At 49.8% G+C, this 125078-nt stretch overlaps 3 protein-coding genes and 1 long non-coding RNA gene across 9 annotated transcripts; 1 reads left to right on the top strand and 3 right to left on the bottom strand.

Moving 5' to 3' along the window:
• Positions 1–9223: 9223 nt before the first annotated feature.
• Positions 9224–20425, bottom strand: ZNF436 (zinc finger protein 436). Of its 4 annotated transcripts, none has more exons than XM_045585034.1 (4): positions 19641–20425; positions 18242–18339; positions 17164–17290; positions 9224–12924 (listed from the first exon to the last, which is right to left on the bottom strand). In XM_045585034.1, the coding sequence occupies exons 2-4, from the start codon at positions 18272–18274 to the stop codon at positions 11672–11674; spliced, it is 1413 nt and encodes a 470-aa protein (XP_045440990.1). In that variant the 5' UTR covers positions 18275–18339; positions 19641–20425; the 3' UTR covers positions 9224–11671. The 4 variants fall into 4 exon arrangements, with proteins under 4 accessions (XP_045440990.1, XP_036299586.1, XP_036299587.1 ...); XM_036443693.2 differs by having other exon boundaries at positions 18242–18334; XM_036443694.2 differs by lacking the exon at positions 18242–18339.
• LOC123652751 lies at positions 19661–21989 on the top strand. Its single transcript, XR_006742239.1, has 2 exons — positions 19661–19799; positions 21254–21989. It is a non-coding gene; the product is annotated as an uncharacterized LOC123652751 (long non-coding RNA).
• Positions 21990–25705: 3716 nt separating this feature from the next.
• Positions 25706–64180, bottom strand: TCEA3 (transcription elongation factor A3). 3 transcript variants are annotated; one of them, XM_036443697.2, is made up of 11 exons: positions 64017–64179; positions 57487–57549; positions 56635–56740; positions 56069–56210; positions 47867–47932; positions 39558–39724; positions 39331–39387; positions 36537–36691; positions 30370–30516; positions 28144–28215; positions 25706–25795 (listed from the first exon to the last, which is right to left on the bottom strand). In XM_036443697.2, the coding sequence occupies exons 1-11, from the start codon at positions 64083–64085 to the stop codon at positions 25787–25789; spliced, it is 1053 nt and encodes a 350-aa protein (XP_036299590.1). In that variant the 5' UTR covers positions 64086–64179; the 3' UTR covers positions 25706–25786. The 3 variants fall into 3 exon arrangements, with proteins under 3 accessions (XP_036299590.1, XP_045440988.1, XP_036299591.1); XM_045585032.1 differs by lacking the exon at positions 47867–47932 and having other exon boundaries at positions 64017–64180; XM_036443698.2 differs by lacking the exon at positions 57487–57549 and having other exon boundaries at positions 64017–64180.
• Positions 64181–68855: 4675 nt separating this feature from the next.
• On the bottom strand, positions 68856–114240 carry ASAP3 (ArfGAP with SH3 domain, ankyrin repeat and PH domain 3). Its single transcript, XM_036443692.2, is given in 26 exon segments — positions 68856–69759; positions 71117–71173; positions 71175–71208; positions 71695–71905; positions 72737–72932; positions 73050–73157; positions 73244–73311; positions 74090–74205; positions 74362–74447; positions 75539–75716; positions 75941–76035; positions 76192–76325; positions 76411–76601; positions 76692–76740; positions 77794–77881; positions 78201–78270; positions 79579–79688; positions 79856–79942; positions 80111–80186; positions 80563–80648; positions 80880–80991; positions 86801–86850; positions 87992–88066; positions 90307–90452; positions 90548–90620; positions 113990–114240. Coding segments are annotated over 26 exon segments (2700 nt in total). The 5' UTR covers positions 114119–114240; the 3' UTR covers positions 68856–69684.
• Positions 114241–125078: the final 10838 nt, after the last annotated feature.

Raw genomic sequence — 125078 nt, 5'->3', positions numbered from 1 at the left:
GGCTCGGGAGCCAATCGATAAAGCCCTCGGCTGAGCCAATGAGGTAACTCAGCGCCGCCGGCCGTGGCGCCTCCGGGGCGGGGGTAGAAACACAAAGGGGTCTGTGGCGGAGGCCGGGGTACAGCCGCGTCTGCGGGGCACCAGGCCTGGCGGACCAAGGCTGCCCCCTGCTCGCCCGCCGCCGACGGGCGGTCCAAAGCCTAGGCCTCGCGCCTCGTGGCCGTCTCCGGAACCCTGCCTCCGCCGGCCCCGCCGGCCCGCTCCGTCGCGGCCCTCCCGCCCCTTCGCCCGGTTGCAGCGTCCCGACTCCCCGCTAGCGGCGCCGCCGCCGCCGCCGCCGCCGCCGCTGCTCGCACCAGACACGCCCACCGCCACGCGGTCGGGCCTCCCTTTCGGTCATCTTTAGACTCTGGTTAGACCCCCATTGGGGGAATGATTGTGGCTGGACGTTTGGGGGATTTAGTGTAGAAAATCCTGTCTCACTGACCCCCTTCCACACATGGCTGGGAGCCGCTCAGGATGTGAGAGATCCTGTGGGCGCGCGCGCGCGCGCACACACACACACACACACACACACACACACACACACGATAGAGCAGGGACTTTTTTTTCCACAGGGTTTGGAGTCCATTAGTATTTATAAAGTAGGACAGATGTGTGCATCCGTGAAGCCTCTTCCTTGATGGGAAAAGGGCTTATTCCCAAAGGAGGCTAATTCCCGTTATCTCTAAGCCTGTTTCTCACCATCCACCCCTCCTAGCTTGGTTCCCTAGCTTCGCCTTAGGCCAAAACTGTCTCATCCCACAGACCTCCAAGCTCACTTAGGGTAGAGCCAGTCCTTTCCCTATCCTGAACCCAACCTCCAAGGACCCACCCTTCTTAGGAAGTGGAGAAGGTTAAGCGATGGTCTGCAGCATTTCCAGATACTCATCTAGTATCGTTTAAATGTCTCAGACCCGCCCTAGCTAGTTTGGCTCAGTGGATGGAGCGCGGGCCTGCTGACTCTGACTGCAGCGTCTCGGGTTCCATTCTGGTCAAGGGCACATCACATGGCTGGGTTTGTGGACTTGTTCCCCAGCAGGGGGGCATGCAAGGGCAGATGATCCATGATTCTCACCATTGATGTTTCTATCTATTCCCCTCTCCCTTCCTCTCTGAAATCAATAAAAATATATTTAAAAAATAATTAGTATTAATTAAAAATAAGTAATAATAAAATGTTCAGACCCTACCAACCAAAACTTATTGAAAAAAAGAGGAACAATTGTAATAATCTGAAAATAAAGATGTATTTAAAAAAGAAGAAAATCTGGGGGGAGGGCATGTGAGTGGGGGAGGCAATGGATAGATATGTACACATATAATACCTTAATAAAAAAAGAAAAAAAAAAAGAAAATCTATGTGCCCAGTACCAAGCTGTTTCAGTGAATCCATTTTTTTGTATTCTGAGATGTGAAATTTTGACAAATGCTGGGATCTTTAAGAAAAATTATATAAAATGACGAATACAAATTTAGAGTTTAGGAAGAACATGGTAAAAGGAAAAGTCCTTGAAGCTTGAAATTTATTAGCCTCTAGCTCAAGGATTCTTAATCTATTTCGTGCCATTTGACCAATCTGGTAAACGCTATGGGTCTCGCCCAGCCAGTGTGGCTCAGTGGTTGAGTATCAACTTATGAACCAGGAGGTTGTGGTTTGATTCCTGGAAAGGGCATATGCCTGTGTTGCAGGCTCAATCCCTAGTGCGGGGCATACAGCAGATTGGTGATTCTCCCTCATCATTGATGTTTCTACCTCTCTCTCCCTCTCATCCTCTGTAAAATCAATAAAAAATATATATTTTTAAAAAAGCTATGGCCCTAGCCAGTTTGACTCAATGGATAGAGTGTTAGCCTGCGGACTTAAGGGTTCTGGCTTCAATTCCTGGTCAGAGCACATGCTTGGGTTTTGGACTTGATCCAGTGGGAGGTGTGCAGGAGGCAGCAGATCAATGGTTCTCTCATTATTGATATTTCTATCTCTCCCTTTCCCTCCCTCTCTGAAATCAATAAAAATATATTTTTTAAAAACTTGTGATATGTTAATGTTTTTCTTTATTAACACATGAAATGTCAAGATCTTGCAGTGGGTCAAATAACTACTGAAATTCTAAAGCAACTAGAAGATATTTCAAGAAATCCATAATAATTAAAATGTGATATGAAAATATCTGGGGTTTCACCCTAGCTGGTTTCTCAGTGGTTAGAGCATCTGCTCAGGACTGAAGAGTCTCAGGTTCAATTCTGCTGATTGGCACATACCTCAGTTGCAGGCTCGATCCCTAGACCTATGAGCAATCAATCGATGTGTCTCTCTCACATTGATGTTTCTTTCTTAATGTCTCTCCCCCTCCCTTCCACTCTTTCTAAAGTCAATGAAAAAAATCCTCCGGTGGGGGTTAACAAAAAAAAAAAAAAAAAGAAAGAAAGAAAGAAAATGCCTGGGATTTCTATTGACAGTGAAAGGTCCTGTTAATTTTTTAAAAAACATATTAATTTTTTACAGAGAGGAAGGGAGAAGGATAGAGTTAGAAACACCAATCAGCTGCCTCCTGCATAGCCCCTACTGGGGATGTGCCCTCAACCAAGCTACATGCCCTTGACTGGAATCGAATCTGGGACCCTTCAGTCCGCAGGCTGATGCTCTATCCACTGAGACAAACCGGTTTTGGCAGGTCCTGCTAATTTTATTGTGGTTTGTCTGCATTCACAATGGAGGAAAATGCTGATTTTCAGTTAGACGCTAGTGAAAATAAAGATGTTATTTTTTCCCCCCATCTCAGTCAAAAGATTGTTGAATTTCATTCAAAGACACTTTTAAGGTGACAGTGGCCACAAGATAAGAACTCTTTGGTAATCAAAGCAATTCTATCATCCAACAGTTTCTGGTGTAATATTTTGAGTATGCAGCCATACAGTCCTTATAACTATACTCCGCCATTTTAAACCATATATCTTGATAACTTTATTGGGAAAATATGGTCATCTGAGCTTTGCATTTCCAAAGGAAAATTGTGTGTTTGTGTGTGTTCGCGAATTCAATAGTCCACACATATTTTCGTATGCCCTCTACATACAAAGTACTGTGTTAAAAATAGGAACTATATAAAGTGAATAAAAATCTCTGCTCTCAAAGAGCAGACAAGGCAGGCAAAGTATACAAATAAATATAATAAATATGAGCCCTTGCCAGTTTGGCTCAGTGGATAGAGAGCATCAGCCTGTGGACTGACAAGTCCTAGGTTCAATTCTGGTCAAGGGCACATGCCCGGGTTGTAGGCTCTATCGTCAGTAAGGGGGTGTGCATGAGGCAGCCAATCGTGGATTCTCTCTTATCACTGATGTTCTATATATCTCTCTCATTTCCTCTCTGAAATCAATAAAAAAATACATTTAAAAATATATATATATAATAAAAATTAGTTGTTAACAAGAGCTCCAGCTATATCCCTAATCTTGTGAGATTAGATGATAAATCAGTGCACCAGGTCACTCCACAACCCTTCCCTGTTAGACACAAAATTTGTGGTCTGATTTTGTGGTACGTCAATGAACATGTTTGTGCTTCTTGAAACAATGACAAAGCACCAGGATATTCAAATTGAAGCTTTGACTTACAACCTGAAGTTAACAGAGGATGTTTTAAATTATCATCAAACCTTCTTACTGGATCCTTAGATGAATCTTCATCATGCTTGTTTCGTAACATTTAGCCTTTTCCTCAGACTCCAAACATGATTACATCTATTGAACCTCTCCAAAATGCTGTCACTTGCCACTCACAAGAATTAGCCACCCAGGCATAGTTCAAAGGCACAGACAGGAAAAAAGGAAAATAAAGAAACAATGTAGAAAAGAACCCACATGAAGAAATGGAAAATGGAGAAACACCATGTGTAGATTATTAGTGGAAAGTGCATTAAAAATCAACTCTTGCTGACATTTAGGCGCCAAGAGTTTTCTACTCAGCTTTAATTGAAAACCTCAGTTCTGCCTTGAATTGTTTCTTTGTCAAATAGAACTATATATTTCCTTCATCAAATGTTAATAAATTGTATTATTTTAAGGTACTTTCCAAAATGATGGTGCTCCCATTGAAGTTGACCAGAACTGAGGGCCGTTTTTCATTTTTAAAAAGATGCCATATGGCTGGCTTGCAATAGCTTGTAGTCAACCTACCCTAAGGTCTTATTGAATGACCGCTTTATTGTAATTTTGGGGGGAAGGAGGGCCTTTTTAAAAAGATTATACTTGGGCTAGCTTATTAAATTTCCTTCTAATCCTCAAATTCATCAAAGCTGTTTTAATGGGAAGAAAATATATTTTCATCTTAATGGCACAACATTTTAAACAATAATCAGTACCATTTATTGTGCTTCTATTCTCTGTCAATTATATTATATATACTATTGCTGATCCTTATACGAATCTTAAAGATTAATATTATTATACTATTTTATTGAGAAAACAGGGGTCAAGCCCTAGCCGGTTTGGCTCGGTGGTTGAAGCATAGGTCTGCAGACTGAAGGGTTCCAGGTTCGATTCCGATCAAGGGCACATGCCTGGTTGTGGGCTCAATCCCTAGTGGGGTGCATGCAGGAGGCAGCCAATCAATGATTCTCTCTCATCATTGATGTTTCTATTTCTCCCTTTTCCTTCCTCTAAGAAATCAATAAAAATATATTTTTTTAAAAAGAGATAAAACAGGGCTCAGATAGGTTAAAACATTTGCTCAAAACCACATAGCTGAACTAAGACTCAAATCCAGTTCTGTGTAACTTCAAAGCTACTTCACTAAGCTATTTTTCAACTTAAAGCTCAGCATGGGCAAATTCTTCATTTGTAAAGGTACATATTTTTACTAGTCAAATAATAATCAGTCATCTGATTAATAAGTTGGAAAATACTATTAAGGGACCAAAGCAAATTGTGTTATAAGGTAATGAGAATAGGCATGGCTGGGTAGCTCAGTTGGTTAGTGTGTTGTCCTGATATATCTCCAGTCAGGGCAGATACAAGAATCAACCAGTGAATACATAAATAAGTGGAACAACAAATCAATCTCTCTCTCAAAACACACACACACACACACACACACACACACACACACAATAATACATGAGAACATTTCCTCATATGGTTTGCAAATTAGTTTCTCAATGCAATTTGAATTTATCCTGAGATATGACAGTATCTACAAACAAAATTGTGGCCTCACAAGATCTGGGGTTCAATTCCTAGTCAACAGCACATACCTGGGTTATGGTTTTAACCCCAGACCCATTCAGGGCACATTCTAGAAGCAACCAATTGATATGTCTCTTTAACATCAATGTTTCCCTCTTTTTTCTCTCTCCCTCCCTTCCACTCTTCCTAAAAATCAATGGAAACAAATATCCTCAGATGAGGATTAACAAAAAAAGGTTTACCTATATGATCTTCATACTACTACTTAACCCTTGTTAAGAATTTACCATGTTATCTTACTTAATGCTCACAACAATATATGAATATGAGGCAAAGTATCACAGGGTATCACCTCCCTTTCACAAATGAAGAAACTAAGGCTCAAGTCAGAGCTGAGACTCAAACCCTAGTAACTCCTAGAACAAGTTAGGTATGAGATCTGAAAGTTGAAGAGCGTTTGGCCAGAAAGAAAGAGATGCTGCTTGGATAGTGTTGCAAGTGCAGGGTAAGTACAGAGAACAGAAGCTGAGAGCAGCAGAGGCCAGATCATAGATGGCCTCCTCCTAAGTACCCTGATGGAGTTTCACTGTGTGCTGCTGGTGATGGAAAGCACGAGAAGGTTTTCTATAGAACAGTGGCAAGAAGGGATTTGCCCTTCAGAAAGCTCATACTAGCTGCAGCAAGTGAGAGTAGACTGAAGGGGGTGGAAACAGAAGACTCATCATGGGGTAATATAAGGAAAATGTGACCTGGTAGTGGTTTGAATAATAGCAGTTAATATTTTGAGCCCTGTCATTTCATTTTAATCATTGCAACTCTATTATGTAGATATAATTACCCCCCCCACTTAGCCGAAACTGGTTTGGCTCAGTAGATAGAGCATCAATCTGCGGACTCAAGGGTCCCAGGTTGATTCAGGTCAAGGGCATGTATCGGGTCTAGTAATAATTAATGTCGTTTTTAAACATTCGTTTAAAATCTTGCTTGGCGTTGACTTGTATTGACATAACCTTCAAACACGTGGTATCTACAGAACGTGTGAAATGCAATTAACAAGTTTTGCTTGAAAAAGTTTGTGTTTGGTTTGGTTTTTGTTGCAAAACTAGGGCGAAGAAGATGGCGGATGAAGAGCATATTCGGCACTGCATGCTTTACGAGTTCCAATTAGGAAGAAAAGCAAGTGAGGCTGCAAAAAACATCTGTAGCGCTCTTAGTCAAGATGCAGTTAGCACCAGAAAATGCCAGCGTTGGTTTGAGAAATTTCGCGAGGGAAATTTTTCGTTAGATGACAAGAGTGGTCGAGGCTGTGTGTCCAATTTTGATCAAGAAGCTCTTCAAGCTCTTTTGGTGCAAAATCCTCAAATTACCCAACAAGAGCTTGTGACAACTTTCAATTGTTCACAAAAAACAATTTCCAATCAATTGCGTGCACTTGGCAAAGTCCAAAAGTTTGGAAAATGGGTTCCTCATGAGTTGACCAACAACAACCGTAATCAAAGAGTCACAATTTGCAGTTCGCTCCTCTCTCGTCAAAACCGTTTGCCATTTTTAGAGCAAATTGTTACCTGAGATGAACAATGGGTGCTGTATGTTAATTTGAAAAGGCGGCCTCAATGGTTGGACAAAAATGAGGCTCCGCAGCCCACGCCAAAACCTGACTTGCATGCGAAAAAAGTGATGTGTGTTTGGTGGAATTTTAAAGGAATTCTTCATTATGAACTTTTACCATCTAACCAAACCATTACAAGTCCAGTGTATAGTGCCCAATTGGAAAGGTTAGCCCAAGCTTTAAGAGAAAAAGAACCCGCGCTGATTAATCGGAAGGGCGTAATTCTTCACCACGATAACGCACGACCGCATACTGTAAGAATCACTGCTGAAAAACTGCGCCAGTTGGAATGGGAAGTTCTCCCTCAACCTGCATATTCTCCTGATATTGCCCCTTCCGATTACCATTTGTTTCGTTCTTTGCAAAACTTTCTTCTTGGAAAAAAATTTAATAATGAAGAATGCCTCAAAAATCCATTGACCGAATTTTTTGCATCAAAATCACAAGAATTTTACAACAGAGGGATTAAAATGCTTCCTGAGCGTTGGGCACAAGTAGTAGAAAACAATGGCAACTATATTGTTGATTAAATTTTGTTGTATTGTTTAAATAAATTCGATTTTTAAAAAAGTATTAGAAAACGACATTTTTAAAAAAGTATTAGAAAACAACCTAATACCTTGGTTGTGGGCACATCCCCAGTAGGGGGTGTGCAAGAGGCAGCTGATCAATGATTCTCTCTCAGCGATGTTTCTAACTCTCTCCCTTCCTCTCTGTAAAAAAGTCAATAAAACATATTTTTAAAAATAAAAAATAATTATCTCCCCCCCCCTCTATTTAATGGATGGGAAGCCTAAAGAACAGAAAAGCTAAATAATTTGTCCAAGGTCACATGGTAAGTAGTGGCAGTAGAGCAAGGTAGGAACATTGGAGAAGAATTTAAGCAGTGGTTTGGTCTAGGTGACTATTCAACTCATATTATTGATTTTGGGAGGATGGCTAAAGGAGCAGGAATTATCAAGTATGATATACAAGTTTCTAGCTTGGAAAACCAGGTAATGAATGAGTCAAGTTAGGAAATGCAGAAGCAAGGGGTGGTAGTGGAAAGAAGTGGTAGGTTCAGTTTGAGTTTTGATTTTCATGTCCCTGTGTAGTTTCCAAGTGGCGATATCTACAATGCAGCTAGCTGCAGGGGCTGGTGTGACCCTCCAAGTAAGACTTTGATGTCATCAGCCTCAACCTCTCCCAGAAGCAAAATCAAAACCACCTTTGGAGAAGCTGAAAACCATACAAACTTTGAACATGAAGCATTTAGAAAAACTCCAATGGCTTTAACTACAAAACAGTATTAGATCACCACAGGATAGTTTTCCCCTATTAATTTTATTATTTTTTATTAATGGCCCTTTATCTTGAAGTCTACAGAGAAGCAGGGCCCAAATTGTCTACACCAGTCTTTTTCTCCCAAGGCATAGGAACTCTTCTTTGTACAACACTAACTTTCGAAGCACTAGGGAACCATTTAACAAATGATCATTTCAGTGCACTCAGTGGGGTCCTAATCTGGAAGCATGCCCTAACCAATCTCTAACCTCCTAGAGAACAAAGAGGAAATCTGCTTTGTTAGAATAATAGAGAAATACTAACACATCAAATTGCTTTAGAGGGAAGGCTCCAAGTGAATTTCTCCTAATGAAATGGCATTTTCCTTCCCAGAAATTAAAAATGCAGAGCTCATAGATGAAGAAATATTTTTTAAAAATGCTTTGATAACATTTCTTTTCCAAGTCTTGGCTATGAGATTATTTCAGTTTTTCTTCCATGTTTGTATCTTTGCCCAATTTAAAGCACTTCCACTCCTTACCTTTGCCTAGACTAGCTCCTCATTTAAGAAAAGGTTTCATAAGAGAAAAATTACTGGTAAGTCATTTGAAAACTGTGGCCACACCCTGGTAACACATAATCACTGCCTTAGGCAGATGGTGCAACTGTGTCATGAATAGAGAGCCTTTGACTGTTTCTAAGAGGTATTTGTTCTGGAATCCCAGCACAGGTTCAGTAGAAACTGTTGAATAGATACTCAAAAATGTCTCCTTAAAGCCACAAGGACTCCTTTCATTTTTCCTTTGATGTGTGTGTTTGTTGTTTGTTTGTTTTTTTCTTTTCTCTTCTCCAACAAAGCTAATGAGTCAATCATTCATACCAAATATGTCCATGTTGCCTTGCCACCAGCCTAATCTTCGTGGGAAATTGTTCAAGTTTTTGCATCTTCCCAAACATGGCAATATCCAAAGGGTTCACCAATGCGTGAACACAATGTATTCCCAAATTACGATAAGAACATCTGTACAAAGGAATGAATGTAAAGAATGACTGCATCCAATTTTAGTGAATCTGATGAAACCCATTTTATGAATCCAGGCTGGATTACTAAAATAATTCTCAGGGTTTTTTTTTATTTTAAAAATTATACTTTTAATTATAGAATATTGTTAGAATAATACAGATATAGACACTAGGATAACTGACCGATACCATAAGGAAAACTGTTCTACATACTTACTTGTTCATTCACTCTCCACAACCATAGAAAACAGGCACAACGTGTTCAGGGGATGTGCAGAAGCAGCCAAAGTCTTGGGGAGCAGAAGGCATGCAAAGAGAGTCTGATGCATAACTTCTACACAAAGTTCAACATATGGGCAGCACTTGGTAGAAAAAGAGGAGAAAGAGCTGGTCTGGCCGTTGCCCTGGAGTATATATGTTTAGTGAGATGGCTGGGGTACTTAGAAGCCAAAAGCAGCAGCAGGCGCAGTTTGGGGTTGGGGCAGGAGAGAAGGGAAGAAAAAGGGAGTGAAATATAATTAAGTCATGAAGATGCTGTCTTCTGTGGCCAAAACAGATGCCCTAGTGGCTCACAGAAACAGGAGAGCTTTGATGTTCATTAAAAGCATCAGCAACACTGATATGGTAAAGACATATTTGAGTTTAGTCATTCAGAACATGTAAGTCATCCAACAATTAAAATATGAATACCCACAGTCGGCTAGATTTTGTATCTAACGAAAAACATGCTTCTTGCCTGAGTTTATATTAAATAGGAGTGGCAACAGAAAGAAAGCTCCTTGGTGGAGTGTTTTTTCATTTTGTTACTTTCGAGATCGTGTCACTTGTAAGCAATGCAGTCCCACCCAGCTCTGGGTCATAATTCATTACAGTACTTGACCCTAGAGACTATGAACTCTTTAACACCAAGTCCCAAAGAGCTATGGCAAAAGTAGTTTTCAAATGTTACAACTTTCATCATAAAGCACAGTAGAAATAACTTGAGACACACTAAAAAAAAAAATTTCCATGAGTCCATATCCTGGGCATCAATTTTCTTCCACTCACACCCCTAAGTACTGGGATAAGCACCAACATTTGGGATATTTCTTAATTCTTATTTAGGCTGAGATAAGGAAAACTGACTCTACTGGGCTTACATTGGGTCAACTCTTATTTTAACCATTTATGTCTGTAGGCTGACAGGATGAAAATACATTCCTATAGGCTTATTAATTCCTTGTCACTAGCCCAAAGAGATGCTCAGTCTGAGAACAGGACAATCAGTTATCTCCCACAATTGACTGATAGATATAAACAAATGTGTAGTTCTGTACATAGACAGATTTTACAACAGTGCACATCAAAGCATTAGTGTTTAAATTTTTCATTATAAAGAATGAAAAAAAAAAAAAAGGACATTTCTCAATTGGAGTGTGTCTGGAGTTTTGTCGCACAATCAACATCACCCAAGAACATGCTAATTCTGTGTGAATTCAATTTCTGCTATTGGAAAAACCACAGGAATACACATTTTCTGTACATACACATGCTCTTATGCAAGCTAAGAGAAACACTGGGATGTGGCCCTTATCAAATCCTAGAGTTAGCAGTATAGAGGGAATTGATCTTAAAGGGTAGAGGGGAAAGTACACAGAAATGACCTGTGTTCTTTGGGAAGGGACACTGTGTTTCCTTCCCTGAAATTGTCAATTCCACTTGCTCCTTACACTCCACCAACACTTATGGTCCTATCTTTCCTTGAAGACATTTTCCCTACAATGTTCCCTAGAATGATCCCCAAAGAAAATTAATAAATTCTGACTGGCAATAACAACAGTGGGCATCACTTCCTAAAGTCACCACCATTGATGAGTCCTTGTCTCCAAACCTGTGTTTCATTTATGTTTCATTTATCCTGGCAATCTGTATCTTCAGTTAGCTTTCACAAAGATGCAAGCTTTTAAAAAGTTAATTAGAAACAATGAGAAGGAAAAATGTTATGATCATTGCCTTCATCATCCAGATTCCAGCTCTCAGGAAGTCAGAAAGGTACAGGTGCATGAGCAACTCAAGGACAAAGCCTTTGGACTTGCAAGAGGTGTGTGCCCAAATACTATGGTAAGTGAATAAGTGTGGCAATTCAGGCAGTCTCTTATCTTTCTCCAAAGCAGCTGTGATCACCCTATTACAGTCCAACACTTCCCCTAGCACAGTTTTTCAAGCTAAGGAGAAATAACTTTTAAAAATTTACTCTATTTCCAGTCCTGAGCATTTACCAGCATTTATGATCTAGACTTCAGAGTTCCAGTTACTCGTGGGGCTGATTTCAATAAGGTACTTCATTAATGTTAAGTGAATAAAAATCAGTTTTAGAGAGGGAATAACATCCCTAAAGCCGTGGGTCAGAATTTCAAATGGCTTGTCTTCTTTGATGTTTTAAACTGTGGCCTACAACAAGAAAATTCAGTATAGTATAAGAAACTCAGTCTTAAAAGAGCTCTTTGATAGCAAATAAAATTGTACCTTCAAATGAATTGTTTCTCAGACATAATTCAGGACTTACAGGGCTTAGTCAGTATGAACTCTCTTATGTTTAATAAGAGCTGAGCTCCGGCTGAAACTCTTCTCGCATTCAGTACATTCGTAAGGTTTCTCTCCCGTGTGCACTCTCTGATGTGTGATGAGGTTTGAGCTCTGGGTGAAACCTTTTCCACATTGCACACATTCATAAGGTTTCTCTCCTGTGTGGGTTCTCTGGTGTTTAATTAGATCTGACCTTTCACCAAAGCTTCGCCAACACTCATTGCACTCATAGGGCTTCTCTCCAGTGTGAATTTTCTGGTGTGTGATGAGATGAGAACTCCGGCTGAAGCTTTTCCCACAAGCATTACATTCATATGGCTTTTCCCCGGTGTGGGTTCTCTGGTGCTGAACCAAGTGTGAGATGCGGCTGAAATTCTCTCCACATTCATTACAGTGATACGGCTTTTCTCCTGTGTGGGCTCTGCGATGGCGCACAAGGTCAGAGTTCTGACTGAAGTTCTTCCCACATTCATCACACTTGTAGGGCCTCTCTCCTGTGTGGACTCGATAGTGTTTGATGAGATCAGATCTCTCACTGAAGCCTCGCCCACATTCATTACACTCATAAGGCTTCTCACCTGTGTGGGTCCTCTGGTGTTGAGCTAGGTGAGAGCTCCGGCTGAAGCTTTTCCCACACTCCTCACACTCATAGGGTTTCTCCCCACTGTGGGTCCTTTGATGTTGGATTAGGTGAGAGAGCCGGCAGAAACTTTTCCCACATTCGTTACATTTGTGGGGCTTTTCTCCAGTATGGATTGTTTGATGCTGGATAAGATGAGAGCTTCTTCCAAAACTTTTCCCACACTCATTACAGTCATAAGGTCTCTCTCCAGTGTGTGTCCTTTGATGCTGAATAAGGTGTGAGCTCCGACTAAAGCCTTTTCCACATTCATAACACTTAAAGGGTCTGTCTCCAGTGTGGGTTTTCTGATGTCGATTAAGGTCTGAGATCTGACTGAAGGCCTTTCCACAATGAGAACATATATGGTACTGAATACCTGTGTGAATTTCTTTGTGGACAAGGAGATCCGTGACTTGTTGAAGAGGATAGCTTGCCCACTCTTCTGCTGTTAAATCTCCCCACTCTCCTTCTGACCTATCCCTGCTTTCAAAGGCCTCTTCACTTTCAGGATTTTCCTCAGTATTCCCAACAGGTCTTTCAGATGCAGTCCCAAGTTCCACATCTTCACCAATCTCTTGCTTTGGATTCACCTCGTTCTCACTCCTGATCTCAAAATCTGCAATGAAGAGTAAATAATAATAATAATAACAATAATAATAATAATAATTAATCATAATAATAATAATACTGGTAAACACACAAAGAATTACCTACTATGTGCCAAGCATTATGTTAAGTTCTTTACATGAATTATTACCTCAACTGCCCTGAATCAGGAATTATGATTTCTATTTTATACATAATAAACCTAAGGCTAAGAGAAATTACTTCCAAAAGGTCATGCTCTTTAAAAAAATTTTTTTTTAAATAAATAAAAACTAAAAGCAAAAGGTCATACTCATAGATACAGAGAACTGACTGACAGCTGTCAGAGGGGAGAGAGGTTGGGGGACTAGGTGAGGAGGGGCCCTAGCCAGTTTGGGTCAGTGGATGGAGTGTTGGCCTGCAGACTGAGGAGTTGCAGGTTTGATTCTGGTCAAGGACACATGCCTGGGTTGCAGACTCAATTCCCCTGTGGGGGTGTGCAGGAGGCAGTCAATCAATGATTCTCTCACATCATTGATGTTTCTATCTCTCTTCCTCTACCTTCCTCTCTGAAATCAATAAAAATATATTAAAAAGAAAAAGGTGAGGAGGGGATTAAGTAGTACAAACTGGTACTTGCAGAATCACCATAGAGATCTGAATTGCTGCATGGGGAATATAGTCAATAATGTCAAGATAACTGGGTAGGCAGCCAGGTGGGTGCTTGGGTCAGTGAAAGGACCACTCTGTAGAGTGCATGGTTTTCCAGCTACTGTGCTGTACATCTGAAACTGCTGTGGAATGGTATTAAATGTAAACTGTAGTTGGAAAAAAACACACAAACGGCCATAAATGGTGGAGCCAGGATTCAAATTCAGGTCTGTATAAAAGTTCATGCTCTTGCATATAAGTACAACCAATGGACATAAAGCTCTGGGGAGGGAGGGGATGGGTGGGAGGGAGGGAGGGGGGAAAATAAAATAAAATTAAAATTAAAAAAAAAAAAAAAAGTTCATGCTCTATATCAATAGAGTTAATGGTTCTTTATAAAAATTGTATATAGTCCTGGTTTCTCAAAAGGAGAAAACCAGCCCGGCCAGTGGGCTCAGTGATTGAGCATCTACCTATGAACAAGGAGGTCACCATTCGATTCCCAGTCAGAGCACTGGCCCAGATTGTAGGCTCAATCCCCAGTAGGAGGCATGCAAGAGGAGCCAATCAGTGATTCTCTCTCATCATTGATGTTCCTATCTATCCCTCTCCCTTCCTCTCTAAAATCAATATGTATTTTTTTTAAAAAAAGGAGAATACCAGAAACAGAGAATATGAGAGACTCCAAATTAGAATCTCTAACAGCCAAGAACCTAGATATTTTATATGTGAATGCATGTATGTATGTATATGTGTTTTTTTTCTTAACTAATCAAGCCTTCATCATAATCATTATATAAATTTACTGAGAACCTACTGGGATAGCATGGATAAAAATGAATTTTTATCTATTTCTATCAAATCTTAGTTGACAGAAAAAAATGACTTCCAAATGCTACTTTTTGGGGCCTTTTAATGAAAACAGGGTGGGAAGACTGGAGAACACAAAAAAAGATGCCTAGCTTAGAAATTTTTGGCATTGTCCTCAAATGAGAATCAAAATATATAACCACAGTGTACAAAAAACAACAACTTTCTACCAGACACTGCATTTTCCAAGTTGCATTTCTTAGTACTCTCTTCAGAAAGAGGTAGGTATGCTGGGAGAAAAGGGTCCCAAGGATAAATTACTTTGGTAAGTGATGCATGCAACATCTTCTTAGAAATTCACATTTCCTGATAACATAATAAAGGCTTTAAGAGTCTTGAGGTAAAGAGGCCTTGTTAACATTATTTAACTCATTTATTTGGGCAAATAATTTCTTTGGGGGGTGCTTCCATGTTTCCATCCCCAAGTGTTCCTTGGACTCAACCTTAAATATGTAGATTCATATTTCTTTGAGATTCTCATTTCTTATTTTTGTTGCATTAAGTGGAATATCTGGATAACAGACTGCAATAGATCTGGGTAGATAACTTAATTTCTAGTTGTTTCCTAAAGGAAGGATTCAAGAAACTTGGGATATCAGAGAAAGGCCAATTAAAAAGAAAACATCTCACCCTGGCCAGTGTGATCAGTGGTTAGAACACTGTCCCATGCACTGAAGGATCCTAGCTTTGATTCCTGGTCAGGACACATACCTAGGTTTTGAGCTCAATCCTTGGTCCTGATGGCAACCAATCAATTTCTTTCTCTCTCTTTCTCTCTCTCTCTCTCTCTCTCTCTCTCTCTCTCTCCCTCCCTCCCCCCCCCCCAATGAAAAAAGCATATCCTTGGGTAATGATTAAAAAAAAAAAAAGAAAACCCCTTCTATTTGCCTTTTGCTCTGGAAAAGACTATAGGAATAAAGGATTAGTCCTCAATGAATGGCAGATTACCTAGTGAAGCATACAAGGTAGCTAACTTCTGTTGAGTCTCAACAGGAGACAAAATGAATCTAAAGGCTGTTCAGCTCAAGAATACACTGTTTGTTCAGGTTACAACACTCAGGACAAAGGAGAGCTAAGAGAACAGATAGGATTTGGCCAGTGTGGCTCAGTAGTTGAGCACTGATCCATGAACCAAAAGGTCCCCAATTGATTCCCCATCAGAACAAATGCCAGGGTTGTGGGCTCGATCCCCAGTAGGGGGCATGTGGGAAGCAGCTGATCAATATTTTTCTCTCATCGATGTTTCTAGCTCTCTATCCCTCTTCCTTCCTCTCCCTCTTAAAAAAAAAAAATCAATAAAAACATATATATTTTTTTAAAAAGACATGTTTGCAGACCATCAAAAAAAAAAAAAAAAAATAGCTTTCCTTCTGAAACCAGTTTGGCTCAGTGGATAAAGCGTCAGCCTGTGGCCTAAAGGGTCCCAGGTTCGATTCCGATCAGGGGCATGTACCTTGGTTGCAGGCACATCCCCAGTAGGGAGTGTGCAAGAGGCAGCTGATCGATGACTCTCTCTCATCCATGTTTCTAACTTTCTATCCCCCTCTCTTCCTCTTTGTGAAAAATCAATAAAATATATATATATTTTTTTAAAAATTAGTTTTCTTGCCCACCCGCATGGCCCAGTGATTGAGCATCAACCTATGAACCAGGAGGTCATGATTCGATTCCCAATTCAGGGCACATGCCCAGGTTGTGGTCTCGATCCACAGCATGGGACTTGCAGGAGGCAACTGATCAATGATTCCCTTTCATCACTGATATTTCTATCTATCACTCCTTCTCCCTTCCTCTCTGAAATCAATAAAAATATATTAAAGAAAAATTAGCTTTCCTCAATAATATAATTTGTGATCTAATTTACTTCAGGATTTTCCTGGAACATTTGACATACTCAAAATCTAAGGTCAACTCTAGACAAGCACCTACTCCAGATGAAGGACCTACGGCAAAGCTAAGGCTCCGAAGCCAAAACAAACACAGAAAGGTGGCTTTTGCCCTCCAATGAATCCAGGCCAGAACCCCCTCATCTTCTGATATGCCAAGGTGGCAGGTTTGATATCTGGTCAGGGTACATACAAGAATCAGCCAATGAATGCACAAATAAATGGAACAACAAATGAATTGTCTCTCTCTTCCCCTCCCCTCCCCCAAATCAATAAATAAAAATTTAAAAATAGACAATATAACTCTGATGTTCCCACTCACACATTTGTTTGAGGACACAAGTCAATATCCAATTAAATGCTTTAAAAGGGTTTACCAGAGCTTTCCACCTTGACCTGGAGGGAACCCCTCTGCTGGAAGTGACAGCAACCCTTTGACATCGTCACGGCTGTTCCATGTCCCAAGATGAAGACACCAAGCACAGAGATACAACAACATGGATGGCCTCAACAGAGTCACAAGGCACGAGGACAGTCTACCAAGAAGAACCTGACATCTGGTTTAAAAATCAAACTACTTGCCCAACTTGTCTGGCTCAGTGGATAGACTGAAGGGTCCCAGATTCGATTCCAGTCAAGGGCACATGCCCTGGGTTGTGATCTCAGTCCCCAGTAGGGGGCACGCAGGAGGCAGCCAACCAATGATTCTCTCTCTCATCATTGATGTTTCTATCTTCTCCCTCTCCCTTCCTCTCTGAAATCCATAACAAAAATATATTTTTTTAAAATCAAACAACTAGGTTGTGTAGAAAGAGCTAGTCTCAAAAACATGGGGTGAAGAATGGTAGAGGATCCTTACTTACCTAATGAGACAACATTTCCATAATTCTCCTGCATGACATCCCTGTAAAGGTCCCTTTGTGCAGGGTCCAGAGGTCTCCATTCTTCCCGAGTGAGGTACATGGCCATATCTTCAAATGTCACTGGTGCCTGAAATCACACAATGCTTCCTCATTATTTGATATCTCATAGATGGGTAACAGTTTTTCTCCTTGAAATTACACACATGGCTAGAATTATTGAGGAGGCAAAGGGAATTAAATCTGTCATAGAGAGTCCAAAGAAGAAATAAACAAGCTAAAGAGAGATATAATGAAGAAGAGAGCAATTTACAAGCTAATTGCTCTGGTGCAACGGCCAGACAACCTTGCCCCACACTGAAACCTTATTCGCTAGCTGTACTTTGCTCAGAACACATCTAGCACCCTACATGGCACCATAACTTTACTCACAATATCCCTCTTGTCCTGGAATATCTTTCTCAAACCAGAAAAATCCTATTATTCTTTTTCATTCCAGGTGAGGAAAACCACTGACAAATATTGAAGTGACAACGGATTTTAAGAAATAAAAACAATTTTTATTTTGTAAGGAGCAAAATAAGTTATGACTGGAAGCGCTGGTCCTCCTCCTCCAGATATCCCACTTATTCTTTTAGGTCCTGTTCCAGTGCCCCCGCCCCCCCCCCCCCCCCATCCCTCTGCTTGGCTCCACTCCTCCCTCGGACCCCCTCAGACAGAATTAATCACTCCCACTCCTTCCTTCTCACACCACAGCATTTTGTTCCTACAGCAAATGGAGTTCTTATCACGTTGTATCACGGTTAACCGGATGCATCTGTCTCCTAGACTGTGAGCAGGCGAGAGAGCCCGTTTCATCCACCTTTTGTCTCCCCGCATTTAAAGGCATACAGCAGGTGTTCAATAAATGCTTGTTTGTGGTGGCTAAACCGGTCTGGTACTGGGTTCCTTGGAGGCATAATACCGAAGCGAGCTAATTACTATTTCCAGGGAATTCCCCACAGGGATTTGCAGAGCAAAGAAAACGCCGGGACCAGGTGGATAAGCAGAGGCAGGGTCCGCGAAGCCACCCACGGCTTACCTGGGACCCAGCCATGAGCAGGGTGGCTGCCATCTCGGGCTCAAGGATTCGCCTCCCGGGAGAAAGCGCAGGAAAAGCAGCTAGCAGACAGCACAGCACTAAAGGAGGCGAAAAGCAGGGCGTGAGGCACAGAAAACAGGCCCTGCCCACTCCCCAGGGCTGGAGTTCTGGCCGCCAGGCGGCTGGGGAGGGCCCTGGACCCGGGGAGGATCACTCTCCTCCTAGACCCTCGAGCGCGACCCGCCCTCTGCGTCTCCGCCACCAAGAGGTGGAGGCAATGCCGGAATTGAGTAGGACGGGACAGCCCCCTGGCTCGGTCCCTCCCGCCCGGGCTCCAGCCGCTGCAGTCTCAGGGAGGCGGCTCTCAGCCCAGCCCACAGAACGCCTGGGCTCTTCCATCTCCAGCAAGAACCCTTTCCGGCAGCTGCCTTAGCCAATCAGCGAGCGCAGCTCGAAAAACGCTCCACCAATTACGAGCCGAACACTAGGCCCGCCTCTCGTAAAAAGGCTGGATATCTCTACCGCGCCTGCGCCTGCCCCTGTGGCCTGCCGGGAGTTTGAGTTCCATGCTGGCGTACAAAGGCCAGTCTGGGGCCAAAAGCCAAGGAGGAAAAAAGAACAAAAGGGTGAAGAAAGGACCGCGTTCTCCTACTCAGGACAGAGCATCTTCTGCTTTCTTCTGATGGAGACAACAGCCCGAGTAAGCAAGGGAAGTTGCCCTGCTTCTCCTCACGTCCCTAGAAGCTTATCTTGAAGCTGGACCTGAGTTGCGACGTCTGGCCTAATTTCGTGCTGGCCTGGGTTGGGTTCCGCTCGGATTAACACTGCTTTGACAGCCGGGCCTGAGACGAAAGAGGCAGCCCCCCACTCCCCGGGGAAGATTCGGCGGCCTCGCTGGAACTTTGAGCTCCGCCCACGCACTACATCTCCCAGCAGCGCCTGCGGCGTCCGCACCCTGCTGCACAGACTACAACTCCCAAGAGGTCCCGCGCCGCCGGAGAGCTGGCGAGTGTGGCCGATGGTTGGGACGGGCGGTGTTCAAGCTCCATCGCTATTAACCCTATAGGGGAGTCTGCCTGCGTCCTTCCAAAGAGGGCGCTCCTTGAGGGGCGGGCAGAGCTGTGCCTGGCAGAGCGGGAAGCCAAAACCCTGAGCGAATGTGGGGGACCAGGGCGTGTAAACAAAGGGAGCGAGCCAGGTCCCAGCGCTGGGCAGAACCGACCTTCTCATACCGAGGGCTTCTCTGCGCAAAGGTTTCCTGGCCGCCTTTGACACTGACGGGCCTCTGAGGGCCTGAGCCGGGCTGGCCCTCCACAGGTTAGCAGTCTCTGATCGCTGAAGATAGGAAATCGGGAAAAACAAAACAAAACAAACCCGAGCTGAGAACGAACAGACTTACCTCCTGGCCCGCAGAAGATCCACTAGACCGCCGGCTCCAAGATCCCCGAGGCCCCAGACAGATTCCAAATCCGCAGGCAGAGTTCTTTTGAGACTTCAGGAGTTCGGCAAGGTTTCTAGAAATCACTACTGGCAGATTCCGGATATCTCAGACCTGCAGGTAGATCTCGAATCCGCAGACTTGCAGGCAAAGCCCAGAGATCCCAAAGATTCACACAGAATCCCGAGACTCAGACTCTCAGGCAGCCCAGAAACCACAGGCTCAGAGGCAGGTCCCCCAGAGACCACAGCAGCTAGCCAAGGAACACCACCAGCAGCTACGCTGCATGCAGCTGGATTTCTTCCGAACGGAAGGACTTGCCCCCTTCCCCTTCCCCAGCCAGGATGAGAAAATGAGACAATGGAAGCCCAGCACTGGGAAAAGCAGGCATTCTGCGTGGAGAAGCGCTCTGAGCCCGCTGTAGCCTTGGAGAGGGAAGTGATGGAAAAAGAATATAGCAGCTTATTAGGGACTCCCACCCTCTTCAAGTTATAAATATCCCCAGAACCTTGGCTATGTGCCCAGAAGCCTGTTGTCTCTAACTGTACCGGAGACTTCTCTGCCTGCGCTGGGAAAGGGGCTTTTCTTTTGTTTTGCAGATACACTGGGTGACTTGAATTTTTTTTCTCTCGAATATGACTCCAGGCTGTGCTTTTATTAGTGGGTGTCCTGTTCCCAGTGCCCAGTTATTTATGGTTAAATTACTCAAGTGTCTGAAAAGAACTAGAGCTCTAGCCAGCCATGAGGCAGACTCTCCCATTCCACACCCCCAACTGTGAGGCTAGACATTCTTTAGCTCCCACAAAATTGTACCATCTTACCCCACCTAACATCGATATGGGTACACGACACAAAAAAGGTTAAAAAAAAAATGGAATCACAGAGGGTTCCTGAAGGCAGCCAAGGTCAGACAGACCTGGGTTGAAATCCAGGCTGTATATCCTTTGAAAAGTCATTTAACCTTCCCAGGCCCATTTCTCTTTCTGTAAAATGGGATAATCACACCTAAGGTGATGATGGTGAGGACCGAGATGACTTAAAGAGCGCACCCAGATAATAGTTGTTATTAATCCTGCCGAGGGTGCAGGGAAGACGTCCAGAACGTGAGCACTTTCTGTGGATATTTTCATCGGCTCAGAAAATCTGGGAAGTCCAAGTGGCTCCATCGCTGTGAGGATTGGCTGGTGACCTTATTCTCACATCATGTTTCTGCTGGAAATCCAGAGGGAACTCGAAGTTGGACCAGTTTGGTGGGTTCAGACAAATTAGTGGATTGAGCCCAGCAGAGCAGAGAGATTTGGAGCTGCCAAGATCCCAGCAAGTTAGGGCCTCACCCTTAGAAAAACCTCTGGGTCAAGGGAGGTCAGGTCATACTTTGGCTGATAGTGTAATTACAGGTTTCTAACTGGGCCTGAGGTGAGGTGAGCTGAGTGCCCCAGCCCCTGAGTCCAGCAAGGCTCCCTTTTCACCCCTTCTCGGACAGATTGCTCTGTAAACTTTCTTAGGCCTTTTCCTCTCCCTTGCTCCAGTGCTTTAAACCCTTCTTTGTCCTCAGCTGTTTCTTTTATTCCTAGGCCTGGCCGGGGGCAGGGCAACTCTCTCAACCCGGCTTGGCTTCTTGCCTTCTCCTATGAGTAAGTGCTTTCCTCTTTCTTCACCTGGGTCCCTCCAGAGGGTGGAGGAGAGAGGCTGAGAGAGACGGAAGGCTGACTTCTTTTGGCGGCCCTGGGGTAGGGGCGGTAGTGGGGGAGAAGAGGGGGAGGAGAGAAAGTGGGTGAGGGGCTTCCTGTCGCAGCCTTCGGCGGGACTCTGAGGGTTGGGTCACTGGAGAAGGAAGTGACTTCCTGCTCATTGTTCAGGACTTCGTTGTTTCTCAGGAATATTGTATGTGGGTTTTCAATAACCAATTTGGAAAACTATTTGTCCCATCACTTAGCAAACGACGAGCACCTACTGTGTGCAGAGGTAGCAGCACAGCCTATCACTGGGGAAAGGGGCCAGGAGGACCATTTGTGCAGGATCTCCAGGTGGAGTTATAGGTTATGTCAGAGCCACTACCAATTTAATCAAAGTTGCTCTTAGTATATCTTTAAGCTTGTTTCTTAATAGACCACAGTGCCTATGGAGCACTGTAAATTGTTATGTTTTAATAAATCTATAATTATCTTGTGAGCCGCACAATTATGTTGTAATTTTTTTGTATTAGAAGCATTAATTTGTTAAACATTGGAAAATATGCCTTAATATTTGTGATCTTGTTTTGTCATTTCTTCATTTTCAAATATACCAGTAACATATATATATTTTTTATTTTTTTTTTTTTTTAAATAATAAAGTAACCTGGGCTTCTCTCTTGATGCTGCTAAGAGCAGAGATGAAGTCTCTACACAGCAGGAGTTGGGAACATGGGGACACACTGACTTGCAGCCCACCTGCTATAGTATACGAATGATGAGCTGGCTAGTCTGCATCAAGAAGAGGGCTGCACTCATTGCTGGGGGTTTGGGAGGAGGCTGCACAGAGGAGATGACATCAGAGCTGGCTAGCAGACTGTAGGCCTCTTAGAGGTAGCGGACGAGGGGAGGGACAGCGCTTTCCTGTCTTCAAGCTCAGCATGTGCGAAGTCATGGAGGCATGAAAGGACAGAGGATGTTCCAGAATGGTCGGGATTGGGTATGGCTAGAAGGAAGAGTGTGGGGGTAGAGTGGCAGGGGAAGGGAACACAGCAGGGACAGTCTCTTATGTCCCCTTGCCTGCTGCCTGTTTGTCTCTGCCTTTGGCTGTGGGTCAGCAAAAGCCGGTGGTGTGTGTGTGTGTGTGTGTGTGTGTGTGTGTGTGGTGGGGGAGGGCAGCTGGGGCTGGCCTGGGGCAAGAAGAGCAGGTTGACCCTGCAGGAAGAGGGGGAGTGCAGAGGATTGGGAAGCTCTTTATGATCTTCGTGCATGTCAACATTTTTAAAAAATGTCAACAATTGCATTAAAAATGTACAACAAACTTACTTAGTTTGTTTAGATTACTCAAAGGCATCAAATAGGCCCATACTCACCAAGCATGTTTACTGGGTCTGTTTTGTACCAGACACTGTGCTAGGAGATAGGACACTCGCTCACACAGTGACTGCAGGGCTGTGTGATGAAGTTTGAGAGGGCCCGACAGGTAGCTCAGTTGGTTAAAACAGATTTGATCTGTCTTCAGGACACATACAAAAAGCAACCAATGAAAGCATAAAAAAGTGGAATAGCCCTAGCCAGTTTGGCTCAGTGGTTAGAGTGTTGGCCTGAGGACTGAAGGGTCCCAGGTTCCATTCTGGTCAAGGGCTTCATCCCCGGCCCAGTTGGGATGCATGCAGGAAGCAACCCATCAATGTGTCTCTCTCACATCATGTTTTTCTCTGTCTCCCTCCCTTCCACTCTCTCTAAAAGTCAATGGAAAAAATAGTCTCAGGTGTGGATTAATAAAACAAAAACAAAGCAAATAAAAGTGGAACAAGTCAATGTCTCTCCTTTCCCCTCTCTCTAAAACAAAAAAGACTCAATTTGAGAATGGCTACAAAAAACAGGAGCACAGTGGAGTGCCTGGGTTCCCAGTGGCCATCATTGCTTTGGGGAAAACAAAATGCATCACGTGCTGTGAGGTGAAGCCAGCGTTCAGATTGGTTCAGGATGTGAATAGGGGCCTGGGTTCAAGTTCAGATTGAACTTGAAGCAAATTACTCTCTGAACCTTGGTTTTCTCAGTCTGTGGAAAGTGTATAACAATACAATTCCTAGAGACAGAAAGTACAACAGTGCTTGCCAGAGGCGGGGGGGAAGGGGAAATGGGGAATTGTTTAAGACATATAGAGGTTCAGTTTTGCAGGATGAAGAGAGTTCTGGAGACCGGCTGGACAACAATGTGAATGCATTTTACTGAACTGTATGTACCCTTAAAAACGGGTCAGATGGCAAATTGTATGTTATGTATACTTTACAATTGAACAAAGAGTATAATAACCCTGGCCACTGTGGCTCAGTTGGTTGGACGTCATCCTCTGCACCAAAAGGTTGCTGGTTCAGTTCTCTGTCGTGGTACCTGCCCAGGTTCCATCCCAGGTAACTGATCAATGACATTATTAAGTTGAAAGTATTTGTTCCGCTTTTGTCTTCTAGACATTTAGATGGAGGATTAGATAATGCAGAGAAAAATCTGGATATCTCAACCCTTATTACTCAGTGGGGACCAGCGGTGTGGGCATCACCTGAGAGCCTGTTGGAAATGAAAAATCTCAGGCCCCACCCCAGACACGATCCCGGGGGGTGGGGGAGTGGTGGTCCCACCATGGTAAAGGGTAAAGAGCCCTGGGTATCTAAGCAACATCCCTCCACACTGTATAGGGAGTATTCATACCTCAGGCATGTAACACATCCCATCTGCTGTGGAGGTCCGTGCCTATGACTTCTCCCCAGGCTGGGAACTCCTGGGAGGTCTCTGCCAAGCATTGTGCATGGCCCTGGAGCTCTCATTGCATCGAGCACAATGACAGAAAGCAGGAGACCTGGGTTTCGGTCCTGATCCTGCCACTTATGAGCTGTGTATGTTGTGTCTTCTGTGAGCAGATTCTTAAGCCTTCCAAAGGACCCGCCCCGAATCTGACAGCTGAAGAACTGAAGATGGTGGTAGATTTCTAGTTTATTCACAGGCTTCATCCAGGAGGAGGCACTTGGTGGATGGAAGGAAGAAGGTGATAACCAGTTCAGAGTGGCTGATGCCCAGGGCTTATAAAGAACTTGGGCTTGCCGAAACTGGTTTGGCTCAGTGGATAGAGCATCGGCCTGTGGACTGGGAGGTCCCAGGTTCGATTCCGGTCAAGAGCATGTACCTTGGTTGCAGGCATATCCCCAGTAAGGGGTGTGCAGGAGGCAGCTGATGGATGTTTCTCTCTCGATGTTTCTAACTCTCTATTCCTCTCCCTTCCTCTCTGTGAAAAAAATCAATAAAACATATTAAAAACTTGGGCTGAAGTTACTCAGAACAGTTGCCCTAAGTTGCCCTAAGGGTGTACCAAGGCAGATGGAGACCCAGCGGCCTCTGCCTAGTCACTCTATGAGGGAGGCACTAGTACCCCTCCTGTCTTTATAGGCAAGGAAACAGCCCAAACAGGGTAAGTGACTTGCCTAGGCTCCCAAGAGTTCCCAGGCTCCTGCATGTCAGTCATTTTAGGAAACAGAGCCCAGGAGGCTCAGGCTGGGTCTGCTGGAAGCCAGGGACAGAGACTTAGACTCAGGACAGGCCTACCTGACCTGCTCCCAAGGCTTTTCCAGAAGATTCCAGCTTTGCCTAAAGTTCCTATCAGCGTAAAAAGCAAGCCGATGTGATCGTGGGAGAAGCATGATCAGGACCCTCCCTGCAGACTTCCTCTGAAGCGGAGGCCATAGATGGAGCTGTGGAGAACGCACTGCCAGGGCCTAGGCATCTTCTGAGGCTTGGCACCTCCCTGGGGCCATGGAACTGGCAGAGGTGGTGGTGGTGGGGGGGCAGGTTTAGGGCCTGTACTCTTCAGACAGAAAGACTCGGTTCAGGACGATCTGTTCCCTGGTTCAAAGGCCCCCAAAGCCAGCTTTGAACAGGGAATAGAATTTGGGGAAAGATGCAGAGCAGGGAGGAAATCTTCCACATGATGTGATAGACATATCTGCCTGAGCCAAATGGTGTGCCAAGTGTTCTCGTGCGTGACTCTGGGGTGGGGTGGGGTAAGACCTGCATCAGTCTGTTATTTTTCAACTCAGAAAAGGCTGGGAGGTTTGGATGTGAGGGAAGGGACGAAAAGCAAAGGTGTGCCAAGCCCATCAAAGATGTGACACCCAAGTCTCTGATTTCTACAAGACGTTTGCCAGCACAGACTCTTTGGGTGGTATCCCAGTCAGGCTCCTTCTATTCGCCATTCATTATTCATAACTAGGGATTTACCTGTGAAAGGATTCTCCCTCTGATCCCTAATACCCCATCCAGAGTTCAGCGTTTTTCTTCATTTTATATTTTATTTATTTATTTTTCTCCAGTTACGATGGCTTAGCGCTTTCTCTTTGTTCTTCCTCAACTTGTTCACTGAAATCCTGGCTGGCAATGCTATCAGCAGAACTACAAAACCAAAAAGGCAACAGAATTTTAGAGCTTTTCCTGCGCCACCCAAGGAGGCTGGGGGAGGGGAAGGGGACATGAAAAAGAAGGTAGGGCCTGGAGCCACACAGACCACAGGCTGAGTCCCAGCTCTGTCATCGTTAGTTGTGTGGCTCCGAACAAATCACTCATCTGTAAAACGGGATCATCATGCCGGCCAAGGTGAGGAGGGTACTGGGTAATAAACAAATGGAAATGTGATGTCAAACACGTGGTGTGTTCTCAATTCATCATCAAAATATCACTGAGGCCCTGGTTGGTTTGGCTCAGTGGGTGGAGCATCAGCCTGCGGACTGAAGAGTCCTGTGTTTGGTTCCGGCCAAAGGCACATGCCTGGGTTGCGGGCTTGATCCCCAGTAGAGGGTGTGCAGGAGCAGCCAGTGGTGATTCTCTCTCATCGTTGATGTTTCTGTCTCTTTCTCCCTCTCCCTTCCTCTCTGAAATCAATAAAATATATTTTAAAAAAAATATCACTGTGATGGTCGCGAATCACTTGATTAGACTTTAGGCCTTCCTCGTGGCAGTGGACACCACTTGAAAATGGGGTCAGAAGCCAGGTCGCTGCCACCTCTCGTAAGCCCGGCCTCTCTGACTAATGGGGAGGGAGGAGGAGCTGGGTTGCAGCGAGCAGAATGTCTGCTCCTCAGCAGTAACAATGACAAGAGCTATCGTGTACTGGGCACTCACTAATTCTGGGACAGGCAATGTTCACAGCTATTAACTCATTTCATCCTCACAGTCACCCTAGGAGGTAGGCGCTACGTCACTCCCATTCTCACAGGTACAGAGGCAACTCAGAGAGGTTAAGTCATTCGCCTAAGCCCCCATAGTACTAGGGATTGCCAAACTCGGGATAACAAGGACGGCGGTTGCTATGTACCAGGGACATGCGTGCTCAGGGCTTTTTCGTGTGGTTGTGCCGGTTGTTCACTGCACCGGAGAGCGTGGCAAAAGGGGCGAGTTGAGCCACCAGAGGCCCTAGTAATGCCTCACGTGTATTACCGTCCCTAATCCCCAAACAGGTCTGTGGGCTGGATATTAACATTCCCATTTTATAGAGCAGGAAGTCCAGGCCTAGAAAGTTCAGGTCACTTAGCTCAGTCACTTTGTAAAAAAGTGATAAAACGCGGATTTGAACCCGATGCCACGGCTCATGCTCTAAACCACGAGGCCGCTGAACTGGCCATATCCCCAAGCGCTCAACAGATGAACGAAGGAAAAATACACAACGGTCTGACTTTCACTTTAAAAACACATGGCAGATCCGCCGAGTCCCCAGGGCTACGGAGGCCTTCAGTCAAGTTGTAGAAACACAATCCACCGGGAATTTGCTCCACACGGGGTGGCCTCATGGGTGTGAAACATTTCGGGAGCTCCGTTTCCTCTTTCAAAAGTGAAAGTCGTCTTAGAAAGGAACATTCCTCCTAGCTGTTTGCAAAGTGTGCATGCGGATGTGATCACCTTCGCATCCGTCATTGGAGAAGGGCACGGCTCTCCTTTGCTCAGGGAGAGAGTAAGATGCTCAGGCTCACACAGTGCCCAGGGCAGAGCAGGGCTCCGACTCCCAGTCCGACGCTCGGTCTGGGGCTCCTTGCTAAGGGCCTGAGAGCCCACAGCCTGCCTGGTGGCCCAGACATCACACAGTGCACGTGGGGGTCAGGTGGTACCGGAGACTGACACGAATCACATGACCACACAGTTCTTTCGGAAGACGTGGCAGAGAGGAGCACTCTGGAGGGGTCTTTGCCTGGCGCTCATGTCTGAAAACAAAACCTCTGCCTTCGTGGGAGCTGGGCAGCCCAGGTGACAGCCTCGGTAACGTAAGCTTTTCCAGAGCCGCCTTGGGGAGGGAGGATGACCTGGGAGCCCCGGGGGAGAGGCCCCTCTGGCAGCACTCAGCCTTCCTCATTCCTGGCCACGGCCAGGTTCAAAGGAAACAACATCTGTTAAAGTGCTCTGCAAAGAAGTGCGCCCAAGTGCAGAGTGCTGTTGTTTTTCCTCTCTGGGTCCGGGGGTGGGGGTGGAGCAACTGACTCCCTCTGTGCTCAGATGAGGGACTTGCCCATCCTCTGACCAAATGTGGCTGCTGCCCCCATCCCAGCCGGTACCTTCCAAAAGGAACACACCCCTGCCTCACCAATAACAGCCCACCACGGTCTCCAGCACTGCAGATCCACCCTGCACAGGCTGGTAAGCTCCCGTGCACAAGGCCCCTTCTCGGCTGAGGGTATACTACTCCTTGGGGTGGGTGGGTGGGGAGGTAGCATCTGTGGATGTGGGGGAGAGGGGGGAGGGAGAAAGATACAGACCTTCCAGCGATTGCCGCACTCATTGCACAGGACAAAGGTGGTCATGGGCTCATCTGCACTGCGCGTCTGCACCTGAGACAGAGAGAGGCCCACGCGTGAAATCACCCCCCTGCTCCAGAGCCGGCCTGAGCTCCCACTGTCCACAGAAGCAGGCCCAAGACCCAGCGCTTAGCACTGCCGTTCCCTCCCCACACTGGCAATTCCTTATCGCTGGAACTCCAGAATGTGCGTTTTCTTCTTTTGCAGGCCCATCAGCTCACTTTCGGGATCTCACCGGCTCAGCCTGACCTTTGCACTTTCACTCTTTTTGATCCTTCTGAACTGCTCTCTCTTCTCTTGCCTCAAGACTCATCTCCTACAGAAAGTGTTCCCTGACTCACCTCTGAACATGCCTCGTAGGTGAGCTGGGAGCACCCCTACACTTAATTCATTCCTTATTTTAGACCTTATTTTAGAGGTTGTAGAACTGAGGCCAGAAAGGAAAAGAGATTTGAAGATCATGAGGACTAGTTAACCTGTTAACCGGGGAGTTCCCTTTTTAATTACGCAACCTGTAATGGGCGCATACTCTTTCACTAGGACGTGTCAGTACGTCATGCCCGGAGGATGTAATTTCATATTATTTTTATTTATTTATACTTAATTAAAATAAATGATATATATATATATATATAATTTATTTATTTATATATAAAGCACAAAGAAAAATACAAAATTAAAAAAAAGAGAAAAGAATACCAACAAAAAAATGGAAACATCGAATTAAAAAATTATAAATTTTACAAACAATTATAAAGATTACAAAAAATATATACCGTCCCTCTCAGGGCGCAACATATATTTCCAGGACGTATTCATACGCCCTACCCGTTCCCGATATTGTTTACGTTTGACATATCAATATTTATATGTCCCGCTTGGTTAACAGGTTTAATGTAATTTTTTTTTTTTTTTTAGTTTCTTATTCCCTTACCCAAACCAGTCAGGTACAGGAACTGGGTTTCCCACAGCAAATCCCTGGCGTTCCCACATTTAAAGATTGCTGTTCTGATTTTCCATAAATGGCATGGCATATAGCACGTTGTTAGTTCGCTGACACTCAGCTGTGAATGATGTCAGCTGGGAGCCCATGGGGTGGGATTCCTGAGTGGCAAGGCTGACTGTATTTCTGCTGTAGCTACAGATCGCCACAGGCAAGGTGCTCCTGATACACTTGCTTGCTGAGCAGATGGAGGAGTGAATGGAGTTCCAGAATGACTGGGTCTCAGTTAGAATCCAAGAACATTGGTGCCCTAAGGGCATAACAGGTGCTGCCCAGAAGCAGCAGGTGGTTCTCTGGTTTAAAGTCTCCCAGAGAAGGGGCCTCCATAGCTTTATGTGGCTCCCGTACAGGGGCAACGGGCTTCATCCTCAGGTCTCAGGGCTAAACCCTTAGGCTTTGCACACGAAGTTGGCTGTGAGCCGGCAGAAAGGTCTAGGTCTAGGCTTATTACTCTCTCTGTCACTGACCATGTTTGTCATCTTGGACAAAGCTGCAAAGCCTGTCCAGCCTGTCCCCTGCCTGGGCCTCAGTCTCTCTGTGTGCAAAGCGAGAGAGCTGAGTTTTATATTGCCACGTTCCCTTCCAATCATCTGGGGCGCTACAGTTCTGTGCCCGGTAAGTCTGGTTCCTCTTAGTCTTGCTGCAGGTACAGCCAGAACATGCTGGCCGAGCCTCACAGACACAAATCTGGGTGATTGTATATGCAAAATGTTATTTTCTAGCAGCCACAGGACCCTAGCCGACGTTGCTCCGTGGTTAGAGTGTTGACCTGCGCACCAAAGGGTGTGGGTTCGATTCCTGGACAAGAGCATGTGCCTGGGTTGCAGGCTCAATTCCTCATGTGGGAAGCAACCATTCAATGTGTCTTTCTCATATCGATGTTTCCCTCTCTCTCTCTCCCTCTCTCTCTCTCTCTCTCTCTCTCTCTCTCTCTCTCTCTCTCTCTCTCTCTTCTGTCTCTCCCTTCCTCCTTTCCACTATCTCTGAAAAAGCAATGGAAAAAATATCCTTGGGTGAGGATTAACAAAAACAAAACAAAACAGAAGCCATGGATACATATTGGTATCCTTTTCTCTGCAGCCTGGAGTTTTAACTCTTTTCCCCTCTGGCTCTTCCCTGAGCTCTCTCTGGTTCTCCATCTCTGTGCCCCTGTAGCTTCCCCTCCCCTCCCCTCTTCTCCTTACCTGGTTATAGGTACAATTCTTCTTCTTGCATTTCTTGCACTGGAAGAGGCCAGTGGTGGTGCCGCCCGTTTTGGCCATCTGGTGCTCACGGATAGCCTCCTGGGTCATGGCGTTCCTCAACTCCCGCAGCTCATCACTGGCCATTTCCTGGAGAGAAACAAGTTTGTCCTTCAGGGCCGGGAGTCCCAGGGGCCCTGCCCCATTCCTGTGTCTAGAGAGCCCGGACAGAGGAGGGGGAACATGCTGGACTGAGAACAAGGAGCTGAGGGGAGGCCTGGACTCCTGGCCCTGCCTCAGCAGCGAAAAGGCCATCCGTTGGGTGGAAGGGGACTCTGGGGGGCCAGGTGCAGAAGGCAAACAGCTTCTGCCCCCGGATCAACACTCGAGGGTACATTTCCTCAGATCTTGTGCTCACCCTGCCTGCCCGGACCTTGGGCACCTGCCTGAACCTTCCTGAACCTTCCTGCTTGAGCTGACTTGATCAGTGACCACCTGGTCTATGATGTTCTCCTTATCCTTTCAGTCCAGATGTGACCCAGGCCTGCCCAAGCTGTGATCACTGCCCAGCCCATTTCGCCTGTGGGAACCTGGTCTCACCAGGACTTGCTGTTGCTGTCACACACCCCCCCCCCCCCAACCCCATCCCCATGCAGGAGCTGAAGCACCTGGGCTCATACCATAACTGCTCACCTGTGAGCGCACCAGAACATCGCTATGTTCCTAGACTCTCCTGTCTTGTGTGTCAACTCACTGCAGACACTCAAGTGTCTGCATTGTCAGGGTCCTTCCTTTCTTTTTTTTCTTTTTCTTTTTTAAAAAAATATATTTTATTGATTTTTCACAGAGAGGAAGAGAGAGGGATAGAGAGTTAGAAACATCAATGAGAGAGAGAATCATCAATCAACTGCCTCCTGCACAACCCCCTCCGGGGATGTGCCCGCAACCAAGGTACATGCCCTTGACAGGAATCGAACCTGGGACCCCTCAATCTGCAGGCCGACGCTCTATCCACTGAGCCAAACCAGTCCTGGTGGTCCTTCCTTTCTTTATCCTTCTCCCTGGCCAGTTGACTGCCCTTAAACCTCTGCCAGATGAGAACAGAGAGGGGGGCACTCAAACCAGAGAGAGTTCTTTCTAGTGAAGGCTGGTGTTGGGGGAGGAGGGCAGCAGAGGCTGATGCTAAAATGAGTGAGGATTCGGGAATGGCTCAACATTTCCACTGTTGCTTTCCAACTGGACTCCTTACACATGGAGGGCAGAGCGGGCACACAGGTCCTATGGTTTTAGTGACCACTAAATCTAACGCGGACACTCAAGTGTCCGCATTGTCAGGGTCCTTCCTTGACAATAACCACTGTGTTATAACCACTTGGGCTTCTTGTCAAAATGCAGATTCCTATGAACCCAACACTCGAAGGGCAGGCCAAGGAATATGCATTTCTGCTAGTGTCCCCAAGCTACTCTGGTGCACGCAATTGTTTAAATGCTACTGCGTTAAATTCAAGGAATAGGTTCTAACCAGCAATAGGGTAAAGCACGTCGGTCAAGGCCACATAAGCAAAAAGCAGCTGATTTTAATTTGGGGGCGATTTCTCAGAACATAAGGCATTCGTCCATTCAAAACCTATGGGATGCTAATTTATTGAATGTCTTTCAGTGCACTGGTGTGCTGGTAAACTGGGTTTGACCATAGGGGTGGCTGATTTGTAGCATTTATCAGTTTCCATAGTTAAATATTTCCACCAGGGCCAATTTCAAGCAACTAATGTGGACACCACTGAATGCAGAGCTGGGAGTAGCTACACATAATCATGTCTCTTGAGCTGGTTGGAGCTGGTTTCAGAACACCACTGCCTCTGAGCCCTCAGGACTCAGATAAGGTTTGGTTCCTATCCCCAGGCAATGCTAATCTGGTACAGTAGCCTAGCATTTACACAAGATAGCAGATAGCCTATGAAGTATTAAAACAAAGGTATGGCCGAAACCGGTTTGGCTCAGTTGAAAGAGTGTCAGCCTGCAGACTGAAGGGTCCTGGTTTGATTCCGGTCAAGAGCATGTACATTGGTTGCGGCAGCTGATCGATGACTCTCTCTCATTGATGTTTCTAACTCTCTCCCTCCTCTCTGTAAAAAATCAATAAAATATATTGGGAAACAAAACACAAAAAAACAAAGGTATGCATAATGCAGGGAAAGTCCTCCCCACCCCCAGTGTGGGGTTAACTGCTTGGGGGCAGAAAAGACACATTAAAGAAACTGACACCTTAACTCAGTGGTCCGGCAAACTGCGGCTCTTGAGCTGTGTTTTGCTGCTCTGTTGACTAATGAGTTTGCCAACCACTGCCTTAACTAATCTTGAAAGAATAGACATAGCGAATAGTCCATGCAAAAATTCAGAGGACACCCTGGCCAGTGTTGCTCAGTGGTTGAGCATTTAACCTATGTCCAGGAGGTCCAGGTTCGATGCCTGGTCAGGACACATGCCTGACTTGTGGGTTTGGTCTCCAGAGTGTGGCATGCAGAAGGCAGCCAATGATGCTCTCTCATCATTGATGTTTCTCCGCCCCGCGCCCCCCCCCCCCCCCCCCGCTCTCTCCTTCTCCCGTCCTCTCTTAAATCAATAAAAATATATATATATATTTTTAAAAGAAATGAGCTGAAACCAGTTTGGCTCAGTGGACAGGGCATGTACCTTGGTTGTGAGCCCATTCCCAGTGCGGGGGTGGGGGGTACAGGAAACAGCTGATTTGTGTTTCTTTCTCATCGATGTTTCTAACTATCCCTCTCCCTTCCTCTCTGTAAAAAATCAATAAAATATATATTTTTTTAAAAAGGAAAAAAGAAATGAAACATAAAAAAAGATCAATAACTTGTTTGGGGAAGGGTACACAGAGCGGGGCTCAGAGCGAGGAGTGTGGGAGACATGGCTGGGGGTCAGATTGTAGAACGACAGTCTCGTGTGCCACCTAAGGAATAAAAACAGAAAAACATTCTATCCACTCCCCCACCAATCCATTCACCTCGCTCTGCCCTGACTCAGTGAGCAGACAAAAATCCCTGTCCTTGCGGGAATGACAGCATGTCCCTCCACGGTTCTAATGGGTACCTATCTCAGACTCTACTCGATTCTTTGACATGTCTGGTTAGAGAGGAAAAGAGAGGAAGAAAGAGGGAATCAGCTGGACAAGGAAAGAGACACAAAAAGGGAGTTAGGGAGACAGGATGCGGAGAGGGACATGGGTCCACATGGGCCTCCCCTGTCCTGGACCTTCCCTGACAGCACCTCCCCGTCCTCTGAGCCCAGCCCTGCACGCAGCTCACACTCAGCCGTCACTTTTCTTATTGGAGCGAAAACGGTCCCATCGTTCTTAGAGAAACCTCCTGCCTGGAGCAAAAGGTGACCTAGGAAGATCTCCTTGGCATCCATATTGGCTGGGCTGCTGGCAGGGGTTCCCTGGCAGTGGGCCCTGGCAGTTCCTTGTGGAGGGCCTGCTGGATTCCCGGCCTGCTCCCCTGGTCTGCTCAGCCTCCTTTTGGGCCCGGGTTGATCACCCGGTTCTCTTGGCCTATTCTGGTGAACAGCCCTTGGCCTGAACCCGGTTTCATCCACGTGTCTGGCGTGGCCAGTTGCTTTGCTGGGACTTCTGGGGCTTGTCTCTGGCCTAATCCGGACGCTCAGCTCTGTTCTGACCTCCAGCTTCTGGGAACTTGCTGGGTTTGGCTCAAACTCGCGCCAAGCCTTGCTCCTGGTCCCCCTGGGCTTGGTTTCCCAACATGCTCTGGAATGGCCTGTCAGACACTCTCGATAGCATTCCCGCAGCGCACACACAAAGAGAAGCAGCGTGACCCCAGGGTCACGGATGAGAGACGAAGGAATAAACCCAAGGCTGGGTTTCCAGAAAGGTCTCGGCTTTACCGTGCAGGGAAAGGGCATATGCCTAAAGCCAGGCAGGTTGCAATTGTAACTCTGGGCAATAGATTGCTAGCTGCCTAAAGAGATCAGATATTTTATTTATTTATTTATTTATTTATTTATGTAATATATATATATATATATATATATATATATATATATATTATTGATTTCAGAGAGGAAGGGAGGGAGAGAGAAACATCAATGAAGAGAAAGAACCATTGATTGGCTGCCTCCTGCATGCCCCCTTTTGGGGATTGAGCCTGCAATCCAGGCATGTGCCCTTGATGGGAATCGAACACAGGACTTTTCAGTCCTCAGGCTGACGCTCTATCCACTGAGCCAAACCAGCCAGGGCGAGATGAGATGTTTTAAATTAAGCAGAAAGACAATCCTGGTCCACCTGGCCTAGTTCCCATTGTGTCTGAAAGCCCAAAGGTACTATCTTTCTTCTGTTGGGTATTTGAGGAAGTCCCTTAGCTTCCCTCTGTTAGCTTCTCAGAAAAACATACATGCACACTATATAACACACACACAACTTACATATACCACACGTCATACCCTAACCACACACATACTAGTAGACTAAATACACACATACACACACACACACACACACACACACACACACACACGAAGGCCCACTCTTGCCAACAGTTTCAGAGGATTCCCAGAAACCCCCAGGCACACCCAGACTTCAGATGTCATGCATGTCCCCTCCCCTTCTTGGGGGCCACTCCCTTTCCTAGTGCTCAGTGTGCCATCCCTGGGTGCCGTGGGGAATCCCTCTGGGAGTTGTGGCAGGAAAGAGTGGCTCAGACCTGAGGATGTGTACAAGACTTCTCCAAGATGGACTTGGCTCTGGGTTTACACCCTCATCTGTCACTTATAAGTTGTTTGTGACTTCAGTTTTCTCATCCATAAAACGAGGTTACTAGCCTGGCCGGCGTGGCTCAGTGGTTGAGCACTGAACTATGAACCAGGAGGTCACAGGTTCGATTCCCAGTCAAGACACATGCACAGATTGGGGACCTGATCCCCGATAGGGAATTTGCAGGAGGCAGCCGATCAATAATTCTCCTCTCATCATTGATATTTTTCTTTCCCTTCCTCTCTGAAATCAATAAAAATATCTATTTAAAAAAACCTAGGATACCATTTCCTCTTTCATAGCATCGTGCCAAGGATTACAGAAAATGGTTGGTGAATGGGCCTATTGTATTCTAATTCTGAGGAGGGCTTTTCACATATTAATCTTCTAAATTCATTTAATGCTTATGAGATAGCTATCATTATTATTCCCATTTTACAAATGAGAAAACTGAGGCACAGAGAGGTTACGTGCCTTGCCTAAGATTACATAGCTAAGAGGCAGAAGCAGAATTCAAACCCAAACAGGCTTGTTCCTTTTTCCTTTCCTTACTGACTCTTTTAAGCTGGAGCAATCCTTCCTTCCTCTCAGTCCCCACAATGCCTCTGTCATGGCGCTCACCACCTGTTTTACACACACTTGTAAGTGTATCAGTCTCCCCACCTTGGACTGTGCTCCGTGTAGACAGAGACTCTTGTTCTGGCTTGGGCCCAGAGCTGGGTAATGGGCTTCAGGCAGAGGGGGAGGCAGATAACTGAACAGTGAAGAGTGGGCACTCTGAGACCCAACAGCTCGCCTCCTGGCTTGAATATTTTCTATTAGATGTGAGTATAGGCAAATCCGTTAACTCCTCTGAGCCTCAGCCTCCTCATCTGTAAACATTCCCACCTTAGGTGTGAAGATAGAATTGGCCAGTGTGTCTAAAGTGCTCGGTGCAATGCCTACTATGTATTAGCCATGTTCACCATCCTTATGGTCCAGAGGCCTTGAGAGACTGAGAGTCTGAGATGGTCTGACTGTAAGAGCTCCCTGGCTCATCTTTTTTTTTTTTTTTTTTTTTTAATGTTTTATTGATTTTTTTTTTACAGAGAGGAAGGGAGACGTATGGGGAGTTAGAAACATTGATGAGAGAGAAACATCGATCAGCTGCCTCCTGCACACTCCTTACTGGGGATGTGCCCGCAACCAAGGTACATGCCCTTGACTGGAATCGAACCTGGGACCTTTCAGTCTGCAGGCCGACACTCTATCCACTGAGCCAAACCCGTTAGGGCTCCCTGGCTCAGCTTTATGGAGTCACAAGCCACTGCCTCTCAAACTTGGACAAAGCTGGAGGGGCCTGGCCTCCCACCACACTCTGCAGAGGTCCCAGCCTGGCCCTCACCTCTGCTGTCATCTTGGCAATGAGGCCGGTGGAGATGGCCCCACTGAGCACGTTCCGCCGCAGGCCGGGGTTCCGGGGGTCCTTGAGGTTGCTGATGCGGCTGCGCACGCGGTTCCGGTACTTCATGTCTGTGCTCTTGAGCTCCTGGTAGATATGTGACATGGTCAAGGGCCTGCCAGCTACTCACAGAGGGGAGGATGGGGATCCTCTCCCGGAAGCCTGAGGAGAGCCAGGGCTATCTCCTCTCCTTGGACTTGTGCAGGGGTTGGCACTTCTGTGGCATTTGAGGGAATTTCAGTAGGCATTTGGGGTCACCATGTGTCGGGGACGGGAAACAGCCTCTAAGGTTATGGCAAGCACTGCGGTGTCCGGGATTCCAGGAATGGGCACCCCAGGTTTGTCTGAGCCTCTTGTATGACCTCAGGTGATTCACGTGACCTCTTTGTGCCTCAGTTTCCTCATTTATAACATACGGGGCTGTTATGAGGATTCAGCAATCAAAGCTACATGATTCACTAGCATGGTACTTGGAACATAGCAAGAATTCAACATTTAGGGGCTGTTCAGATGATGATGATGATGACCTGGGGGTTGTGAGTCCAGCTGGCAGAGAAAAACAAGATAGGAGGCACAGGTTGGAGGCTCTAAGAATACTGCGATAAATAAATAAATAGCTGAGCCTTGTGCAACCCAGTGCCCCCCATTCTCAGTTATCCCCTGGAACCTACTTTGGGAATTGCTGGTCCTCAGCAGATGAGGAAGCTGAGGCTGAGGAAGAATGCAGGCCCTCGCTCAAGGTCACAGGGCACATTCCCGGCAGAGCCGGGGCTGGATGCCAGAGCCCCTCCTCAAGGCCATGCTCTCGGCTCAGCCAGCAGGAAGCTGCCCGTGGCCACGGACCACAGTGACGGCTCTGTCCAGATGCTGCGTCCCCGACAGACCTTCCACTCCCTCCCCTGGAGCAGCTCAGGGAACGCAGCCCAGTGTGCTCCGTCTCCTAAGCCAAGGAGCCTCAGGGAGATGAGGCCTCTGCTGGGGAGAGCCAGAGACAGAGAGAGGCTGCGGGGAATGGAGGGAAATGAAGACCGCTGACTGCCTTGGGAAGGAAGGTGGTATTCTTTCTGTTTTTGTTTTAATGTTGTTTGTACAATAAACACGTAAAAAGCAAGAATGTGCCACAACGCTCTGGAAAGCCAACACATATGTTTAAAAATCTGCGTTTGGGATTCCTGGAGGCGTGGAAGGGCTCCTGGAGGCATGGAAGGGCTCCTGTGGGGACAGGAGCGCTGGCAGTATTTCCACCGGCTTCTTCCCGACTATCTCCCAGGATCACAGGGGAGGACAAGGGAGAGCAGAGCGGGACCTGGGGCCACCGACCCCTCCAAGGAGCACACGGGAGCCCCACAGCTCCCATTTCGTCCAGGGTCACTCTGGAGAGGACACGGGGTCGATGCAGCTCTGATTTCCTCTCCTTTAGTGACCGACACTCAGGAGGAAGAAAGCACAGGGGAAAGGCCAGCGGAACGAGCTACTAGGTCACCCACCCTTGTTTCAAACTGGGAAGGGACCTGCGTGGAGGGACGAGGGTTCCAGAGAAGACAAAGAGGAAGCCCATGCTCCGTGTTGTGAGTGAGTTAGAAATTATGAGCACGTACTTGGTGAGATGCTGGGTAGCACAAGGGTGGCTAATAACCAAGTGACGGTGGAGAGAAACTCCCAGAAGAGGTATGGGAGGATGTTAGGGTGGGCCTCAGGCAGGAAGGAGGTGGAAGCAGGCAAGTTTGTTGTCTGCAGGTTGGCCCCCACCCCTCCCTAACCCCAGCTGGCTCCCAAGGAAAGCCCAGGAGGCCTCAGAAGGGTCCCTCACACACAGTGTGACACACTCAGAGGCCCTTTCTCCTGGGGATTCTGTCCGCTTCCCTCCACACCTCCTTGACATGCAGAGCTTTGTCTCCAGTAAAACAAACCCCAGCATTCACTCAGTGGGGCACAGCGCTGAGGGATTTTTCCCTCCAAGAGAGAAATCTTTTGGAGCAATGGGCCCGTATCACACAGGTAGGAGGTCACCTCCTTATGGAAAGACCTCAGAAACCCAAAGACCAAGGTCCTCAGTCCAGCTCTGACATCAGTAGTTCCTGAGCCTCAGTTTCCTCATCTGAGAAATGGAAACAACAGCTCCTGCGTCACAGAGATTGTTGTGAAAAATTAATAGAGGTAGGAAGTGTCAGTTGCCCATCACAGTGCTTGGGACATATTAGGGAGTAAAAAACGGGAGCTGTTATCTTCAGTGGTTGGAAGAGGGGGTTGGGGGGAGGCTGAGTTTGAGAAATGCGGTCCTTCTCTGTCTACTCACCTACTTGAAGTCAAAACTAGGCATGTTATTTATGACATAGTCTGTCTGGCACAGACACTGAGCCTTCAGGTTCTGGAATCACACTTTCTTGGTTCCAATCTCAACTATGTCACTGCTATTTGCTGTGTGAGCTTTGGCAAGTGACTTAATCTCTCTGAGCCTCAGTTTCCTCACCTGTGAAACAGGATTAATGAGGAAACCTACCTCGTGGATTGTTGTCAACACTGAATGACGTACTGCTCATACACAGCTTAGCGTGAGGCTGGTAGGTGCAAGACTTACTACATGTTAGCTAGAATCCAGACCTCCAGGTCAGGGGCAGAGCAGCGGGCTGTCCCGGAGCCCTTTCCCTCCCTGCTCACTGTCGGGGGTCCTCTGTACTTGGGAGACCTGCTGCTGGACAGTCCAGGGACCCACAGCCTTGGCAAAGCTCAAGGATATGATCTTCAATTTCTGATGCCATCTTATCACAGTTGACTCCATAGTCCTTGTAATCATCTAAAAGAGAGTGGTGAACACAGGCATCAGCCAGACATGACCTTGGCAGTGAGACCTGCCTGTACCGAGGACTACCGCATCCTGGACCTCTCCCATGGCACCGAGAAAGGCCACGTCTCATCGGCCCGCGGGAAGCCCTTCCCTCCCCAGCCCTGGCCCAGGCCTCTCACCATCCGCCTTCAAGGCCGCCGAGAGCATCTCCACACACTTATCCCGGACAGAGTCGCCTGTGAGGTAGCAGGGTGCCAGGAGGCAGATGGAGGGGGCAAAGGTGGGGCTCGAGGGGCTGCTGGGCGTTTTGGGGGAGGTCTCTGCTTTCGACTTGCTGCTGTTTGATCTGAGGATGACAATCAGTAATCGACACTGTGATACTGAGCAAATAAAGCATTTATTGAGCAATGATCCCTTTACTATCATAACAAGCCTATGAGGTAGGTACTATTTTAGGTACTTGATTTGGATCATTTCATTTAATTCTCATAACCCCACGGGATTGATACTATTCTTTTCTTTTTTTCTTTTTTTTTTTTATACTCAACTGACCTCAAACAAACCATGACTAGCTACAGTACTAATACGAAGTTAACATGCAAACTGCTTTCTGTGGGTTTTTAAAAATATGTTTTTATTGATTTAAGAGAGAGGGAGAGAGAGAGAAACAACAATGAGAGAATTATCGATCGGCTGCCTCCTGCACGCCCCCACCTGGGGATCAAGCTCGAAACCTGGGATCAAACCAGTGGCCTCTTGGTTCATGGGTCAAGGTGCAACCACTGAGCCACACTGGCTGGGCTAAAGATGCATATTAAATAATGATACTCAGGTCACACATCTGGAAACCAGTAGAACCAGAATGAAAACCCAGGCAGTGAACTCTGGTACCCTGGCTCTTAACCTACCACTGTGCTCTATTGGCTACAGAACAGTGTAACAATGCCAAAAACTATACTGAGTGGCCAGATTATTATGATTTCTGAACGCATAATAATCTGGCATATATATATATATAATTATAGGCCCGGTGCACAGCCTGGCCAGGGGGAGGGGACACGGGCAGTTGGCTGGCCTGCCGGCTGGTCAAACTCCTGGATGAGGGGACAATTTGCATATTAGCCTTTTATTATATAAAATATACACTGAGTGGCCAGATTATTATGCATTCAGAAATCATAATAATCTGGCCACTCATTGTATATCCATTAGGAACTGGAAGAGCTTCTCTCTCTCTCTCTTTCTCTTTCTCTCTCTCTCTCTGCTCTCATTGAATAATTTTTTACTCATTCAATAAATATTTCAATAAATATTAATTAGGCACCTATTCTCAGGTACTGTGCTGAGAAGAAGGGATAAAGCAGACAAGGCAAGGCAGAAAAGCTCCCTCCCTCAGGGAGCTTATAGTCTACTGCATAGAGAGGGTACCGCCATTTAAGAGCGCTGGCTCTTACCATGTACCAGGAACAGTGCCAGGCACTGTAGGAGCGCTTTCTAATTTAATCCTCACAGCAGCCCTAGGAGGTAAATACTGTTACTGTCCCCATTCGCAGCCGAGGAAACAAACCTAGAGGTATATCACTTGAGATATGAACTCAGGCCTGTCTGATTCCAACCCTAACACTCTTTTTTTAAAAAGCATGTTTTTATTGATTTTGTAGAGAAAGAGAAGAAGGGCGAGGGAGGGAGAGAGGGAGAGGGAGAGGGAGAGGGAGAGGGAGAGGGAGAGGGAGAGGGAGAGGGAGAGGGAGAGGGAGAGGAGAGGGAGAGAGAGAGAGAGAGAGAGAGAGAGAGAGAGAGAGAGAGAGAGAGAGAGAGAGAGAGAGAGAGAGAAACACCAATCCGATGTTTCCTACATGCCCCCTACTGGGGGTTGAGCCCACAACCCAGGCATGTGCCCTGACTGGGAATCGAACTGGCAACCTCCTGGTTCATGGGACAATGCTCGACCAACGGAGCTGCACCTGCTGGGCTAATGGCTTCCAGTTATTTTCAGCATGAAGTCACACTCCTCATCCTGGCTGCCCAGTGCCCCCACATCTGGCCCCTGCCTGCCCTCAACAGGATCTCATGCTGAGCTCCCCTCATGTTCACTGAAGCCTCGACTGCCCTCCAGCTTTCTGTTCCCTAAACACACCTGTCCTCTCACCACAGGGCCTTTGCACAAATGGCCCCTCCTCCCAGGAGGTCCCTCCTCCAGCTTTTCGCTGGTTCTTTCCCACCAGTCAGGCCTCTGCTCAAATACCACATTCTCAGGGAGGCCTTCCTTCCCTGACCTCCCAGCCAAGTAGACTGTCTCTGCCCTATAACTCTCTAGCACATGACCCAATTTCTGGCATTCATGGCACATATCCAAGTCTATAATTAGCTTGTTTATGTGTTTATAAACATTGCCTGCTTTCATCTCCAGAATACAGGCTCCATCGTATAGGAGCCCCATTGGCTGGTTCACCGCTGTCTTCCAGCACCTTTAACGGTGCTCTAGGGAGGCAGTTGGTGAAGTTTGTTGATGAACAAATACAGAATGAGTTGAGGGAGCTGGCCACAGAGAGATGCAAGGTGCATTCAACAGGTTTAGGCAGAGATGAGCTGAGTGGGGGGACAGGTCCTCTTTGGAAGGCCAGTGACTTAAGAGAAGGGTCTCTCTCTGAGCCATTGTCTGTCAACAACCATGACCTGGATTCAACTGTGGTGGCGTTCCAGATTCTTCCTGGTGTTGCCCCTCATGGACCTACGTGCCCCATCACTACATCCTCAATGTCTAGGACTCAGCAATGGGGAACCTGGGGATGCTGCTCAGAAGAGGACATGACAGCAAGCAAGGACAATAACATTGCCATGTAGGGAATGCCTACACCGAGGTGGTGTATTTATTCAGGACCCAGGCTCCAAAGCCAAACTCCCAGGTTCAAGGCCTGACAGCACCACTTTGTAGCTATGTGGCTTCTCCTCTAGGTGGCTCAGTTTTCTCTCATGTAAAATGGGGATAACAATACTACCCATCTTATGGAGTTGTTAGGAGGATTAAAGCACCTAAGAGAATTCTAGTAACAAAGTATTAGGCAATTTACATAGGTAACCACATTAAGTGTGAGTTATGTTTAGTTAGTACTAAATGTTTAAAACTGGGAGTTTCATATGACAATCTAGATGTCCAGTTTCCCTTAGTTAATGTTTAGTTAATGTTTAGTTAGTACTAAACATTATGTATTGAGCACTTACATGGAGTAGGAACAGTGCTGAGCATTTCAGTACCTCCTTTGATTTTCACATAACCTTAAAAGGGTGTCATAGTTATCCCTATTTGACAGGTCAGTAGACTGAGGCTCAGAGATGAACTGACTTGTCCAAGGTCATCCAACTAGCAAATGGCAGAGTCACACTGCAAATCTAGGTCTGTCTGCCTTCCAAATGCTTTCAATATATCTCACTTTGTTTCTAAAAGGCAGAGTTTTCCAGAATCCCTTTACCTGGGCAAGGCCAGGCTGATTATTGACATTTTTCTCACCTTCCCAGCAGGGGATTCCCAGCCCCTGTGCCTCCTCTTGGCAAGGCGCTGGCTGGTTGGCTGGAATTTGTTGCTAGGTTGCATTTCGGGCAGCCATGCTCATTTTGCTTTCAATGCACAGAACTGGGATCTGAGTCCAATTGCAGAGAGGGTGGAGGTAGGGGTGGGATTAATCAGAGCGTCCTTCTGCTTCCCGAGTGTGTCAGTGTCTGCACCAGTCTGTGGTCTGATACCAACCATTAAGTGCTTAGAAAATCCATCCACTCCAGGTCAGAGCAGAGGCTCCAGGAGACCTGTCTCGCTGCTCTGGCACGCCACCTCGAGGGTGTTTCAGGTACTGCACCGCCAAGCGCCTGGGACTTTTAGGTGCAAACCAGCTGGGCCTGGCCCTAGCAGCGTTCTTCCCTGACACAGGGGTCTGCTCCCCGTTATTCCAGCTGCCGTCCCAGAGCATCATGCTCACTCATTCTGCCACAGCTTTGCATGTGCCATTTCCTCTCTCTGAGATGCCCTCTCTTTGCCTATCTACGAGGCAAACTCCTATTCATTCGTCTATCCATTTTCAGCCCAAATACTCTCTCTTCCATGAAGTCTTTTTGGACTTCCTTTAAAAAACATCTTCTATTTTAATATGTTTTTAAGATTTTAGAGAGAGAGGAAGTGAGAGGGAAGCAGAGAGAGAGGTGGGGGAGAGAGAAACTAAATCTGAAACCTGGGTATGTGTCCTGACTAGGAAATGAACCAGTGACCCTTCGGTGCACAGGGTGACTCTCAACCAACTGAGCCACGCCGGCCAGGGCACCTTTGACTTCTCAAATCATAACGGAACACTCTTCCCATGTTCCCATTGTGTGTTATATCTTCAAAAAACAGTTATTTTGGCGTCTGCCTCTACACTAGTAATTAAGCTGCAGGATGGCAGAGATCATGAGTTTAAATCTTTGTCTGGCCTTAGAGGTTCCAAACTGGAAGGCTACAAATACACTGTGTTTGCCCTATTGTGTCTTAGAAAAAGGTGAATATGCTGCCAATATTTAAAGCTGGGAGCCTCATATGACAACCTAGATGTCCAGTTTCCCTTAAAAAGCTGCAGGACATGGCACAGTGGGTCTGCATGTCCACAGAGCAACAACCAGCTGGAGTGGTGGGTGCCCCCTACAGATGGGCTGGCCCTCTCCATTTTGCCCTAGTCCCCAGGAGTCCCCAGGGTGTGTACATGCCCTTGACCCCTGAAGGATGTTGCTTGTAGAGTAAGAGCTCAGCAAATGTGTACGCTGGATGGATGCTTGTATGTATGCATGCATGGAAGAGAAAGAGAGTGCAGGAAACAGTCTGGGTAGGGGATAAAGTGAATTTACAAGACTTGCTCCTGGCCCTTTGGGTTGCCTGCCCCCAATACTGAACCAGCAGGAAATGACACAACGGCTGGAAGGACAAACACCTTCTATTTGACCTTCAGGAAAAGCGTTCATGATGGGAGGGAGCCAAGAGACTTCAGGGCTACAGGCAAGGTCAGGAGAGGAGAGGAGGCATAAATCCCTCCACAAATGTTGAATGTCATATTATAGCCTCACACCCAGAACTGGGTGAGTGGCCAGTGTTTCCTTCTGGGACAGGACAAGCCTTCAGGATGCCCTTCACGTTCCAAGATGTTAAGCATCTCTGACCCTAAACATCTAAATGCTGGGGTGTTCCTTCCCCATTCCCATTACGGACAGGATATGGGTGTGCCCACCTGCCCTTCTCTCCCCTCCCCCCTCCCCCCAGTCCATATATTGAAGTCCTACCCACCAATGTGGTTGTATTTGGAGGCAAGGCCTCTTAGAGATAAATAGGTTTAGATGAGGGTGGGGCCCCATGATGGGATTATAGTCCTTCTAGGAAGAGGGAGAGAGGCCTCTCCCCCAATCATGTGCAGACAGAGCAAGAAGCAAGAAGGTGGCTCTCTGCAAGCCAGGAAGAAGGCCTGCACCAGGGATTGAATCAGCTGCCACCTTGACCTTGGACGTCCCTGCCCCGGCACTGTGGTAAATACATGTCTTTTGTGTAAGCCCTGCAGTCCATGGTGTTTTTGACAGCAGCCCGAGCTGTCTAAGATCCCTCCCAAGTCACAGTGACGATCGAAAATGCTGCCATGAATTTCTAAACGAACCTCCGAGGAGGACCACAAGTTTAAGGTCAGGACGGCACTGGGGCCTCCTAGGCCTCCCTCCCTCATGGCAGGTATTGCGAATGGGCCACAGAACGCTCTTCTCCGAGGCAGGATGCAGCCTCAGACTCCGTCCCAGCAGCACTGAGAGCCTTCACTCACCAGCTGGAGCTGGCAGTTGGAACCTGCCGAGACAGCAGCCCCGTCTACCTTTCAGGCCTGTTTCATCCTCAAAAAGCCTTCAACAGGCCCTTGTGGCCATGCTTCTTTTCTCTCCAGCGGCAGTCTTACTGTACATTAGGCCTGAAACAGCTGTGGTCTCCCACTCATAATCACCTGGAAGCCAACTTCACTGTCCCATCTGCTTGTCCCAGCATCCAATCTGGCCCCTGGACCCTCATCATTTGCTTAAATCCACCTCCAAGTCACTTCCCTGCTTCTCCTGCTCTGACCTCTGACCTCCTCCTGGACCACAAGTCACTCCTTTACCCACACTCTCCCAGTAGTGATCTCAGCCAGCTCCAAATGCTAGCCACACACGGACTCTGAAATTTACATTTCCGGCCCAGACTTTCTTCCCAAATTCCCGCCTGGTATACCCTAACCGCTCATGCGCCTTCTCCACCTGGATGCCTGCTATACTCCTCAAACCCAGCAAACCCAAACCTGAACTCTGGACCTCCCACCACATCCTGGTTTACTCAGTCCTCCCCTGTCAACTACTGACAAGCCATCCTTACAGAAGATGCTCAGGTGAAAAGTCTTGGAGTCATCCTGACTTTTTCTCTTGTGCCCCACATCCAATCTGTCAGGGGCCCAACCAGCTCTGCCTTCAGAATGTATCTGGAGTGAAGTCGACCCCTTCTCCCCGCCTGCTGCCACCCTCAGCTACTGTCATATTGTGCCTGAATAATCAAAATTGTTTCCTGCCCTAACTGAACTCTGGCTCAGTGGATGTCGGCCTGTGGACTCAAGGGTCTCAGGTTCGATTCCATCAAGGGCATGTACCTTGGTTGCAGGCACATCCCCAGTAGGAAGTATGCGGGAGGCAGCTGATCGATGTTTCTAACTCTCTATCCCTCCCCCTTCCTCTCTGTAAAAAATCAATAAAAATTATATTTTTAAAAAAAGAGAGAGAAACGTTTCCTGATACTTCCGCCCTGACAATCCATTCTCGGCACCGCAGCCAGAGGGATCTGACACGTTTGATCACATAATTTACAAGCTTAATACCCTCCAGTGGCTCCTGTGTCGAGCCTCCCCCAACTCTCCTCTCGTTTACTGGCTTCAGCCCCACCCGCCACCTCACAGCTCCCTAGGTTTGGAACGACCCCCACATCTGTGCGGCCAATTCCCTCAGCTGCTTAAGGTTTTGCTCAAAGGTCATGTCCTTGGTGAGGGCTCTTCTGCCCACCCATGGCCGTTTCCCCCCAACCCCCTCACCCTGCTCTGTTTTCCACAGCACATGCCACCTTCTAAACTGTTGTATAACTTACTTGTTACATGTGTCTCTGTCTCCCCTCTTAGAATACAGGCCTTGAGGCTGCAGTAATTTTTGTTTCTTTTGTTCAGTGCTTTATCCTTGGCACCTGGAACCGTTCCTGGCACAGAGTAAGCCCTCCACAAATATTTGATGAATGAATGATTTGATGAGATATGCTACTCTGGGGGAGATATCCTATCCAGTTCAGCCCCAAACCAGAGTCCCCACCCCAGGTACAGGCTCTCAAGGCCTGTGTCCTCACTGGGTTCAGCGTCACCTTGAGAATGCGCCCCAGTGATGGGGCAACAGCCACCATGAAGGAGCCCCTTAGTCTTTAAAAAAATATTTATTTATTTAAAAATGTTCAATTAGAGCTTACATTTTAAATAAACCCACTGTTCTCTTTATTGCAAGCAGTCTTATAATCATCATTAGTCAGTACATGCTTTCTTTTTCTTTTTTAATCCTCACCCGAGAATATTTTTCCACTGATTTCTAGGGAGAGTGGAAGACAGAGGGAAAGACAGAGAGAAACAGTGATGTGAGAGAAACACATCGATTGGCTGCCTCCTTCCCGCACGCCCTGAACAGGGCCCAGACCGGGGAGAAACCTGCAAGCGAGGTACGTGCCCTTGACAGGAATCAAATCTGGGACCCTTTGGTCTGCAGGCCGATTCTCTATTCACCAAGCCAAACTGGCTAGAGCCAATTATAGCTTACCTTCAGTGCTCTTTTGTATTAGTTTCAGGTGAACAGCACATGACTAGACAATCATATACTTTACAAAGTGTCGCCCCTGTTATTTCCAGTAGCTCAACTGGCACCATACACCATTATTATAATATTACTGACTATATTTCCCATGCTGTGCTTCATAGTCCCATGACTATTTAATGACTGCCAATTGGTACTTCTCAATCCCTTCATCTTTTTTTTTTTTAAATATATATATTTTATTGATTTCTCACAGAGAAAAAGAGAGAGGGATAGCCAGAAACATCGATGAGAGAGAAACATCGACCAGCCGCCTCCTGCACACTTCCTACCAGGGATGTGCCCGCAACCAATGTACCTGCCCTTGACCGGAATTGAACCTGGGACCTTTCAGTCCGCAGGCCCACGCTCTATCCACTGAGCCAAACCGGTTTCGGCTCCCTTCATCTTTTTCATCCAGTTCCCCAACCTCCCTCCCCTCCCCCTTAGTCTTACTGTGTGGATCCTAGATTTCAGAGGCAACCTAACAGCTAAGGTTTCCTCTTCCCCAGCCTCAGGCTTCCTGCGTTACAGCAGAGAGAGGGACAGAAGCCGAACAGCATCTCTGGGGGGAGAAGTCCATGGCTTCCCTTACCTTTCCAGCGACGGTCTCTTTGGAGAGGAGGTGGCCGAAGACGACTTGGATTCCACAGAGTCTCTCCTGAAAGAAGAGACATCAGAGGTGAGACTCTCTGCCGGGCCAGCATCCGCACAGATCTAGAGAGATCAGAGCTGGGAGAAAGCATCCCGGAGCCATGCCTGCCGGGCGGAGGATGGCAGAGCCCAGCTGGACCGCCGCTCCCGGAGGGGGAGCTCCAGGTGACCGGGCTGCTCACCCTCCCCTCCCCTCCCCTCCATCAGGGCGGCCAGATATGTTACATGTGTTCTGTCATCTGTTACTCATTATGAATGGCTAATTCTCAGCAGGCCCCTCTCCTCCTTGCTGTCAGGCGGGCCTTGGCCAGCTGGAATCCATGGAGATTGGAATTCCTGGGATTGCTTATGCTCAGGAGGAGGGAGAGCAGCTACAGCCCCCGCTGCAGGCACCTTGGAGGGGAGGAGAGGAAGCACAGGGCCTTGGAGGTTGAAGAACCGAGTTAAAATGACAAGTGAGAAAGCAGGACACAAAACTGAATGTATGCTGTGCCTAAAGTCTTGGCAGGAAATGCCTACAGTCTTGGCAGGAAATGCCTACGGGGCAGGGGGGGGGGGGGGAAGAACTGAAAGACAATACATCCAAATGCTAACTATGGATATATTAGGACGATGGGATTAGAGGTGAAATTTCCCCCAGCTTTCCAAAACTGCATGCAGCTACATTCGTTTTGATATAGAATGCATTTTCCCTTTGAATTGGTTTTGTAAAATTAATCTGTTTGCAAATGGCAACACCCACTCCCTATCTCACTTAACACGCTCTCCTTTTAATTCCAGCAAAGGTGTCACCTCCTTACAGACTCTAATTTTCTTACTTATTCTATGGAGTGTCCACCTCCCCCTGCCCCACTCTCTAACTTCCACAAGAGCAGAGTTCTGAGGCTTTTGTTCGCTGTGGTGGATGCTGTCCTTGCTGAGCCCATATCCCCTCGGGCACTCATCCTCTCAGTGTCCGCTCCCCGGGTGCAGTCCGCCCGCGGGCGTTCTCTGCTCCAGTTAGAGCCAGCAGGCCAGCAGGCTGCGAGTGCTGGGTGGAGATACACCCCGCCTGGCTCGGCCCTCAAGTGGGCCAACCCGAGGTGTGTTTTCCACTGTCACACTGAGTGGCCAAACAGGATTTACGTCCTGGTCACCCAGCAGTGACCGGCTTACTAACACATTCCTCGCTGGCTTCCTTCCATTCCCTGTCTCACTTCCTCACTCCATCTGCATTTCCTGAAATAATTTCCCAAGTAAACCCGCTGCACCGGCATCCAAGTCTTAAGGTCTACCTCTGGGGGACACAGTCTAGTATGTTCACTGACTTACCCAAGCGTATACACTAGCGCCTGACACATAGTAGGCGCTCTATAAATATTTGTGGCTGGAAGTTGTGAAGTGAAACAGGACAGAAATAAACATAAAAACTAAAAAAGTGGAAAAACAAACTTCCCCAGAGGTAGCAACTATTAAGTTTAATGTCTTTCCTTCCAGGTCTTTTTCTATATGCATACAAACATACATAACGTGTGTCATTCTAAAAGGGAGTCGAGCCTGGGCTGCAATGCTCAAGGGGTTGAGCATCAACCTATAAACCAGGAGGTCACGGTTAAATTCCCATCAGGGTACATGCCCGGGTTGTGAGCTTGATCCCCAGTAGGGGGCATGCATGAGGCAGCCTGTCAGTGGGGTCCCTCAACCTGTCCTGTGCCCTCTTGAAATCCGGGACTCCTCGGGGGATGTCCAATAGCAGGTTTCAGCCTGATCCCCACAGGCCCGAACCAGACAGGAGGGAACCTGATCCATTGAGCGTCTGTCCCCTGGTGGTCAGTGTGCATCATAGCTACTGGTCGACCAGTCGTTCAGTTGCTTAGATATATAGATAGATAGATAGATAGATAGATAGATAGATAGACATTTTTTACCTCTCCCTCTCCCTTCCTCTCCGAAATCAATAAAAATATATTTAAATAGCTGAAACCGGTTTGGCTCAGTGGATGGAGCGTTGGCCTGCGGACTAAAGGGTCCCAGGTTCGATTCCGGTTGGGGGCATGTACCTTGCTTGTGGGCACATCTCCAGTGGGGGTTGTGAAGAAGGCAGCTGATCGATGTTTCTCTCTCATTGATGTTTCTGACTATCCTTCTCCCTTCCTCTGTAAAAAAATCAGTAAAATATATTTTTTAAAAATATATATTTAAATATATAAATAAAAGGGAGTTGATGACACGAGTTGCACTCCCAGCTCTAACCCCCAGGGCAGGTCTTTTTCTCCGAGCATCACGTTCCCTCACCTGTCAAATGGGAAGAAAGGAACCTATGTCTGGGGCTGTCTGGGAGGAAGACATGAGATCATGCAGTTCCCAGCACAAATGAGTCCTTATGCTCCATAATTACAGACATCTGATTTCTCGTTTTCCTAGAGTAGGGGTGTCGAACTCAATCAGAGAAGGGGCCAAAATCTAAAATCCAGCCTAAATCGCGGGCCGAATGGTTTACTGAACAGTCATAAACTGTCATTGTGATGGAAACGCAGCGGAGTGCAGTGATGACAGCGCGGTGCGGGCCACATTGCAAGGCCTGGCGGGACGGATTTGGCCCGTGGGCCTTGTGTTTGACACATGTGTCCTAGAGGCCCGGTGTGTGAAAATTTGTGCGCTGGGTGGGAGGAGGGGGGTCCCTCAGCCTGGCCTGCTCCCTCTTGCAGTCTGGGACCCCCTGGGGGATCAGGCCTAAGCTGGCAGTCAGACACTCTTTGGCAGCCTGGAGCCCTCAGGGAATGTCCGACGGAGGCTGAGGCCCGCTCCCCAGGCCTCAGTCGGGCATCCTTAGCCAAGGAGGCCGGAGAGGCTCCCTCCCCGCCGCTGCACTAGCAGCTGTCAGCCTGGCTTGTGGCTGAGCGGAGCTCCCCATGTGAGAGTGTACTGGCCGCCGGAGGCAGCTCCTGCATCAGAGCTACTGGTCATTCTGCCATTAGGGCCAATTTGCATATTATCCTTTTATTATATAGGATTATTATATAGGATTCCTGCATGTACAATATTTCCAGCTCCCATCTCATCCTGCAGGTGGTCTGGGAGACAGTGGGTGAGGCAGCTTTAGGGGCAAGCCTTGATGACCCTGTGGACCAGACCCATCCTTCTGGACCCTCAGTCCAGCTTGAACACCGGGGGTGGAGGGGTAGGGAGGTGGGGGAGGAGGGCAACAGCAAGGGAGAGAAGTGATCCCTCCCTCATATGCCCCTCCACGCCCACACCTGGCTCTGGGCTCCTGGGAGGGAGGGGAGGAGTTCCTTCCCAAGAACCCTCTGAGGATGGACAAGTGTAGACCAGAGCAGGAGCCAGGAATCTCGCATGTGGAGAAAGGAGAGAAGACATGAGGCTCTAGCCTTGAGCCTCACCATTTTTCTGGCCTGTCCTCATTGCTTTTTTTTTTTTTTTTTAACAAGTTAGAAATATGCTGCAGTTATTGTAAATGATCATTATGAAAACTATTTGGGAACATGAAGAAAATGCCTAGAATACAACAGGAAGATAAATTAACAAGAACATAGTAGTTTGAACACTCCACCTACAGGAATGGAAAAGTGACATATGCGAGTAGTTCAGGATTGGGAGAAAAGAGAAAAAAACAAAACCGGTTTTATTTGTCAGAGGTGGCACACTGTGGACAAATATTTTTAATTCTTATTTTACATTTCACTGATGTGGTTATAGTGTTTACATGATAAATAATGAGTTGTCATTAAGGAGACTAAAAAGAAAGGAAGCTTGAGTCACCCAGCAAGGCGGGAAACAGCCACCCCAGTCCCTGCTCAGCCGCAGTGACACTTCCTATGGCAGCGCCTCGCCGGTGAAAAGTGAGCATTTACAATCCCACCTCCCACGAATGTGCAAGACGTGAAATGTATGATGCTGGTTATGACACAGTATGTAGAGTGTGCTTCCAGTTTTATTAAGAAAATATAAGTGCTGAAACTGGTTTGGCTCAATGGATAGAGCGTCGGCTTGGGGACTGAAGGGACCTGGGCTAGATTCCGGTCAAGGGCATGTACCTTGGTTGCGGGCATATCCCCAGTGGGGGGTGTGCAAGAGGCAGCTGATTGATTACTCTCTCTCATCGATGTTTCTAACTCTCTATCTCTCTCCCTTCCTCTCTGTACAAAATCAATAAAATATATCTAAAAGAAAAGAAAATATAAGTGTACATGCATGCGTTCTTAAAAGATGAGCTACACAGTGGCTATTTCTATTATTCTGTCTTTGTGTTTGCTTTTCTAAAGTTTTTACACTAACCATGATTTACTATTTAAATAAATGTGGAAAGGTTACAAAATAATATAGAGTATAATTCCATTTTATTAATTTAAGGATGGTGATGATACATAGGTAAAAGTCTAGAAGGATATATATGTAATTTATAGATATGTGTTTATACACATGATTAGATATACATACTAGAGGCCCGGTGCACAAAATTCGTGCTCTGTGTGTGGGGGGTCCCTCAGCCTGGCCTGTGCCCTCTCACAGTCCGGGACCCCTCACTCCTTACTGTTCACCTGCCCGCTGCCCTTAGGGCTGCCGCAGAGGCTGAAGAGGCTCCTGCCACTGCCACTATGCTTGCCAGCTGTGAGTCTGACTTCTGGCTGAGAAGCACTCCCCCTGTGGGAGCACACTGACACCAGGGGACAGCTCCTGCGTTGAGTGTCTGCCCCCTGGTGGTCAGTACGCATAATAGTAACTGTCATTCTGCCATAACAGTTGCTTAGGCTTTTATTTATATAGATTATATAGATATGTGTACTCTAAAAAATGAATGATTTTTAATTTTCCTATTTATATATTTTAAACTTTCTACAATGAGCACATGACAACCTGTATAAAATAAACGTAGTCTGGCTGGCCCATGTGGTTCAGTTGATTAGATGTTAACTTGTGCACCAAAAGGTTGCCAGTCGATTCCTAGTCAGGGCACATGCTTGGTTTGCAGACTTGACCCCCAGTGAGGCCTGTGCAGGAGGCAGCCAATTGATGTTTTGCTCTCACATCAACGTTTCTCTCTCTCTCTCTCTCTCTCTCTCTCTCTCGCTCTCCTCACTTTCTCCTTCCCTTCCACTGTCTGAAAATCAGTGGATAAAATATCTATCCTAGGGTGAGAATATATATACAATATATATATATATAGTCATTGTGGATAAAAAGCCAACAATACAAATATACAATTTTTCTTGTATGATATATAGAATATGAAGCTCTTAATTATAATCACATGCATATGTTTAAAATAGTTTCATTATTTTTTTCTTATTTCAAAATTAATACATTACTTATTGGAAAAAATTAGGCAGAAATTTGCCAAAATAAGAAAACAAAACCTCCTCAATCCTCATCTATTAGAAATAATCACCATTTACCACCGTGGCACATTTCCTCCTCATCTTTTCTCCTGTGCATGTACATACATTCATTTACTTAATTTCTATAAAAATGGGATCATGCTCTATGTACTATACAGGGCACAGCTCCTCTCAGTACTCCGGGACATTCCCACGCCAGTCAATATTCTCCCTGCAGCGCTTTGCCGCGGGGGCCCACGGGCACTCTGAACGCGATGAAGGGTCCTGCAGCGCATGGGACACCCTTGTGCGCTGCAGGGATAGTAGCCTACAGCATCCCCTCAGCCCCAGTTACTTTCACAACCAAGAGCGGGAGGGATGTGGCAGAGGCTATCTCCCTCCTGGTCACGGAGCATTCCTCGTACAGCATCATTTCCTAACGTGTTTTGCATGAAAGGCTTATAGTAGTGGATTATAATAAACATTCATTTAAAAAGCGTTCAGAGGGCCCTGGCTAGTGTGGCTCAGTTGGTGAGAGCATGTGTCCCAGGGCACATCCCTAGGTTGTGGGTTTGATCCCCGGTTGGGACATGTGCAGAAAGCAACCAATTTCTCTCTCTCTTTAAAATCAATGAGAGCATGTCCTCAGGTGAGGATTTAAAAAAATTAAATGTCTGAAAAGTCTTTACCATCATAAAAAAAAAAAAAAAAGCCCTGGCTGGTTTGACTCAGTGAATAGAGCGTCGGCCTGCAGACTCAAAGGCAGGCTCGATTCCAGTTAAGGGCATGTACCTTGGTTGTGGGCACATCCCCAGTAGGAGGTGTGCAGGAGGCAGCTGATCGATGTTTCTCTCTATCCCTCTCCCTTTCTCTCTGTAAAAAAATCAATAAAATATGTTTAAAAATAAATAAATAAATTTTCAAAAGCGTTCAGAGGAAAGATGTTTCAGAAATGCCAGCTAAAAAAATGTTATACACAGACTGAACGGTGTGGCTCAGTGTCGACCTATGAACCTGGAGGTCACAAATCGATTCCCGGTCAGGGCACATGCCCAGACTGTGGGCTTGGTCCCCAGTGTGGGGTGTGCAGGAGGCAGCCAATCAATGATTTTCTCTCATCATTGATGTTCTATGTTTCTCCCCCTCCCTCTTCCTCTCTGAAGTCAATAAAAATATAATTTAAAATATTTTTTTAAAATTTTATGCACAGAACTTATCATCTTCATGTTTAATTTGATTAATTTCTTAATATGACTTCCTGATAGTGGATATATTGGGAGAAAGGTGTGTATTGTACATTAAAGATGTTGAGAAATCATGGATAGTATTGTCCGGATTATGTAGAATTATCTAGTGCCATTAGCTACTACTCAGTATTAGCTAGTACCACCCCTTATCTATTATAAACAACAGAGGACCTCCACACAACGGGATTAAGTAATCTGTGTTGTCACATATGAAAAAGGTAGGTCTTATTTATACATTAACGAAGGCTTTTATCTATTGTGTTGGATAGCTTTTGAGCCCTTTCTGGAAATCATACAATTTTGCGGACTGTACTATTCTTCTGGGGTTCTGACAGACGAGGATTGGAATCCCACTTTGTCACATAATGGCTGTGCGATCATCGGAAAGCCCTGCTTCCCAGCCTTCAGCCTCCTCATCACTAAATGGGAACTTTGAATAAAAGAGCGAACAAAATGCTTCTTTTCTAGGAGCAAGTCAGTTCCTAGTCCGTTTACCTGCAACCCTGACAAAGGTGGATCATCAGCTGCATTAGTAGGCAACATCGCTTCAGTGGTTGAGCATCAACCCATGAACCAGGAGATCATGGTTTGATTCCAAGTCAGGGCACATGCCCAGGTTTCAAGTTCAAACTCCAGTAGGGGTCGTGCAGGAGGCAACTGATCAATAATTCTCACTCATCCTTGATATTTCTCTCTCTCCCCGCCTCCCTTCTTCTCTCTGAAATTAATTTAAAAATATATATATATTTTAAATATATTTTATTGATTTTGTACAGAGAGGAAGGGAGAGAGATAGAGAGTTAGAAACATCGATGAGAGAGAGTCATCAATCAGCTGCCTCTTGCACACCCCCTACTGGGGATATGCCCGCAAGCAAGGTACATGCCCTTCACCGGAATCGAACCCAGGACCCTTCAATCCCCAAGCTGACGCTCTATCCATTGAGCCAAACCGGTCCCGGCATAATTTAAAAATATTTTTAAAGTAATAATTAAATGTAACATAAACCCACAAACCAATCTATAATAATAAAAGCATAATATGCTAATTAGATTGGACGTCCAGTCCCACTGAGCCCTGATTGGTAAAGGATGTCTACACAGGAAGGATGAACTATAAATAATTAGTGGAAAATCAGTTTCTTGGCTGTCCCAAGTGAGTGGATTTTGTAACTGGTCAGTGCCCTTGCTGTAATTCTCTGTTTGGTCTATAGGACTAATACCTGTTTGAGGTATAGGACATGGAGGTCAGGGAGTTCCCACCCATTGTGCTCTCATTTCCTTGCACCCGGGTGTTACCTGGGTGGAGAGCTGTGGACGCGGTACTGTCCCCTATGAGAATTCTTGCTGATGAGAAAAGGCCTGAGTGTGTCAACAACACTGCACTCCCTGCCCCTGCATCCTTCTAGACGAAGCCAGTGCCAGGGACGGCCTATCTGGGTCTTGGGAGGGGGGCCTGCAGGAGATAATAATAACAGCCATCTCTCGCGCTGGGGATTAAGTGAAGTTATATATAAATGGAGCTGCTGACAGAGGACGCGACAAGTGTCAGCCCCCTTCTCTCCGTCCCGGAAAGAAATACCTGGCTTTGGGCTCCTCTTGTTTTGTCCTTGGCGCAGAAAGGCCTGCCTCTGACTTCCAACTGGAGCAGTCAAGTTCTTTTTCTTTCTTCTTGGCTTTTTCTCTTTCCTCTCCTTTCCCCCCTTTCGGGGAGCTAGGGGAGTCTGAAAAAAAAAAAAAAAAAAGCATAGCTTTGGAGAGGAAGGAGCAAAGGGCAGGGTCAGGGACAACTGCACACTCCCCCAGCACACACACACGTTTATACACAGATGCACCTACAATATGCACATATGTGTGCAAATCACAAGATGGGGACAGAAAGACATCTGCACACACACACACACCGATGCACATGTTTATACAAATATCTCTCTATAGACATGTACATACACACAGGCAAATGAAATACACACATGTATGTGAAAACTTACATATCTATACATCTCACAGTTGGGTAGACAAACCCTGGCCCTCCCCATGAGAGACCGTCTGTCATTTACGAAGTCATTCAACCAACACACACTGAGTGCCTGCTCGGAGCCACGCTCAGCCCTGTCACAGGGGCTGGGAGGAAACAGTCCCTCTCACCCAGCAGCCGCTTCCATTTCTTGATGAGGACTTTGGCCATGGACACCGCCTCTTTGTCTGAGCAGTACTTCCGGACCCCATTGACGGCGACGCCAATCCTGGTTGTCTGAAAAGCGACAGAGTTAGGGACTGGTCTGGGAAGGGACACTCAGTGCCCTAACTGAAAAGACCTGCCCCCGTTCACACACCCTCTTCCCTCAACCTGACCTGTGCCTGAGATAACCCTGGTCCCATGACGGAGGCCCTGACCTGCCATCCTTAGTGAGGGCCAGTGCCCCAGGCTCAGCCCCCTGCACTAATGGATAACTTTGGTGAAAAGCTGAGGTGGTGATGGTGGTGGTGGTGGTGGTGGTGGTGGTGGTGGTGGTGGGTCTGGCTGGTGAGGACCCCTCCCCATTCCCAGTCTCCAGGTGTGGTGGAGGCATATCTTTGAGATCAAGTTTCACCTTAAGATTTAACCCTGGCTACTAACGCTTGTGCTGATTTTTTTTTTTTTTTTCAGGGTCAAGAGCATTGGGTAATGTTTGGGAGCTCTATGGGCCACAGGGAGGGTCAAAAAATGGGGGTCTCTTCACTGGATCATTAGCCTCTTGTATGCCACAAGCCCAGGGCCTTGGGAATTGGAGTATTCAAGGAAAATACACCAGTCTTTCTCCCAGACCCGGAGGGCCCTCTGTGCTTGGAAGGTCTCTGGTGCCCATCTAAATGTCCCAGTCCCCAACCTCAGAGCACCTCAAGATCCCCCAGCTCTCTACTCAGAAATTGTCCCCAGGCCCCACCCTTCGAGGTCTTCCCCCCAGATAGATAGCTCCCCCCCAGCACTGCCCCCAGAGCTGTCCACCCCCACCCCACCTGGAGTAGCTGGATGGACATCTGACAGCTGTTCAGCTTCTTCAGAAGGTCGAGGGCCCCTTCCTGTGGGAGGCCACAAGGTGAGGGCTGAGGCTGTGGGTTCTGCCCAGGCCCCTCTCTGACCATCTGGTCTTGGTAGGAAAGAGGAGGGGAGGTGGCGGGGAAGAGACTGTTCCAGTACAGGACACAGGCAGACAGGCAGTTGGAGGACAGGCAGGGGACAGAAAGAAGGAGAGAGAAGGAAAAGATTCTGCCCCCGTTCAGCTCTCTACGTCATCCTTACCATCCAGGCTGGGTTCAAGCCCTAACCACTTTCCCTGACCCTAAGCCACTGGTTCTCCTGCTCTTTCTACTGGGTATGCTCTCCCCTTCCCATCTCTTCCTTAATTACTTTGCAGCTTATTATTATTATTGCTTTAGTATCTTCCTTTCCTCACTTTCCTACTGTGAGCTTCTGCAGGGGGAGGTGGTTGTGTGTGTGTGTGTGTGTGATGTGTGTGTGTGTGTGTGTGTGTGTGTGTGTGTTTACAGCTCTATTAGGGTATAATGGATATACAATAAACTGGACATATTGCAGGCTACAACTTGATGAGTTTTGATCCATGAAACAATCGCCACAATCAAGATAAGAACACAGCCACCATTCCCCGAAGTTTCCTAGTTCCCCTTTGTAATCCATCCCTCCTTGCTCCCCCCAATCCCATAACCCAGGCCACCACTATTCTGCTTTCTCTCATGATAGATGGGCTTGTATTTTTTTAAAAAAGGAATAGTTTAGCTCAGCTGGCCTGGTTCAGTGGTTGAGCATTGACCTATGAACCTGGAGGTCACAGTTTGATTCTCGGTCAGGGCACCTTCCTGGATTGTGTGCTTGATCCTTCAGGGCGGATCATGCAGGAGGCAGCCAATCAATGATTCCCTCTCAGCTCTGGTGTTTCTCTCTCTCTTCCTCTCCCTTCCTCCATGAAATAATTTTTTAAAAATGATAGTTTATTGATTTTTAGAGAGAGAGGAAGGAAACATCGATTGACTGCCTCCCCTACACCCCTTACTGGGGATGGAAGCCATAACCAGGGCATGAGCCCTTGACCAGGAATCCAACCAGCAACTTCCTGGTGCACCAGATGGCATCCAAGAAACTGCACCACATCAGCAAGGCCTGGGCTTGCATTAAAAAAAAAAAAGTGTGTATATATATATATATATATATATATATATATATATATATACATACGCACACATACATACATACATATACATATATACTTAATTTTTTACAAAGAGAAAGGGAGAAGGATAGAGAGTTAGAAACATTGATGAGAGAGAAACATTGACCAGGTGTCTCCTGCATACTCCCCACTGGGTATGTGCCTACAACCAAGGCACATGCCCTTGACCAGAATTGAACCTGGGACCCCTGAGTCCGCAGGCCAACGCTCTATCCACTGAGCCAAACTGGTCAGGGCATGAGCTTGCACTTTTTTTTTTTTTTTTTTAAATATATTTTATTGATTTTTTACAGAGAGAAAGAGAGAGGGATAGAGAGTTAGAAACATCAATGAGAGAGAAACATCGATCAGCTGCCTCTTGCACACCCCCCACCGGGGACGTGCCCACAACGAAGGTACATGCCCTTGACCGGAATCAAACCTGGAACCCTTCAGTCCGCAGGCTGACGCTCTATCCACTGAGCCAAACCAGTTTTGGCAGGCTTGCACTTTTAAGTCCTGTAGATCAAGAGTCCTGTAATAGACTCCTTTTTGCCTGGCTTCTTTCACTTAGCGTAATCATTTTGAGATGTATCCATGTTGCTCTGTTTATCAACCACTCCTTTTCACTGCTGGGTTGTTTCCAATGCATGCACATACCACAATTTGCTTGTGCATTCGCCCGTTGGTGACTTTTGGTAGCGTCCAGTTCGGGCCTACTACAAACAAGTCCGCTAGGAACACCCACGTACAAGTCTTTGGATGGACATACACTTCCATTCCTCCTGACTCCCTGCGTGAATGAATCAAGCAGAAAGCAGAAGGTGGGAGGGGAGAGTGGGAGGAGTAGAAAGGAGACTGAAATTTGAAAATCTGCTGGCTGCCAGCCCCTGACCCACCCCTGACCCACTTCAGCTTTCTCCTTCTTCCCAGCCACTTCCTAGAAGCCAACCCCCGGCCTCCTGGCCTGAGTTTGGTTCCCTGGGGAGCACCAGCTGCCAGGCTTCCTGGACCACGTCCTAAGGGTGGCCGGTCCCCAGTTGGGTTCATGGTATGTATTCAGAGGTGTGGCCTGTGGGTGTGTGCGCATCTAAACTTCTGGCATGTAACTCTGTGTGGAACGTTAATTAAAGGCTTATTGTGTGTGGACACTGTTTGATGTGTCTTACATGAATTATCTTTTTAAAAAAATATATTTTATTGATTTTTTACAGAGAGGATGGGATAAGGATAGAGAGTTAGAAACATCAATGAGAGAGAAACATCGATCAGCTGCCTCCTGGGGATGTGCTCGCAACCAAGGTACATGCCCTTGACCGGAATCGAACCTGGGACCTTTCAGTCTGTAGGCAGACGCTCTATCCACTGAGCCAAACCAGTTTCGGCATGAATTATCTTGCTTAACTCTTTCAATGATCCTATGAGGTAGGTACTATCTTCATTTGTATAGACCACATGTGTCAAACACAAGGCCCGCGGGCCAAATCCGTCCCGCCAGGCCTTGCAATGTGGCCCGCACCACGCTGTCATCACTGCACTCTGCTGCGTTTCCATCACAATGACAGTTTATGACTGTTCAGTAAACCATTCGGCCCGCGATTTAGGCTGGATTTTAGATTTTGGCCCTTTCTCTGATTGAGTTCGACACCCCTAGTATAGACGATCCCACTTTCATGGAAGAGGAATCCAAGAAACAGAGAGGTTAAATAATTTGCCTAAAGTTACAAGGAACAGAGCCGGGATTCAAACTCGGGCATTTGAGGCTCAAACCACTATACATTAGTGCAGGCCTGGACACAGATCTGTCCAGACTTGTCCAATTGTCCAATATCAACGTGGGTAAGTGCAATGGTGTGCTGGTCAATATTTAACAACCAGGTCTTAAGGGGGTGGGAGGGCCCTGATTTGTATTGTTTGCCTATTTCTGTGTAAACACTCCTCCCACGGCCAATCGCAAGTTACCACCACGCTGTCATTGAACTGAAGGAGCTATTGGCGAGTAACACCCTTAGATAGCATTTCCACCATGGCGATGTAATAGAAGTTACAACCTCTAGACCATAGATGATGGTAAAATAATTAGGAAATGGTTATTTTGGAGTATTTATTACCTTTGTTTTAAATATAATTTATTGAAAAATTATTTATTATTTGTAAGCTTACAATTTAATTTTTTTCTATTTTATTGACTTTTTTACAGAGAGGAAGGAAGAAGGATAGAGAGTTAGAAACATCAGTGAGAGAGAAACACCGATCAGCTGCCTCCTGCACACCTCCCACTGGGGATGTGTCCACAATCGAGGTACATGCCCTTAACTGGAATCGAACCTGGGACCCCACAGTCCGCAGGCCGACGCTTTATCCACTGAGCCAAACCGGTTAGGGCCAATTTAATTTTTTAAGTGATGGTTCAATTTAACAATAGGCTTGCAAAATTCCTGAAACCTCAACCACCAATGTTAAGCCGGTTCCATCTTACCACTGGACATTTGTCTCTGTATGTCACATTGCACTGCCAGGTGTGTCTCTCTGCACCCATGCACAGGGCGTGTGATATCTCTGGTCCAGGCGTGGAGCTAGTGGGTAAGCAGCTTGAAGCGCAACGCGTTTGTGAAATGATGCCTGGGCTGTAACGTCTGAATGTGTAAGCCATAGACATTGGAAGTTTTGCATGTCTGTAGTTTTGCTTATTGTCTGCATGCCCACGTGTACCCGTATAACCGTCTTTGTGTATCTTTCTGTAAATATAATGGTCCATGTATCTGTCACATCAGGGTGGGTAACCATGTCTCATATGCAATTACATTCACAGTCACTTGTTTAGGTATTGTTGTGTGGTTGTAGCTATAGTGTTGTGTGTGATTGTGTAGCTGTGACTCAGTGCGTGCATGTTGAAGCTGTCTTAATGGGTGCACGCTGACACCGTCTGACGAAAGCCGTAAACTGCAGTGATTGGCAGTGCACCCTGGGCCTGAGTTGAAACGTGGAGGATCCGTCTTATTTCAGGAAGTGCGTCCTCCTTTCCCTAACCACCCCTGGTGGCCCGTTTTCACTCCTGGAGCAGCCCCACCTTTCTTGATCACATGCCCAGAGCTCCGTGCCCACTCAGACGCTGGGCGAAGCCCAGGCTCAGACGTGGCTGCAGACTGGCTCTGAGTGACGGGGAGCCTGTGGCCAGGCCTGCACCTTTCCTGGGCAGAGTTCTGAATGCTTCCACAGGAACACGTTCCAAGGAACGCCGTTCCCCTTCCCGCTGCAGAGGAGAGCCAGGCCCCGAGAGGGGAGGTGGTGGGCCCGTGGCCATCGAAGAGCAAGGGGAAGCCAGGCCAGTCCCTTCCTTCTCAGCCAGAGCTCTCCTCACAGCCAAGCTGCTTTCCTCCGGTCTCCTACCCCATCCACCCCCTCCACCCCTCTCCCGCAGAGGCCCAGAGTCTCCTGGCCCACGCCAGGGTCAATGAGGAGCGGGGCTGGGGTAACCTGTCTGCTTTCTGTGGAGTTTAGCTCAGAAGATGGGTTTGGACTCTGCTGCTCCAGTTGGAAAAGTGTGTGTGTGTGTGTGTGTGTGTGTGTGTGTGTGTGTGTCCACACACACACACTTGTAGCTCAGTTTGTTTTTCTGCCTTTGGAAGATCTGGAATGGGGGTGGGTGGACGCTGAGACGTAAGGGTGAGAGCTGCCCTGACTACGCAGGTTTCTGCTTCATGGGCTGTGCAGAAGCCGATCTCATTTTCTTTCTTTCTTTCTTTCTTTCTTTCTTTCTTTCTTTCTTTCAAAAAAAAAAAAAGAAATATATATATATATATATATAATTATTGACTTTTTTACAAAGAGGAAGAGAGGGATAGAGAATTAGAAACATCGATGAGAGAAACATCGATCAGCTGCCTCTTGCACACCCACTACCGGGGATGTGCCCGCAACCAAGGTACATGCTCTTGACCAGAATCGAACCTGGAACCTTTCAGTCCGCAGGCCTATGCTCTATCCATTGAGCCAAATTTTCTAACTCCTAGCTGGCGCTGTCCCAAGCCCTAGTCGGGGTTGCAGACCTCTTCCCCCTCGCCACAGCCAGAAGACAAAACCTGGCGGCCTCCTCCTCAGGAGGGAGGCATTCTCAGCTCCTCTCACGAGGAAGACTCGGAGGCTCTGGCCTTCATACTAACTGCAACTCAGGACCACTCCTGTCTCCTGTCTACTCCAGGGCTTCCTGACACTCCCCGTTCCAGCGATGCCTCTCTGCTCTGCTTCAAACCCTCTTAGACGGTCCCCCCCTTTCCCCCAAGTTCCTAGGGTCACAGAGTCCTGCTCCAGCACCAGGCTGTGGACAGTGGGGAGAGGGAGGCCCTGGGGCGGGGCGGGATGGGGGCCGAGGGGCGGGGAGCGTGCCCGCAGGCCCCCCTCCACGCCGGTCCTCCCTGGGTGTGCCCAGATCCTCCCGGAACGAAGGCCAAGTTTGCTCTGGCCAGACGGACAGTCCCGCGGCGCAGCCGGAGGCAAAGATCACCGGAGGATCAAACATTAACTCCACCTCGGCGGCTAGGGCGAGGGTTAGGGCGAGGGTTAGGGCTAGGGTCAGGGTTAGTGTTAGAGCTAGGGTTGGGGCTAGCGCTCTGTGCGCCCCGGACCCGCAGGTAGTGCCGCCAGCCCCGCCGGACTCCCCTCCACCGCCGGGAGCCGCACAGCCCGGCCGCCAGCCCCCCCCCCCCCCCCTCCAGGGCTGCTGCCGCCCCGCACCTGTTCGGCCCCCTCCGGCGCGGCCCCGTCCAGCGGCCAAGGGGAGGGAGCATTGCAAACAGAACCGCTCCTGGCGCCCGAAACTGTGCGATCGTGGGACCCGTGGCCCTTCCCTCCTCCCCACAGAACCACGCGGGGTGCGGGGTGCGGGGTGCGGGGTGCGGGGTTCGGCTCTGCACCGAGAGTTCAAGTTTCCTTCTTGACACTTTTGGGGGCCCCCAGGATTGTGTCCCCCTCGCCCCGCCGTCGCCTCCACGGCCCTGGCCTCGCCCCCGGTGCCGTCCCGGGCCTCGGGAGGTCCTTCTCCACGTCCCCAGCTCTTCCCTCGCGTCCCAGGACCCTCATCAGCCACCCCGGGGCCCCGGACCCTACGAGCTCAGAGGTCCACGCACCAGCCTGGCCTTCGGGGCCGAACGATGCCCACCCCGGGCCCCCCGAGCCGCACGCACGCCCCCCCGGAGGTGCTCAGGGCTGCTGCGCCCAGCTCCCGGCGCCCCGCCAGCGCGCGTCCTCCCCCGGGCTCCGGGCGCTCCGGGCCGCGCCTCCCGGGGCGGGACGGACGCCGCGGCCCAAACTCTGCAGCCTCACCGTGCGCTTCCTGGCTACCATCTTCTCCAGCTTCCTGGCCGTCCTTCGCAGCTCCTCTTCCCGGCCCATGGCGCCCGCGACGCCCGGGGGCGAGGGGCGAGGGGTGCGGGGCGCGGGGCAGCGGGGCCTCGGGGCGGGAGCGCGGGGAGGAGGCGTGCAGCCCGCGGGACGCGCACACGCTGCACACACGTCTGGGGGGCGGGTCCCCCTCCGCCCGTCCCCCCCCCCCCGCAGGCCTCCGCGGGGGGAGGGGTGGCTGCGCTAAATATAGATTTCAAGGACTCGTCCGGGCACAGATTGCCCGCGCGGCCAGGCGGGCCTCCCGGGCGGGCCGAGGCTGCGGGAGCGGGCGCTCCCTCCCGCCCTCCCAGGCCTGGGGTCGGGGTGCAGAGGGAGGTGTGGGGAGGAGGCCCTGGGGTCGGGATGCAGAAGCGGGGTTTGGGGAGGAGGCCGGCGTCCGGGGACGCAAAGGAAGGGCCGTCGAGGGGAGAAGGGCGCCGGTGCGCCCGGAGCTGGAGCTGCGGCGGGAGCTCAGGGCCCGCTGTCTGCCCCGTTACCGTGCAGGGCGCGAACCCAGCCCCGCGCCTGTGCCCACGTGGAGGCGGCTGGGTGCACTCAGATCACACTGTAGGGCGTGACCGTGGAAGCCAGCTCCGCCGACCCTGCTGTGCTGCTCACATCCTGAGCGCGCGCGAACCCAGCCCCCCGGTTCCGGCTATTTGTTTGTAAGGTTGGGAGTTTGCATTTCTAACAAGGTCCTGGAGCCGGCCCCAGGCCTGCGCGGAGGAGGGAGCACCTGGGAGATTCCTAGGTGCACAAACTGAGAAATACCAACCCAGGTGCAGGGGCGCCCACCATTCAGGGTCAGGGCGCCGCCTCCCCGAAGGGATGGAGTCTGGAAGGGGCATCTTGGTGCAGAGGAGACAACAGAATTGTGTCGCCATAGTGGGCACGCCCCTGTGTTTCCAAGGGTCCCTGGCAGATCCACGTCTCTACCTAAACAAGTGAGAAATTATCTTGGGGCAGAGCGGGCGGTGCTTAGGGACCTGGAGGGGAGGCGTGAAAAGTGGTCCACAGTGTGTACAGGGTGGGGAGCTGTGGTTTGGGATGTTCGGTGAAATCTCCAGACCCTCCTGGTAGAGCCGTAGAGAACCCCACCCCAGCCCCAGCACAGAGGCCGTGTGGTGTGGGCTCCTGTAGCTTCTAACTGCAGCTGTGTGTCCCGGGACAGAGGCAGGAAGGGGTGAGGTTTTCATTCATTCAACAAATGTACTGAGCGTTCAGGCAATGACCAAGGCAGACCCGGTCCCAGCAGGCTTGAGATTGGGTCTGTGGGCAAGAGACCCCTTCAGTAAATAAGGACAGAGCCCATTCTGTGTTACCACAGCTGGGGTGAGGGGCGGCACGAAGGGGAGGATCCCTTAAGGACACATTGGAGGGAGGGGTGTGTCATCTCCTCTGAAGAAACAACATTTAATTTTGGAGCAGAAGGGCAGAGTGGGAGTTGGAGGCAGGAGGAAGAGAGTGTTCACCTGAGAGAAGAAACATTCACTCACTCACCAGGCACCTACTATGTGCCAGGCAGTTCTAGCCCTGGGCATTCAGAGAGGAACAAAGCGGTCCTCCTGGAGTTTCAAATGTGCAAAGCTTAGGGATGGTAGGGCACTTGGTGTGCCAGGGTTGCAGGAACTGAAAAATTGGCGTGGCTACACCACAGAGGTGAGAGGAGTGTAGAGAGAAATGAGACAGAAAATCAGAGATGTGGTTGGGGCCTGACCATGCAAAGCGTTGTAGGCTACTTCTAGAAGGTTAGACCAATGGTTTGGGATCTGGGGAGGTCTCTTGGCCAAGCCCCAAGCAAGCCCCGCTAGGGTGAAGGGACAGCTGCCAGCAGTTACTTAGGATTGCCTTTAAAAAGTGAACAAACAAATCTGCTTTCGGGCCTCAGCTTGGAGAAGACTCAGGTGAAACTTTCCCCAATGAGCTCATCTGACACCAGTTGCCTCCACCACACCCGGGTGGGGAAGTGATGCCACATCTTCCCTGGCATCTGGGGTCTGTCTCCAAAAAAGGAGAATCTCCAAGAGCAGTCTTGATAGCCCTTCATTGACACACCCGGTTTGCTTCTTGACCTTCTTTCTGTTTCATTTCCCTGCTCCCTCCTTGTGCTTTCTGCTATCACCTCACAAGTGGTAGAACATGGCATTTCTTTCATTGTTGTCAGTTGGCAGATCCGCCTCTCAGATACACATTCCCCAAGGAGATGGAAAGTGTTATCAGCTTGGCCTTCATATCAGCCCAGGTGTAGTGGGTCTAGATATGTAAATCGAGTCAAGCATCAGGAATGCTCGGTCCGACTCAAGAATGCAAATAAGCTCATTTGAGCCTAAGTTTTGGTAATACTTCTTGGTATTTGGGGGTATAAAATAAATGCACTGTGTGGGCTCAGGGTCCCCTGCCTCTCCATCAGAGAGAAGGGCTTCCCACCTAGTTCCCAGCTTGCTTCTATTTCTGAGTCTTTCTTCTTTCTTTTTCTTTCTCTCTCTTCCTTTCTTTCTTTCTCTCTCTCCCTTTCTTTCTTTCCTCCTTTCTGTCTTTCTTCCTTCCTTCTTTCCTTCCTTTCTTTCTTTCTTTCTCTCTCTCTCCCTTCCTCCCTTCCTTCCTTCCTTCCTTCCTTCCTTCCTTCCTTCCTTCCTTCCTTCCTTCCATCCTTCCTTCCTTCCTTCCTTCCTTCCTTTTTTCTGTGAGGGGATAGCCTGTGTATTATAGCATGTTTAGCAGCATCCCTGACTCCAGCCACCAGATGCCATGAACGCCTCCAGTGATGACCTGGCCAAAGCAACTGGTGTTTGGAAAGGTCTTAGGATTATAGTGAAATTGACCATTCAGAACAGAGGCCCATACTGCGGTAGCACGTTCTGCCTCTGCCCGAATCATCAAAGCCCTCAGAGAATCTCCAAGAGACAGAAAGAAGCAAAAGAAACATCAAGCACAGTGGGAATATCACTTTTGATGAGATCGTCAACACTGCCCAACAGATGTGTCACCTATCTTTAGCTAGAGAACTCTCTGGAACCATTAAGAGAGCCTGGGGCCTGCCTAGTCTGTGGGCTGCAATGCTGCCACCCTTAGGGCATCAACAGTAGTGCAGCAGAATGTCCAGCTACTTAAGAATCACAAAGGAAATATTTTAATTAAAGATCATTTGATAACAAAAACAAACAAGTTTCATTTTCCTCAAATTTCCATCAGTTCTCACTCTGAGTATGGCAACAACAAAAAGTCAAGTCTCTTACATCATCAGGGCTCAGAAGACTCTTAGGGAATGAGTCCAACCCCTTCATGGTACTGATGGGAAGACTGAGGCCCAGGCTTGCCTTGTTCAACCATTTCAGGCACTGTAGGTACCATCATATTCCTTCTGCCTACCTGTCCTCCCTGCAGGCAATTCCTGCACGCACTCAGACGTCTTCCCACTTCTCCCTGAATGAGGGTGTGGGGCAGACGGGAAGAGCTTGGGAATTAACACCTCTAGTAAGGACCTACCCAACCAATAAGAGACCAGAGTTTGTGGTAAAAACACTGATTTCTTCACTCAGCGGAACAACGTGAAGGCATGTTCTAATCTATATGGCCTCTCAAAGGTTCCCCAATAAGTAAGCCTAGATACAGTGATAGCCCTTCATTGACACACCCTTTTTTGCTTCTTGACCTTCTTTCTGTTTCATTTCTCTGCTCCCTCGTTATGCTTCCTGATGTCACCTCACAAGTAAACTACTTGCCCCCAAATACCCGTCTCAGGGGAAATCGAATTGAGACAAGAACTGGGCAGAGCTAAACCAGGTCTCCTCACTCCTGGTCCAGTGCTCTTTCCTCCACACCAGATTTCTCAGCCACGGCCCTGTTCACACTTTGGGCTGGATAAGTCCTTGCTGTGAGGGGAAGGCCTGTGGATTGCAGCATGTTTAGCAGCATCCCTGACCCCTAGCCACCAGATGCCAGTAGCACCATCCCATTGGGAGCAATACAAAAATCTCTGCATCCCTCTTGGGGCAAAATCAGCCCAAGTTGCGAACCACTGCTCTACACCAGGCTGTCTGCCTTATGGGGCCCAAAGAAAGAATTTCAAGTCCTAAGATTCCCTCTCCTTTCCTCTTGATCGCCAGATCACATAAATAAAACCACCAGGGGTTTACTAAAAAAAATCTTTTATTATAGATGAGTGAAAGAACAATTCAGAGATGAAGTCAGAGATGAACAAAACCAGACACTGGGGGCTCAGCAGGTGACTTTGTTCCTGTGGATCACAGAGCAGCCAGATCGCCAGGGGACACAGCCCAGCCTCCAGGCCAGGCTGCTGTGTTGGCCACTGGCACCCTCTGGCCTCCCCTGTTTGGCCTGGCTCATCGGCGACTGTAAAGCTGAGGTGTTAGAGACCGGTGATGGCTTAGGTGTTTGCTAATACGGGGCTGGGCATCAGGGTGGAATTTCTGGCTCTGGGAAGCAGACCGCTAAGTCTCTGCCCTCCCATTTCTGTCTTTCTCCTTTGGTGACCCTTTCCTTCCCTGAGACGGGAAGGCTCCTGAGTTGACCAAGAAAAAGAGGAGACGCCGAGACTGGTTTGGCTCAATGGATAGAGCGTCGGCTTGGGGACTGAAGGGACCCGGGTTCGATTCCGGTCAAGGGCATGTACCTTAGTTGCGAGCATATCCCCAGTAGGGGGTGTGCAAGAGGCAGCTGATCGATGACTCTCTCTCATCGATGTTTCTAACTCTCTATCTCTCTCACTTCCTCTCTGAACAAAATCAATAAAATATATTAAAAAAGAAAAAGAGGAGAGAAGTGAGGACCCATCATCTGGGACCATCCCTTCCTTTCCTGCTAAGTCAAGGAGAGCGGGCAGGCTGCTTCTTGGCTGGGGATGTAGTAGAGGATCCCCAGAAGGCTGTGCTATCCCTCGAAAGGAATGATAATCAGGCTACGTAACTGAAAGTACGGCATGGACATGACCAACCAGAATGGATGGGCTGTAGGCAACTGCGAAGTCACACAGCTGATTGTCAGTCTGCCCCTCAAGCCAGAACCATCTGCCCCGGCCCATTCCCAAGCTCAACCCTTGGGACCGGCTTCCCAGCAAGGGACCACATCTGCAGGACCCTTGTCTTAGTCACGTGGCATCTGTAGTATCTAGTACAGATCTAGACAAGAGCCAGAACTCAGTGAAGAAATACTAATGAAAGGATGAGGAGATGGTCCCTAGTCTGGCAGAATCCCTGGTCTGGAGAATGATGAAGGCAGCCTGGTCCTACTCTTGTGGAGCCTCAGAATGACGGAAGAAATAGTCCTGGTCCGATGAGGGACTGAGGGTTCTGCAGCTGAAGTAGCTGGGAGCACTCAGATCCAGCCAAAGGGCTCCCTCACCCTGGGAAGCAATGAGATGGAGGGGAAAGAACCACCACCAAGCCCTAACATGGAAGGGCCCAGCATCCTTGGCAGGGGCATGGGCCCATGGCAGGGATGAAGGCCAGCCATAGGGCCACTGAGACAGAGACAGCATGACCCAAGGAAGTGAACACCTCAGCTCCTTAGTCTTGTGCCCTCAAGTCCTAGCTCTGAACGCTGGGGTCCAGCAGGAGGGTGGTTCAGGCATGCAAGGGCCAGCAAGGAGCTAGTCTTGCAAAAGCAGCACAGAACTTGCTGGGAGAACCCCAGTTCTTGAGCCTTCTCCTTCAGTGAAGCCAACCTGGGGAGAGAAGGACGAAAATCGACATTTTTAAAGCACTTATTATATGCCAGCTGTTTGTCTCACTCAGTTACACAAACGTCTTATGCTGATGCAATTATGTCATAATATGGGGGTAGATGAAAGTATCCCCATTTTACAGACGATGAAGCTGAGGCTTGAAGAAGCAAGTCCACTTGCCCAAGTCTCCTCACCCTAAAGCTGGGGCTCTTAGGTTCATACATGCTTCAACAACAGGCATCAGCACCAGGCTGAGGGATGGACACCTGGCTGTGGACACAGACTGGTATCTGGTGCCTGACTTGGAAGGACTGAGGATGACAATTCCCCAGAGACACCCAGCCCCTGCCCCTGCCTTCCTCCACTCCCAGCACAGAAACCAACACATCCCTGAGGACTTTCCAGGGGAGCACGGAAGAGAGGAGTCTTCCTTTGCAAACGACTGGCTCTGTCCTATGCCTCTCCCAGGTCCCGCAACTAAATACCGTGTTTCCCCGAAAATAAGACATCCTCCGAAAATAAGACCTTCTTACAGGTTTTCTTCTGAGTGAAATATAAGGCATCCCCCCGAAAATAAGGCCCTTCTCCCCCAGGTTAAACATGAGAGATTTGGTCCACTGATTCTGAAAGAAATGGAGTCACAAGAAATTCACCAGGAAATTCAGGAATTGGATTGTTATGATGATGTTCCAGAAGATGATGACGTGATTGTCATTGAATAAATGAGTAAATTCTTGATACTGTAGGATTCACAGTTTGTCTGGTTTGTGTTGACAACTACCGTACTACCGTACCGTATACAGGTAATAAATTTCCTTTATTTTCATTTAACAATAAATGTGTACCGTATTCTTCTTCATGGAAAAATAAGGCATCCCCTGAAAATAAGACCTAGAGCATCTTTGGGAGCAAAAATTAATATAAGACACTGTCTTATTTTCGGGGAAACAGGATAGATGCACATCCTCGATGCCAGGGAGCCACCAGTCTTGGGAGATTCCAGGAGACTCCCGTACACGGGGAGAGCCAGGGAACCCGAGGCCTGGTGCACAGACACCCTAATCTTGCAACTGCAGGGAAGCAACCGGCCTGGCTGACATAGCTTTGCTCATCCTCTCCTGCAGCAGCCGGAGCGTGGGCCTCATCACCTCTGCCCTCCCTCAAGGCCTGGGTGCTCCCAGCTTCACCCATCCTGGGCTGCAGCGGGGAAGGCGAAGCTCCAGGACAGGGAATGGCCAAACTGTGCTCCCCGATCCTGGGGAGAGGTGTCCCACCCCCATACACCTGCTCCTGACCAAGTCTGCCTCCTAGGCACTCTGCCATCGCCCTCAAACCACAGTCCCGAGCGCCCACCTACCGGCATGTTCCTTCTGGGTGGAGGCTGCCTGGCTGAGGGACAGTCTTCCGGGTTCTGATGCCCCGCGCCGGTAGGAACGGGTGCTCTCGGAGCTGGAAGGCAGGGAGAGGCCGATGTGACCCCCGTGCCCAGGGAGCCCCCCCGAGTAGAGAAAGGGCCCAGGTGTGGGGCTTAGAGTCCACGAGGCCCCTGGCCTCTAGAGAGCTCTGGCTGCCCCCCAAGCTCCAAACTGGAAGAGTTTGTAAGGGAGAGGACCGGATCCTGGAGTGAAGGTAGGGACAGAAGGATGCCCCACGGACAGCCTCTGGAACAAGCCTCACAGGTTCCCACCTCCTCCACTCCAGCTTCAGCCGTCTACGTCCCAGATTCTTAATCAACATCCCAGGAGCAGGTGTGTGAAGGGGAAAGAGGTCCAATGACCCTCCATTTAAGCTCTAGCATTTCTGCGTGAGCCATGGGCCTCAGAGCTGGGAGGTATCCCAGCCTTCAGGCAGACACAGTTTATAGTTGGGGAAATAAACGGAAGCTCAGAGAGGTCAGGACACTTGCCTGGGTTGCACAGCTGGGCTCTCACTAACCTGAATCGGACGGGGGGTGTGTTTCCAGATGTCAGGCTGGGTCGGGAGGTGCCTGGGGACTCCAAGAGAGCCTCTTCGGAGCTGGGTGGGATTTGGTTAGCACCCCCAAGTTCCACGGGACTTGTAAGGCTAGAGGAGGAGGACGTTGGACTGTTCTGGCTCTCGGGAGCCCCAGGAGCCTCTGAGCCGAGGCTGGGGACTTCGGAATGATCTGGAATCAGAAGGGATACAGCCTGTGTTTATCTCTTATTCCGCTCCATTTCAAAGTAGCCTTTGGCCTCCAGAATCTCCCCCTTCTCCACTTCCCATCTATCTCTCCGGCACCGTCCTTCACCTCTTCCCCATCATGCTGCGGTCTTCTTCAGCCCCAGCATCCATTCACAACCGCCAGGCCACAACGATACACGGTTTTGCCTCTGTTTACACCTTCTCCTCGGTCTGGGCTCTCCTGCTCATCCCTCGGGCTCAGCTCAGAGGCCATCCCCACCAGGAAGCCTTCCTAAGCCACCCGCCAGTCCCAACAGGACATACCCCCTCCCTCCCTGAGCTCCCAGAAGGAGCTGTCCCTTCAATTAACACACATTTCTTGAGAACAGCCAGGCACCGTGCCAGGTGCTGGAGAAACAGCAGTCAGCAAAACACTCCACGTCCTCATCCCCTCAGGATTTACAGTCCCCATCACATTGGGCCTTATATCATAAGAGACTGCATTCGTTTATTCTCTCCCCCACTGGACTGTGTCTCAGGAGCCCCCAAAGGCCTCAAGACATAGTGGACGCTCAATAAATGCGTCTCTCTGTTTTTATGTAAGTGACACATTGACAGAAATGGAATAAAACAGACATAGGTTTGAATACCACTCAAGGGACTCAGCTGTGGGATCTTGGGTAGGTGACTGAACATCTCTGTTCCTGTGCTTATAAGGGGGAGATGATAACCCCAAACTACCAGATGATGGTGAGAAGGATATGAACTAACATATGCACACAGTAGGCCCTCAATGAATGGCACAAAGAGCATTTCTCTGGGCAGCCAACCATACCTCCACTGGCATGTCCCGCACGGCCTTGGACCACGGTCCGAGAAGGGTTTTTGACGGGTAAGGGTGGGGGGCAGTCCTCACTCTGGCTCTGAGGGGCAGCTGACCCCAGGTTGGTGACAGTCTCGTAGGTCTTGTTGCTGATGTCCATCCTCCCACTGGCCCAGTGGGTCTGGGCCGGGGGCTTCAGGGGACAGTGCTGCTGGGACAGAAGGGTTGGAGGGAGGACGGCCAGGTTTCTCCGGTTTCCCCCTCCCCTCCCCACACGAGGTCCAATCAGGTTTTGAAGGTCTGAGAGGCAGGGGCTGGGACCCACCTTCTCTTCCTCCTCCTCCTCGCTGTCAGAGTCGTGCTCTGCGGAGATTCCCCAGGAGTAGTGCACATGCAGGGGGAAGGCCAGGGTTCCCGCCTTGGCCTGTTCCAGCTGCCAAAACAGAGCCGTGGCCATTCAGAGGGTCCGGGCTCAGAAGAGAGAGAAGGCCAGGGCACCCCTCCTTCCCGAAGCCTTACCAGCTCCTCACACTCCTTGTGCTGCTTCTTCCTGGCTATGTCCAGAGCTGTTTCTCCTTCCTCGTTCACTGTGAGGGGTCAAGTCAGGAGTCTTAGACAGGGTCAAAGTCGCCTGATAGCTTAGAGTAGGGGTGTCGAACTCAATCAGAGAAGGGGCCAAAATCTAAAATCCAGCCTAAATCGCGGGCCGAATGGTTTACTGAACAGTCATAAACTGTCATTGTGATGGAAACGCAGCGGAGTGCAGTGATGACAGCGCGGTGCGGGCCACATTGCAAGGCCTGGCGGGACGGATTTGGCCCGCGGGCCTTGTGTTTGACACATGTGGCTTAGAGGTTAAGATGGGCCACTGGAATCAAACTGCCTGAGTTTGAATCCTGGCTCTGCCACCTCCTGGCTGAGTGACCTTGGGCCTTAATTTTCTCATCTATGAAATGAGTGTGATACTGACCAGGTGTTGTGAAAATTAGATGAGTTAATATGTGTAGAGCATTTGGCACATTGTCAGGCACATGGTAAGCAGCAAATGGTGGCCATTAAAATCACTATAATTCAGGCGCAGCTCATATCTGTTTGGTTAGGTACTTTCAGAAACAATATTTTATTTTACCTTCTTAGCAGGCCTACCAGGTCAGTGGTATTATTCCCATTTTACAGATGAGGAAACTGAGGCTCAAGAACTGAATGGACAAACCCCACAGTCACACAGATGGTCAGAGGCAAGCCAAGTCGGATTGTGAAGTCCGTGCTCATAGCCAGTGCTCTCTGTCTGGGAAAAAGGCAAGGGGATCCCACACAAGGGGGAGTCTGAGGGGGAGTCTGATGGAGGAGGTGTCTGAGCCCCACCTGGGCCAACAGAAGCTCTCCCTTTCAGCAGCAGCTTGAGGCAGTCAGGTTGGTTGTAGAGAGCAGCGTAGTGCAGGGCACTGTTCCCATCAGCAGCCTTGGCATCCAGGTGACCGCTGGGGAGGACGGTCAGAGAGGAAGGAAGGGGAACAGACAGGTGAGGGGTCAATATCAGAGGGGAAAAGAGGGGGAGGAGAGGAGGGAGCAGAGGGGGGAGAACAAGGCCAGGGGGCGGTGTGAGGACACGCACAGACAGGCAGGGGGGTTCTCACCCATTCTGGATGATGAAATCCACCAGGGGCAGCGAGGCCTGGTTGGCGACTCTGACAGCCAAGTGCAGGGCGAGCTCTCCAGGTGCCTGAATACACACCCAGCCCTCTGAGTTTTCCCGGTTCACCTGCCCCCACCCCAATATTGCCCTCTTGAATCCTCCAGATATGAGACTGAGTGGACAACGTGTTTGAGAGGAGGTGACATCTCTTCCTTCAGTGGCTCTGGCTCCTCTTGCCACCAATAGAAGACGTTTCCCTAACTCGGTTCTTGGCCTTGGACTCCCCTCTTTGCTCCTCTCACTGCCACCAGGACCTCAGCGAACCTCGTGCTTCCAGCTATCACTTAGGGAGGCTGTTCCAGGCTTATCTCCCCGAATGTGGCACTTTCCTGCCCGCTGGACAGCCCACAGAGGTATCAGACTGCTCACAGATATGCCATCCGATTTCTGATGTTCACCAACTCCTGTTGATTTAATCTTTCCAATGTCTCTGATATTCTCCCCCGACTCCCCAGTTCATATGATGTTGGTTACTGGAAATGCCATACAACGGCCTTCCCTGCTCTAATATGACCCACTTTTATCCATTTCTAAAGGTTTTCAAGAAAAAGAAAAAAGAAAAAAAAAAGAGCTGAAACCAGTTTGGCTCAGTGGATAGAGCGTCAGCCTGCAGACTGAAAGGTCCCAGGTTCGATTCTGGTCAAGGGCATGTACCTTGGTTGCAAGCACATCCCCAGCAGGAGGTGTGCAGGAGGCAGCTGATGGATGTTTCTCTCGTTGATGTTTCTAACTCTCTATCTCTCTCCCTTTCTCTCTGTAAAAAAATCAATTAAAATATATTAAAAAAAGAAAAAAAAGATACTAACAAGTTATTGCACACGTATTATGCAGTAGGCCCTTCATGCACATGACAATTCTCATTTCAACGTGGGTGCTATCCTTTTCTCATCTTTATCTCAGAGAAGTTAAGCAACCCGCTCTGGACCACACAGCCAGGGAAAGACAGAGCCAGCATTCTGGCTCGGGTCTGCTTGACTGAACGCATGCTCTTTCCTTTCTACCCCTCTGATGGTGTGGTTTGAGCAGATGTCAGAGGTGGGCAGAGGGGCGTGATAGCTGGGCCTGGGGCATATGTAAGCGCGGGTGGGTTCTGAGTGGTCCTTGGAGGGGGTCCTCACCTGGCCCTCAGGCCCTGGCAGCAGCTGCCCGAAGTCCTGCCCGTTCGCGAAGGCCTCCAGCACGGACAGGAGGTCCTGGTTGCAAATGGCCATCCAGAGCCTCTGAGGCTCAGGCGTGGACCGCCGGGCGAACCTGTGCTCCACGTACTTGGCCACGATGTAGTCCCTGCGGGCACTCCTGCCAAAGACAGCCACACGCGGGGCCTCAGTTATCCCCGTCCACCCAGCTGACCCCTAAAGCCTGCCCACAGGAGACACAGATCTCCGAGAACCTGTCCCGGACTCCCCCGGACCTGAGGCTCCCCCGTCCCCAGACTTCCAGCCCAAGATCTGCCTGAGACCTTGGGAGCTGGGGAAACAGAATCCCCAGGCAGCCTGTCTTCCACCCGAGAGGCTCCTTACATGTCACTGTCCGCTGAGGGTTTAGGGCCGCCGTGTGAGGGCAGCTGGGCCTCCATGACTTCATTGAAGCGCGTGTTTCCGATGTTCAAGGCCAGCTGGTGTCACAGCAAAGTAAGAGGGGTGGTTAGGATGGTGACCCCTGGAAGACTGAGCCCATCCTGACTGTCACCTTCCCCTCCCCTCCTACCCCAGTCACCCACCCCCCAAGCTCCAGCTGAGCCACTGTGCCCACGCCCGGAATCCACTCTCACCAGCAGCTCCGAGGGGCACAGCAGGTCCAAGGTGAGGGACTGGATTCGCGAGAAGCGCACGCCCAGCTCGCGGTGGACGCCGGAACACTGGATGCAGGTGAGCACGCCCAGGTTGGTGCTGAGCCACGTGGGGTCTGCAAAGAGAGCAGCTCATTCCTGCAGGGGCGGCCCCTCCCCTCCCCTCCCACCTCCCTCCTGGGGGTGGCCCCGCTGCCGGACCTGCAGCCCCGCAGTCGCAGCACTGGCCGTTGCCGGGCCTGCTCTTCACCTCCGCGATGAGCAGCTTGGTGAGGTCCTGGAGCTCCCCGTCCAGCCCGGCGCCCCCCCAGGGCCCCAGGAGGCCGCTGGGCTCCCCTTGGAAGGCACTGCTCAGGGCTTCGTCCTTGCTGTTCTGCAGCACCGACACCCACCTGCAGAGAATGCATGGGGGGGATGACACCCCTGGCCTGGGGTCCTGCCCACCCCCCACCCCACCCCCCGGGTGGTGGGGGAGCACTCACGCCTCACACTCATGCTCGTCCTCCGCCTGGAAGTGGTACGTCCTGTTGTCTGTTGGGAGGGGAGAGGGGGACATGTCTGGCCTTCCCTGGGCCCAGGGAGCCCCCACCCAAACCGCTGGATCCAGACAGAGCTCTGGTCCCCATGCAGCCAGGCTCTGCCCAGCTAGGGGTGGGCGGGAATGGCAGCGGCCAGCAGAGGGCGCAGTTTCTCAGAAGTCACCTACAAAGGAGCATCCCAACAAGGTTTTCCCTGTGCAGCTGGGGTTCCTGGTCATAGGAGGTACTGGAGGGCACAGGACCCTACGCAGCTCAGAGGCAGTCTCCTCTGAACCCACTGCCACCACCCCAACTGTCCCCACAGCCCCCTGTCTGGTCTCCCTGCTCTCCACCTCTTCCACGCGCCCCCTCAGGCCAGTACCAACTGCCAGACTGTTGTTGCCTAAGGTTCTGCTCTAACCACTCCCCTCCCCTGCTCCAAGACCCGCCTCGGCTCCCTCCTGCCAGGAAACAAGATCCAAACCTTTGAGAGGCATTCCTAGGCCTCATCTCCTACGACTCCTTTGTGAACCCCACCCTCTGGCCACACTGGCAGAACCCACGCTCCTGCTTTTATGTTTTTCCTCGCGCCAATCCCGTCCCCTGAAATGCCCTCCCCGAACTCTACCTCCTGAGTCCTTCAAGGCTACTGTCAAGGGCTGCCTCCTCCAAGCAGCCTCCCTGATTGCCCAGAGCAGGCAGGCCTTCCTCTCTTTCATCTTGGGCAGTGCTGTATCTGCTCCCCTCTTCTGGGCACTCCCCCTCTTCCTACAGTCACACCCCTGCCAGAGAGGGCTCCCTAAGGATGAGACTGGGCTTTGCTCAGCCTACGCCTGCCCCGAGAAAGCCTGGCCCCAAAGGAATAATAATTCCAAAATCTACGCCTCCAAACCCATGCGAATGTGCTTCACAGAGTGTCCGGGGCCTAAGGAGTCTCTGCCTGCGGGAGTGGCTGTTTGGTAAACCTGTGGAACTGGACGCAGGCGCCTGGCTCAGCCTCCTGGCGGCTGACAGGCCTCTCAGAGAAGCCTTGGGCAGTGGTGGGGAAGGGGCCGGGACTACTCACGGGTCACCAGGTCAAAGCACTTTTTCTCCTCGGGGTTTGGCCTCACTTGGCAGGTCAGCAGGGTCAGCTTCACGGGGGGCCGGTTTATCTGTGGGAAGTTGGGGGATGGAGGGTGTACATGTGACCGTCTGGGCCTCCCAAACTCTCAGCCCCCATTTCTCAATCTGTTAAATGGGCGCCATCCTGCTCCTGGGTGTGTGTCCCCTCTCCCAGCTCCTCCAGGGTGTGGAGTGTGTGGGTCAGCACCAGGCTGGGAGCTGCGGGTCCCATCCTTCCCTCCACACACAGGGGGCCTCCCGGGACCTGGGTCCGGGTCTCAGAGGGGAGGGCTGGACACTTGTCTGCTCAGAACACCGAGCGGAGAGAGGACCCGTGGTGCTCTGGGCCGCCACCCCGCCCGGCCTCACCATGCTGTGTGAGATGGTCAGGCAGCCATACTTGACTCCACACTTCCTTTTCTGCCAGACTCTTCGGATTCTAGGACCCAGAGGGACAGAGAGACCGTGACCCGAGGCTCACCCCTAAGCCCCCTGTCGCAGAAAAACAGGGTCCTGGCCCAGGCCTCCTGAAGGAGGAGACGCAGTTCTGTCCACAAGAAGCTCCCAGTCTGATGGGGGAAGCAGCCTTGCTCTCTGGGAATCCTTATCCCAAAGGCGGCACGTGACCTTGACCCTCTGAGAGCTTCTACTCCGATGGAGGAGACACAGCTCCCAACCTTATCTGAGAGGAGGGACAGGCTCTTGACCACAGCAGCTCAGTTATGGTTAAATACAAAGCACCTCGAACAGTGAGATGCTAAAAATACAATTAGCAAATCCCTGCTCCAAGGCTACTTCACACTTCCGTAAATATTAATTGGTTTAACAGAGTTATTCTTCTCTGATAAAAACTGATTCGAAAGTAGTATCACGGCCCTGGATGGTTTGGCTCAGCGGATACAGCATCAGCCTGTGGATTAAAGGGTCCCGGGTTTGATTCCGGTCAAGGGCATGTACCTTGGTTACAGACTCCAGGGGTCGTGCAGGAGGCAACCCATCGGTGTGCTTCTCTCACATCGATGTTTCTCTCTGACTTTCCCTCTCTCTTCCATTCTCTCTAAAAATCAATGGAAAAATATCCTCGGGTGAGGATTAACAAAAACAAACAAACAAAAACGAATAAACAAATAAATAAAGGTGATTAACTGTTACAAAGGAAGTAGGTACATGGACACTTCCCCTAAGGGCCTTGGCATTTCCCCGCTGCTTTGTGACGCAGGGAGGAAGGCACAGACAACACTGATTCCCAGGCGCATTCCGTCTACTGCAGAGGCTGAGTGAGGCATGGAGACTCCGGGGCCTAAGTGCTCAGCAGTGTTCGCCGCTGCTATGCTTCAAGTTAAGAACCAGGGGCTTTTAGAAGCTCAATTGCCCAGGACTGTGATGGTTTTGCATTGCCACAGTGGAGGGTCCAAGAACCCTCAAATGATCAGGAAAGTCCCTTTGGCCCTGACTGGTTTGGCTCAGTGGAGAGAGCATAGGCCTGCGGACTGAAGGGTCCCAGTTCTGATTCAGGGCAAGGGCATGTACTCCAGTAGGAGGTATGCAGGAGGCAGCTGATGGATGTTTCTCTCTCACCGATATTTCTAACTCAATGCCTCTCCCTTTCTCTCTCTAAAAAAAAAAAAAAATCAATAAAATATAAAAAAATAAAAATAAAAGTCTCTTTGGTCAGTAACTCCAACCCTGACATTTACTGCCTGTGTGGCTTTGGTCAGGCTACTTATAAGTTCTCCAAGTCACTTACCCATCACTCTTCTTGTACAGAAAGCCCACCTTCTCCGTCCCAAACTGCTTGTTGCCTTGGTGCTGGTGGATGCTGTAGCCGCCTCCCGAGTTCTTCCGGCTCATGTGGTCCTGCTCGCCAGGCAGGAGAGGAGACCTCAGGGTGGGAAGGGCCCCCCTCTGCAGGGGTCTCCCGCAAGGGCACTCAGGGGACTCGGAGAAGTCTTCCCTCTCCCCGCACCGCCCACATGGCGTGCCTTGGGGGAAAGCACTCCTTCCGGGGTGAGCCAGGGGCTGACCTCTCTGTTCTCCAGCTGCAGCATCCCTCGGAGGGAGTCCCGGAGCTGGGTCAGCTTCTGCAGCTCCTCCTCCTGGGCTTGGCGCAGCTGGGGGGGAGGGCAGGACCCCGCCATCAGCCAGCCGCTGTGCCAGTGCAGAGTGCAGACCAGCAGGGCAGGAGCCTCTCTCTGGGCGGGGGGCAGCCCTTCCACACCCAGGTTCTCCCAGAAGGCCAGGGGGCTTGACCACAGGCCAAAGGGTAAGGCCCGACTTACCGCGTGTACCGAGGCCGCCAGCTTCTCGATGAAGGGGGACAGGCTCTGCGCGGCCTTCCAGCCATCTTGGAAAAAGCTAAGAGGTGCGAGGCCAAACAAGGCGCCAGAGAGAAAGGAAAATGAGAGGTGAAACACGAAGTGTGGGAGAAGGTGCTCCAAGGATGACCGGGCAGTACACTAGTAGTCTGATGGTCAACAAAACAGGCCCTGGAGTAAGAATGTCTGGGTCCAGATCCCAGTTTACTAGCTTAGTAAATCTGAGACTCAGTTTTCACATCTGTAAAATGGGGATAATAACAACACCTGCTCACAAGGGCGTTAAGGGATTGAGTGAGATCAAGTGAGCCAAGTCCTTGGGGGTCTGCCAGACCCTGGGCCTGGGCCTTGCTCTCTGTTGCCTGACGGGGGCGAGGAACATGGGGCTAGGGCTGGGGCCACGGGGAGAAACCTACTTGTGCTGGGCATGGAAGAACTTGATGAGGCTCTGCAGGAAGTCGGGGCCTTGCTTCATCTGGCTCTCCCCGGCTTTCAGCAGATACTGGGGGAGGGCAGGGCAAGAGGTGCCACGTGAGCAGAAGCTGGATCCTTGGGACAAGGGCCTGCAGTCCCCCTCCCAGGCTGATCCTCTCGGCCATGACTAAAGCTTGGTGGCATCTCAAGGGCCATCCGACCGGGGCCCGAGGTGAGCCTGCGCCCGGGGCCCCGGGAGGTGCAGGAGAGGCAGACGGGAGGACACGTCCCACCCTCCCTCCTCTGGAGCAGCCGTTACCTCGCACATGTGCAGCTGGAAGAGGCGTCGCTCCCTCTGCGTGTCCTGGGCCACCTCCCCGTGGCTTCCCCCTGTCCCTCTGGCCCGGTCCCTGTCCTTCTCCAGCCTGGCCCTAGGCCCCAAGGAAAGACAGGCCTGAACATCTTGGCCCCTTTCACACTCCGCCATCCCTACGCCCTCCTCTCTGGCACGGGCACAGGAGAGTGAGGGGCCCTCCTGCGTGACAGCAGTGAACAAGGCCGTGGGGGAGAAAGACATGAGTCAAAGCACAGCCGGGAGAGTAAAATGGGGGACTCGACCTTTTCCGGCTGCTCAGGAATTGATGTGTGAGCTGGGATCTGAAGTCTGAGAAGTTGCTTTGGAGAGATCTGGGGCTGGGTAGGAGGACCAGAGCATGTGACGGCCGGAGGCAGCAGGGATCAGGAGCCCAGATGGAGAGGGAGGTGGTTCCACGTGAGCTAGAGGGGCCAGACCATGCAGAGCCTGATTCAGACCCTGCCGAGGCTCTGGGTCTTTCTCCCACGAGCAATGGGAAGGACGTAGGGGTTTTTATTTTTATGCAGGGAGGTGAGGAGCTCAGATGAGGGCCAGGCGGGATTGGGGTGTCCACTGCTGACTTTGCTGGAAGGGATGTAGTACCCAGTGGGTTGGAGCTTCCCTTTTAAAGCTTAGAAAACCTTTGTTCTTTTCTTTGTAAGTGAAGACAGAAAGTGCTTCCCATCCCTGTAATTGAAAGTAACTGGGCCTTCTCCCTGCAGATCTTAAGGGTTGTCTGTGTCCCCTCCCCTTTGGGGATGGGGGGACTGTGTGCAGATGCTACACCCATCATACCCCCGCCCCAGCCAGGAGAGTATTTCCATATCGGAGGCTGGCCACACGTGACCATGAAACCTGCATAAAGGAGACATCCCAAGTGGGTGCCAGCCCTAAGCAGAGAAGTCAGCCATGGGCTACATTACGAGCTGCATTATTTCCTTCTCGACTCAGTCTTCTCACCTGGAAAATGGGGACCCTTATCTGGACCCAGATGAGATCAAGTATGCAAAAGACTTAGTACATGGAAGACTATGTATAGGCCCCTCTAGGCCTGTTTCCCATCTGTAAAGGGAGGGAGCAATGGCCTGGACCCGTCCCTTCTGGCACTGAAGCTTCAGGCCTTACTGAGGTGAGACCTCTGGGACAGTGTTTATATGCAGAATCTGTACATGGAGACCTTTCTCAACCTCAGAACTAAAGACATTTTGATCCTATAATTCTTTGTTGCAGTGTGTGTGTGTGTGTGTGTGTGTGTGTGTAGGGGGGGCGTGTCCTGTGGATATAGGATGCTTAGCAGCACCCATGACTTCTCCCCACTCGATGCAAATCTACCCAGTTGTAACAACCAGAAATGTCTCCTGGGGATAAAAGGGGGAGGGGGGTGCAAAAACACCCCTGGGCGAGAACCACGGCTCTAGAGTGGGGTTATGCAGGCTTTTGAATTTTTATTTAATTTCCTCACAAGTGGCTGTTTTTCATTCCAAGTGGGAGTTTGTGGCAGGGTGGTGGCGTTGGGGGTAAGCGCTGATCAGGGCTTTGCTTCTTTTTGGATCTGGGGATGAGCAGTACGAAGAGAGGCAACGGCCGGGCCTGCAGTGTTAGTAACGATGAGCCGGGGTCTTGCTAAGGGGGCGGGAGACTGAGTGGGCAGAGCAGCTGGGAGAGGCAGGGGCACTCTGTTCTTACACGTTTCAAGTGAAAAATGAAAAATAAGCTGACCGCCTATCAGTGGGGAGGGGTTAACTCAGTTACGCTCTGTCCCTCTGGGAATACCATGCAGCTCCTGCAAAGGAGGCGGAGGCTCCATAGAGGGTGGCCTGGAAAGATGTCTGCTGCAGAGTAAATGACAGAAAGGAAGCCACCATGTAGTTCAGTGGTTAGAAATGTGGACTCTGGATCTGAATGGCAGCTCCCTCACTTCCTTAGCCTCCACAAATCCTTCTAAGGTTCAGTTTCTCCATCTCAAAAGTGAGTCTAGCCTGGCCGATGTGGTTCAGTGGTTGGGCACTGACCCATGAACCAAGAGGTTCCTGGTTCGATTCCTGGTCAGGGCACATGCCTAGGTTTCAGGATTGATTCCCAGTGTGGGGCATGCAGGATCGATGTCTCTCTCTCATCGACGTTTCCATCTCTCTATCCCTCTCCCTTCCTCTCTCTCTAAAATCAATAAAAACATATATATTTTTAAATGAGACTAATACTGCCTAGTGCTCAGGTGATATGATTACATGAGAAACATTTAGTATAGTCCCTGGCATAGGGTAAACCTTCAATAACTGGCAGTATTATGATGATGATAATGATACTAGTGACTAAATAAGAACTATTGGTGATAATCTTTTTAGTATAGGGTACTTCTTTAGTTATTTATTTGATATTCTAAATACAGGGTCTAGTGGAGATTAAAGGACAGAGTTAGTTAGCTTAGAATGAAGATAAGCCGTAAAGTATTATACACGACTTAGTGAAATACCATGGCTCTGTCCCTCAGTGTCAGCTCTGGGAGTTTACAGAGGTTTACCCTACAAAGTCTGACTAATATGACCTGAGACACCTCATACTGATAGCGGGGGAGTGCTTTTTATTCCGCCACCCCCACCCATCCACAAAATAACAACTCCCAGTCCTCCCCTGTCCTCCAAGGGTCACCAATGTTTGTAAACATTTCACATGTTAGGATGGTTCTTCTTTCCCTCGAATGGAGTGGCAGCAGAGGAGTAAAAAGAACTCGTGAGCAAAAAGCGTTGAACTGTGTCCTCGCCGGTTTGGCTCTGAGAACAGAGCATCGGTCCTGCGGACAGGGGGTCCTGGGCTCGACTGCGGTCAAGGGCAAGTGCCTTGGTTGCAGGCTCGATCCCTGGCCCTGGATGGGGCTCTCTCACATGGATGTTTCTCTCTCTTTCTCTCTGTGTCTCTCCCTCCCTTCCACTCTCTCTCTCTAAAAAAAAAGAAAAGTGCTGAATTGCTAGTTACTAGGAAGACCGGGGTAACTGGAGAAGGGGAGGACAGCAATACCATTCAGGAAATGGGGAACAGATACTGGGGGGAGGAAGGAGGTCATGGAGGAGGAAGATGGAGATCAAAACGGATCATGCACCCACCTGCCTGACCTCTCCTGTGATGCCTGTTCCAACCACCCTTCCCTCCGCCCAAGCAGAACCACCTGCCTTTTCTGCCTCCTCTGTGCTGATTATTTACTGTCACTCCGTGCTTCACTGTTTACTGAGCCACCGCTCTTCTTGCTTATAAAACGTAGGGGGATCCACCACGGCGGGCACTGTGGTGGTTTTCTCCCTCACTGCTTACCTATAGATTGGGGATCAGAGCAGCACCTCTCCCTGCCAAGGGCCATACATCTGATAACAGATGTAAAGGGTTCATCCGTGTCTGGTGCACAGGCAGCTCTTAAGTATAAGTACCAGCTGCTATCACCACTAATTATTATTTTTAAGCAGGTAAGCAATCCCCATTTTACAGATGAGGGGCCCGAGATGATAAGTCACAGCTAAGTGGCAGAGCAGGATTTGAACCCAGGTCTATCCGGCGCTAGAGCCCTGGGGATGGCGCTGGTACCCATCCCTGTGCTCAGACTTGTCCAATCCCTCCTTCTTGCCTTCCCCCAGCTGGGGACGGTCACAGCGTCCTTTTTGATAGATCGTGGTCAGGGCCCATTGTACAGACGGTCCTGCCCGTGGAACGGCCCAGACAAACGTGGCCCCTGCACAGGACCTGGGGTGCCTTTCTCAGCGGCCCCAGCTGGAGGGGGGACCCCTCCTTCCACAGGAGCACCCCAGGGATGGGACTGCTGGTGGTTCCACACGAAGGCTATCAGGACCCCGGGCCCTGCCAGCTGCTGCCAAGACTGGTTTGCAAGAATGAGGTGGGCCCTAGCTATTTTGGCTCAATGGATAAAGCGTCAGCTTGAGGACCGAAGGGTCCCAGGTTTGATTCCTGGTCCGGGCACATACCCAGGTTGCAGGCTCGATCTCCAGTGGGGGGTGTGCACGAGACAGCTAATCGCTGATGTTTCTCTGTCATCAATGTTTCTATCTCTCTATCCCTGTCCCTTTTTCTCTCTCTAAAAATCAATAAACTCACACACACACATACACACACACAGATACCTGTGCCAGGACATGTAGCTCAACCTATGTAAGCTAGGTGGCAGGAAGAACACTAAACTAAGAAGCGTTGGGTTCTAGACCAGGCCCTATTGACAACTCGCTAAATAATCTCAGCCAAGCCCCTTCCGCCATCAGTTACACAGAATCTTTCCTTTCAACGTAACCTTATAGGCGAGCTCCGTATATAAACCTGGTAAGAGCAGGTCCATTCTTCCCATCTGGTAGACAATGCCCCGAAAGGATAAGGACTCGTCAAGGCAACTCAGGAAGGCCATGTCACCCACATCAAATTATAAGGAGAAACACAGTCTGTCTCCACACCGCTAATGAGAGCAGGTGGCCACACCCATCATGGCGCCCACACCACAGGATCTACACCCACAGCGCAGTGTGAACGGAATGCTAGTGGAGGGAGCGGTCATGACCTTCATTCAGACGTGGGGAGGTCCCTCTCCATGGCTCTGGGGGCTGGAACAATAAAGCTCCAGAATCTACTGCTTGGAATTGAACCTACAGAAATAATTAGGGGCGGGAACAAAGATTTCGTTCCAAGGATGCTTCCCTAATGACGGGTGTGTGTGTGTGTGTGTGTGTGTGTGTGTGTGTGTGTGTGTGAAATGCCTTGTGGGTTATGCAGATGGTGGCACACCGTGTACCATTTGGTGACGTTGTATAAGAATGTGTAACGATGTAGAGAGATGCACCTTTAAGCACGAAAAAGGTCACAAATCAGTATGACTATTATCTCAGTTTTATAAAGATATCTCTTTATATATAGAAAAATAGAAAGATGTTAGTACTTTAGCCTTGGAAATTAAAGATTTTCCTCCTGGTTTTTGGTAATTCCTCTTTCCCCCACTCCTTTTTTTTTTTTTTTTTTAATATTTTTTTTTATTGATTTCAAAGAGGAAGGGAGTGGGACAGAGAGATAGAAACATCAATGATGAGAGGGAATCATTGATCGGCTGCCTCCTGCATGCCTCCTACTGGGGATCTAGTCTGCAACCCAGTCATGTGCCCTGACCGGGAATCGAACCATGACCTCCTGGTTCCGAGACAGATGCTCCACCATGTAGAAACCAGATGATAAAATTCCTGTGCTGCCGGCATGTGCCCTGACCTGGAATCGAACCATGACCTTCTATCACCTGGGAGCTCCACTCTGCCTCGAGGCTCCTTCTGCCCCCACGATGTCACAGAGGCCAGGGTATGTCTTCAACGTCCTTCCCTCCTCTCTTCCAATGAACTGCTTATAGACATCACGTGGTGTTGCAGAAAAAGGATCAGGGAGCATGAACCCAAGCTCTGCCTAGCTGTGTGGCCTTGGGAAAGTGACTTAACCTCTCTGAGCCTCCAATTCCTTTTCTGTTCATTGGGATACTGATATCCCCCTCCCAGGGCTGGGGGATGGTGAGGGTTGAAGGGCCAGCACAGGGAGGTGCTCAGTACACGGCAGCCCCTCTCTGTCTCTGCACCCGGGGCACCACCGAGCAGCCGGGTCTCTTAAGAGCAGCGCTCTGAGGTCCCTTCACAAGAGCCCCCCTTGGCGGTCTGAGGTTCACCCCCCAGGCTACAGTTAGGTCTGCTCATAACCCACCCCCACCCCAGCCACCCCCGCCTCCCGTAAACGCCGCCAGAGAGCAGGGTGCCGTGTGCTCCCGGGTGGCCTGTCCCGGCCGCGGTAGGTCCTTCCCGATCCAGCCTCCTGTGGCCACAGAAGGGTCACCCTCGGGGACACACCGCCTGGCCGCAGCCACTTACATTTTGGCTTCATAGTCCTTCCATGCCTTCTCCAGGTGTTTCTTGGAATCCTGTGGTTTAAAAAAAACCAGTTTGGAATCCTGTGGTTTAAAAAGAACCATCTGCCCAAAGGGCACTGGGGTGAGGCATCAATAAGACACTTGGCTTCCTACAGGGGAACCCTGCACTGCTGCGCTCCTCTGTGTGCTGGAGCCATGCTCCGACCAGCCCCTGCCCCCAAAGCCCGACTGTAAGCCCGTTCCCCTCCGCCCCCGCCACAGACACGGATCCTCTTGCTCAGGGCTGAGCCTTCTCCCACCCCACCTTGTCCCGCAGCTGCCGAGGGTCAGTTGGGTTTGGGGGGCCCAGGCCCGGGCTGTGGGGAGATTTGGGGGGTCTGCCCCCAAATGACAGAGATCACCATGAGGATAAGGATGGGGAGGATGGAGGTCAGACACCCCACAGCCCCCAACTTTCCCCCGCCATCCTCTCCTGCCTGGTACTAGGTCATCCTGGTATTTGGTATAAGAACAGAAACACGGAGAAGCTGAAAAGAGTCCCCTCTGGCCTCCTACCCAACGTCACACAGCAAGCCGGCCAGGCCCCGCTGCTCCCTGGCCTAGTTTGCCTGGGCCAGCGGCTCACACCCGCAGAACAGCCCTGACTTCCGGCGCCCAGCCCGCCAGGTGAAAAGCCGCCCGTCTGGTTTGGGAGGTTCCCAATCTGGAGTCCAGCCTGGGGCAGGGAGGGAAGCCTCTGGGGGGAGGACAGCTCCTGCCCTGGACCTTCCAGGGCAGCCTTTCCAGGGAGGTGACTGTCACCTCAAGCCAGGAGCTGCCAGGTGCCGAGAAGCAGCCGAGCATGGGCGCCGGGAGTCCGGGTCCCATACCGGCTCCTCCACGGACTCTCTGTGTAAACTGGGCCCGGGTTTTCTCAACTGCAAAAGGGGGATGATGGTACCTACAGAGCCCACCTCCTAAGGCGGTAAGAATCCCATGAGCTATTTCACGTAGGGCCCTGCAGGCAGTAGGCCAGCCACCCCGGGCGAACCCCAGAGCCAGGTCCTCCTGTCCCCCAAGGACCAGCAATATGGAGTCAGCACTGCTACTGTGACCGCCTTGCTTGGCCTCCCCTACGGTCCCCTGCCCACCCCTGTCCTGCTGCATCTCACCACCTCCGGGTCCCCTGCCTCCTCTCCTCACGGAGACTCACCTGTCGCCCATCCCTCAGGTGCCCCTTCAACAGACTGTCCAGCGGGAAAGAGACAATGTTGTTCATGTTCTGGACCTGGAAAAAGCAGAGACCTTGGGTGACCCTCTGTCCAGCCCCAATGGGCTTGAGTTCAGGGAAGCATCAAGAGGCAAAGGACCTCACTGGGGGTCAAAGAAGCAGAGGAAAGAAAGATGCAAAGATGGGGAGGTAGAAGGGGGGTTGCAGTCGGCTCCCCATAAAAGCTGTAGCCGTTAAAGGCGGCCTCAGCACCTCACTGCCTCAGGAACGTCCACCATCAGTCCCATCTCCGTCCTTTTGCTGGGAGCACCGTCCGGTCCCTCCCCTCTCTGACTCTCTGAAGTCCTCCCGTCGTGGTCAGGGGCTCAGGCGGACTGAGTGACTCACCCAGGGCCACACACCTAGTGAGCAGCAGAGCAGGGATTCGAGGCCCCAGTCTAAGCCCCAGACTCCCCTGTGGTCACCTGGGGGAGAACAGAGGAGTCAGAGCTGACCAGAGAGTCCCCCATCTTTGGGCCACAGTGGTTGGATCAGGAACAGGCATGTGACCCAAGCCAGCCAATCAGATCCTTCCTGGGGACGGTCCTGCCATGGGAGAAAGCCTAGAGGAAGATGCGATCTTTCTCCCAATAAGATCTGACCTGAACAGAGATGAAGAAACCATCAAAGAGAAAGGAGGAGCCTAACACCAGTACCTCTCCCGGACTTTCCATTACAAGGGCCAATAAGCTCCCCTTTTAAAAATTAACCTAGTTTGGGTGGACTTTCTGTTACTTGGCAACCTCAACGGCCTGTCTCATATTTCAGCCCACCTTTCAAGGCACAGCCCAGGCCCCCCTCCTCCAGGAAGCCTTCCTGATCACTCCTGCCTGCGGCCTCTGCCGGCCTCTCCTTTTCTGAACCACGGCAGCACTACTCAGACCAACCTGCGGGATCCTTGAGTTTGTGCCACGCTGGCATTGCTTGGTATCAGCCCACCTGTCAGTTCCTGTCTCCCCCACAGACTGTGGCTCTCTGAGGCAGAGCCTGACTCTCTCTCCTTTGTTACCAACTCCTGGTACAATGCCTACCACGGGGCAGACCCGCAGCACACATCAGCATGAGTGGCAGAAGGGAAAGAGAGGTAGCGACAAAGCAGGTCACTAATTCGGCTCAACTCTTAACACCGTGAGAGGCCTCTGTGTGTAGGCCAGAGTTCGAGGCAAGGCTGTGCAGAGAGCTATACTGACCGATGGCAATCGTCGCTAACCCTTACTGAGCCCCTACTCGCATGACCCCCATTACAGCGCTGTGGGGTGGGTGCCATCACTATCCCCGTTTTACAGAAGAGACACCTGGGGCTCAGGCCAGTTGAGTGACTCACCCAGGGTCACACACACACCCAGTGAGCAGCAGAGCAGGGATCCGAGGCCCCAGTCTAAGCCCCAGATCCAGGAACTTAACCGCTAAGTGCTTCTTGGGGATGTGGCCCTGCAGGCCCTGGAGGGCACTGGTGGGACTCCGGCCGAGAGAGCCGGTCCGAGGAAGCCTGGAGGGCGAGGGGCCTTCCGGGGAAGGGCAGAGCCAGGCCTGCGGTCAGATGCTGGGGCCAGACAACCTCGGTTCAGATCCAGCTGTCTGACCTCAGGCCATGGCTTGCCTCACGTCTTGGTTTCCTGGCCTGTGAATTGGGGACAAGAGTACAACCGCCACCACCGAGCTGCCTCCGGGATTAATGAGTGAACACGTAAGTTACGGATAATCTGCCATCCGCAGGGAAGAGCGTGGACCTCGGTGGCCTCGAGGCAGGGAGTGAGGACAGGGGGGAGGAGGCAGCAACCTGAGGCCACTGGGCCCCCTGCAGGGCTGAGAGGTTTGTGGAGACAAGGCAGGGCCCAGGCTTTGAGGTTGGGAAAGCGGAGGACACAGAGGGTTGAGGATTGGCGGGGGCACAAACAGGAACCCCAGAGTGTGCCCTCCCTTCTCTCCAGCCTCCTCCAGGCAGCCTGTCCCCGCTGTGACACCCCCTCCGCTCCGGGGCAGTCCCCACAGAAGACGTAGAGGAGGGCAGAGAGAGAGGAAGGGAGAGAGACAAAGAGAGAAGATGGGGGTGAGACGTCAGAGAGGACGAAGAATGCAAAGGCAGGTCAGAACTGGAAAGGAATCTCCGATCATGGGTCAGAGGGAAGGGAGACCAGAGGTCAACGGCAACCTGGGAGAAGGGGGGAAGCCAGCCCTCTCCTGGCCAGGTTCTTCCTCCCACGGGGTGCGCCCTGAGCCCGGGCTGGGGGCTGCTGAGGAGGGACCAGGGGCCTCACCAGGTTCTTGAAGAGCGCGGCCACCTCGCGGGTGAACACGGCCAAGTTCAGGAAGCCGGTGGACAGCTCGTGGCTGTTTTGGGACAGGTGGCTGTTGCCCAAGGACTCCACGGCCTCACGGTAGTGCTCCTCGTTCTCCACGTGGCCTGTGGAGACAGGGAAAGGGAGCTCAGGGTTAGCTCCGGGCTGGAGCTGGGGCAGGGGCTGCCTGGCCAGGCCGGGCATCGAGCGGCTCACTCACCGAGACCAGAGCTGTGGATGGCTCGCACGGCCTTCTTTATTCTCTGCAGGATGGCCTGGTCTCCCTCCAGCATCTGGAAGCAAATGTGGACAGAGGTTCAGGCATGCCCAGCTTGGGGGCGAAGGCAGGGGTGACTCCATGATCCCACCCTCCAAACACACATCTAGAGTTTCCAGCCCGGCCGGTGTGGCTAAGTGGTTTGACCTATGCACCAAGAGATCACCGTTAGATTCCCGGTCAGAGCACATGCCTGGGTTGTGGGCTCCATCCCCAGTAGGGGACGTGCAGGAGGCAGCCGATCAATGATCCTCTTTCATCATTGATATTCCTATCTCTCTCTCCCTCTCCCTTCCTTTCTGAAATCAATAAAAATATATTAAGAGGGGGAAAAATAGTTTTCTCCGTTACAACCTCCACCAACATAAACAGATCACCCTATTCTACCCAGAAAGCCATGGACCAGTCCCTCACTCCCGGAGGACCGCAGATTCTCCCCGATCCCAATGCAGCTGAGTGAACATCACGATCCCGAGAGGTGTAGTGCAGTGGGATATGCCAGGCCTGGCTTGACTCTCAGCTCTGGCACTAACCGGTGTGCCATCCTAGACAAATCTGTTATCTTCTCTGAGCCTTGGATGCCTGGTCTGCAAAGTAGGGATGATACTGTGGACTCGAGGAGCCGCTGAGGGAATTAATGATCTTATGGATTTGTACAAAATGTTTAGCAAAGGACCAGAGAGAGAACGTGGACATCTCGACATTCTCGAAAGACATGATGGGGGCCCTGGCGTGTTTGGGTCAGTGGATAGAGCACTGGCCTGTGGACTGAAGGGTCCCGTGTTCGATTCCGATCAAGGGCACATGCTCAGGTTTCGAGCTCGATACCCAGAAGGGGGCATGCAGGAGGCAGCCAATCAATGATCCTCTCTCATCATGGATGTTTCTATCTCTCTTCCCTCTCCCTTCCTCTCTGAAATCAATAAAAATATGTTTTTTAAAAAAGACAAGGTGGAGGAATGCTTGTTCCCAAAATCCCTGGCTCAATAAGCAGCCATGTAAGGACGAGGAGGCAGAGGCAGGACACCATGGATAGGCAGTGAAGTCAGAGGGAACACACTCAACACCCCACTGGAGAGAACTGGTGGGACGACATCAGGCCACCTCTACGTCCAGGGCTGGAGGACAAACAGCGGACTGGGGAGGCCGGCAGATATGGTAAGGAGCCGGCCGCCCATGCTCTGGGTGAGCTCACCCCATATGGAAACCACCCCTCTTTCCGTGGGGTGTGGAGGCTGCCAACCTCATGAAACCCTCATGAAATACATAGTTACGCTGGAATGTGACCCAGAAACACAGATTAGGAATCTGAGGCCAAGAGAGGGGAAGGCCGTGCCCAGAGTCAAACAGTGGGCAGGCAGCGAGGCTGGGCTTCCAGGGAGGCCCCCTGACAGCGCGCCACCCACGGCCCCGCCCCGGCCCCAGCCCCGCCTGTTTTGCCCAGAGACTAAATGGGATCAGAGTCTCATCTCCAGAGAGTTACTGCAAGGTGACAAGAGCTGGCAAACACGTTGGAATGGTGTCTGCAAGGACTGTAAACAGTGCTCGCAGAGGGCATGCCTGGGGCAGAGCTTAGAGGCCCCGGGGCGTGTGCTCGGGGGCTCCTGGCGCGTGGGAAGCCCCTGGAGGGAGGGGGTGTGGTTCTGAAGCCCAGCTCCACTGCCCAGATGCTGTGTGACCTTGGGCAAGTTGCCTATTGTCTCTGAGCTCCTGATCATCGATCTGTAAAAGAGAGGAAACTGTGTCTGCCTACCTCTCAGGGTTGGTGTGAGGATTATTTTGTAGGAGACGATGCACCTGAAGGGTTTATAATGAATTAAGCAAAGTGTGTCCTCAACGAATAGAACCTATGATCGGTCAAAACTGGTTTGCCTCAGTGGATAGAGCATCGGCCTGAGGACCGAAAGGTCCCAGGTTCGATTCCGGTCAAGGGCATGTATCTTGATTGTGGGCACATCCCCAGTAGGGGGTGTGCAAGAGGCAGCTGATTGATGATTCTCATTGATGTTTCTAACTATCTATCCCTCTCTGTAAAAAAAAAAAAAAAAAAATCAATAAAATATATTAAAAAGAAAAAGAACCTGTGATCGTTATCAGCAGCTGCTGCTGGTGATAAAAATGCCCATCAAATCCTGGATATGTTTCCTCTATGGATTAGAAACCTAATGGTCTTCTCCCTGAGTATGAACTTGAGATCCTTTCATGTTCGGGGCCAGTGGAAGCCCATTACAAGATTGAAGAAAGAAAGTCGAGGACTGAGGGAGATTGGGCCATTTTTGAATCAGCTGAAGAACTAAGACTCTTTTTACTGGGAGACCAAGGGGAGAGGAGAGGACGTGACATTTTTATAGTTCCCAAAGACCCGGATGGGGAGACACGTGTCCACCAAAGCCCTTGATCCCCACCTTGAAACTTGAAAAGGCAAAGCTCAGAGGTGGTCAACGTTAGGAGCGATGACTTCACTCCAAAAGACAGTACAAGGTGAAGGTGTGAACAAATTCCAAAGAGATTTAGAAAACCCTCTAAACAAGCATGTCAAACTCAAAGGCTAAAACGGGCCAAATAAATGAGGCACGCAGCCTGCGGGCCTCGAGTTTGACACACTTGGTCTAGAAGGTAGATCTGTGTGCCAAGTATATAGAAGATGCTCAGAACTGTTTACCTCAGTGAATGACAGTTTGCAAAGCCCTGGGCACGGGTTCGAGAGGTCTACTAAGTCCATGCTCTAGGTGCCTTTTGGAGAGTCTTTCCATCCCACGATACCCATTCTCTGAAAACTGCCTTCCTCCTCTCTCGAGGCGAACCCTTGCTGCCTTGTTTGTTCTAAAATTGACTGGACCAGGGTGGACACTTGAACCAAAGTAGGCCCATTCAATTCTCTCTCCAAGGAATCTGGAATTGGGCTCTGGGAAGCTAGCTAACTGATCAAAAGTGCTTAAGCTGGGAAACCTTGCCCACCACGTGCAAAGAAAAAAGAACAAAGCAGGTATGTAGAAAGAAGCATGAGACTCATGCAGCCACCGAAAGGCAGAAGGTAACTTTCCAGCTCCTGTTACGTTGAATATCCTATCACTGTACAGGTGGTGTGTCTCCATAATCACCCACAAATTGTCCCTTGATAGCTTTGTCAGACATAAATCAGGAAATAGCTTCCCAGAAAGATACCATTTCTGTCCCTACTGATCTTCACACAGCTATTCATCATTCATTCATTCATTCAACTAGTTACTGAGTGCCTGCTATGCATTCATACCCTGTGTAAGAGACACAACCTCAGCTCTCAGGACATCACTATCTAAGGTAGGGGTGTCGAACTCAATCAGAGAAGGGGCCAAAATCTAAAATCCAGCCTAAATCGCGGGCCGAATGGTTTACTGAACAGTCATAAACTGTCATTGTGATGGAAACACAGCGGAGTGCAGTGATGACAGCGCGGTGCGGGCCACATTGCAAGGCCTGGCGGGACGGATTTGGCCCGCGGGCCTTGTGTTTGACACATGTGATCTAAGGGGTGAGAAAGAGCCAAGTAAACAGGTACGGGTAAAACAGTGTGATGAGGTACCAGGGAGCCCACGAGAAGCAGAGCCGGGCCTGCTTAGGAAGAGCAGGGAAGACTTCCCTGAAGCTATGATGCTTGACTCTAGGACTGGACAGGAAGATAAGAAACGAAGAGACTGACTGAACTGGGAGGCAGCATAGGGAGCACTGGGAGTAAGGGCAGGACTGCTAGAGGAGAGGCTTGCTCTGGGAAGAATGGGCAAGAAGCCCCAGCCAATGTGGTTCGTCTGGTTGGGCGTCCTCCCGTGCCCTGAAAGATTCTGGGCTCGAGCCCCGTAGGAGGTGTGCAGGAGGCAGCTGAATGATTTTCTGCACTTACATTGATGTTTCTCTCTTTCCCTCTCTCCCTCTCTCTCTCTAAAAATCAGTAAAAACAAACAAACAAAAGAAGAAATGGAAAAACAAACAAACTGGGAAACATGCACATACACAAAAGAAAAAACAGAAAGAAATTTTTAAAAATGGGCAAGGAGATTAACATAGTTCGCTCATTCATTCATTCATTCATTCCAACAGGAATCTACAGCCAGGCATGGCCTTCCTTCAAGAGGGGAGAATTTTAATCACCCTCTTCTCAAGAAAATATCTGAAAATCATATTTACACTCGGGTATAAATCATTTATCCTCTCTGATACAATTGGCAAAGACTTGAGATAAAGAAAAATACTTTTTACAAGAGTTTATTTATAAAGAAAAATATTTTTAAGCAGGAAATTCTGGTCTTAGCCTGGAGATGGGAAGGTATTTGGGGAAAGGCACAGAGATGTCCAGAACGTTTGCAGCGATGTGTCCCAAGCTGAGGTGCTAGCCCCAGTCTCCCCCAAATAACCTCCCCGCAAGACAATAGCCCAGTCAGTTCTCCGAACCTCCTCCTCTTTACAATGGGAGAAAAATAATATAACATGGGGGGGGGGGGGTGTCCATTTTCCGCTTAACTCACAGAGTTACTATGAGACTCACATGAGATCGCAGACATGTGCCAAAGCTTGAGGCATTTGGAAAAAATTAGTATGATTCTTACTGTGGTTTGTTTTCTGCCTCTGTGTGAGATCAGCCCTTATTTCCCATGCCTGAGCCTGGATAAGTTAGGGAGGAGGGGAAATCAGGTCTGGATTTAGGTGGGTCCATTTAACCCCCAACAGTTGTTCTCAAAGTGGGGGGTCCCTGAGACAGCAGCATCAACGTCACCTGGGAATATGTTAGAAATGCAAATTCTCTAGCTGAACCAGAACGTCTGGGGGTGGGGCTCAGAAATACTGTGTTTTAACAAGCCTTCCAGGTGATTCTGACGCACACTAACGTTTGGGAATCACTGGTCTAATTCTACCCCTCAGAGATGCAGTAAATCATCATTGCTAAGAGTATGGGGCTGGCCCCAAACTGCCTGGTTTTTAATATTAGCTCCTTAGGTACTTGCTATGTGTTCTCTCTGTGCCTGCTCATAAAATGAGGATAATAATAGTTCCTATTACCTAGGAAGATTCTATGAATTCACATAAGTAAAATGCTTATAACGCTACTAGAGGCCCAGAGGCCCAGTGCACAACATTTGTGCACTGGTGATGGTGGTGGGAGGGGTCTCTCAGCTCGGACTGCACGCTTTAGCAGTCCGGGAGCCCTTGTGGGATGTCCAACTGATGGCATCAGACAGCCTTAGTGCTACTGCAGAGGCAGGAGAGGCTTCCGCCACCCCTGCTGCACTCACCAGCTGTCACCCTGGCTTGTGGCTGAGCGGCGCTCCCCGTGGGAGCACACTGACCACCAGGGGGCAGCTCCTGCATTGAGCGTCTGCCCCTTGGTGATCAGTGGGTGTCATAGCAACTGGTCGATTTGCGTATTACCCTTTTATTATATAGGATTATATAGGATAATTTGGTAGCTAATAATGTTATCTACAATATTTCAAAATTAAACTCAATTTGGTTTATGAATTTCTTAACTTTCCTTGAGCTAATTAAAGATAACTCTCCCCACCCCTTTTACCCCCCAATGATCCTGCTCAGCAAGAGGTGGGAACCACAGGTACGGAGCATCGGCCTTGAGACCTCTGCCACTGGGCAGCCACAGAGTGGAAGGTATTATACATCCGGAGTGCTGGCTGTGCCAGGAATGTTGTTTGTCACCCTCCCAGTCACCCTTTGAGATAGGCATCATCATTCAAATTTTAGAGACAGAGCTACCAAGGGAAAGAACATGCCCAGGTATGCCCAGGTCACGGAATGCTGAACAATGGTAGAGTCCTAATTTAAACCGAGGTCTGGCCCATCCACAGTATGGTTCCTTCCATACCAACTGGTTGCCCCACAAAGGTCAGAGGACACGGCTACTTTGATCCTGGGACTAGACTTGCTTTGAACCAGAATCCCAACTCCATCACCTCTACCATATCCTCTCACCATCCTTTCAAACTTAGGGAAGTAAAAATGGAGGGAGAGAGAGAGAGAGAGAAAAAGAGAGAGAGAGAGAGAAAGAGAGAGAGAAGAGAGAACACGAACCATCCAAAGAAAGTGAAGTTCATAACAGTGGTGGGGTCCCAGATACAAATACTCCAAGGGCTAGTCTACCAAAGAGAAAACACATTTGTTCAGGTTGGCCCTGGGGATGATTGCCAGGACTGTGAGGTGGAAGTTGGGGAGATAAAAACAGATTTCAGCTCAACCAGAGGAAGAAGTTCCTAAGAAGAAAAAATAAATGATCCCTGGGAACGAGCAAGCTTCCCATCACTTGAAGTATTGGAGGACTTCAGGTGCCAGAGAGTGATTCAGGCACTGGATTTGGGATTACTATTGACTACCACTTAGATTTCTCTCAAAGCTAAGAGTCCATGGCTCCACGCAAGAGCCTGGGCAGGCATTGGACAAAGACAGGTAAAACACAGAGCCTCAGGGACATGTCTGGACTTGGAAAACCAACTGGAGGCCTTCTGACAGCCTTGCCTGGCTGGTCCTAGACAAAGCCTGAATTCCAGCTGGTGGCACTGCCCCACTCCACCCAAACCATGCACACATGCACACACACACACACACACACACACACACACACGCACACACTGCTCTGGCTCTCCGGTTTGTCTTCTCTGCAGGCAAAAGACCACAGATGGCAGCACCATGGCCATGCCCAGCTGTCCTGCTAGGAAAGGCCATATGCATGCCCCCCCCCCCCGCCCCGCCATCAGGATTCATCAATAGGACCCATTCTTCATTCCTGTGGTCGCTCAGAGTCAGCTGTAGTTACCATGGTGACCCAGCCAAAGAGGGCAGAGCTGCTAAAGCTAAGGCCTTGGGAGCTGCGATTGAATTCCACCATTAGAAATCAACTCCTTTGGACTATTATAAGACTTAGGCACCACGTTTGTGGCATCCCATGGCTATTAAAGCGATCATCAATCAATCACAGTTTTTTTTTCCCACTGGCCCTGGGATTTGTTCCGCGTTCTGCTAAGACTGCTCTACCTATCACACTGGAATTGGCACAGGAGATGAGACCGTTATCTTTGCTCTGGACCATGATGTTGTTCCTTGAGAGATGAAGTCACGGAATATTAGAGATGATCTAACACCACTTCCTCATTTCACAGGCTGCAAAACGAAGGCTCAGTTGAGTTTCTTGCCCCAGGTCTCACTGGATGTGCAAACACACTAAAAAGGAATACATGCCCAATCTTGTACAGAGCCTCATGGCTTGTAAAGCAGTCTGACACCCATTCTTTAAGACTCACAGCATCCCAAGGAGGTTGTCATTGCTTTTGTCCCCATCTGGCTGATGAGTTAATGAGGCCCAGAGACGGAAAGAAAATTGCCTGAGCTCACACAGACAGAAAGTGGCAGAGATGGACCTGGGACTAAAACTATTAGATTGTAACTCCCTGGCTCATTAGCAGTCTGTGGGCCCAGGCACCAGAGATCCATGGAGTTACTACCAGGGCCCTAAGAAGCTGTTCTTACAGAATTGATCTCAGAGAGAGAGGAAGGGAGAGAGCGAGAGATAAACAAGTATCGGCTGTCTCCCACACCTACTCTGACCCGGAATTGAGCCCGCCACCTTTTAGTGCACAGATTCACATTGAAATAGCTAAGGATGAAATGATATGATGTTTGGAATTTGCTTCAAAACAAGATGAGGGTGAGGGAAGCAGGCGGGGATGTGGAGAAGGCAGGACTGGGCTACAGGCAAGTGGTGGGGGTGGTTTCATCGTTCTGTTCTGAATATTCTAAATTCTCCAACGCCAGAAAAAAGTTAGAGATAGTAGATGGCAAATTATTAATCATTGAAACTGGGTGAGTCTACTTTTGTGAATGTTTGACATTTTCCACAATAGTAACTTAAAAGAAGACAGGAGGTTCAATTGGGAACCACTGCACTAAGTTACCTGAGTCTCATTGTTGACACCTTAGTGATCTGGCCCCTTTCCATGGGCAGCGGGCTGGGCCTGGCTTTCAACAGAGGAATGGGATGGGAGAGCGGGTTTTGGAGAAGTCACCCTGAGAGCTTGGGGCCCATGACCAATGGGGGGCAAGGGACAGGGAGGGGAGACAGGCAGGGGATAAGACGGATCTCCTGCGGAAACCGGTTTGGCTCAATGGATAGAGCGTCAGCTTGGGGACTGAAAGGTCCCAGGTTCGATTCCGGTCAAGAGCATGTACCTTGGTTGCGGGCATATCCCCAGTAGGGGGTGTGCAAGAGGCAGCTGATTGATGACTCTCATCGATGTTTCTAACTATCTCTCTCCCTTCCTCTCTGTACAAAAATCAGTAAAATAAAAAAAATAAAAAATAAAAAAGACGGATCTCCTGGCTAAAGGTGGCCACAAGCTCCGTGGCCTCCATACAAAGAGGACACTTAGTAGAAAGAGCACAGGATACGGGATGTAGAGTGAGGAGACGTGGGTACTATTCCAGACCCAGTTCCTCACTAGCTCTGAGACCCTGAGTGAGTCCCGGCCTTTCCAGGCAAATCTGCACCTGCAAAATGGGAATGGCCGTGGCTGCTGCCCCTGCCCACTCCCACTGAGAACCAACTCACATAACGAATGCCTGTAGCCCATGCAAACATGAAGTGTCCTATCCATGCCATGCTTTAAGTTTGCTTTTTCCCACCTACCGGCCCAACCACCAGATCCAGAGAAATGCAAGGAGCCCCACCGGGCCCTTCCTGGGTGGCCAGCAAGGAGGGGAAAGGGTGGGGCAGAGAAGTATTTGCTAGCATCCCACCTCCAGGCAATCCCAGCACAGGTCCACTCCCTTATCCGAGTCCAGCATCTCAACTCTGCAAACCGGCTCCTCTCCACCCAGTGGGGCAGAGAGTCACGTCTCTAACAGAGTCACTGGCACATAGTAGGAGCTCGTTCACACACACCATGTGCAGGGGCTGGGGAGAGAGGGGTGCCAGGGCACTGCCCTGAAGGTGCTCACAGGGAGGCAAGGAGACGCTTGCTAAGGGCTGAGGCGGCCTTGGGAACCTGGGACTGGAGAGAACCGGTGTGGGGCACAGAGGAGGAGCGCCCACCCCACCCTGGGAGAATGAGGAGACACGGAGAAAGCAGAGTAGGACGGGGAAGAGGACTCTAAGAGGAGAGACGCCTCTGCAAAGTCCCTGGGTGGGAGGGCTCGGCACCTTCGGGGAGCAGCCAGGGCCTGTGGGGAGATGGTGAGCGGTGGGGCTCAGCGGGGCCCAATGCCCGCTGGGAGACCACGCGCACAGAGAGCTGCGCAGATGCTTCTATGTCATCCCTACCGCGTGCCAGGCTTCTCTCAGTACGCGACACGCTTTCTAGTACTGCACGGACTAGTCATCCTGCCAACAGCCCCGGGAGGCTTTACGGAGGAGGAAACTGAGGCCAGGGACTTTGCCCAGGCTCGCACAACTAGCAAGTAGTGGAACCTAGACTCAAAACCAGGGTGCTAATCCTTGGAGTCCAAGGTTTTAATCAAAACCTCTACATGATTACCCTCCCTCGGCGCCCCCCAAGCCCTCCACCCCCCAGTGCTCCGGAGCTCCTGGAGGTTCTAGACGAGAGGAGGGACCTGATAAATTCTTGTGATACCAAGATCAACTGTGGGGACTCTTGTCTAAGTGGGAGAAAGGGGGTGCCCCTGTCTGCCAGGCATGGCAGGACGATGGGAGCCCAGCCCGGCCCGGCACGGCCCAGCCCAGCCCAGCCCAGCCCAGCCCACATCACCCAACAGGAAGGACTTGATTCCAAGCTCTCAGGGTGAGTCCACTTACAAACAGGAACCCAACCCCCGCCCACGTGCCCAGTGCTGGCTTTCTTCCTCCCAATAACCCTGCGAGGTAGTCATTATCCTCCCCCTTTTACAGAGGGGGAAACTGAGGCTGGGGTAGCCTAGGCAACTGGCTCCAGGTCACAAAGGTTAGCTCTCGGAAGCACAGAGCTCTCTGCCTCCAGAGCCCTCCCTCACTGTCACGCTACAGCAGTGTTTCCCAAAGTGTGGTACGCGCACTCCCAGGGGGACGGGAAGAGTTTGGTGGGGGTACGCGTTGCACCGGAGTTTGGTGGGGATATGCACTGCACCGTGCTTAGCTGCGCCTAATTCTACGTTCTCATGAGTACGAGGGGTACTCAGCGTTACGAAAATTATAGAAGGGGTACACCTATGTCAAAAGTTTGGGGAACACCGCCCTAGAGCAAACCCTGAGGTCAAACCCACCTCCCGGAGTCCGTTACTGTGACAGGACAGCTGTGGAGGTGAGATTAGGTCTATCTTGTCTAATGGTGGCCGCTGGGCATCCTGAGAGGCAATGCAGAGGCATTGTGAGAGAAGAGGGCTGCTACATTTTAGGCCTGCTGCTGCCATTAGCCCCTCTGAGCAAGTCCCTCTCTCCCGTGCCTCAGTTTCTCCATCTGTACAATTTAGAGCTGATGAACATGAACTCTCAATACCCTGCAGGGTCAGGCTCTGGGACTGAGAGTCCAGGTTCATCACACCTGCCAGGCTGCTCCAACTCAGCCACCCCTGGCAGTGAGTCTCCAGGTGGTTTTCATGTGGACAGGCCCCTACACTAAGGTGACCAGACGTCCCGATTTTTAACATTTGTCCCGCGTCCCGTGGCATTTTTACAATTGGAAATTGAGACTGTTTTAAAAACGCCATGGGACGCGGGACAAATTGTTAAAAAATTGGAAATCGGGACTGGTTTGTGTGTGCGTGTCTGTGTGTGTGTGTGTGTGTGTGTGTTTAATATATTTTATTGATTTTTTTTTTACAGAGAGGAAAAGAGAGGGACAGATAGTCAGAAACATCGATGAGAGAGAATCATCGACCAGCTGCCTCCTGCACACCCCCCACTGGGGATGTGCCTGCAACCAACGTACATGCCCTTGACCGGAGTCGAACCTGGGACCCTCGAGTCCGCAGACCGATGCTCTATCCACTGAGCCAAACCAGTTTCGGCGGAAATCAGGACTGTTTTAAAAACGCCGCGGGAGGGAGGACAAATTGTTAAAAATCAGGACTGTCCGGCCAAAAGCGGGACGTCTGGTCACCTTACCCTACACCCAGCACCTGAGAGTCCAGGCTGGGCGGTCAGGAGGAGCCAGAGGAGAGCAGGGCCCTCTCCAGCTGCCTTAGCATCCCCCGTGTGGAAGGACCGCCAGCCCTGCCCAACTGCAAGGCCTGGAAGGCCGGGAGCGGGACCCAGGCCAGCCCCAGCCTCCGGTGTGACCCCGCTGAGTCTCCTTCCCCCCCTTGCCCGACTCCTCCTCTGGAAAGGAGGGGTTGGGTGGGAACGAGGAAGGCTCCCGCCAGCTCTCACAGTTATTATTTCAGAATCCCTCCGCCTCTCGCTGCTTTCCTTCCTGCACTGCTGGAGCCTTCGGCCGCCCATGTGCCCCTCGGTGGGGCCCTCAGACTTCTCCCCAGCCCGGAACCCGTGCGTCTTGCCAGCTCAGCCCACCAGTTGCCCCTTGGGGGGTGGTGGGAAGAGGGGACGGAGAGGGGTGCAGGAAGGGAGCCTCACCCTCACCATATGCGGAGGCCTCTGCAAACCCCAAGTTTCCTGGCTGGGACTTTCCTCCGGAGACAGCTCGGCCGCGATGAGCTAAGAGAGCAAGAACTCTGCAGACAGACCGCCGAAGAGTCTGGTGCGACCCCAGCCTGGCCTCGGGCCCTGAATTCCACCCAGCCCTGGGGAGAGCCAGCCTGTCCCCCTGGACAGAGCAGCCAAGGGTCCTATGACTCCCCGTCCTCTGGGCCCCCCTGTAGGCCTGGATGAGTCCCTCCCTGCCCCCCACTTGGACTTGATATCCATCACTAATCCTTAAACCCCAGGCCTGTCCAACTTTTTGCAATTTCCCCAGTTTGCCAGGCCTTCCCTCATCTGGGCCCTATCCCATTCTGCCCAGTAAACACTCCATCTTTCCTGACTCAGCGAACAGGTCACCCCGTCCCTACCACACAGAACTGACCCCTCCAGAACCCACCCTCCCGCCTGTATGCCACCCTGTGCCCCTTTGTACCAGGGCACTCGCGGCCCTTATTTGCCCCACCTGCCTGACTTCTAAAAGCTCCAGAATGCCAGGCATTGGCTCACTGGCTTTTGCATCCACAGCATCCCTGGGGACCGTGGGGGAGCAGCCATAAGTGTTTGTGGGATGGATGCACGAGTAAATGAATGAGTGGATATTAGCAAGGGCCCACGGACACACAGAAAAGACGGCGGGCGTGAAGGACTCCAGCTTTCACATCACACTGTTCTGAGGTCCACATTCTGTTCTCTCCGCCGTGCGACCTGAGACAAGGGACTTCGTTTGTCTGGGCCCCCGTTTCCCCACCTGTCACTGGGATAATAGCATTCAGGCCTACCTTAAAGGGGTGTGAGCTGGCATGTAAGCACCTCGCCCAGCACTGGGCATACAGGAAGGTCAGCAGGGCAGCTATCCTGCCCAGCAGATATCTCGGTATTCCCCGGGCCCTGAGTCACACACACCCCCAGGCTGCCCAGAGGAATCGCCTGGGGCACTTAAAAAGTCAGGATGTGGAAGTCTCATTTCAGACCTGTTAAATCAAAGCCCCCGGGGAGGGCAGCACCAGAGGAGTGAGGTGAAGCACTCCCAAGTGCTTCCGACTGCCAAGTCCAAATCCTGCCAGTGGGGTTGTCAGATTTAGCAAAAATAAACACAGGGCATGCAGTTATATTTGCATTTCAGATAATCAGTGAATAAGTTTTTAGTATAAATATGCCCCAAATATTGCGTGGGCATCCTGTATGTTATCTGGCAAACCTGCTTACTAAGTTATTTTATCTCTCTGTGCCTTTGTTTCCTGATGAGGATGATAAGAATCAATATATGGGAAATGCTTACAACACTGCCTGGTGTTTGCCATTCCCGTTCTTAATGCTTTTAAAGCAATCCAGATAGCATGGAAGAACCTTGGAAATACCATGCTAACTGAAAGAAGTCAGATACAAAAGGCCACATAGTGCCCGGCCAATGTAGCTCAGTGGTTGAGCATCAACCTATGAACCAGGCGGGTCACGGTTCGACTCCTGGTCAGGGCACATGCCCGAATTGCAGGCTCGATCTCCAGTAGGGGGCATTCAGGAGGCAGCTGGTCAATGATTCTCATTATTGATGTTTCTATCTTCCTCTCCCTCTCCCTTCACCTCTGAAATCAATATATATATAGAATATATACTATTTCTGTGCTATCTCCAGAGACCTCGGCCACTAGCCTATATGCTGTGGGTCGTCGATCATCTTTTCATGGATGATTGATATCCTTGCCTATCACCTCCAAGCCCTCAGAACCTACCTTTGTACACAGGGGGCTCAATAAATGGATTTCATTGGGTTACTAACCTTGAGTGGGCAGGCAATCGCTCACAATAGCTTTCACTCCGCTCCTCAGCGTTGCCTGGGGAACTTTTGAACTGCTTATTTGTCTAGGCCTCTCACCCGGGGGAGATTTTGATTCAGTCGATCTGGGTGGAGCCTGAAGTTCTTAAAAGCAGTCAAGGTCAAACACCAGCTGAGTTAGAGAGCCTCCAGCAGCTGTTTCCAGCTCGGCTCCCGTCCCCTCCACAGTGAGGCCCAATCACAAAGCTCCCCCACAAACACAGCCCAGAGCCCTGCCCTTGGGTCTCGGAGGAGTCACTGTGCCTCTGTGGGCCTCCCTGCCCCATGTGCTCTGGCCCCATCAAAGGAAACCTCCAGCAATAACTGTCTGAGGACTATACGGGCAGATGTTTTATTGTGCTTCTCAGATGTTGCTTGTTTTCTTTTCCTTTTACAAATTGAAGGCAAGACCCGAGACCAGCAAAAATATTATCGCTCACGTTAGTGCCAAACTCACTTGATTGCAGTGGTCTGAGGTGAACCCGGAGTGTCCCAGAGGTCTGCCTTTGGGGGAAAGCATTTTCCTTCTGCTCTGACTTCAAGCTCCCAAACCTGCCTATGCCATCTCGTTGCCAGAAACACCTCAATACCAAACAAGGAATTAAGCACCGAAGACAGAAATTTGAGGATGGGGTGGAGGCAGGGAGACTTTGGGACACTGAGCTCAAGGCTGACAACTCTGGGGAGACTCTCTGCCCTTGTGAGGGCCAGCCTGGTATGGGAAGAGGCTGGGCTCAGCAGAGCGGGGTCCTAAGTCCATCCTGGTAAAGCCCTCTGGCCCAGGTCCATGACGGCCATCCATGTCTCTGGTCCCCTGTGTGTGTGGGGGACTTCTCATCTGCCCCCTCCTGCAATCAGCCCAGGCCGGTGTGGGAGGGGGAAAAGCACTAAATCTGTTCTTAAGGTCACGGATGACCTCCGTGTTGTCAAAGCCAGGGCTCATGTCTGTCACTTTCTTTTATATCTGGACACGTAGGCAGCCTGTGACAGCTGCCTCATCACAACACCCCTCTCCTGGCTTCTGAGGCACCGTACTCTCTTGATTTCCCTCCTTCCTCACTGGCAGCTCCTTCTTCTCAGTCTCTTTTTTGAACTCCTCTTCCCATCCAAACCTCTCAGCACTGGAGCTCCCCAGAGCTTGGGCCTGGGCCCTCTTCATTCCTCTCCCTGGATGATCTCATCCGTTCTCACAGCTTTAAACACCAGCTAATTCAACGCATGCATATGTGGCTCATGGACTGCCTGCCTGAGCATCTCCTGTGGTTCTGGTGAAAATGCAGATTCCCTGATACCCTCCTGCATGCTGGCAAACCTGCCAAGGACATTTGCCCCCCTCCCTCTTTTTCTTTCTTTCTTTCCTTCCTTCTTTCTTCCTTCCTTCCTTCCTTCCTTCTTTCTTTCTTCCTTTCTTTCTTCCTTTCTTTCTTTCCTTTTCTTTTCTTTTCTTTTCTTTTCTTTTCTTTTCCTTCCTTCCTTCCTTCCTTCCTTCCTTCCTTCCTTCCTTCCTTCCTTTCTTTTTCTTCTTTTCCTTTTTCTTCCAATATGAGAAATTACTTCCTGCACAAGTCTTGGCTGAGTTTGCCTCCTATGAGAGCTAATAATATCAAATTCCTGGTTTCCCAGCCTCTCTTGCAGCTAGGGAACAGGTGTGTGAGCTAGGCTTGGCCAGTAAGAGGCACTCGCTACAAACTGAATTAGGAGCAGAGAGAGTAGAAGATCCATTCTCACACTGGTGGAAACAGCAGTGAGGGTGCCCAGTCTGCAGGGGACGGTGACAGTGCAAGCTGTGACATTTAGTGTGCAGTGGCTGCATCCTGGCCAAACTGGTTCCGTGGAGTGATTTTGGCTGAGATCCTGCCTGATGCCTTACCCCAGTCTCCAACTTCCCAGAAACTCTGCAAACTGCTGAATATTCCCTCTCAATGAATTCCTTTTCTGTCTAAGTCAGCTCAGGTCGGTTTCTGTTACTTGCAATAAGAAGCCCAAGTAAGATACAGCTACCGAACTGGACTCCCTGGGAGTGATGCCAGGTGATTCATACTCAGAGTTTGAAACTCAGTATCTCAATGCTGACAACTCTCAAATGTGTATCTCCGTCCACTCCTTTGGTCTCCAAACTCATGTATCCAAGTGCCTTCCTGACATTTCTAGATGGATGTCTCCAAGTCCTATGAGATGTACAAACAGAATTCTTGACTTTCCCTGAAGCCTGTCCCTCTCCCAGATTTCCCCTTCCTAAGAAGGGTGAATGGCTCTCCCCCATTAGAAATTTGGGAACCATTCTTTTTTCTTTCTTTTTTTTAAAATATATTTTATTGCTTTTTTACAGAGAGGAAGGGAGAGGGAGAGAGAGTCAGAAACATCGATGAGAGAGAAACATCGACCTGCACACACTCTACTGGGGATGTGCCTGCAACCAAGGTACATGCCCTTGACCAGAATCAAACCTGGGACCCTTCAGTCCACAGGCCAACGCTCTATCCACTGAACAAACCAGTGAGGGCTGGGAACCATTCCTGGCTTCTTCCTACATGTACTTCATTAATAAATCTTAATATTACTAGTCATGTATCACTTAACAAGGGGTAGACATTCTGTGAAATGGGTTCTTAGAGGATTCTGTTGTTGTGTAAACACCATAGAGGGCACTTACACAAACCTAGATAAGGATAGCCTACTACACACCTGGCTATATTGTCGACCATACTGCTTCTCGGCTACAGGCCTACATTGCATGTTATTGTACTGAACACTGCAGGCAATTGTGAATGCACTGTGTGACAACATTAGAACAGCTATGATGTCACTAGGCAATGGGAATTTTTCAGCTTCATTATAATCTTATGGGACCATCATCATACCTAGTGGGGGGCGTGCAGGAGGCACCCAATCAATGATTCTCTCATCCTTTTTTTTTTTTTTTTTTTTTTTAATATATTTTATTGATATTTTACAGAGAGGAAGGGAGAGAGATAGAAACATCGACAAGAGAGAAACATCGACCAGCTGCCTCTTGCACACCTCCTACCGGGAATGTGCCCACAACCAATGTACATGCCCTTGACCGGAATCAAACCTGGGACCCTTCAGTCCGCAGACGGACACTCTACCACTGAGCCAAACCGGTTTCAGCGATTCTCTCTCATCCTTGATGTTTCTCTCTCTTTTCCTCTCCCTTCCTCTCTGAAATCAATAAAAAAAAACAAAAACCCACATGTTTTTAAAAAATAACATGAAGATGGGGGAGAACTGAAGCTAAGGGTGTGGGTGAGATTGCCTGGGGAGAGGGGCTGGGATGCGAAGAGATGAGGACACAGGACCAAACCTAAAGGAAGGCCTTGCCCGAGAGGCTGAGCCTTCCTGCCACTGATCGCAACATGCAATTACTGATTTGTCTGTTTGCCACTTGTCTTTCCCAGAATGCTGAGCTCAATGCGGCCAAGACTGCAGCTCTTTTAATGGAGCTATGTGTTAGCCGGTGACTAATACAGGGCTGGCGTGGAACAGTCCCCAGGCACTATGCTGGCTTCAGCAGGACCGGTTTCAACCCATTCCAACATGACTGGGTCCACTGGTCTCTACAAAAAGCCCACGTGCTTTATGACATTCAAGGCCCTCCAACTCATGCTGTATCCCCTGAGATCTCCAACCTATCTTTTTTTTTTTTTTAAAGAATTTTTTTTAAACATATTTTTTTGATTTTGTACAGAGAGGAAGGGAGAGAGATAGAGAGCCAGAAACATCGATGAGAGAGAGTCATCAACCAGCTGCCTCTTGCACACCCCCTACTGGGGATATGCCCGCAACCAAGGTACATGCCCTTGACCGGAATCAAACCTGGGTCCCATAGTCCCCAAGCCGACGCTCTATCCATTGAGCCAAACCGATTTCGGCTCCAATCTATCTTTTTTAATTCCCTCACATGTGAGCTTTCCAAAGTGGGGTTCATCTTCGCCTGGACAACTAGGTGGGCACAAAACAGGATGAGCACAGGGCCTCTCCCTGATCCTAGGTTATGCCAACCGAAGCAGAATTGCCATGGTCATGGGGGTAGAATTCTGTGCCATGTTTACCTGTCCTAAGTCTCCGTGACCTCTGCTGATGAAAACAGGGTGGAGGCCCGGCTTCTGGAACCAATCCAGAACGGAGCCAGGCCATTAACCGCTCAGCCAAGAACTGGGATGTGGCACCCAAGACTGGCTTGATCACCTTTAGATGCTGGGCCAGTGAGGTCACGTGAATGTGGGGGCGGACGCTCTCTGTCCTCCCCAGAAGATGGTTATGCCCTTTGGGGCCTGTGTGATGACAGGTGATCCAAAGCACTGCCCAGGTATGCAGACAGAAACAGAGGAGTCCGGCAGGTGTAGTTCAGCAGTTGAGTAGCAACCCGTGAACCAAGAGGCCACCAGTTTGATTCCCAGTCAGGGCACAAGCCCAGATTGCTGGCTCAATCCCCGCTGGGCTGGGGGGTGGGGAGGCAAGGTAGATGTGGCGTGCAAGAGGCAGCCAATCAATGTTTCTATCTATCTCTTTTCCTTCCTCTCTCTCTAAAAAAAATCAATAAGAACATATTTTGAAAAAAAGAGAGAAAGAAATAGAGGCCAGAGACAGAAAGGATGATGAAGCAGCTGCCTTTGTTCCTGACAGCTGAGGCAATGGTGGTCTACTTTTTTAAAAAATATATATATTTTATTAGTTTTTTACAGAGAGGAAGAAAGAGGGATAGAGAGTTCGAAACATTGATGGGAGAGAAACATCAATCAGCTGCCTCTTGCACACTTCCTACAGGGGATGTTCCCACACCTCCTACATGCCCTTCACTGGAATCGAACCTGGGACCCTTTGGTCCACAGGCTCATGCTCTATCCACTGAGCCAGACCAGCGAGGGCAGAATTACATAATTTTTATTGTTTTTATAAAACGAATATAGAAAAGCAGGTAAAATTCACAAGAATATTAAGAATTAAGAATGGAATCCTGGCTGAAACCGGTTTGGCTCAGTGGATAGAGTGTCAGCCAGCGGACTGAAAGGTCCCAGGTACGATTCGGGTCAAGGGCATGTACCTTGGTTGCAGGCACATCCCCAGTAGGGGGTGTGCAGAAGGCAGCTGACTCTCTATCCCCCTCTCTTCCTCTCTGTAAAAAATCAATAAAATATATTTAAAAAAAGAAAAAAAAGAATGAATTCCGTTCTGAACAAGATTCAAAATTGCTAAAGTTGGCCCTGGCCATGTAGCTCAATTGGTTAGAGTGCCATCCCAATACCCCAAGATTTCATACAAAAATCGGGGCACATACAGAAACCTACCAATGGATGCATAAATAAATGGAACAACAAATGAATGTTTTTCTTTCTCCCTTTCTCTCTAAAGTCCATCAATCAATAAAACAACAACAACAAAAAGAAGCAAAAATCACAAAGGAAAAGATAAATTTAACTCCAATAAACTTTACAACTGTGAGGTATAAGACATGATAGCAATTTAGGCAAATATGTCCCCTAACTACCATCCCCTCCCTGATAATATGTTTTCTGAGGACACGCATTGGAAAGCACGCGGTTCCATAGCAATGACCTCTGAGGAGAGCACAGGGACTGAGAGGCGTGGTCAGAGATGACTTTACACTTTCCAGTTATGTTTTAAACATTTTTTTGTTGTTGTTGTTGTTAATACTCAACCAAGAATATTTTTCCATTGATTTTTAGAGAGATTGGGAGGGAGGGGGAGATGCAGAGAGAGAGAGAACATCGATGTGGGAGAGACACACCGAATGGTTGCTTTCCGCATGTGCCCCAGGAAGAGCCAGGGATCGATCGAGCCTGCAACCGAGGTCAATGACCTTGACTGGAATCGAACCTGGGACCCTTCAGTCCGTGGGCCAAAAGTCTATCCACTGAGCCAAACCGACTAGGGCTGCTTTTAAATTTTTAAATTAAAAATTATTATGTCCTTTGTGCAATTAAAACTTCATTAAGTCTAGCCGAAACTGGTTTGGCTCAGTGGTAGAGCGTTGGTCTGCGGACTGAAAGGTCCCAGGTTTGATTCTGATCAAGGGCATGTACATTGGTTGCAGGCACATCCCCGGTAGAGGGTGTGCAAGAGGCAGCTGGTTGATGTTTCTCTCTCATCAACATTTCTAGCTCTCTATCCCTCTCTCCTCCTCTCTGTAAAAAATCAATAAAATATATTTTTTTAAAAGAAAAAACTTCATTAAGTCTCATATATATATATATATATATATATATATATATATACACACACACACACAGTATATCACAAGCCTTTGAAGATCTCCTATTTGTGGTGAACAGCTTCATTTGAGACCTACTAGGAGATATAAGTTCACTAGTAGTTTGAGATGCATGATATAGCATGAATTCTCAGCACTGGTCAAAATGGCTTACTTGGTTCCTGAATATGCTCTCTTCCCACCAATCTCAAAATGCACTCTTATCTTCTTCAACTTCATGGAGTTTTCCCATCCTTCAATGCCCAGCTGGAAGTGTCACCTCCTCCAGGAAGCTCTCCATGATTGCACTCTCCATGAGTCCTCACTGCTCTCTCCCTGCCCTACTTTAACAGTCTCTATGGCACTGACTGTACCTTTCTCTGGGCACTCAGATAAGGGTTCCTACTTATCTCTCTAAGATAGGCTACCTCTCCTCAACCAGCCAGCAAACAAGAGCAGTATCGTAAGGTCCTTAGTGCCTAGCATAGAGATGGCATGGAGCATTGGTCAGGCCTCAGAGTCAGGCAGACTCACTATGTGACACAAGGCAACTGCCTTAACCTTCCTGGGCCCACTTTCACCCGTGTTACTGTGAATATCAATGAGAAGGTGGGTGTAAAAGGGGCCCCAGAACAGGGAAAGGTGGTGGATAGAATGGTGATCTGCCTTAAGACTCTCCCACTTTTGTACAGAGTTTCACAATAAAAAACAAAAACTTTTAGCAACCCAGAGAAGGAGGCATGAACAGACCCATTTTAGGGGGAAATAGCCGTGGTTCAGAGAGGTTACAGAGGGAGGACAGGCAGTTGATCTTTAGGAGAGCACAGGGGCAGGGGTTAGAACATTTGTGTAGGCATGCCAATTCTTCCCTTACTCAGCTGTGGCAGCTTGGACAACTCTCTTGCTCGCTGCGGTCATCAGTTTCCCCATCTCCGGTAAGAGCCTTCCTAGGTGATCTCTATCTCACAGGACCCCCAGGGCTAATATTCTAGATTCCTGGGCGCTGCCCAGGATCCTTCTCAGCAAGAGGTCTGCAAGTCCAGGACAGAGTCCCTAGTTACTCCCAGGAAACCAACTGAGACTGGAAGACTTGAATTAAGAATCAGTTGATTTTTTTACAGAGAGGAAGGGAGAGGGATAGAGCGTTAGAAACACTGATGGGAGAGAAACATCAATGGTGTGGCTCAGTTGGCTGAAATATAGTCCCATACACTGAAAGCTCATGGGTTCAATTCCCAAGTCAGGGCACAGTCCCAGATTTCGGATTCGATCCCCTGTGTAACTGATTGATGTCTCTCTCTCATATTGATGTCTCTCTCTCTCAAATCAATAAGGATTAAAAAAAAAATCAGTTGCATTTTGATTTAGACAAATTCATACCTCTTCAAGCCTAGGGGTGGGTTAGTCATGCCAGAAAAGGGAAGTGGGAATGCCAGCTTCAAACTACATCCTATATATTTAAAGGCTAATATGCAAATCGACCAAACCGCTGAACGACGGGTTGCTATGACAGGCGCTGACCACCAGGGGGCAGACGCTCAATGCAGCAGCTTCCCCCTAATGGTCAGTGCACTCTTACAGGGGGACTGCCACTCAGCCAGAAGCCAGGATCATGGCTGGAGAGTACAGTGGTGATGGCAGGAGCCTTACCCGCCTCTGCAGCAGCACTAAGGATGTCCGGCTGAGGGCTTAGTGGGGAGCGGGCCTAAGCCAGCAGTCGGGCATCCCCCGAGAGCCCTTGGACTGTGAGAAGGTGCAGGCCAGGCTGAGGGACACCACCCTCACCCCCCGCAAGTGCACGAATTTCACGCACCAGACCTCTAGTGTAAATATAAACACAAATGGAAAACCAAACAGGAAACCTCTGGCAAGTCCAATCCAAAGGTCAGATTCTAACCTTTTGGGCAGTGAAAGAGACAAGCTTGGGTGCCATGGGCTTTCTGCTGTAAAAACAAACCTCACGTGCACCAAATCAAAGTCCCAAAGGCAAAAGAGACCGAGTTTTGTTGCGTCTGAATTGGGGCAAAGCTGAACCCTCACCAGAGCCTGCTGCAGCCTCTCCCCTCCACACACACACAAGTGCTTACACACACCGAGCCAGGCAGGCCCAGATGCACCGGCATAAATGGGCATTTCTGTCCCCGGAGAAGGCTCCATAGTACACTTCCTTCTCCTGCTCTGATTTGACATTTTAATGAACAACCCAATAAAGAGGCTGAACTGTGACAGCCCGACGGGTGCCAAAGGCACTGAATTCTTCCAGGTCAGGAAATATGACACTCTGAAGACAAACTGGGGGACGCTGGCTCCTCGGGATGAGGCTCTGCGGCTGTCTCCCTGGGAGATACAAGCCGTAGTCATAGTTGGTGGACTCTGAGCGACTGGTCCTGCCCAAGGAAGGAGGCCAAAGATTGGCTGCTTATTTTAACTAAAACGTGTACCCCCACTATGTGCAAAGCTGGGCTCTGTGAGAGAAATGGACAAAAGAAGGGACCTGGTCAGTCGGTAAAGAGGTCCGTCGGTTAATCGGATCATGATTCCATTTATCAAGATGCGTGCCTCACATGCACCGCCTCACGTAATGCCATAGCCCTGCAGGTAAACATTGTTATCTCCATTTCACAGATGCCAGAGAGGGGTTCACACAAATCAGGTCACATGCCCAAGCTCACACAGCTGGCAAGCTGCAGGGCCAGGATTTGGACACAGCCCGCCTCCCCCATAGCGGGTGCTCTCTCCGCAATCCTCCATCACCCCGCTTCAGAGTGACAGGCGCAGACTCTGAGAAGGGGGTCCAGCCTGCCAGAGGAGAGAAGGAAAGGAAATCTCCCAAGACACGGATCCAGGGCGTTATGAACTATTGAGCTTGGTGTCAGCCACACAGTAGGTGCTCAATGCTCTTCCGGTGAAGGATGGAAGCTGATAGCAACAGCTGAGGTCCAAAACGTCACCCAAATTCAGGGCATCCTCTGGAAGCGAGCTGCAGAAACATATCCTGCCCTGGCCCAAAGCTGCAGGGGGTCTGCCCTAGAACATTCCCTGCAGGGGCAGCCCGGTGAAGTGCAGCAGGTCCCAGAAGAGGAGTGAACTCCAGAGAGCAGGGGAATGGGGTGGGGCAGCCGGCAAGAGGGAAAGAAAAGGCCTGGGACGCCTTGCTGGGAGAGACAAAGAGGAGAGGGGAAAGGGGAGGAGACTAGAAACTTGCCAACAGCCTGGCCAAGGTGAACCCCGGCTCCCGGCGCCTTCTCATTTGCATTCATTCCACAAACACCGGCCAAATCTCGGAGCCAGCAGCCAGGGGGAGGGGGCCTGCCTGCAGCCAGGGAAAAGTTCCTGACTGAGGCGGGCAGGCCCGCTTCCCAGAAGAGGAGTGACTTTGGGGCCAAACCCGTGGGGCTCCGAAGATGAAAACCCAAACAGACGCAGCGAGGAGCTGAGCAAGCACAGGCGATGGTGCAGGTGGCCAAGAACACGGGGTGGGGGTGGGGTAGGACCCCCGACCTGTGACCTGTCGTCGAGGTGACCTCCAGGCCCCCCCACAAACCATCCCTCCGGCCGGCCCTCCCCAAGGCCTCGACGGTGGGGACGCGGATGTCTGAGATGCACCCGGTTCTCACAGATCTAGGGAAGGGGAAGGTTTTGGGGAGCGGTAAGGGCCAATGCAGCTCCCGTCACCCCGGTGAACGTCAAGGCGAGAGCCTGCCGGGACCCGGGACCCCTCCCGCCTCGGCCCCTCACCTCCTCCCGCACCAGCGCCGCCCCCCGGCACCGGGGCATCTTGGCGGCGAAGGCGGCGGCCCCAGCCGGGGAGTTGAGGTCCTCCACGGTGACGGCCAGGAACTCCGCGACGCTGAGCTGCTCGGGCATGGTGGGCGCGGGGCGGGGGCTCAGGGCGGCGGGGGCTCCGGGGCTGCGGGCGCGGGGCGCGGGGCGCGCTCACTACACAGCTCTGGCTGGCCGCACCGTCCTCCGAGGGCGCCGTCCGGGCCTCCGCACGCCCCACCCCCTCCGCGCCGCCCCGCCCCGCCCCCGACTGCCTTCCAGCGCCCTGTCCAGTCGCCTCGGGTCCCGGAGTCCCCACCCCGTCCCAGCCCCGCCCACTTTTCGACACGACACGCCCTCTTCTCGGCCCCGCCCCATCATCGTCTCGGCCCCGCCCCATTCTCCTCCAGGCCCCGCCCCGCCCTCGTCTAAGCCCCGCCTCTGGCCTACCAGTGCCTGGCTCGCTGCCCCGCCCCTTCCAACAGCCCCGCCCCCTGTCTCTAGGTCCCGCCCCTTTCCTCTAGGCCCCGCCCCTTTCCTCGGTCCGCCCCGGCCTCCCTGAAGCTCCCCAGGCCCCCTGCCGCCCTCCAGGTTCCGCTCCCCGGTTCTCCTCCCTCCCTTCGTTCCCAGCCCCCATGGCCTCGCCCCTTCAGCTTCACCACCTCCTCAAGCCCTGCCTGTCCCGGGGAACCGCTCCTCCCGGAGTCACCCCGCCTCTCCCTTGCTCCCCACACCCAGCTGTCAGCCTCCCATTCCCTGCGCCACCAGGGACCCCCCCAGCCGCATACCCCGCCTCCCGGGTCTGTGTGGCAAGCCCCCCACCCCCCACCCCCCGTGTAACTGCGATTTGGGAAAAACGTTTCCTTCTTGGAACCTGTTTCCTTCTCTGCAAAAACGGGAAGTCTAAACTTTATGGTGTTGCGAGGAAAGAATCTAACACGTGCGTGTGCCCGATAGATGCTCAGTAACCCTCTCCTTTTTACCTGGCCTTCTCACCCACGCCCTTTTTTCTTCCTGGGCTTCGCCTGGTGCCTTCTACCCCTGGACCCCGCTCACCAGCCCTACCAGGCTGAAGACCGCCACTCCTCCTCATGCACTAACTTCCTCTTGGGAACCACCTACATCTTTCAGTGGATAAGGATGGGGTTCGGAATACAGATCCACTTCGATTTTATTCTGGACGCTCAGGCCTTCTGGAAAAGATTCCTTCAGGCAAATATCAGGGAAGCACCGAGCTGAAGAATCTTTGTGCTTTGGAGTCTAATGGGTCTATTTTATTTATATATATATATATTTTTAAGTTAATTTCAGAGAGGAAGGGAAGGAAGAGAGAGATTGAAACATCAATGATGAGCCGAAACCTGTTTGGCTCAGTGGATAGAGTGTCGGCCTGCGGACTGAAGGGTCCCAGGTTCCATTCCAGTCAAGGGCATGTACCTTGGTTGTGGGTGAATCCCCAGTGGGGGGTGTGCAGGAGGCAGCTGACCAATGTTTCTCTCTCATCGATGTTTCTGGCTCTCTATCCCTCTCCCTCTCTTAAAAAATGAATAAAAATATATTTTAAAAAAAAAGAGAGACATCAATTATGAGAATCATTCATTGGTTGGCTGCCTCCTGCGTGCCCCCCACTAAGGATAAAGCCCGCAACCTGGGCCTGTGCCCTGACTAGGAATCCATCTGTGACCTCCTGGTCCATAGGTGGGTGCTCACTGAGCCAGCCAGCCGTGCGTGGAGTCATCATCTAAGTTTCAATCCTGGTGCTGCGACTCACCAGCTGTGTGCAGCTGCGGAAATTGCTAAGATGGAATCTCGTCCTCTTAAAATGGCCTAATGGCATGTTATCCTATAAGTTGATCGAGAGAATTATATACTTTGCGTAGGAAAAGGAAGTCTTGAAAATTGTGTATCTTAACTTTTCTATAAGGGACATAAACTACTTGGGTAATAGAATTAAAAGTTGAAAAAAAATATGTACAATCTGGTGGAGACAGGACAAATGTGCTGTGAAGTACAACTGCTTCAGCCGCAGGCACCTCTTGATCCGCTCTCCAGTCTGCTTTCCACCCCAGGGCCTCGCAGGAGGTCAACTAGGCTCCCCTCCTCTTAAAACACAAGAGGCACTTACTCCTCTTGCTTGGTTTCTGGGAGCATCTGGCACTGTTAGCCATTCCTTCCTTCTTGAAGCACATGTTCCCTTGGCCGAGGATGTTTTCCCATGGATTTGTAGAGAGTGGAAGGGAGGGGGAGAGCCAGAAAGAAACATGTGTCTCTCTCCCATCGATCGGTTGTGAGATTCTTGCCCGAGAGCCTTAAGTTCGCAGGCCAACACCCTATCCGCTGAGCCAAACCGACTGGGGCTGGGACAACCCTTCCCCTTGGTGGTCCTCCCTCCTCTGGTGCTGAGATATGCCTCCTCCGCACGGACCTTAACCGCCAGAGCCGTGGGGAGCCCTCTGCGGGGCCCCTGGCTCTTCTCGCTCTGCCTGGGCTTCCTCCAGAGCCACCAGATTCCTTTTCACCGTTGATGCTGATGTTTTCTGTGCTGGTTTCCTACTGCTGCTTTAACGAATGACCGCAAATCTGGCGGCTTACAACGACACCCATGTATTATTCTCTTTCGGTCCTGGAGGCCAGGAGTCTGAAACATTTTACCGGACTGAAATCAAGGTTATCAGCAGGCCACACTCCCTGCGGAGGTTCCAGGGGAGCTTCCGTTTCCTTAGCCTTTTCCAGCTCCTGGAACTGCATACCTTGCATTCTTTGGCCTGTGGCCAGCTTCCTCTATCTGCGAGGGCATCTTGGGCTTGCAAAGGCTCCACGTTGCCTTCTTTCCCGTGGCCGGATCGCCCTCGGCCTCGGTCTCAGGAGCACGTTTGTTAGTACAGTTAGGGTCCACCGGGATGATCCAGAATAATCTCCCCATCGCAACAATCTTTAAATTAACCACACCAGCAAAAATTCCACAAATTTGAAGTAATAACAGAAGCAATAACTGTTATCGGCGTTACTTTGTGTAGGTCCTTTTCTAGGCCCATCACATACAATAACTCATGCATCCTCTCAAAGGCAGCTACTGTTATCATCCCCGTCTTACAGAATTGGAATCTGAGACGGGGAGCCAGAAGGAGCTTGCCCAAGGTTACTGGCAAGGGATGGATGGAATCAGGAGACAACACGGGCAATCTGGCTGTGAGCCGGTGCCCAATGTCTGGGCTCCTATTTGTCTCGGTCTAGGTCCGTGGTCGGCAAACTCATCAGTCAACAGAGCCAAATAGTGACAGTACAACGACTGAAATTTCTTTTGAGAGCCAATTTTTTAAAAATATATTTTATTGATTGTTTTTTTTCAGAGAGGAAGGAAGAGGGAGAAAGATTAGAAACATCGATGAGAGAGAAACATCGACCAGCTGCTCCTGCACACCTCCTACTGTGGATGTGCCCGAAACCAAGGTAACATGCCCTTGACTGGAATCGAACCTGGGACCCTTCAGTCCGCAGGCCGATGCTCTATCCACTGAGCCAAACAGGTTTTGGCCCAAATTTTTTATTTTTATTTTTATCGGAATCGAACCTGGGACCCTTCAGTCCGCAGGCCGATGCTCTATCCACTGAGCCAAACAGGTTTTGGCCAAAATTTTTTAAACTTTAACTTTTTTTAACGCCACTTCTTCAACATAGGCTCGCCCAGGCAGTGGTATTTTGTGGAAGAGCCACACTCAAGGGGCCAAAGGGCTGCATGTGGCTTGCGAGCCGCAGTTTGCCGACCACAGGTCTAGGTGAAAGCAGACCCAAGACAGGGAGGAACACTGAAAAGTTCAAGTTTGTCTTCACTGAGGTCCTCAGAGGGGGTGGATCTCCAGGGTCCTCTCACTAAGACCTCCAGCACCTTTGGCTGAAGCCCGTGCAGGCGCCCTCTAGTGGAGAACGTGATGGGTGGTCTCAAGTCTTTCCTCAGGCCTAGTGGAGACAAGCTTTGGAGACAGGTCCGGCTTTCAATGCGGGCCGTGCTCCTTATTAGCTCGGGAAAGCCTCAGTTTCCCCACGTAGAAAATGGAGATAATAATGCCTGTCTGGCCGAAACCGTTTTGGCTCAGCGATAGAGCGTCGGTCTGCGGACTGAAAGGTCCTGGGTTCGATTCCAATCAAGGGCAGGTACATTGGTTGTGGGCACATCCCCAGTAGGGGGTGTGCAGGAGGCAGCTGGTGGATGTTTCTCTCTCATCGACGTTTTTAGCTCTCTATCTCTCTCCCTTCCTCTCTGTAAAAAATCAATAAAATATATTAAAAAAAAAACAAACAATAATGCCTGTCTGTCTTATGGGGCTATCGTGAGGATGACTGGCGTTATTATTTGTCTTTGATTGAAGAAATAAAAAAAAACTCCTGGAAGTCTGTCTTATAGCTCTGAATTCAGAGGTCTGAAATCGGTCTTACTGGGCAGATTCAAGGTGTTGGCAGGGTTGTTTTCCTTTAACTTAAGCAAAGAATCCACTTCCTTGTCTTTCAAGCTTCTGGAAGCTGTGTGCCTTCCTGGCTCTTGGCCCTTTCCTCCATCTCCAAGCTAGCATTATAGCATCTTTTTTTTTTTTTAATAGATTTTATTGATTTTTAAAAATATATATTTTATTGATTTTGTACAGAGAGGAAGGGAGAGAGTTAGAGAGTTAGAAACATCAATGAGAGAGAGTCATCGATCAGATGCCTTTTGCACACCCCCTACTGGGGATATGCCTGCAACCAAGGTACATGCCCTTGACCGGAATCGAACCCGGGACCCTTCAGTCCCCAAGCCGACGCTCTATCCATTGAGCCAAACCGGTTTCGGCTTATTGATTTTTTTACAGAGAGAGCTAGAAACATCGATGAGAGAGAAACATTGATCAGCTCCCTCCTGCACACCCCCCACTGGGGACCCTTCAGTCCCCAAGCCGACGCTCTATCCACCGAGCCAAACCAGCTAGGGCTAGCAGTTTAGCACCTTGAAAGCTCTCCCTGCCTCTGACGCTGCCTCTTCTTCCTCTTTCACGTATAAGGAAGGACCCTGTGATTACCCGGGGCTCGTCTGGAAATCTAGGATCTCCCCAACTCAAGATCCGCTGACTGGCAGCCTCAATTGCATCTGCAGTTCTAATTTCCCCTTGTCACAGGCTCTGGGGATTAGCACATTATTCTGCCTTCTGCAGGGGGCAAGAGAACACTGCTGTGCAGTGCCCTCGGCGGTCCCAGATCTGCCTCTTGCTTCAGCAGTGTTTGGAGGGAACAGACCCAGGGACGCCCCTTATCCAGTCACCACCTGCAGGACCCCCTCCGGGACCAGCCAACACACCGGGTTTCTCTACCTTAGCTCCTCTTGCCGAACCCCCCCGGGAGCTCCCAAATGCGTCAGCATTGTCCCCCCGAGGGGAGGCTGCGGCCTCCGCCTGCCTCTCTGGGCCTCTGTTTCCACCCTGACGACCTGGCTCCCGAGGTGGGGCGGGGGCCACTTCTCCCCGGGTTGGCGGAGAAGCCGAGGGCACGGAGCATCTTAAAGCTGAGAAGCGACGAGGCGGCCGCACTGTTTCATTCGGTCCAGTGCATGGGAGAGGGTCCGGGGGTTAAAGGAATGGCTGGTGGTAGTTGGGGGAGAGGCTCGGGTAACAGCCAGACACCAGGGGAGGCAGAGGGCCCCCCAGAGGCCTCCGGGCTCCACAGGCTCCAGCGGTGCTTGAGGGGGAGCCTTTCGGAGACACTCCCCCGGCCCTTAGGAAAGTAACTTCACCTCTCTAGGCCTCACTAAGAACAATAATATCTATTCAATAAGGTTTGGGGCAAATTAAAGAAAATAAAACCTGGTCCTTAACGATTCTCAACAGTCCAGGCCCCGCTGCAGCCGCCCAGGGGAGTGGGCACAGCTCAGGCCGGGCAGCCGCCTGGCCTCGGAGAGGAGCCTGAGCCCGGCCCTGGTTCCACGTGCCTGGGCTCTCAGCTCGGGGGCTTCCTGGGGAGCCACTTCCGGGTGAGGAGGTGAGACTCATCGGGAAGATGGCCACCACCTGACTCCCCTCCGCAGGCTGCTGGCCCCAGGCTGGGCCGGGGGAGCGTCTCCGAAAGGCTCCCCCCAAGCACCGCTGGAGCCTGTGGAGCCCGGAGGCCTCTGGGGGGCCCTCTGCCTCCCCTGGCGTCTGGCTTTTACCCGAGCCTCTCCCCCAACTACCACCATTCCTTTAACCCCCGGACCCTCTCCCATGCACTGGACCGAATGAAACAATAAAGCTTTTTGCAGCAGAAAAAGAAAAAAAGAAAAAAGAAAAAAAAAAAAGAGCCCCAGCTAGTTTGGCTCAATGGATAGACCATCGCCTTGCGGACTGAAGGGTCCTGAATTCGATTCTGGCCAAGGGCACATGCTCCGGTTGTGGGCTCAGTCCCCAGTAGGGGGCATGCAAGAGGCAGCCAATCAATGATTCTCTCTCCTCATTGGTGTTTCTCTCTCTCTCTCACTTCCTCTCCGAAATCAATAAAAATATATGAAAACACACACACACACAAAACAACAACCACCCTGTGGATTGGTTTTAGGGAAAACTACTGACTTGGACCGTGATGTAAAATGCTGGCAAGTGAGAAGAGCTAAAAGAGCCAAACCATGTGTCTGGGTGAAAGGAATGCCAATTACCGTCACACTGGTGAGCATTTTCCGTCTATGCCTCGTGACCACGCAGTACAATAACAGTCATGTGTATCATTACAGTGGACAGAAGGTCAGCTATATCCTGAGTTCATGGTCATTTGTCCAACCATGTTCCCCCAGCCCCTCCAAGGAGCTTGCCTGGTGCGGCTGGCTCACCTCAGGGGATGCACTGCCTGGGGGAGAAGACTCCCTGGGGCTGGGCCACTGCCTCCAGGCGTCCCTGAGATTTGTTCCCTTAGGACAGCGCACACACAGGCACACACAGGTACACACACACACACACACACACACACCGCTTCCTTTGCTGCTCCTGGAGCAAGGTGTCCTCTCACATTTACATTTTCATGACGTAAGCCATGCTTTTCATGGGTAAAGGGCTGTGTCTTTCTCTCCCCAGCATCTAGCATTGTTCACACAAAGGAAATGTCCGAGGCCAGAATGGAATCCCCTTCATGCCAACTAGGAGGCTGGGCCACCTGGTGGTGAAGACCATGAGTCTTGGGGTTTGGCTGGCCCACTTCCTGTCCTGTTCCATCACCAGGGCTGGGACTAGGACGAGACAGGTGAGGCGCCTCAACCTGAGGCACCTCAACCTACTCATGATCTTGGTCTACCACTTCCAGCTGTGTGACCTTAGGAAAGTAACTTCACCTCTCTGGGCCTCACTAAGAACAATAATATCTATTCAATAAGGTTTGGGGCAAATTAAAGAAAATAAAACCTGGTCCTTCACGATTCTTAAGTCTCAAATGAAGGGTAATTTTCCCTCCAATTTCGGCACTTGTCAAAGTGGCCACCAGAGGGCAGTGGTCTCCACGGTGGGAAAATAACCTGCCTAGTGATCAGTGATCTCTTGGAAGGAACACAGAACACACACACACACACACACACACACACACACACACACAGTTTTTCTGCATCTATTGAGATGACCATGTGGTTTTCATTCTTTATTCTATTGATATGGATCTTTGCATTAACTAATTTTCAGATTTTAAACCAACCTCACATTCCTGGTGTCTAATTCTTTTTATTTGTGTGGCTAGATTTGTTTTGCTAGTGTTTTATTTGTGTGTGTGTGTGTGTGTTTAATTTTGCATCTCTATGCAGAAGAGCCCTCATGCCCATTTATAGTTAATCTCACTCTTACCTCTAATCTCAGGCAACCACTAATTTATTGTGTGTTGTTGTTGTTTTTGTCTATAGAGTTGACAAAAGGGTCAACAGTTCTGGTCTTCATGCAGATAGAATGGACGTTATCTTTGGGGCTAGCTTCTTTCACTTAGCATATTGTTTTTGAGCATCCATCGTGTATTCCTTTTACAGCTGAACAGTGTTCCATTGTATGGATCCAGCATTTGTCTCTGTTCACCAGTTGATGGATACTTAGCTGTTTCCAGTTTGGGGCTATTATGAATAATGCTGCTGTGAACATTCATGTGCAAGACTTGTCTTTGCATGAACATGTTCTCATTTCTCTTGAGTAGACACCTAGGAATGGAATTACTGGGTCCTGTGATAGTTTTATGTTTATCTTTTTGATGAACTGCCAAACTGTTTTTTCCAAAATAGCTATACCATTTTACATTCCCATCAGCAAGGTGGGAGGGCTCCCTGGGAACATCGTTAAAAGTGTTTCCTCACCTGCAAAGTGGTGACTTCATTAAATGAACATTGATTGAGATTATGTGTGAAGGACTTAGCTCAGTGCTGGGCCTAGATACCCAAAAGGCTTCATAAATGGCATGTTTTTAAATGTTCCCTTGTCTGTGCTAACGTCCCCAGTTAGACCTCGCTTTGCTTACCGGGGATTGTCTTCATGCCTTCCGTGTAAATTGACTTCTTGGTGTCCCGTTCCAGACCCTTCTGATTAGTCAGTCCCTATGGTCAAACAGCACCCCCAGACCTTGTCCCCCATCCCACTGCTCTTAGGATCTGTGTCAACCTCTCTGACTCAGGGCCTTTTCTAGGGCACGAACTCCGAACTGGCAGAGCCAGGGCAGCGAGCTCTATGGTACTCACCTTTGTCTGCTGGGCCACAGGACAGAGCATACTGATTGCTCTGCTTGGAAGGGAGGATTCTGGTCCCCCATGTGCCCAACTCCAGGTTCCTCCATTTATCCATTAGGACACAGTTTGGGCATCACCTCCTCCAGGAAGCCTTCCCTCATGACCCTTCAACTCCTATGTTTATTACTGCAACTGCCACAACATCTGTAATTATATATTTGTCTGTGTATTGTGAGGACTAACCTTATTCCCGTCTATCTCCCCAGTGCCTAGCATAAATAACCCATAACCTTCCATATATAAAGTATTCAAGTGTACATGTTAGCGTCAAGGAAAACTACGAAGGATTCTTCAACTGAGCCTTGAAGGAAAAGCAGGAGCTGGCTCAGCTGAAATGGAGAGAAGCACACACCACGGGGAGGGCACGGCAGGTGTCAAGGCCCAGAAGAGAGAGACCGGGCAGGAGGGCACGAATCGAGATGCTCAGTGTGGCCAGGCGGTGGGGAGTGGCAGAGAGCCGGAGAGATAGGGTACGCCAGTTGTAAGGTTGTAAATGGACTTTTCTGCCAATCAAAGGGGGAAGTTTGATCCTCAGGGCAGAGAGGAGCCGTCCATTAAGTGGGGGAGTGGCGTAATGAGAACTGGGTTTTAGAAAGCTCTCTGGGGTGCCCGAGGGCATGGTTCTCTGACTTCCGGCAGCATCAGAATCACCTGGGGGCGCCGGGGGGAGAAGAGGGGGAGCTTAATAAGATGAGGTTCTGAATCCTACCCCGAGTTTCTTCTTCAGAGGGTCTCAGATGGGGCCTGAGAATATGCATTTCTCATAAGTTCCCAGGTAATGCTGATCTGAGGACCACGCTTTATTACTAAAAACCACTGCTAGCCCTGGCCGGTTTGGCTCAGTGGATAGAATGACAGCCTGTGGAACTGAAGGTCCCCAGTTCAAGGGTACATGCCTGGGTTGTGAACTCAATCCCCAGTGAGGGGGGGTGGGGTGGGCATGCAGGAGGCAGACAATCAGTGATTCTCTCTCATCATTGATGTTTCTGTCTCTCCCTTCCTCTCTGAAACCAAAGGAAATGTTTTTTGTTTTTTTAAGTTTAAAAATATTCATGAAAATAGCCGAAACCGGTTTGGCTCAGTGGATAGAGCCTTGGCCTGCTGACTGAAAGGTCCCAGGTTCAATTCCGGTCAAGGGCATGTACCTTGGTTGCGGGCACATCCCCAGTGGGGGGTTGTGCAGGAGGCAGCTGATCGATGATTCTCCCTCATTGATGTTTCTAGCTCTCTATCCCTCTCCCTTCCTCTCTGTAAAAAAAAAAAAAAATCAATAAAATATATTTGAAAAAATATTCATGCAAATAAAGTAAACACCACTGCTAGCCCTAGCGGGTTTGGCTCAGTGGATTTAGCATTGGCCTGTGGACTGAAGGATCCCAGGTTCGATTCTGGTCAAGGGCACAGACCTCGGCTGCAGGTTCAATCCCCGGCCCCAACTGGGGTGTGTGCAGGAGGCAACCAATCAATGTTTCTGTCTCTCCCTTTCCCTTTCCCTGTCTAAAAATTAATGAACAAATGTCCTTGGGTGAGGATTAACACACACACACACACACACACACACACACACACGAAACAAAACAAAACAAAAACACTGCTAGGGAGGATGGGATGGGGAATGGGTAGCAGAGAGGATATTAAGGAAGCTATTGAGAGAGCCCAGGCAGCCTTGATCGGTTTGGCTCAGTGGATAGAGCATTGGCCTGCGGACTCAAGGGTTCCAGGTTCGATTCCAGTCAGGGGCATGTACCTTGGTTGTGGGCACATACCCAGCAGAGGGAGTGTGTGGGAGGCAGCTGACTGATGTTTCTAACTCTATTCCTCTCCCTTCTTTTCTGTAAAAAAATCAATAAAATATATTTTTAAAAAAGAAAGAAAAATAGCCCAGGCGAGAGGAGATGGAGGCAGAGCAGAGCAGGGCAGGGCAGGCGACTGCTTTTTAGCTCTGGAGCTGCCACCTTCCCAGTGTCTGAATGGTGGGGTCTCAGGCAGGGTCATAAGCCAGTGTGGCCACGGGAGGCTGCTTCTGGAAGGAAATCAGCCACTTGGTCAGAATAGCCCCCACCCCCGACTTGGGAGGACACAACCCCCACTGGCCATGACCTTCAGAAAGCACAACAGAGCCACTGCGTCAGGAGTCACTGTTTAATGCTCAATGATCACAACTCAACGAGGTTCACATGGTGCTCATCAGTGCAGGGCCCAGGGCGAAGCCAGGCCGGAGGGGGATGACCCGTGGGGTCCCAGCACGAGACCAGGCCCCCTGGGCGTGCTCACCCTCCCCGAGATACAGGTGGCACATACGAGGCTTCTCCCCTCAGCCAGGCTGGC

The sequence above is a fragment of the Pipistrellus kuhlii genome, unplaced genomic scaffold (genome assembly GCF_014108245.1).
Source record: "Pipistrellus kuhlii isolate mPipKuh1 unplaced genomic scaffold, mPipKuh1.p scaffold_m20_p_2, whole genome shotgun sequence".
In the NCBI taxonomy this organism is placed as follows: domain Eukaryota; kingdom Metazoa; phylum Chordata; class Mammalia; order Chiroptera; family Vespertilionidae; genus Pipistrellus; species Pipistrellus kuhlii.
The sequence above is the reverse complement of the archived record's forward strand: the minus strand, read 5'-3'. Positions and strand labels throughout refer to the sequence as shown.

Excerpts from the sequence above, each read along its gene's own strand:
- ZNF436 (XM_045585034.1), bottom strand. The coding sequence starts at position 18,274 with ATGGCAGCCACCCTGCTCATGGCTGGGTCCCAG. Across the intron at positions 17,291-18,241 it reads TGCTCATGGCTGGGTCCCAG|GCACCAGTGACATTTGAAGA; the intron begins GTAAGCCGTGGG and ends GTGTGATTTCAG. Across the intron at positions 12,925-17,163 it reads TGGAAATGTTGTCTCATTAG|ATTTTGAGATCAGGAGTGAG; the intron begins GTAAGTAAGGAT and ends TCTTCATTGCAG.
- TCEA3 (XM_036443697.2), bottom strand. The coding sequence starts at position 64,085 with ATGGGCCGGGAAGAGGAGCTGCGAAGGACGGCCAGGAAGCTGGAGAAG. Across the intron at positions 56,211-56,634 it reads GAAATGGAAGCGGCTGCTGG|ACTCCCCTAGCTCCCCGAAA; the intron begins GTGAGAGGGACT and ends TTTTTTTTTCAG. Across the intron at positions 30,517-36,536 it reads TTGCCAAGATGACAGCAGAG|GAAATGGCCAGTGATGAGCT; the intron begins GTGAGGGCCAGG and ends GTTTCTCTCCAG.